This window comes from Artibeus jamaicensis, unplaced genomic scaffold (assembly GCF_021234435.1).
Source record: "Artibeus jamaicensis isolate MK-2021 breed Jamaican fruit bat unplaced genomic scaffold, CSHL_Jam_final contig_76, whole genome shotgun sequence".
NCBI lineage: Eukaryota > Metazoa > Chordata > Mammalia > Chiroptera > Phyllostomidae > Artibeus > Artibeus jamaicensis.
Window position 1 is genome coordinate 19,850,005 of NW_026521954.1, and position 139,996 is coordinate 19,990,000.

Here is a 139,996-nt window from a genome sequence, read left to right on the forward strand (position 1 = left end):
ATTGTCTTATTTAAAATCCTTCTGTGACCCTAAAGCCACCACGGGATGTCGAAGCTCTTTATCACAGCACACAGGACCCCTGGTCTCCTGGCTCCTCCCACCGGCGTAGCCCCCGAACCTGGGCTCACGGTCTCATTCTAACTTGGGCCATTGTGTGGAGCTCAAATCCCTGCCAGACTCAACTCTCTGCTTTGGGGAAACTTAGTCTCCTCGTCTGTCACCACACCTCGATCGGGGCCACCGCGAGGTGGCAGGTTTTCCTCATGTTCACTCTTGGTGGAAACAGTTGATGCATGACTGCCTTCCCTCTCAGACGGCTTTTACGATCTTTATGAAAATATGTTCATTTCCTCCCCAAACTGCTGCAAACTCAGAAGTCTTCGCTAAATTGCAGGATGAAGTAAGAAAAGCTAATTGTATACCATGTTCCAAAGTCAAGACATACTTAAATTCTTAAATTCGTGTGAAGGCTGATGCTCCAGTATGACTTCCTGTGTTCACCTCTACATAAAAACTTCCATTCTACCAGGCACCTACTGCGCACATAGAACTAGGTTTGTATAACACTCAACTCACTATAGACATAAACACACACATATAACTTAAATCGCCATATCTCTGCTTAGAAGATTACTTTTCTGATACCATCTCTTAATAATATTATTGCTGTTTCACAGGTGGTCTAACAGATCATTCCCACAGGTCAATAGCATTAAGACCAGATCCTGTCTGACTTTCACCAGAACCCAAAGAAATGCACCTTCTCAATTACTGTTTATTCACTTCTTCTGCACCAGACTCCTAAAAGGAAGAACAAAAGGAACTAATAATTACAGACTTGCCAGAAAGCATCCTCAGGAACTGTTGAAAGAGCTTCCGAATCTACAGACCTCGATCACGCAAACACACAAAACAGTGCAGTAGCCACAGTGCTTAGGGTCTACCGACCTGCTGAGCCCTTCCACCCTGCGTGACCTACTCTTGGAAGATCTTCCTCAGGTGCCTAGAAAATGTCTTCAGAGACAGGAGTTTCCACTGCAGACCAGAGGAAGCAAGACTTTAGACAAAATGCAGAGCCCTTTGCAGCACAGGACTGTCGATGGCCCATGGACAGAGTCAAACACCCGTCCTCCAGCAGCTTGCAAAACCCTCCTGGAGTCTCTCCATCCAGGCCTGTCATTCGCCAGTAGTACTTTTTGAAGTTAGAAGTATGTTTTCTAAATATTTAGGAGAAACCCTCTTCTCTAATAGTGCTTTTGCTTGTATGGCAGGATTCCGCTCAGATCCTAAATTGTGTCTCGTTTGGGGCATGGAGGCGCCTGTGTGTCCAGGGACCTGGGGAACGGATGTGAGGGTGGAGCAGGGCAGCTGTCTGTCCAACACTCACCGCCCCACCCCCAGCCCACCCTAGGCAGGAAAGGGCCCCCGGTTCCTGAGAATGAGCAGACCCAGCTCTCACGCCCCACAGAGAGAAGACTCGTGCTGGGAATGGCTGCATGGCCGGGACCTGCCAAGACCGCCTGGCCTCGATCCTGTGCTCACAGAGGTACAGGGGTACGAGGCAGGGAAACAGCCGGCCCCAGGGCTGTGAGCTGCAAACGAAGACCAGAAAAGCTCCCACCCACTCTTTGGCAGGGGACAGGGGCCAGGAACTGTGACACGTGTTGGGGCAGCAGGGGGAGAGAGAGAGAGAGAGTCCCCGGAAGGAGGGAGGCTCTCCTGCCCCTCCCTTCCCCAACAGCCTGCACTGAAGGGAGTCTAAAGTCGGAACAAAATTGGTTCATAGGTCACTTTGGTGTAGTGTTCACAGCACACTTCCATTTGGGGGAAGACATTGACCCCCGATTCTGTCTCAGTGTGATTAGACACACTCAGACCCCAAGGGGAACAGCGGCTTGATGCGGGGAAACAAAACCAAAGCATCTCTGGACATTGGAATCTCATAAATGTTACCAATACTCAAAAATCAAAATGACCTGTCCGCCCGCACTGGGAGCCAGCACTGGGGCCCAGCATGTGGTGGGGTCAGGAAAGAGCGGAGCGGAGGCCAAGGCCCCGAGAACTGGCCTGGTCACCGCGGATCGGCCAGCCTTTATTTTGTTCATGTGCCCAGGACGAAATTCCACAGAGGTCAAAGAGGTAGGCCGGGCTCAAGAGAGGCCAACAGAATAGTCCAGCACTTTGTCCTGAAGGGAGAAAAAAAGGGAACCAGAACAGGAATGGGTGGAAGGTGATGCCAGCTAAAAATAGGAAGGGGTCTAGAGAGAATGCCCCTTCTTCAATGCCCTGGAGATTCAGTGGCTCATCTTGCTTGCTACCTAAGGAGGCGAGTTTTAAGGTGATCCCAGGCCTGGAACCTAACCAGCGTCATAAAACGAAGTTAACCTTTGGAGCAGTGTGAACTGGCAGGTGATAAGCATTAGGATAAACAGAGTGTGTTTCCTACGTCCAGCTGGCCTCACTGGGCTGTTCTAGATAAAACACCTAAGGCCGTGCACCAATCCCAGCTTGCCTGGACAAACTGGTTCCGAACCTCGCCCGCCTTTCACTCGCACTGCGACAGCAAACTCGCCCGGGGGCGGGCGCTCCACCACCAGGGCCGGGACAGCGTGTCTTCAGGTTCCACGTCACGCCCAACAGGGAACAGAGTGGTGGCCAGCTGGCCATCAGATGGGTGTGCTGGCCATTGTCCCGTTACTGGTGAGCACCCCGAGTTTTCGGTAACTCATGCAGCCGCGGGACAGGTGGGAGGGGCAGGAGATGGGTGGGGTCACAGCAGAGTTCTGTTATTATTTCAATCTGACGAGTGAGCGAGGGATCTAATGATTTTTTAAATTTATTTTATTATTGATTATGCCATTACAGTTGTTCTATTCCCCCCTTCATTCCCCTCCACCCTACCCCCATCCCCACCATTACCCCCCCTTTAGTTTATGACCATGTGTCTCAAGTTCTTTAGATTCTATATTTCCCATGCTATTCTTGCCCCCCCTATTTTCTATCTACTGTCTATGCTACTTATTTTCTGTACCTTCTCCCCCCTTCTCCTCCTCCCACTCCCCTGTTGCTAACCCTCCTTGAGATCTTCATTTCTATGTTTCCACTCCTGATCTAGCTGTCCTTTTAGTTTGCTTTCGTTTTAGGTGTGGTTGTTAATAACTGTGTCAAGGAGTTCATCATCACCAAGCCCTTATTATATGAAATGTTAAAGGGACTTATCTAAGAAAAAGAAGTTTAAAAAATATGAACAGTGAAAGGACAGTGAGGGATCTAATCAGAGGAGCTAACAGCGCGCAGCCCCCGCTCCCCGCAGAAGCGCGAGGCGCCGGACAGAGCCCATCTGACGTCCCTGTGCACCTTGCGGCTCAGGACGTTCTCAGGCATCAGGCGTCACACGCACGATAGTAATGTGGGCTGAGGGATAATGGATAGAATCCCTTGACTGAGGACTTAAAGCATTAAGTTAAAAAACAATCATTCCAAAAAAGGCATTAGGTAAATAGCAGTAGTTCAGGGTAGAGCTCTGAGTCCAATAAGGAATCAGAGGATTATCTGGGACGCTGGAGGCCCAACTGGACTGGCCGATTAACGATGGTTGTGTCCCGGGGCGCATGGCAGCTGATGACTCCCAGGGTGTGAAGCTGCTGGCTCCCACCCCCTGGAAAGTTCTGTGGCCCTCATGTGCTTTTTGGGGTCCCATTCCAACCCTCCTGTGTGTTCATCCTCTCCCTCCAAACCACTGGCAGGTACGCACACTCCAGTCTCTCTGCTGTTCTAAGGAGGTAAACCGGCCCACAGATAAACACACGCCCCTTCCTACAGCCAGTGTCTGCTCTACAAATGTCCCCGCTCCCGCCCTTCTCTCTCCTGAGTACTCCCAACTGGGTGTCTTTCTGCATGCGGGGGTGGCTGTCGTGGTGTCATGGTGTCAGGGCCACTACATCTAAAGGACTTGTCTCTGGGCGGACCCTGCGCGTCCTCTGCAGCATCCGTGCTCACCGACCACCCCTCTGCCTGGACCTGAGTCCACCATGATGCCCCCTGCGGGTTCCTTCCTACCTCCTGCCTCTCCTTGTGGGGGGCACTCCTCCTCTTCATCCCCCCTCCTCTTATTCCTCTTCCTCTGGCCGTTTCTTCCCAGAACGTTAGAGCTTCTTCTAGTTTTTAGGTGTTCTTCTCTCAGGCTCTCCACCGGCTCCTGGGATGCCACCCATTCCCTTGGCCTCCACGTCCAGCTGCAAGTGACTCCCAGACCTCCATCCGACCCCAGACTTCTCTCCAAATCACCGGACCTGTACACGGTCCCATCTCCCAGACACCTCCCCGTGGCCGTCGACGGGCCATCGATGCCGTCTTGAGGCCGTCAGTTGGAGGGCCAAAATGCTACATAGTCAAACTTGTTGGAAATCAAAAGTTGACTTGAGAATCACATATCATTAGTAAATTTAAAAACTGCAAAAATTGCTTCAGGAAAAAAATCAGTCTTGATTTTTTAAAAATGTAAACTACAGCTGGCAACAGCAAAGACAGCAAGTGGTCAAAGTATTATTTCTTACAAATTGATGAAAAAACAAAAATGTGATAAAGGTTTATACGTGCAAAGCTTGACACAGTCAGTTTGCCACGGCAAGAATACTGGGCCTAAAAGAAAACTTAGCATGGAAGAAGCTAATTTACAGAAGTATCTGTAAATATTTAATAGAGATAAAGAAAACTAAGTGGAAAAGTTGAGCCTTTATTGTAGAATCTGCACTAAAGAGATTTTATCCTGATGAAAATAATGTTGGTAAAATAAAAATAAAGCAAAAACAGTTGGAACCAGTTTAAATATGTCGTACAAAAAATGGGTCAGGGAATTAAATTGCCCTAATGGAGTTCACCCCAAAGTAAATCTTTGCCACAAAACTCATCAGTGTTGATTGATATCATCCTTACGGTAATGATTACATTCGGAAAAAAACCCAGCAGGGGCGAATACAGGGTGGGGCAAAGGTAGGTTTACAGTTGTGAGTACGTGAAACAGAGTTTATTCTTGTATTACTGTTTATCGTATTATTTTCCATATGAACAACTGTACACCTACTTTGGCCCCACCCTGTATTCAAGAGTTCAAAATGATGAAGGCCAGACGTCCTGCCCTGCCCTTGGGCACTTCACACCCCGCGGTTTCCCCACTGGACTCCGGTTCCATTCCCCACTGCACCCCAAACCACTTGTTTGTCTTGTGTTTCCTCTTCCTGACGCCTCCCCCTTCCTTACCACCTTTCCCTCACCTCCATATCTGAGCAAACCGTGCCTTTTCTGGCTCCTAAATATATTCTCATCATTCCATTACCATTGCAACTCCTACCACGGTGGGGGTGGGCCGGGTGGACATCACCGTATCTAGGCAACATCCTCTGAACTGGCCCTGCTGACTTCCTATCTCAGACCACTCTGCACGCTGCCAAGGAAAAGCAAACCGATCACACATTCTTTCTGGGTTCCCTGTGGCATTTACGTGTCCAGCCTCAAACCCATGGCCACTGCTACACTATTCCTCTCTCTGCAGCTTGACTTACTATCCTCCCCCCGGGTCAAAGGCATTGCACACACTTCTACTGCAGATCCTCCGCCTTCACCCTCACCCCTAGAACCGGTGCTAGTGAGTGCCTGTGTGTCCTTCGAGACTCATTCTGCACGTTCTGTTTTCCTCTCTGTCTTTCCCACTAAATTATAAAGTTCTCAGGGCAGGATCATGCCTTACGCACCACGACATTCTCAGTACCCAGCACTGTGCCTCACGTGGAATAGGATCCATCTGTGCTTTTGTTACACTGACTGACAGATCGCATTTAATCTGCGCAACAATCCTTCATGGCCAGCATGACAAGCTTTGTTTAAAGAAGCTCAAAGGAGTGAAGTAACTTGCCCAAGTTCCCACACCAGGTAGGTTAGGATTTAATCCATAATAGTTTAACTATAAAGTGCACGTTTTTTCTACCCCACCATGCAGTCATGCCTTTCAACTGGATGCAACCCAAACACAGATATGGAGACTCGGTTTCTACAAATGTGGCATTGAGAGTCCATGGGAAAGAATTCAGTCATTATAACACAGTGTGGTCCTTTGTGGGGGCGACTTCCTCCTGAGTCCCCCCGGTGCCACGGACACAAGTGAATGAGTGTGACCAAGACATGCTGGATCTGTTTGGGGAGGAGGAGTGGGCTGTGGCCAGTCTCTGAGGGGAGACAAAGGCCAGCAGCGGCCAGTTCCTCCGAGGAGAAAAAGGCCCTGAGGGCCCTCCTCCATAGCCTTTTATTGGGTTGTAATACACAGGAGTACAGGGAGGCAAGGATCAAACAGTAGATAACATTTCAAAGAGATCTGAGGGCTTCAGAGTCTGAGTCAGTGACTGTCAGGAAGAGAGTTGCAGAAACTTTGGGAGACTCACTCATTTCCTCTCAGACCCTTATCATATGAATGAAAGCACTCTTAGCAGAGCAGATTTCACAGGTTTATCAGCAAGTCTTTGTGGTGCCAGATTTTTCCCCAGGACATGCTCTAGCAAGACAAGGAGCTACACCCCTCCCCATCAGGTATTCAGGCTTAAGGGGATTAGAGCCAGGAAGCACTTCTCCCAGAGAACATGGGGACTCAGGCTTTGACAAAGCTGGGGGACAAGAGTCCATTGCTCTTTGTTGCAGCCCCCCAAGTCCTTCCATGAAGGCCTCCCAGGTGATTGAGTCTGGCTTAGGTTGCCCCCTGTTATGAGGGGTCTTACCCGTCATTGACTTGCGACCAAGCTTTGGGGGCAGGGAGAGGAACTGAGGCAGCGTTCGCTACCAGACACAGGCTTTGTCTCCTGTGGCTGGCATTCCAAAGGTCATCCCTCGCCCTTAGCCACAAGAGGTCGAGATACAATTCCTAAAACGAGGCAGAGTCATCTACAACAGTCCTTCAGCTGGAGATGCACGGAGAATGGGCACATACAGAAGGGAGAAGGGCCAACAGGGAGAGGAAGGTGAGGGATGACCATGCGGGGTCAGGGGTCAGGGTGGAGGGTGATTAGAACTGGGGTTTAAAGGATGAGTGAGAGCTTGCCTGGCAAAGCTGGGAAGCAAATGCAGGGCAGATGTAGAGAATGACTTTGAATTCTCTCGCACATCAGAATAAGCTTGGAAATTAATATTCTCTCTGAGCATCGTAGCGATGATGAAGCTGCTAAAGCCAATGTTCTGACTTTCAAAACCCCGAAGTGATTACAGGTACAGGAGCAGAAGTGCCGGTGAAGACATTTCTCAGAAGTACCGAGTGTGATGCTGAAAGCATCTTTCTTGGACGCTGCCCGAGCCCTCAGGCAGGCCATGGCGAGCGCATTCCTTCATGTCTTGTCCCTCGTCAACCTCTTCTGCTGTGTTCCAAGTGCTAATTAAAATGCTATGCTGACAGCCAAAGTCAAAGCACTTACATTAAAGTAATGCATCTAAATTAAATGGCCCAAACAGAGTGATTCCAAGTGGACACATAGTTCTTACTCTACCCTGAAATTCTGGGGGTAGAGGACCAAGACTCACACTAAATTTAATAGTGTATTCTCGCTGCTATTTGTTGTTATTCAACATCATCTTCAGCTTTAAAGTTTACAAAAAGCCACTCTCAAGCCATCATCCTGTTTTACCATCGATGTGGTTTGACTTGGTGTTAAAGGTGAAGTGCGGTCCCTTTTATGTGAGGAACGCACTGCCTGTCATCCGAAGGTGCTGTACTTCTGTCAAAAACCTGATCCTCTGTCTTACAGCCTTTTTCTTATCTATAAACAGAGCGCGTTTTTAAAAGTTTGTTGTTGTTGTTGTTCTACAAATGTTACACTGTGATAAATTTTCAACAAAGAAAGTCGTTGGTGAGAAGTTCTTGCCTAGATATTGGACTTGGAGATGAGAACAAGGCCTCAGGCACAGCGAGCGCTCAGGAGACAGACTGAGGTCCTAGCTGTCCTGCCCACCCGGGTGGGCAAATCTCTCTCTCCATCCAAGGCTGAAAGCTGGGGATTATCCTTCAACTTGTGAATAAGGCCTGAAGATGCTGTTACCAACCTTCTAATCCGCTAATCCCTCATTCCACTCCCAGACCATTCTGCCCACTCTTCTGTCCAGTCGATGCCCTGGTCACCCACCATTTGCACCCCATGATCAACCCTGGAAACCAAAACTGTGTCTCCAAGTTCCACCCGGCACTATGCATTTTCCTGTCTTGCTCACTCTGTCCCCACTCCTTCAACTGCCTGCAGTCCTTCAGCCCCAGGTTTTAACTCTGCAAACCCACAAGCCTGTTCAAATGCCACTTCCTGCTGAGCTGTCCTGGACCCCCCCCCCCCAGAGCCAAATCGCATCAGTCTGTCCTTAGAAGTCCCCGGGGCTCTGCATTCACTCCTCCACTGTGGTATTTACCACGGTGCAACGCGGACAAGAAACACATTTCATTTATCTTCGTTACTCCAGGGCTTTGTAGAGTGCCTGGCATGTAAAAAACACTCAAGAAGTGTTTGCCAAAGAAATACTAACGTCTGTTGCTTGAAGGTGGGCAAGGATCACAATTTAGAAGAGGATACTTGAGTCCATCAGAAGACAAAGATTACACGTACTGAAAATCTCATAATTCTGCAGATGAAGGGAAAGTCGGAGCTGATCTAGCAACACCCCCCCCCCCACGCCCGGGGCAGTGTGGGGTCCTGAACCGAGCCTCCCGCCACCACGTGTCTGCTTTCCTGCACTTCATTCTGCTGTCTCTCTGTCTGAAGGCCTTTTCCAGTCTCCTGCCGTCATTTGAGATTAGATTCTGTGGCCCAGCCTCATAACAACGTTTCGCCCACCTTGGCACAGAAGAGAAACAAAACAGATTGTTTGGAGAAAACCATCTGTTAGCCAGAGGCAAACGTCTGCCCGGGTGAGCCCCCCTGGGCGTTTGCGTGGGCCGGCCCCGGAGGATCGATGGACACTGTCCACCTGAAAACGCAGCTTAAAACATACAGATGCAGAAAAAGCCACTCTCACTGATGTGTTATTTTTTTTAAATATCCTTAATAGAAAGAAAACTATTTGCTTGCCAGGGAGAAGCCAGTTACACCACCGTAAAAGAGGCCACTCTCCCTAAAATAGCATACCAACTGGACTTTCCCTGTGGAACATTAGTAAAACCTGAGAAGGGATACAAATGGCAGAAATGGCTGAGTGAAGATTCCGTTACCCAGTCAATGAAATCAACTCATTTTTGCATCTTTAAACACTTACCATGAGATTTTATTGTCTACATTAAGATAAACTACAAACTGTGAAACAGCATTTATCAAACTCGCAAAAATAAAATCAAATTTCATGCAATTTAGTATTGTCTAGAAAAAGGGTATCTAGCTAACCATGTCGGATCCAAAATCCCAGCACCGTAATGTTAAAACTGAATATTAAAGAATGGTTCGCAGCACTGGAAGTGAATTTTGCACAGCTGAGTACAATGCACAGATGAACAGTCAGAGAGAAAGTTCAGAGGTCATCAGTGTTCTGAACACTCATGTGTGAATTGTACATGCCAGATTTGCAACTCCAGCACACATCTGTCACCAGTGGGCATATGCGCAGTGAAGGAGAATTCAATGTTTGTATCAGCTTAAGCAAAGTGCAATTAGGAAGATAAAACTGTCCCAGGATGAGAATGTTTGCTGCAAACACAAGATGTTTTCTCTTTATTGCTATTTTGAAAAATGAGCCATAGTATTGCTCTCCTCCATGAAATTGTACACCTAAGTTACAGTATTTATTAACACCCATGCAAAAGAAAAAAGGTAAAAGTTGTTCATTATTTGAAATTGATACTAAGTTAGAAAATGTCAAAACTACGGAAGAATTTTATGTATAAATTTAGACTTAGAATATTGAAAAAAGGGAGGTGGAATATAACAAGTGAAATCAAAAGAGCAATTTGAAAATTTAATGCCCTGAACTCATGTAAACAAATTTCTAAAACCTAGAAAGCAGAAACCCTAAAAGGGGATTAATTTGAGAATCTGAAAATTTATTATGCATTTGCAACGCATTTTGATAACAAAGACAAAAAAAAAAAAAGGAAAAGGGGAGAGAGAAATACTTAGGTTTGCATAGAAAGAGATAAAACTTAAAAACCAGATCTTTAGAAGAGCCAAAGAGTTCATTCATGTTTAACAGTCCCAGAAACAAAAAAAGAGAATAGAAAGCAGGTTAAGATGCAACCACGAGAACTTGAAGGGCACAGAAGTACAGAGAAAAATTACTGTAATCTTGATCCATGTAAGTTCGATAGAAACACGAAGAAAAAAGTAAAAACTTATTTTCAACACCATGTAAAATCTCTTGTAAATCTCATGCAAAATGCCTACTACTGTTTGATCAGTGGCCCAAAGACACACTAACTAAGTCACCAGCAGGGAATGATAAAAACAGGGGGATAAAAAGGTCTAAAAGGCAAAATTCAAAAGCTCTAGCTACATGGATTGGGTGAAACATAAAATCTGTCACGTGAACTCTCAGATTAAAGCCTTTGCTAGCTGGAATTTTTTTTTTTGAGGCTTTTGATAAGTACCAACAAATGTACTGGAAAGTCTTGAGTTTGATCAGCAAAGTGATTTTTGCTAATTAACTGACTAAATGATTAAAACCATTCTAAACATGACACATCTATTTTTTTCATGGGTATTAAAAAAAACAGAAAGAAAGAACAGTGTTCTTTCTCCATAAAGAGAGAAATCTAGAATGGAAAGCTTGCCCAGCCATCACCATGGTGCTTTCCAGCAATATTTTGGAATTTTCCAGAAATTTAAAATCTAATACAAAATAAGCCTTATTATATCTGATCATGTATAAAAGATCCTATTAGCCAATAAAGTGTGGATTTATCTTCATGCACTTTTACCATACAAACAAACCGACTTTAAGGTCTTTAGAACAGAATATCTTTTATACAACATCTCTTTTAACAAAATACCGTTTTAAATAGATCCTCTTTAAAATGGTTTCAGTCCTATATTCTTGTGCCAGAGAAATGCTTTCAGAAATGAGATTTTGCTCATGACTGTCTTAGTTGAGTTGTAACAGGTGCATTAGAATTGAAGGCACATTATTCCATTTATGCTACACCTCCCAGGAACAAATTGAGTTGATGTCCTTTAGAAATCCATAGAATAAAGTCCAGACAGGATAAAACCTAGTAAGTGCCAGTCCAAAAATGGTTGCCAAGGATAGAAAATATTATTACTGAAACTCAGAGATTCAATAAACTCACATAAATTACTGCAAAGGCTTGCTCTGGGCCTAGGGGTGTATTTTATTTCTTCTGAACATCAGTTGCAAAACTGTTCTGTTTTTTAAAAAGATATCAACTCTTACTTTTCCCTTTGAAGAAATGGGGCATAAATTAAATTCAGAACTTTTTGTGAATTAGATATGCAGCATTTATGGTTTAGAAAACAGAAGTCACATTCTGCTGAAATAAATTTTCAAATTAGACATATAGAATTAAACTGTGCTGGATTCAGTGGTTGAATCTATATTCTGAAGATGATGTACAACAGTAATCATCTCAAATTCCACTTCAGTTCCTTTGAATGCCAACAGGGCAGTGTTCTTGGACTTAGGCATGTCTGGGTACAATACGGGAAATCTGTTAAAAATGCAGGAACCCTTCAGGCCACCAGAAACCACTGGTTCTCATGCAGAATGCAGGAAGAACTGATGAATAGATAATAAAGAAGGTTCGTTAAAGACTTACAGGCATTTGATGGGTTACTCCATTTGAATTCCCTGTATTATTTTAGACCCAATTACAAAATCATTCTCTAATGAAGGACTCCATACGTTTCCTCAGATACTCAGAGTACAGGCAGATCTAGCTATTCTTTCCCTGGGGGATTCAAGAATCTGAAAATGGGTTTGCAAGGGTTTTATGACAAAATTTTGGAAGAGGCCATCAGGGTCATCGGTCCAATATTCTCGAGTGAGGCAACCGAAGCCCAGAGCGGTGACGTGTGTCTCCTGAGGTCAGAAGACTAATGGGACAGTCGGAGAAAGTCCAGGCCTTCAGGGTGCCCTCCAGTCACCAAAAAATTAGTGTTTTTTACTCAGGAGGAGTCTATCGAGCTAATCTCACACACATTTTAGGGGCAATATACCAGAAGTGCTATGAAGAGATTCGTAAATTGTTTCGTGGTGGAAAAGTAAAACTGACTCAGTCTAAATGGCATTCGGTTACCACAAAGGAGAAAGAGAACTGGAAATTATGGTTTTTTTTCAGTTCCTACTATAGAAAGGTATTGCCCTATTTACCAGTGAAAGACAACAGAGGCTAGAGTTTATAAGCTTCATAAGATAATTTTCAGGAGTTTAAATCATCATTAACAGTCATGAATTCAATGTATTTCATTTAGTCTAAAAATCACAATTATTAAATCTTTAATAAAGTATAAAGTCACTCCATTTATTTTTAAAAACTAAATATATCACTCACCAAATTTTCATTCTTTTAAAACACACTTTGTGGTTTGGTATTTTCAACACATGATTACCGCATGGTAGGTAGTACAACCAGAAGGCACATGAACACACAATTAAGAATCATGTGGTGGTTTTACAAACTTTCCATTGAATGTATGTATTCATAATTATTATATATATTAAGATATAATATTGAATATACAAATCCGTTTAACTAAACTTTCTTAACACAATGAATTTTTTTTGTTCTGTGTCATTTACATAGGAGACTCTTTCTTCATGGCTCCCCCCTGTTGAAACTGTTTCCCCCAATGGACTGTGCCTCTCACCAGAAGCTACTGCAGTGACCACGTACTGAGAGCACATGACTCACTGTTTGCTGAATTAAGGTTTAAACTGAATTACCGCACCTCATCGTCATCCAAATCCTGTTTTTATAATTTAACTTAGAATGTTATTTGATGTCTCTTTAATGGTGGGGATTATACACTTGTGAAATATTTCTACTGCTTTCTAATGGCAGTATTATAAACCTAGGCCTCTTTCTTTTTATGATGAATATTATGAAGAACACTGTATTTTAACTGCCATTTACTTTCTTCAGAGAACAGCTGGTTGTTCTGTGCTGTGTAACTATTTATTTGTAACCTAATAGTTTCAAGATTTAGAATACATACAGATGGACACATTTTTTGGTCTCTGTGGGGGGTTGGTTTTAAGACCCCCCCACAGATACCAAAATCTGAAGATGCTCAAGTCCCTCATATAAAATGGCATAGTACCTGTATATAACCTACGCACATCCTTTGTCATCTGTAGATTACTTATAATACCTAATAGAATGTAAATACTATGTAAATAGTTATTATACTGTATCATGTAATGATCAACTTTCTGGAATTTTTTAAAAATATGTTCAGTTTCAGGTTGGTTGAATCCGGGATTCAGATTTGCTCAACACAGAGGGGCTGGGAGGGCAGATTATGTTTGAAAATACCCTTGCTGAGATTGTTAATAACTTGCAATAGGGTGAATTAACTCAAAGGAAACAACTTTTTTATATCCAATAAGCTGGTTATCTAATTATCAGTACCTACCCAAAGGAAGAACAGTGTTAATTAGAAAAAGTGTTTATATTAATGTTTGTTTTAAAAAAGCATTTTAGCACGTTAATTTCCTTACAGGTTTGTGGGTTGCACTTTCGTGCAGTTTCACAAAGTGTCCAATGAAGTAGTGCACTCCAGTGAAAAGCCCCAGTGGATGACAAGCTCTCCCATTTTCACTTTGCTCTCTAACACCTTCAGGACCTGGACATGGCTGCTGTTCTTCTCTCTTTGCTATCTGAAAGGATGGGCACAGCCTTTGGTACCCATGTCTTTCCTCAGGTCTGGCAGAGAAAATGAGAGACATCTACCCTAAAATATAATGGATGCCTAAAGAAACAAAAAATTCAGATCTTTCCCCTTCTGGCTCCTGCTGAGTTAAAGGCAGGGGCGATAAGCCATTAAACGTGGTGAGACAATAAATGGGAACTTACATACACAAGCAATAAAATCCTACTTCCTTCTTGACAATTAATAGGGATGGGGTGGGTCTTAAGACTATAAAAGATCAGAGAATAATAGTGTTTGGGCTGTAAGCAAACTAAGGCCATAAAAATTTCAGTTCCTTGATTTTTACTTCAAAATGACTCTGGTGATTTGATTAGTGCATTTGTTTTGATGGGTTAAGGTTCCGTTTTGATCAAGTATAGCCCAAACACAGAATTTCACGGAGGTTGGTCACAGGAATGTTTAGAAACATAGTCTTGTGAACTGTTCCCTTTTATGGGGAGGATGAGGAATTTCCAAAGGCACCAGTTCCCCCTTTCACGAGAAGACTGCCGGTCAGCTTCCAACTGCAGGGCTTAGTCCATCTGGGTCTCCCAACGCTGCCTTCTGTGCCGCGGTCAGACTGCTTAGGGGGCTGCCCCAGCCACGCGGCCGAGAAAACAGCCACTCCGATCTAAACCTGCTGCGATTTTGCAATCAGGTGTTCACTGATGTATCAACAAACACTTGGGGTCTTTTGATGAATCAGCACAAACTCCATCTTGCTCAGTGCAGGCCCTTTACATCTGGTTCTCAAGTTTAGGTCTAGGGGAGTTTGTAGACAGCTTCACGTTCAGGGAAGAATTAGTTTTCCTTTTCCCAACGAAAAGGGTAACAGTGGCACAGGTGAGTCGTGAAGTTGGCAGACGGGAAGCTGACCTGCCACTGTCCCCCTCTCTGGAGCGAGCAGCAGCCCTGTGGGAAGAGGGCGGCAAAGGTGCCTTGGCCCCTTCCCGAATCATCTTCACTTTCTCGACACCTGTGGCAGGTGGTCTGACACCGTGCTCGGGGCCAGGTGACAGGCCACCGCTGCAGAGGACGGTCCGCCCCAAGCAGAGCAGACGCCCCAGTGATGGAGCCCGTGTACGGTGGCGGCCAAGAGCTGTCGCTTAACCCTAACCCGAAGGGCAGTCTAGTGTGTCCTGGGCGCGTTAAAAGCACAAAGCACCCCGCTTCTTGGGCTGAGTCCCGGAGGCCCGACGCTCCCCTCTGCGCCCCCACCTGTTGGACAGCATCCCTGCGCTCCTTCTTGCCCAAGTGCTTTGCAAACTGCCAACGGGAACCCAGAGACCTCGGAATGTGACGGGCGACAATAAATATGCAGCAGAGATGGAGCCCCAGTAGCGGACACATGGGGCCGGGCCCCGCGGGGGTCGGGGACCTGGAGCCCGGCCCTCGCCGCCGTGGTCGCGCGGCCAGTGCCAAGACCGGGCCACTGGCGCCAACTCACTCCGGGCACCGTGCCTGCAAAAGGGGCCCCGGCCGGGCGGCCGGAAACCTCGCAGACGGAGGGCAGCGGGTACAGCGGCCGCCGCCCCGGGGCTCCTCGGCGGACCCTCCGCCCACCGCCGCCGCCGCCGGCCCGGTGCCGCCGGGTCCCGGCTCGGAGCCCCGAAGGCGCCCGCTCTCCCCTGCCGCCCGACCGGGCGGCATGGAGCCCAGCGCGGGGCCCCGGACTCCTGAGCCCGCGGCGGCGCGGGAAGCCCCGGCGCGCCCGGCCGAGATCCGGAAAAAGATGGCGGCCGCCGTGGCGGCGGCGGCCGCGGCGGCGGCAACTTCGTACGCGCCGCTGACGCCAATGGCGCGCGCCGGCAGTCGGGCCGCGGCTGGCGGCGGCGGCGGCCCGGGCTACGGAGAGGGGCGGGGCGAAGCGGGAAGGGGGCCGGCCGGAGGCGGAGGCCGGGCGGCTGGCTGGAGGGAGGCGGCGGGGTTAGTTTTCTCTCGGAACATGGCGGGCGTCGGCGACGCGGCCGCCCCGGGAGAAGGCAGCCGCGGTGGCGCGGACGGCCCGGAGCGCGACGGTCGAGGCCAGGCGGAGCAGCCGGGCGGCGGCGGCGGTCACGGGCCCCCGCTGGCGCCTCAGCACACGGAGACGCTGGGCTTCTACGAGAGCGACCGGCGGCGGGAGCGGCGTCGCGGCCGCGCAGGTGAGCCGGGCGAGCGGACGGCGCTAGGCCGCGGGGTCCGGGGTACGTGGGGCTGCGAGCCCGGCCGCCGCCGCTGCCTCCAGGGCCGCCTGGGCTGTGGGCGCCGGGGTCGCTGCCGCTCCGGAGGCTGCGGAGGCTCCCGAGGTTCCCGAGGCTCCCGCGGCGGCTGACAGCTCCCCGGGCGCGGTCCGCGCGGCCCCGAGCCCCGCGGCCAGGTGCGTTCTCGAGGGGGCTGCAGCCCGGGAACTTCGGTCCGGGGCCACGCCACTGCCCTCCGGAGGTTCTTAGGAAAAAGACCCTGGGGCATCCTCACGCCGCGGCGCGAGCATCTCCCGGGTATCGTTGAGCTCAAAACTGACAAGCTCCAGGCTGATGTAATTATCTCCAAGCCAAGGTGACTTTTGTTGTGTATTTTAAGCGAACTTGAGCCGTAGAAACCTGTTAAGTTGCCCCGCACATTGTTTTCCCCCAGCCGCTTCTCACAGTGCGGTAGTGGCTGTGAAGTTCAGTACTTTTGCTCAGAAGTATTTAGCACTCTTCAAAACGTAACCTGTGAACTTTTCCTAAAACGAAACTTTTGCCACCTAAAAAAAAAATGGCTGTAGAAGAAAAGATGCACGTGCGAACCCTACTTTGACTGGTTTTCAGCGTTTTATATTATTTCTTGTGGCTATCGGACACTCTTGTTTGTGAAGCATTTTTTAAAATTGCACTTGCGTTTATAGTGCCGTTGTATATTAGGCTTAAAAGGAAAGAAACAAGGTTTTGAGATGCACATTTCATTGAATGTCAAGGGCTCACAATATATTAACTCTTACATAATTCTAAGTTTTGAACAGCAGCCAAACTGTATCTCCATTAAATTTCTTCCCCAAAATTGCTTCTGGTGCACAATAAGGGTTTTGTTAGCCGTTAATTGTGGGCAGTTTGTACAAATAAATGTTTAAGTCATAGGCTTATGCATTGGCTGTACAGAAGTATTGAAAATATAAGCGTGCTTTAATGCCACAAGGACGATCAGGTGCTGAAATATTGATTGATTTGCTAATTTGCAGAACTTAGACATAGGTTAGATTTTGCAGAGCTCCGTGTCTTTGAAAAATTAAGTACAGACTGTGCCTTGTTCGGTCTTTTTCAATTAACCACTTAATCCTCAACTGTGTTTGGTTTAGTTGTCAGTTAAACATTTGTTTGCACAAGTATTTACTTTCTGAATTGGCAGAGTCTAAGTAAGACAAAGTATTAAATCTCTCAGCTGTCTGTTTACTTGCTTAGACTTGAATAGCGAAAGCCCTCTGCTGCAAAGAGAAATGGAGAGGTGTCACCGTAATTTCTTTAAGACATTTCTGAATTTCAGGAAGGGCCACATTATAAGTCTTTTTCTTTTCCTTTTGCATGCATATAAAATGAAGTTGTCAGGAGCTTTTTGATAGCCGAGACTTTGGGTTCTTGGGATGACTCCTAACAGCACTTCCCTGGCCCCTCCCGGATGGGTCAGGATGCCTGGTGCTGTGGACTTCCACGGACTTCATCACACCGCACACCCTTTCTTCATCAACGTGGGTCACTGGGCAGAGTTTGCGTAATGTGTTTGAAGCTGGGTTTTAACTCATAGTTGCAAAAAATCGCTATCCGGGAGACATGTCCAGCTTTGGTTGCTGGGGTAGTCCACACTGTGTCCGCAGTTGCATCGGTTATGTGTGAGGGAAGATGCCATGACCACACCTGGGGATTGGGACTTAGGTGAGAATCCGGAAAGTTTTCAGCTGGAGTCTCCAGCCAGTGATGTTCCATCTGGGCCTCCACACGGGCCCCTTATTCTTTTCCTGCATTGTCTGGTCTGCTCTGCGTGCCCACAGCTCTTGCCATTTTTAGTGCCCACCCTCTAACTTTGATGCCGCACTGGTCAGGGGCATCCTCTCTGGAGATCAGGATTCTTTCGGGCACTCTTCACCGCCCAGGCTGCTGACTGGCTTCCACCTTTACTCTGACCCTCCAGCATTGTTCCTTTCCACTGCTCTGTAACCTTTTCATCCCCTCCCGCCCAGAATTTTGAAAACTGTCCTAAGGAGCTGCCCTGGAGTACTCGGGGCCCTATGAATGGCATCACCTAGTGTCACATGAAAAGCACTTCTCCCTGAATCAACAGTCTTCCAAGCTTAGGGGCTTGCACTTAAGGTGTTAGTTGTCCATTTTTGTGTTCTGGTGCTACCTCTGATACTCCAGACCCCTTCCCCAGATTGGAGCAGCCTTTGTCTTTCCTTTGGTGTCTTGGTGGCCTAACTACCAGTAATGAGTTGTAGAGTTCCCTTTAGCCTGTCTCCCAAGGAATTGGGGGTTCTTATAAATAAGACATTTGTTGGCCTGTCCTGAGAGCTGCAGACTCCATAAGTGAATAAACAGGTTAGGTGTTTATTTGAACCCTCCCCATCAGAGGGAAGTAGTTCAAAACATAACGTTTGAGGTTCATGGTTATTTTATACCTGTCCTTATTCATTTGTAGGTTTAGAAGATGTATTTCAGTATGTGAGTATCGGCTTGTGTATATACGGCAGTATATATCATACACGTACATCCACATTCAGTGTGAGCTTCCTTGCCGTTTCTCTTGTCAAGCTCTTCTGATCACTTGGTTCTCTGAACTTCCTTTGAATTTGTATGTTGCCTAGCTTGGACTGAAGCTTTTCTCAGGGGCTAATCCTTATACCTTAACATGGTTAGAAGTTGCTATCCCACTCCTCATCCCTGTTTCCATTCATTCTTGCACAGTGGCCGTTGTGTCTTTCACTGTGGACTTACGTGGTCACCGATCTTGGACCCTGGGTATAGTGGTCATTAGGAACTGCAGATTCGTCTGTCATTTTTTTTTTCCTACTTTTAAAAATACTGCCAACTTCTATTGTCCTTTTTTAAAAAACGTTTATTTAACTGCCTAAATGAATAACAGAAAGAGGAAGTAATGTACAAGTGAAAACATGACTGATAAGACCTTCTCAGTGCTGATGGTACAAACAAAAGGCAAGTTCTCTTGCTGGCGCAGTTGTAACAAGTAGACCAGCGACATATTTATAGACAGCTGTTAGAAATGACACGTGTTGGAGGAAGATTGTCTGTGGCTCTCGGACTCTACTGTTGTTTTTTTTGACGTAAGACCAGATACTGAGTACATCTTAGGTCGGTGTTGTGTGTGTTCCCCACGTAACTCGTCTGTGGAGGTTCTAAATGGGAGAGTTTCTCTGTGGCCATGTTCCTGTTTAGGAATCCAGGTCTAGCCGGGCAACCTTGGGCTCAGAATTAGGCAATGTGTTCTTGGCTGGGTCGGTTATTGGATCGCCGAGTTGACTCTAGGCTTGCCTCACACACTTGGGCGTGCATCCCAACTCCACCACTGAATAGTGTCTGAAGTGCTGCTTCACTTGGCTGCAGTGACGGTGGAGACTTTCCATTGGAAGGCTTGGTGTAAAATAAGTGAGTGTCACCTGCAGGTGCGGACTCACAGCACCTCTCCAGTGCAGGTGCCGGAGTGTGCGGCGGGAGGGGTGTTGCTCATAAAAACAGGGCCCAAAGAAAGTGTGGTGGACAGTATTGTTTCTGATCATAACAGGAGCGTGGGGCCCATGCTTTTTCCTTTTTAAACGGCGACTCTTCACTTCCCCAGTTTAAGCTTGTAGCCCCTCTGTTTTGCTTCTCTTCTCTGCCTGTACCCATCCCAGACTGCTTGCTTTCCCTTCGTAACAGCAAGCAGAGGTGGGAAGAAAGACTGAAGCCCAGAAAAGCCAGTTGATCTCTTTTTTGAGCATCTCCCACAAAAGATTTCAAGTGGGACAAGGTTTTTACTGTGTGTACTCCCTCTCTCTTATTTTGTGTAATTTAAAAACTCAAGTTCTTACAGATAACGTTTTTATTAAAATATGTTTTCACTTAACCAGTCCTCATTCTCCATATAGTATCTTATGTAGATATCTCTGGGGCCCCAGACCTACCTAATGGCTGATTAAAGGCTGTGATTCTGAAATTATGTTCTAGAATCAATATTTGACTTCTCATTTACGAGGGAAAGTATGAGTAAAACTGACTGAGAAGTTACTTGGAGTAACCACAGATACAGTTCAGTTAACCTCTCTTCAGGCAAACTGTTGCTCTGCCTTTAAAACTCTCACTTGTGCTACCTAAGTAGTGCCTGTAACCCAGACAAGCAGGAAAGAGTCGATCGCGCTGGTCTTTGACCAATGCAATATCTTGACCTTTGTAATCCTGGAACTTTGCCCTAGCGGCTCATCTGTGGCCGGATTTGGGGACCGCTCGCACGAAAGAGGCCTTCGGAAAGGCTCTGTAGCACTGACTGTCGGAATAATGTTATAAACTTAAAAATGTTCTGCCTATTCTTTAGTTCCCTAAATTTAAACAGTTTGGGGTCTTAAAAACTGGGGTGGTACCTTTACTTATTTGACTTCGGAGGGCACAATCGCTGTGGCATTGACTCCTGGTCAGCCGTGCACAAGGGCGAGCCTCTGTTTTGTGTAATAAACTCGAGTTTCCTGTTTCAGTGTAGCCTTCGTAAAGCTTATTAAGGTTTTACATTACTTAAGACTGGAGATTTGCATGTCTCATAATAGTTAACCAATATTACGTTCCATATTTTTTAATGGTTGGAGCTATTTTAAGAACGATATATTTAGACATGCTACTGAATATATAAATATGGTGGGATTACTCATTACTTTCAATGAACACTTCTCTACCCTGGCTTCTTATTTTTATCTCAGTAGATAATTTAAGATAATATTTTTTCTTTTAGGGATGAGGAAAAAACAGTTTTTACTATACTTTTTCTCAATATAAGATACTGGATCTCAACATTTCAGTGGTAGGAGATGAATATTGATTAAGAACACTCTGGACAGATTGATTTGGATTTATGGTTGTTATTACCTTCCTTATTGTAAATATTCGCAATTGGCAAAACTGATTTCTTCTAATGTAGAAGCGTTTGTTAATGTAATTAAATGGTAAAATATTTCTATTTTTAAAAGACTTTTACTCAATGATATTTCTTCTTGGTGAGAATTGGGCAAATAAACTAAAATTGGTTGGCATCTAAAAAGTTAAGTCATTGTTCAAAAAATCATTATAGGTCTTATTCTATTTTGGAAGCATTTGCTCTTAAAATATAAAGACAGGTGCTTGGCATAACAGATGAGAGTGACTTTTGCTCAGAAGAAATAAAATGCCACCACAGTGTGGAAAAAGTAGGGAACACGTAGCCCCCAGAGTTCTCAAAGAGTGGTACCCACAGGTTAAAGAACAATAGCCTTCCTGAATAACTAGTCAGGTACCCATACCCCATATCAAGGTAGTTCAGGGAAGTCTGTAGAACACTGGCAGACCATGTTTAAGAAAACAGAAGCGCGGAAACAGCTACACTTTGGGACGGCAGGTTAAGTGGCATCCTGCAAAGCGTGTCCACGGCCAGAGAGAGGCGGGCGTGGCCCCGGCAAACCAGCAGGCGAGGCTGACTTGGCGTCTCAGGCCTCAGGGCCAGCGGCTCCCCTTCTTCAGTGGGCGTCACCGGGCTCTTCCTGGTGGGCCAGAGCCAGAGGACTGCCGGGTCGTCTTCTTTCGTGCGATTGTCAGATGATGGTGGGTGATAATTATGGGATGGGGAGAGGGCACACTGGGCTTGGGGTTCAAAGATGCAGGTCCTGTCCCCCATTTTCCCCTTTTCAGTGACTTTGGACCGGTCTCTTAACCTCTGTGAGCCTCAGTGTCTCCATTTGCAAAATGCAAACACCATTATCTGCTGTCTGCAGCTCTCAGAATTGTGAGGATTTTACGAAGCAGTGTGTGTAAGACCTTCATAAACTGCCTCTTGCCAGAAAGAGGGGGGCCTCTGATCCCTTAAATAGGGCCAGTTTTCCAGGAGAGTGGGAGGAGGAAGCTTTTAAAGTATTTCACTGGTGAAACTTGGTTCTTTTGTTAGTGTTGCTTTAATGTATCTCAAAACCCTGCCTGAGCCCATTAGTGTGGTGTTACTTGTACACAAACACTACGCTTAGAGTCAGAACCCACTGGAGGAGGCTGGACATCGGGAAGATGCAGATACCTGGTGCCTCCAGGGCTGGCAGGGAGCCGACTGGCTAACTGCGTGACTTCTGCTAATGAACCTGGGACTGTGGGAGCACACACGAGGCAGGGTGGAGGAGGTTCCGGGTGTCCCGAAACAGCACAGTGGCCTGTTTACAGAAGCACAAGATAGCGATAGTCACAATAATCGAGTGTCAGCACACACGTCAGGGGTTGACAGCTTGGTCTTTGCAGTCCGCTCTGCCACTTGCTTCCTGCGTGCGCCTTGGCTTCTTCCTCTAGAAAGTGGACATCACCGCAGACCCTGTCTCATAGTTTTGAGAGTTGTGCACTCAGAGTGTGTTGTTATCATTCGAGTTTTAAGGGCTTATTTTTAAACTCATCGTGAAGTGTAAATCAGTGTTTATAACTGAAGTTCGTGCATTTCTGGAGGTGGAATCCTGACAGCACTGTTTTATTTATTTTATAGTGGAAACACTTTCCGAGGTTTGTGCTGTAAAACTTGCAGAAAAGTGGCTATGCAGGTCATACAGTCTATGAAAGTTGCGTGTCAGATTACCTTCTATCCATGGAAACGGGGTTGTAAAAGTAGCATCGATGAGCATGAGGTAGCCGCCAGCTAGAAGTGGTTACTGTGCGGATCTTAGGAAACTAGTAGTCAGTCATTGAGGACACGTGTCACGCTTTGTGCTTTTCCTGCCTTTCACGTAAATCCTCTCTCAGTCCTTCAGCCATTCAATGGGGAAGACAGGCAGGTACCAGGCGTTACAAACTGCTCTGAGCCTCAGTTTCCCGTCTGTGGAACAGAGATCTAGGACAAGAGCAGGGTCACAGGACTCTGGTGTGGCAGAGCTGGTGCCAGGGCCCCTTCTGCTGATTTCTCATCCCGTGCTTTCTCCTGTGGGCCATCACAGAACTGTCGTCATGGTCAAGGCTCAGCATCTCTCTCAGCACAGCCGACACACTAGCGGGCTGCCCGGCTCCCCGCCCTGCGCTTCCTGTGCACGGCCCACGTCTTGCTGCACATGCCGGGTCACTGTCTGGCTGTGACTGCGTTGGGGTGCAGGTTCAGGTACCGACTGGGTCTCCCTCGACGGTTACTTAGACCCACACACAGTAGAAGCCCCTCGTCTCCAATCGCTGCTGTGCCCACTGAGGCACCAGAAGCTTTTCACGTTTTCCTGGCTTGCTCCCCGTCTCAGACAATTCTGTCTTGGTCCCAGGCTCTCTTCTCGAGAGTCTGGTATTCTCTGCCTCTTCCTCTTCTGGCTTCTGATTCTGTTTTCGTTCTCTGCCACACATCTCTGTGATCTTCCTTCCTCCTCTCTGATCCATATATCACTTTAGCAAGCATTTGTTGAGCACCTATTATGTGCCATGCCCAGAGGGCACAAAAGTAAAGCAGAAAGCCAGACTAGATAAAGGGAGTGTAAAAGGGCCAGGGAAGCGCAGGCAAGGGTAACACTGTGGAAACTGAGCAGGGAGGTGGGTTCACAGAGCTGGCCAGGTCCATGCCTGTTCGCCTGCGCATAGCCGGAAGGGGGTTCTCAGTCCGGGGAACAGCGTGAGCCAGAAACAAAAAGCAGTGTAACTGGAGATGTGTGGCCTAGAGATCCAGGGCAGGCAGGTGCGAGACGTGACTGAAAAGATGGCAGTGGCCAAGTTGTAAGGATCCGGTGTCCTCACTGCTGAGGGGCAGGACCTTACCTAGAGGTGACGAAGAGCCGCCGAAGGGTGTCCCTGGTGTGTGAGCCTGCTGACTCTGCGAGGCCAGGGCAGGGCTGAGGGGCCGGCAGATGGAAGGCGGGCACGCATCCAGAAGCTCTTGCAGTGACCTGGGGAGAGAAGATGGGCCGGTGAGGCTGGAGTGTGGGAGGGCGGGGAGGTGCAGTCTTTCTGAGCAAGAGTCACTAGGGCTTGGTTAGAGGGGAGAGACACGGTCAGAATCCGCACTGAGCTTCTAGCATAGAACTGTCTGCTGATGGCAGGAGCTGCAGTGGGGCTGCAGGTGCGGTGGAGCAGGTGGGAGCCACTGAGCTTGGCTCTGCAGGTAAAGCCTTCTGTGTGATTTCCAGGTGGAGTTGCCCAGGAGGCCGTTAGAAACATGGGTCCAGGCTCAGGGGTCAGAGCTAAAGATACGGTGACTTTGGGATTGAGAGAACGGTTAGAACCTACGGCCGTCCAAGGAGGGTGTGTGTAGGGAAAAACAGAGAGACAGTAACTGAGGATGCATTTGAGAATATCAGCCTGCTGGGATACGGTGCATAGAGGACCGAAAAGCAGGCATTTAAGGGTGAGGCAGGGGAGGGGGACTCGCCAAAGCACCTTAGGATGGAAAAGTTGGCCACAGGAGGGGGGGGAGTGTGTCTGGGGAGGGGTGACAGGGAGGCGCTCAGGGCTTGGGAGAAGTGGGTCCGATCTCCCTGGCATCTGTGACAGTTTGTCTCAGTGCAGTCCCTTCCGCTTTCCGTGTGTCCTGCTGCTTCTCGGCTGGTACACGAGACAACTGGTATTTATGGGCACCGGCCAACTGGGACACCTTGTGTCTCTGATCAGAAATCCACTGGACGGAGTATGAGGGCAGTTTTTGCCCTCTCACTGCTTTTGGCTTCTCTCGTTGGCACTCGAAGGCTTCCTTCTCTCCCCTCAGACGGCAGACCCTGTTCTGGTTTTAGCCAGCCCACAGCAGATTAGAAAGCTCCTCACCCAAGTTGCCCTCTACACGGACGTGATTACACCGAGGCCTTTCCGTTGAACGTCTGTCTGTGTGCACAGTGGAGGGCCCGTGTCCTGCACGCCCACCGTTCGTTTCCTGGAAGTCTGATGCTCACTGCGCACCTGACGGTGCAGCCCGTCCCTGCCCTGGGCTGCAGGGGCCGAAGCCTGTCCTTCTCTCCATCTGTTCCAGTCCCAGGTAGCTTCCAAACAGATATGAATCTGGAGTTAAGAAATGTGTGTGCGATGATTACTATCTTTTTGGAATAACATCTAAACATAAGCCATTTGACTCGATGCTCAGAGAACTCTCATCTGTTTAAGTGCCAGAGGAAGTAAGCTGGTTCAGGCCCATCGGCAGTTCATGAGTCTGCCTCCGAGTTTTCCGAAGGGCTTCTGCTCTTTGCCCCATACATGCAGACTTAGCTCTCCCGCAAGACTCAACTCCTTAGGTGGAGAAACATAAATGAAATCACTGTCCCTCTTTGTCATTTTTGGGAGGGAACACCAGTACTGCATTTGGTAAAAGGACCAGAAGGCCAGCTTACAGCAAAGAGGACAGTTTGAATCCTTTGCTGTCCTGAGTTCTGGAAGAGAAGAGTTCGGCCCCCCGGGGGTGTGAGTAGGAAAGTGTGTGTGAAGTCAGGGGTCCTGAGGGTCACCCGGGTGATGGGCTGCTGCCAGGGAGTGTGACGGGATGGAGGCGGGTGGGTGGGCACTGGCTGCCTGCTTCTCATCTCAGGTGGGCCAGCAGTAGCCCACTGGGAACTACGAACCCCCTTTGGCCTTACTTTGCTCATCTGAGACGAGGTGACTCGGGCTGAATCTGTTCTGGAGGAACAGGGGAACCAGGGGGGCGAAGGAAGAGCCAAGGAAAGCGGGGGGAGGTCTTTCAGATCTGGGGTCCTACTTTGTATGATCCAGTATAGTCGGGGGTTCAGAACGAGCTAGCCTAAGGGCTGTGGGCCTCAGGAGATACAGATTATTTTGAGCTAAAGGCACCCTGTGGGCTCAGTAGGAACTTCTGTCCCCTTCTTCCGAGTACCCCCCACTCGGCCATCTAGAAGAATTTAAATTAGTCACCTGGCTCATGATAAGAGTTACCACCAGAAGTGCTTTTACGCTGTCTACACGGCAGGGCCAACTCATAATTACTGAACACACGCAGGTACCTCCCAAAACCCCGTACGCCTAACCTGAACTGTGTCTTATCAGATAAGATAGATAAGCTCAGAGTGTCTTATGTATCTTATCTGCCCCTTTTTGTCTCTGAGCCTCTCATGCATGCAGGGGTTCCCACACATATGTAGGTCATTGAATTTGGTCATTTTCTCTTACTGGTGTGTCTCAGATTATTACACCAGCTGATAGGACCTTGAGGGCAAAGTGTCTCCCCCCCACTGTGATAGCATCATGCTGGTAAAGCCTTCACCAGAAGAGATGACATCATTAGGTACTTCTGCAGGGTCTGCGATGCTGAAGAAGCCATACCAGTATCCGTGTCGTTCACCCAGGTAGTTCTTGGACCGAAGCAGTGCCTGTTAGGTAACTTGACTTCCTTTAAAAAAAACGTGGGTGCGTGCGTGCGTGCATGTGTATGTGTGTGTGTGTGGATCCATCATCCACTTTGTATACACTTGCTGTGGGCTCTTTTCTCCTGCCTTCATAATCCTATACACTTAACTGATAAGACCCAGGGCTGGGCTCTTGCAAAATACTTTTCCAACTATTCCAGCTCCTAGTAATTGTCCCTTCTGTATTTCTGTTCAGTTTTCAGTTTATACCACACAGAGCAGCAGTTTTCTCAACAGTGTTTGCTAGCGATTTATGCACAGTTCAACTTTGGGCACAGAATTATAGATGACTCTATTTTAATCCATCATTGTTACTGAAATGTATTACCTATGGCTGAGCTAGCATGTAAGTTCCTTGATAAATACTGTTCTTTTGTTTTGTGTCGTTTTCTTCTCCTGTAGAGCTTTCATTGTTGAGGTTCCTCAGTGCTGAACTTACAAGAGGGTACTTCCTGGAACACAATGAGGCCAAGTATACAGAAAGAAGAGAAAGAGTGTACACTTGTATGCGAATACCAAGAGAACTGGAAAAGGTACCTTTTTTTTCTATTACCTGACATCATTCTAAAAGTTAATGCCAATGCGTTAATCATACAAAAAAAAACAAAAGTGGTGAACAGCTTGAGTTGAGTTTTTAAATCATTGGAAATGTTATCCTAAGTAATTAAATACGATTGGGGGAGTAGGAATTCCCATACAGGAAGAGGCTTAAAGAAGTTTATTTTCAGCGTGAGATCCAGTGATTCTTAACTTGTGCTTCCTATGAAACCCACCCCGTTCCCATTGGTGTCCCCCCTCCCCCCCCCAGACCACTCTCCCCAGGGGCGAGCTCCGCTGCCGAGGTTCAGTTCGGGTTTTCCTGGGAGCGGCTCGTTTTCCCATTCAGCGTGACGGATTATCTAATTACCGCCTTTGTGAAGGTCTTGGCTTCTCACAAAACTCCCATGTTTGAAAACATAAAGGACAGCTTCTTCAAGAAGAAGGTGGCTCAATGCACCTTCATCACGAAGTGTCACGTCGTGGGGTCAGTGTGGCCATCTTCGCCCCGAGTCCTCCCTCTCCACGCCCCCTCGGTTGCGTCTGGGTCTGTCCAGACGGAGACTGCAGACAGGACAGGGAGGTCACTGCATCCTCTACGTTGCTAGAGATGGCGACTCTGAGCACTTCTAAAATTTCTCACTGCGAGGAAAGCATTCAGGAATAATTTCACTTTAGCTGTGTGAATACGTGTCTTTGTAGCTGTATGGTAACATAAAACTTACAGTTCAGTCACTTCCTTAGGATCCTACTCTCTGTTAGAGCGACTGTCGGGAGAGTGTGCTTGGTGTGCTTTGTCCCATGCTGCGGTGACGTCCGTGTTGCAGTGAGAGGTGAGGTGGACAGGGAGAAGGAAGGGTCATCCAGTTTGGTGGGTGTTCCTTTATTTCTGACAGTCCGTCAGCTCAGTGGTAGGACCAGAGTCGGGCAGGTGTGTGGAGAAGTGTTGCTTTAGGTAGGTTCTTGTGGTGTGTCCGTGCTGAAGCTTCAGGAAGGTCCAGACTAGGGGGAGATGCAGAGAGCTGGGGACAAGCGCAGGTTCTGGGAGAGAACCCACACGGCAGTGGGCAGTGTGAGCGTTGGTTGCCTTCGGTGGGGGTCACTGAGTGTGTGCCGGGTTGTTACTGCGCTGTTGCTTTTCTGGGGAGTTCTGGACTCCTGGCAGGAGCCAAGGGGCTGGTACGTGAGAAGGGTGAGTGCGTGGGGCTCTGTCTGCAGCGGGTTCCTGTTGTGTATTGGAGTTTATTTAAGACTTTGTGGGGGGAGGAGGGTCGTGCAAAATTCTTGTATTTTTCTTAAAACACTTTTTGAAAAGCAAGGCTCCCTTTTCCTCCAGTAGTAAGTGGTGGGGGGGGAGTGCTGGGGCCCTGCAGAGGCAGTCAGTGGGCGGCGGTCTGCTGGGGCTGTGTTCCCACCCAGGGCAGCGTGGTCGGCCACCTTCAGTTTTGCCCACCTGCTCTCTCCAGGGGGACTGTTTTCTCCCCCAGTTTGAGCAGCTCTGGGGTGCATTGCTCTCCTGGGAGGACAGGAGGGATTTGCCTACACACCGTGGCCTCGCGGTGGTGGGGGGAGGGGTGCTGCACAGCAGGAGGTGTCTGTCTGACCCTTTTTATCACCCCTCCCTTGCCGGAAATAAGAGGAGTGGCAACATCCCTCCGCAGTTCTGTCACCTCATCAGAGGCAGGTTCATTGGCAACATCGAAATAACAAGCAGGTTTCTGAGTAGCTTTCTCAGAGAAACTTAGCGTTTGGTGTGTGGTGTTGTGAGTATTAAATTGTCTTCTGGGGAAAATGCCTACAGGTCTTGATAAGACTTAAGTGTTAGTGTTTTTGAAACTCTGTTCCCTGACAGGGCTGCTGATGGGTGATGGTAAGTTGCAAATCAATTAGCGCTTTTTTAAAAAAAAGAAAAGTGTTAGAGAGCATTGGCTGTGCCAAAGGTGGGGCGGGGAGGGGGGGGGTTCCGTGAAACTTCGGTTCCATTTGTATGTATGTGAAATCTATTGTGAGAAAGGTGGAATTCACTCTGTTCGTGCTCAGCTGTTACAATTTTCTAATCCTTTTTCCTATGAAAGAGGGTTTTGGGTTTAGGCCTATTTAGGAAAATTTGATTTGGTCCCTTGGAGCAACACTCTAAAAGCTTTATTGCTTAAAGTACATGAAAGGAAGTCATATGTTTCAGATTACAGCAGTTTCTTCCTAACTTCTAAGACCAAGTGAAACCTAGAGGAAAGGTGGGCTTCAGGTTAATTCCAGGCTTGAGTGTATTTCATGGCAGCATGAGTCCACTCCGGTTCCCCAAGAGCCTGCCTTCCACACGCGTAGTGTCCCACTCGGGCTTTCAGCGCAGGAGTCGGGAGGCTGTCTGGACCTTCATGTCCGTCTAAATTACGTTGTATTGCTTCCCTCGTGTTTCCATCGCCTGTTCTAACACATGACGCCTTACTTGGTTTTGTTCCTGTTTTTGGTAAATGTTATGACGTTTTCACTTAGCCTTTTGAGGGAGAGGAACTTGGTAATTACAGAGCACTCTGCTTCTGCAGGGATTGTGAATACTGTGAGACATGTAACTAGTGTTTATACTTTAAAGTGAAGAGAAAGGTCAACTCAGTGTCTTTTACTGAACTGTTTATTAATATAAACAAATCCCAGGTTTTTGTCCAAGGGCTAATTTTGACATCTGTGTGAATCTAGAACTGCAGGAAATAGTACCAAAAAAATGCTCGTCAGAGTATTTTCTAAAATAGCCTAGTGTATGTGAGTGCTGACTTAGAGAAATGCAGAGCTCTGATCGCTTATTTATTTATTCCCCTGTCGTCGTTTGAACACTCACTGTGTCCCAGGTACTTTTACGCTGTGAAAGTACAGAGATACAGGCTGGAGACTGGCGAGGGCAGTGGCGAGGGGGTGAGAAAAAGGTGGAGGTTCCGTCCGTGCATCGTAGGGCACGTGCACACGCACGGGCAGGGGGTGTGTTAGGAAGATCCGGACACGGAAGTTGCTAGGTCCCTGTGAGAAAGGACAGGCACATTGGGAGGACAGGACGGGTCCAGGCCACTCGAAGTGGCCAGACTAAGTAAGGAGTTTAGACTGGCTTTGCGAGGAAAACTACTGAACAGCTTTCTCAGGAATCCTTTCAGCTGTGGGTGAAACAATGCCTGACAGTTAGCTGCGTAGGTAACAGTACCTAACAGTGGCTTAAACAGACGAGACTTTTTTAGCAAGTCCGAAGGAAGGAGCTCTCGGTGGTTTCAGCAGACAAATGAAGCCAGCGTGGACTCAAGCCTCTTTTCTCTCTCTGTTTTGCCATCATTGGCAAATTTGCTTTGGTCCCTTGCTTGTTCCCTTTTAATAGAAAGATGATGGCTGCAACCTCAGGCATTGCTTCTGCATCATCATCAGAAAGAAAAGGAGAGGGACACTGCCACCTCTCTGACTGTCCCTTTTTTAGAGAATCAAGGGCTTTCTCAGCAGTCTTCCCCCTGCTCCAGTCTTGCTGACAAACCGAGTCAGCACAGCTGTCCCCGGCTGCGTGGGCAGGAGGACAGTGAATGCCGGGCTCGTCCACAGAGGGGGAAACGCCTTGAGAACGGTAACGGCATTAGCCGCCCCCGGAGCTGTGCTTTCCAGACGTTGGTGCAGCCGCGTCCCACAGGGGCCGACACGGGAGGAGCAGGGCAGCCCCGCGTTGCTCCCTGTGCGTGATCTCCCTGCAAGTTCAAATCCATGGGTCGACGTATTTACCTCCGAGAGACTCACTCCTCATGGTAAACACACGTCAGACGTGAGTTGTGATTGTTAAGAAGCCTTTTATCAAAATTACTTTTTTCCTGTGGTTACATGTGTTTATGTAACCTTGCCTATCGTAAAAGTTAAAACTAAAATGAAAATACATGTTTGACTTTTTTACATTATAATTCTATGCTTTTTGGCAATCCCTTTTTTCATTGTTACCATGCTTTGTACATTATAGTTATTTAATACGTTTTTTTAAAAATTGAATTCATTTGATTAGTATTGAACAGAACTATTTAGTTGTCTTAAGAATCTAGTGAATTTTTATTTTTAACTTTAAATCTGCGAGGTGTAAGATAGAGGTGTTGCTGTAGGTACAGAATAGTGCTATTTTTAGGCACAAACTATTGTTACGAGAGAAAGGTTACTGTTGCCCAGGGGAATATGTGAAGTCAACATTCGGTGCCTTAGCTTCTCATCTCAGGGGCGCAGGTCATAGCCCGGTAGGTGGCCTAATCGGGGGCCTTGTGCCTCTTGTGGTTTCCTCTGAGATGAGCAAGTGGGACAAGGTCGTCTCGGAGGGGCTGCAAGTCCATGAGTGAGTTTGCTTACGAGGCGGGGGGGGGGGGGAGCAGTGAGTGGCAAGACCCCAGACAGGGAGGTGTTCCATGATGGGGGTGAGGCTTAGTTCTCTTGTTAGAGGGTCAGAGGGGGTAGCGTTTAGGAAATGTAAGTCACAACATTTCTTTCAAAGTAATGAGCTTAATCAAGGTGTCACATGAAACCTTTTGATTGTTTCTCACCTCTCGGTGTGTTCAGAGGGTGCCATTGGTTCACCTTTCGTGGGTTGGAACCGTCCTGGGCCTTCGCTGGGAAGCTAATGGAGCGGCTTCCTTGGGCCCACACGGGCTGGCAGTGGCTTCTCGGACATCCGGCTCAGTTTCTGATTTCATGGAAACACGTGTGGGACACCGTCCCTGGAAATTCTCGTGCCTCAGCCCCTGTCGGTGATGCACCAGACCCAGGTGTGCTGCTGCACATCCTCAGGGCGGTGGGGGGATGCAGACCACCCTGAGTCCCAGCATCCCTGCCGAGTGTGCCCCTGCCCCTCTGAGACGCGTTGCCCCTGCTCGTAGAGGTGGTGACAGCAGCGTGCGTGTTCCTTCTGCACCTGTCTACCTATCTCAACGCCAGGGCACAGGGCCAGTTTGGCCGCAGCACCAGGAGCCCTTTCCGGAAGCTTAGAGGTGATGGGAGTGTGGCCCTGGCATCCAGAGCCTGCCTGGCCTGGTGTAGGCCCTGCTCCCTGCTGGGCGCATAGAACTGATCACATCGTGTAGGACAGGCCAGCCGCGGGGACTTCGGGCCTCTGCCCCATTCGCTGATGTATTTGAAAGACAGTTTGTGGACTTGGCACTGTGGGGCTGTGCTACCTTTCTGAATCAGGGACCTATTTCTGTCACGTTAGCTTTGGAAGCAGTCTTAAGTCTCTTTTCCTCTCTCTTTCCATTTGCTGTATGAAGCCCTGGTGATCTGTCACTCGGACTCTGTTCTTGTCCTTTTTAACCACTGTCCTGCTGACTCCCAGTCTGTGTGATGTGCATGCTGGTCACGTCCTGAGAGGCAAATGTGCACCTGTGAAGGTGGCCTGCAGGGGTTACTAAGACCTCTGACCCTTGCTGTGACTCGGACGTGCCCTGGGGTCCCAAGAGCACAGCCAGCCTCCGGCCCCCTTCCAGCCTCTCAGGGGAGCATCCCAGCCCTGCCTGCCTCTTGCAGCAGGCCAAGTAATGGTCCCGGCCTCCAGGGTCACTGGGAGGATCAAATGAATTAATGTGGGTCTAATATTTACAAAGTAATAGTATTCAAACATGGTTTGGAACTAAGAGAAGCAAAACAATCTCAAGGCCTTCCCATGTGCCGTAGGGAATGGGGCCAGAATTTTGCTGCCTCAAAACTGCCTTTTGGGGTGTTGATTTTAAAGTGGTTATTAAGAAACAAAAGCCTTAGAAAGAACCCTTCGCCTTCCCCCCGTTGCTGCCTGAGAGAGTCGGGCGGAAAGGCCTGCCCCGGGAGGGAGCCCCAGCACGTTCACCGCCGCGCTGGGTAGGAAGCTGCAGGCAGGGGCCTGGGGGCTGGACCCCCCCCTCCGGTGTCCCGGCCGGCCTGGTGTGAGCGTGCCTCACACGTGTCCCGCTCGTCCTCGGCTGCTTGTAAAATGCCTTTCCTTCAAACCTTGCCCCTCCCTCCTCTGTCTGTCCTGGCATTTAAACCTGAACTTCCTAGTGCGTTTCCGGTCTCGTGTCTTACGGATCCTCCCAGCATGTACATTCATAATAAGTGTTGTATATTTTCTCCTGTTCATCTGCTTCTGTCAGTTCGATTAGTAGCCCAGCTAGAAGAACTCAGAAGGTGAGAAGAAAGAGGGTTTTGGGGGCCCCAAATAATCTTTCTACAATTTGGTTTATTTATTTGCCTCTAAGAAATGTATTCTTTGTGTTAGATATAAGTTGTAATTATTGTCAAGCCTTTCATCAAAATTACTTGTTTTTCCATGGTTACATGTTTTTGTAACCTTGCCTGTCATGAAAGTATCTGGCTCACGGTGATCCCTTTGTTCATTCTCTCCTGGAATGTGGACTTCCTGGGGACGCAGATTTTTTAATTCAGGTGAAGACAATTATTTTATTATAGGGATGACCTTGGATCTGCAGTAATTGCTTCCAAAGCCAATCACCTGTAAGCTTTCCTGTTGGTACCCTGTTCTCCTTGACATTGTTCTAATCACGGACCCCCGCATGTGAGTTTGTTGAGAACTTCTGGAACGTGAGACAAAGATTTGCGCTCCTTAGCGATTCACTGAGAGTGGTTTCTGCCCCTCCTGTACGATTTTCTTCTGGCCATGCAGCCTCCCACTTACATTGCACCTGTACACGCTCTTCTCTGTGTTTGGAGTTCTGTTCCTCCTCACCTGGAAAGAGCCATCCCCCCGTGGGGACCCTACCCCCGCCCCCTGCCCACGCACACCCCCCTCCACCACATCCGGGAAAGGTGTCCATCCCCAAAACCTTTGTCCTCTCATCGTAGGACTGAGCAAGACACGCTCTCTGCTCTTACAGCACTGGACCCAGGGCTTTACAGAAAGCGACCCCAGGGGGAGGACCAGCAGTGCCCCTTCCTGCTTTGCCGCCCCTGCCCAGCTGGCCTTCCAGACCAGCGGTTCCGGACAGTAGGTCCTCGACTGGCCGGCAGCGTTTGGTGCTCTGGTGGCAAGATGGTGTTCGGAACTGCCAGAGAGTGAACGCCAGGAGGCCTGTTGCAGAACCATTGTACTGTCTCAGTTTTTTAACCATAGCGTGGTTTTATTTTGAAATTTGAAAGGGCATTAAAAGGAGGGCTGGAGATTTTTGTGAAAAAGTAAACATAGATTCTTTAGAAGTTAAGAAACCTTCTCCACTTTTCAGAGAGAGAGGCTGGCATTTTTATTTATTTCTTTGGAGGAGCAATAGTAGGTCAAAGGGAATGTGGCAAGAGTCACTTGTGGTCATTTTTACTGGCACATAATCTTTTGTTGACTTACAGGGTTGCAGAATTATTGCAATTTTGTACTTAACACTGAAATTCAGATGTTAAAAACTTTGCTACCTTGTTGTTGTTTTTAAATACACACGGTGCCAAGTCCAGTGGCGGGAATTGAGGCCGGAAGGGTGAGCGGGAGGTGTCCTCAGTAGAAAAGGGCTTCGGTTTCAAAGCTGTGCCTTTTGCAGACCCACCGAAATCTGGCCCTGCTTCTTCTTATGAACTTGAGTCTCTGAGTCTCTGCAGCGTGGAGGTGACGGTGGCCTGAGGCCGTGCCCACAGGCCCACGTGCCGCAGTGGCCAGAGCGCGGCCGAGTGCCCAGCACCTGCGGAAGACTCCTTCTCAAGCCCTTCCAGACGAGTTCCCCATGAGAAGAAAGGCCAGTGAACATTTCTGCCCTTGGTTTCCACTTACACTTTTTTTTATTCCAAGAAGAATCTCAAGAACTGCCTTATTAATTAAGCAGAGGGTTATTTTTAAATAATTAGTTTTTCATGTAAACTGTTATAAATTTCTGCTCTGAAAAGGAGTTTTCAATTGAATAGCTGTAATTTGTAACTCCACAGTTTTCATGCATTTCCATACAAAGACCTTCCCGCTGCTTCCAAGGCAGGCGAGTTCTGCACAGCCCCTCGTAGAGCCCTGTGCGGGGTTCTCACTGCCTGTGGGGGCCGCCCCTGGGCAAAACGGGACCCCACAGGCCTGCCTGCCTGCCCCGGGCCCTGCCTTCACACAGTGCATCCTCACCCTTCGGCGGGTCGTGAATGCGATGAGAAGAAGGAAATAGAAAATATCAGCCTGCATTTTATGGAGTAAAAGTTGGTATTAATTTAGCGAAACTTTTGGGGGGATTGAGTGTGTACAGGTGTGTATCTAGTGAGTTGCAGTGTGAAGTGTATTTCGAACTGTGGGTTGTGGTCAGAACTTGGATCCTCTTCTTCTGGTGTGAAGCTGCTTTGCAAGACTTTAGCTGATCTTCTTAAAACAGTGAGTATATATTTTATTCAGCTGTCTCTGCCACTTTAGAGCCGTACACTACATGTTTGAGAGAAAAGGAGGAACAAATTGGAGAAAGAGTGTTAGTCTTGGAGAGTTTTCACACAAAGCCTTGTGTAGCGTTTGGCCTTTTGTTCTCAGGAAAATGGAAAACGCCCAGAACGCTGGTGTACAATTTCTTCTTCAGGTGTTTGCGTTACACTTTGGTTCTTTGCCACAGTTAGGGTTTCTGCTTTCTGTTGTTTACGTAATGGCCAGTTTACAGGGTTGGCGTTGCATTATACGGCCTCCCCCGTAAGAGCGAGATTCCCGTCGAGCGAGGCCCAGGTTCCGAGGGTGCACAAAGGAGGTGGGGCTGGGGTGGCGGCCGGGTCCTGGAGGGGGATGGGGCAGCGGGCCCAGAGGGTGGCGGGACCCTCGGTGCCAGGCCTTGTCAGCTAATGGGACAGATTCCAAAAGCCTTGTGCTGCTTTTGTTTTAACCACACCGCTCTCTTTATTGTGAAATTCCACGTGTCACTTGAAGGAGGACAGGAGGTTTCTGTGTTTCTCAAAAGGGAGACAGAGTGGCATGTGGCACCACTTTCTTCCTTCCTCGTCACGCCTTGCAGACTTCGGGGAACTTCGTCAGATGTTACTTATGACTGCTTGGGAACTTTATGATTTCGTCCAAATAAAAAGGAAATAGTAATTGCCTGTTTTATCAAGGTGCCATGCAAATTAGCCAGCAGTGCAAAAGTACACATTAACCCCATTAGTAATGTGTACTCACAGCTTTTAATTTTAATAACACATTTTCAAAGCTAGCAATAAATATTAGTATGTGAAAATCTCATGCCTTTTCTAAGTTTGAGTCATTAAATGCTTATTATTTCTGCATTTTTATGACATTAGGCAAACTGACACAAGACAAGTCAGCACAGAGGAGATCGTGTTCACCCCTACCTTGTAAAACAGTGGGCAGGGTCCTGGGCAGGCCTCAGCCTCCGGAGCCGAGGTCTCCGCTAGCGTTGGGTGGGGGGTGCCGACCACCGGGGAGAGCGGGGGGCCACAAGCAGGGGGCCGTTCTCTGCGCAGCCCTGGGTCGCCGTGTGTGTGAGACGCACCAGGGGGACACCCACCTGTGCCGGGCCCACCCCCAGCACCAGGTTCTTCACCTCCTTCCAGGATGGCGGATGTTCGCAGGAGTGCATTGGGTCCTACTTTTTCAGGAAGTTTTCGTATTTTCGTTTGTGGAATTTAGAAGAACACAGTTCCGTGTGAGAAGGGTGACACACAGGCACGGTCGTTGGTCCCCTCCCCGCAGCCCCAAAGCCTGGGGGCGTTTCTGGTGCTGTGTCTCCTGTGTCCTCACAGGCACAGGTGGTTTCTCCCCCCCAGGGCGGTTTCTCGACGTCTCAGTCCCCGTGTCCCTTCCATGTTAACACTGAGGTCTGTAGTGCTGACCACCCCCGGTGGTCTGGTACGTGGTCAGCAAACAGTGTGGGAGGGTGACCGCTTGCCCACTGGGCCCACCGGGCTGGCTTAAAAGTAAGGGGAAGGGCCTGTAATGATGCTGCTTACCATAAACAGTGCTATCGTGAATCCCTCTAAGCCGAGGACAGGCGGCCGTGCTTCTACTCCGCAGGAAGAGGGTGTCTTCACCATCACTTTCCTCTGAGCTCTTGCTCTCGCTCCCTCTCGTGGAGAGTCTCCTTCCCCATCCCCCACCCGGGCCGCCCCCTCCGTGTGGCAGTGGTCCTCACCTTCTCAGATGTTTTTAAGGGTCTCCTCTAGTAGGGAGCTCCCCTGCGTCTCCTGGCTGAGTTGGCCACTTTCTGCCCAGGGCTCCGCCGTTTGTCCCTATGTCGTTTGTTCTGTCACAGCACCGTCACTGCTGCCTTGGCCTGCTCCGTCTGTGTGCCGGCGTCTCTGCTGAAGTTTGAATAAGCTTGCTGAGGGCAGGAACCCACCCCCGTGGGCTGGGCCTGTGACTTGGGTCCTATGAGCAACCGAGTGGATGTTGGTGACCAAATAACATCTTCGTCTCCATGTGTCAGGTCACCAGAAAGACATCGACCTGCTCTCCCTCCCAGCACGCTGCTTCCTAGTGCACACACCGTGAAACAGAGGGGCTTCGCGGTGACAGGGACCAGCAGCAGTGAATAGCGACCCCCCGCTGTCAGTGGACGGTGCTCATTAGTCTCCTGCAAGTGTGTGAACAAGGGGCTGTGCAGAGCTCTGGCCGCGCTGGCGGCAGACTGGATGGCCATGCTGACTGTCGGGGACAGGATGCGTAGTCTGAGCACCAACAGGAGTTTAGCCTTGTACTTTCTATGTGCTTCATGAGTCTCGCTTGTCGTAAAAAAGTTGTATGTGGTTGTAGATGAGAAACACTTGAGGCAAAGAGACGTCGATGAAACGCGTCCTTTCTCTTCAGGGTTGTGCTGTAGTCTGCGAGGGCGGCGGTGGCAGAGCACCGGCCGGGCCGCGTGGGACCGCAGCGGCCTGCAGCCAGCTGTCTCCGCCCTGGGTCTTTGCCTCCTCCTCCCTCCGTCCACTTCGGCGTCCAGGTTTTCTCTTCTCATGAGGACACCGGGCATCCTGGATCCGCGCCTGCTCTGATGAACTCGTTTTAACGCAGTGATCTCAGCAAAGACCCCATCTCCAAAGACAGTCATTCTGAGGTCCTGGGCATTAGGACTTCAACTTACAAACCTGAGGCAGGACATGCAATTCTGTGCCAACAGTGTGGATTTAAACTATCTCATGTATGTATGTAGGACAGTGTGTTGACAAGAGATGCATGAAGTGTTCTGTGTGAGGGCAGAGAGTGTGCGGTGTCGTGTGTTTGACACACAGGAAGTCATGGCACTTACAGTGGCCAGGCTGGGCAGTCTGGGTGTGGCCACTTCTCCAATCATCAAAGACTCCACCCTCCTATGAAATATACTCCCACATTTAAAGAGTAAAAATGTATATTGCTACAGAAATGGGAAGGATGTGGAGTGAAGCTAGAGTTAAAAAGTTTTACCTAAAAATTGTCTACAATATCTTTAAAGTTTGAGAAAGTACTTAGAAAGCCACATCAGATCTTTGGTGGCTGTGGTCAAGGGCAACTTGCCTTTTGAGCCACTGACCTTCTGTAGGTGCAAAAGCAAAGGCTCTGGAAGAAGCACAGACTTGCACTTTGAAAAAGGATTTTTTTCATTGAAGTATGGAGTATGTACACAAGGAGAACTATTACTTGTTTTTCCCATGTCTAACCAATGTGAAATGAATTTCATACAAAATTTGGCAATCCCTTCTTTAAATTTTTCGTCTACAAATATTTAAAGAATGTTTACGTTTTGTTTTCTTCTCTCCTTTGAACATCCAGCTCATGGTCTTCGGCATCTTTCTGTGCCTGGATGCGTTTCTGTACGTGCTCACCCTGCTGCCCCTGAGGGTCTTCCTGGCTCTCTCCAGGCTCTTCGCTCTGCCTTGCTACGGCTTCAGGTGAGTGCTCGTTCCTTTTACTGTTTATAGTTGTTAAACTGTGTAACCACATGGATCACATGGTTTTGCAGAATAGGGATGATTCGTACACTTTCATTCACACTTTGCTCTTTAAAGCATAAACTGGTGCTGTTCACCTTTCTGATGAATATTGTATGTCTGCGTAACATTCGTACTTTGCAACCACACTCATGTTCCGAATGGCTTTGAACCAGAACCTTGTTTGGCCCGTAAACGAATGTTAACGGTGGGGGAGGCGGCGCATGGGAACAGCAGAAAGGGCTTGGGCCTGAGAGTGGGCCTCAGGGCCGCGGTGCTACCTCGCCCACACCCTTGTTTTCTTGAAGGCCCTTGGCCACCTGGGCATCTTCTGTGCATCGAGGACTGGGTTCTAGGTGGGGCGGTGGGGGGCAGGGGTATCAGAATCGCCTGAGGAGCTGTCACTGCAGGCGTTCCTCCTCCACCCCTCCCGAGAGTCGAGAATCGAGAATCGCTGCGTTAGTGGCCTGGGGAGCTGTAGTGACTGATTACAGGTGAGACGCCCTCTGTTTGGGAGAGGGGACGGCTCTCGAAGGCCATTGCGCAAGTGGGAAGCGTCAGACAGCCCACCCCCACACTGGTTAGCTGGTGGGTTGTGAGCAGCTACGTGACCTCGCTCGCAGGCCTGTTTCCAGAAACACATCAGTAAAAAGGGATAGTGGGAGCCCCACATCTTTTACCTCGGAGATTGGAGGTGTTAAAAAGAACAGCCAGCCTGGTCCCAGCAGACAGGAACAAGTGTTCATTTCCTTCCCGTCCTCCTCTACCAGAACTAGGAACTGTATGTGAAAATGTGCAGTTTAACGTGAGTCTCGATGCTCTCCCGGGCCCGAGCTCAGAAGAGGTTTGGGTCGTGCAGTTTCCGTTCTTTGCGTAGTTTCGTCAGCATGCCTCCGCCCTGCGTGGTCGCTCCCTGTGGCAGTGCCCGCGGTTCTCAGCCTGGCCGCCCGAGTCGCTCTGCCAACACTCGTCACTTTCCTGAACACGCGTCTTTCCAGAAAGCTCTAGAATGCTGAATGGACAATGCGTACAACTTCATTTCACTGTGAAGTGGGTGGCTATTCCATGATATCTACAAATATGCCTAATTAAATTACTGTCAACAACTGAATCATAGAAACTGAGTTACAAAATCAGTGGTCAATATACAGAATTATACGTTGGTGTTTTTTGAAGACTAAAGTCATGGAGATTCTTTTTTAAAATAGTAAAAGAGCGTGTACTTGATATTTAGTAAGCACTGAATAACACATAGTTCCTTTAGAAATGAGTCTCAGTCTGATGAGGAAGGAATTCTTCAATATGTGTAAAGAATTCATTGATCACAATGATCATACTGGGAAAAGAGTAGAAATTTTTCGTAAGATTACACAGTAAAAAAATTACAAGAATTAGTATATGATTGTTATACGTGATACTTATATTCTTTAATCTTACTCTCAGAATGAGAGTTGCATATTTTGTTGCATATTTTAATTATGTGTTAATCAGATGGGAGAATCTTTTCAGGAGTTTATCATCAACTTTAAGGTAATCAAGTATGTCCTTTCCACTTTGGGGAGAATTTTTAACAAGTTTTATTCCTGTTGACAAGCCTCGAGTTGAGACGTCTGTGGCATGAGGCTTCGAGGTTGGCAGGGGCAGCCCAGCCCTCCTGTCCCGGTTCCCCGTCACTGTGGGAGCTCTGACGTCAGGGCTGTCCAGGAGCCACTACGATGTTATCTTCACGGTTCACACCAGAATGTGAACCTTCACGGTTCACACCAGAATGTGAACCTTCACGTGCTGTGAGGCTGGGAAAGTGACCCGACGTGAAATCACGAGTGCCGTGTCGGGATTTTCCGCCTACCCGGTGGGCTAGATTAGTTTCTAGTTATTCTTTGACCAACAGTATGAGGCAGATTTGGGTTTGAGCCATCTTGGAGTGAACGGCTTTTAAAGAAATATGTTCCGTGTGCCTGGTGTCGTGATGAGCCGCAGTGTCGAGCCGCAGCGGTGGGTGGTTAAACAGTGTCAAGCGGTTTAACCCCCCACCGCTCTCCTGGGTTTCTCCTCGGGGCTGCTGGCGGCGTGCAGTGGAGCTTACCGAGTGGCACTGGGATGTTCCCAAGGGGCTCTGTGTTAAGGCTCTTGTCTGAAGACCCATTTTGTTGGACAGGCATCTAAACTGTGTCATTTCTATGTGTCCCTTGTCACTTGGGGAGGCAGGGTATCAAAGTAGCACTGGAGAAGGCTTTCATTATATGTCCTGAAAATTAAAAGAGGTTCTGCAGCGAGCCGGGAAATCTCAGTGCACCTCCCACTGGCTTTGTTGTGAGAGGTTCATGGTCTCTGGACCAACCTTCCCTGTGTGCTCCATCAAGGGCAGTGTCAGTGTGTAAAGACCCCTGTGTGCTCCATCAACGGCAGTGTCAGTGTGGAAAGACCCCTGTGTGCTCTATTGAGGGCAGTGTCAGTGTGTAAAGACCCCTGTGTGTTCCATCGAGAGCAGTTTGAGTACATAAAGTAAAGATGGTTGCTTTTGTGTATTACGGTGTGCTTCTCAATCTAAACTGATTTCAGTAACATTTAAAAGCAAAATTTGATTCTGTTTTCAGGGTTTTGTAGCTAAAGTGACACTAGAGGGCAGCATGGCACCCCCTACATTCAAGGCTCCAGTCAGTTCCCTGGGCAAACAGTTCTTGCTCTTTCTGCAGTTTGAATCAACTGAAAAAAGACATTTTATGCCATCACTAATGGTACGTGTTGTATATAAAGTGTGCAGTGCAGTTAAAATTGTACAGCAGAGCCTCCGCGTTCCAAACGCCCCGCCGAAGCGCAGGCCCGATTCCACTGACACCACCTGCCGTCTTCAGCAGACTTGGGTGATTCGGGCTGCAGCGTGTGTTTTCTTTGGGCGACTCAGAGAACAGTGCCTTTTTGAGCATTATTTTTTATAAGCACCAAATTTTAAACATTTGAAACTTAAAATATAATGTGAAGATTATATTAACAAAGTTATTGTTAATGTCTAAGAACTTTCAAGTACGTTAGGAACGTAAAAATACATTTTACTTTTACAGAGCTTTGTTATTACTCAGAAGGAGCCAGATTCTGCCTTCTGAGACCTGCCCTCCCAGCCTCCCCTGCTCCCTCCCCGCTGGCACACTGGGCGTGTTCGCCGTGGTGCCCGCGTGCCCTCCCCTCAGCCGGCCAGGCCTGCGCTTCCCTTCCACCCGACTGTTATCTCAAAGGGGTGAGAGGGCATGGGAGACACCAGCAAAGAAGTTGATTATGTTCTGTTTTCTTTTTCTTACTCTCCTTTCTGTTAAAAAAAAAAAGTCTATTAAAAAACTGTTAACTCTCTTAGTTCTTGAAGTTCGTCCCCCAGAATCGGAGAGGGGAGACCCGTCAGTCCCAGGCATCCAGACGCTGACATGGAAATGGCGCCGCCTTGTGGCCCGTTTGTGTCACTATCACCTGCGCTGCAGGGCCTTTCCATGATGGGATTGGTGTCTTCGCCTGTCTCCTTGCAGAACTCTGTCTGGTGCAGCATTCGGGACAGGCCTTGGGAAGCTGGCAGCCTTCCGTGTTTTCTGCGTTAGAATTTATTCTTCGAACCTGTTTCTAAACCTTCTGCAAACGTGCTGCGGGTTTGGGGATATCGCTTGGGTTCTCTGCCCTTCCCCAAGGCTGAGGCCAGTGCCTGAGGACCAGGGTGATTCCACAGCCCCTCAGGGGCAACCCCCTTTCGTCCCCAGTGCCTCCCTGGGGGGCGTTCGCCAGCTTTTAGCTGCTAAAATATTGTTCACTTTAAGATGTTGGCAGGGTAATTAGCTTGACTTGGCAGTTGAGTGTGTTGTCTGCAAAAGATGCACTGCTTTTATAAGACGTTTACGTTTCTCCTTAGCATTCTCAAGAAAACTGCATTAAAAACCGTTCCTACTGAGGGAACAATCTTAAACATTCTTTGCCCCAAATATTTTCTCACTGTAGACTAAAATAAAGAAACATACCCAGACCCTTTCAAAGCAGATTCAAGTAAGTGTTTCTTCCCTCTTTCCCAGACAGGGTAGTGTCTTCTTAGAAAAACATTCCCGATACTTTTTGAATTAGGATAATTTTTTAAATGATGAGGACATGGAAATCAGCATTAAATTTTGATTCATCGTATGAGGCATCCATATTTCTTGGAAGAATAAAAGTATTTTGTTATGCTAACAGAGGTATCGAACTTAATTTCTCCAAATTTACTTATAGAATAAAGAACCAGTTGTATAAATATTTTTAATTTGCCTGGCATTTTACGGAACCAGTTGTATAAATATTTTTAATTTGCCTGGCATTTTATAGAACCAGTTGTATAAATATTTTTAATTTGCCTGGCATTTCTGTGACTCTGTTTTCCCCTAAAACTCGTGACTTCATTTCACATATTGGACTTCTCAGTCACATCTGAGTTCAAAATTGGGGGCAGTTACAGGGAAAAATGATACCATCTGGTGCTAGCATCTGATAGTTAGTTTTGAAAACTTTTAAAACATTTCAGACAGTAGTAAGTGTAGAATAGGTTTAAGTAATAAATGCCAGAGTGTTTTTCTTTTACTCTAGAGCAAATAGAATACATGCAAGCAGATTTTTTGATGATCTCACTCTGGTTTTTAGGTTTAACTTTTATGTGAGGCTTCTTAGACTTTTTTTTTAGAGGCTACAGTGTCTTTTTCTCTTCAGTGTTCACTTCATAGAAAAGCTCTTATCTCCCAGAAAAATTATGAATTGAAAGTGCTTGAGAATTTCCTAACCCATTGGATTTCCTCTGTACACCTAACTTCCTTCAAGATAGTTGTACCCAAAACTGGCTTCACGCACACACAGATTTTTGTCGTTTTAGACGTATCCCTTGATTCTGGCCTGAGTGATGGATGCCGCCCTGGAGCACGTGTAGGGAGAGCTCTCGGTGACTTTCTCTGGGGGAGCAAGTCTGCCTGTCATTTCCTGTCACCAGGGCTGGTCCACGAGGCCCATCTGTGGAGAGCAGTGTGTGTGTTTCACGAGAGGGTCTTTGTGACATCAGGTGGTGCTGTCCCGGTTTCCTCAAGCGCTGCTCCAAACAGCGTAGCAACACCACAACTTCTCTCTCTTCCTCCCTCGAGAATCGGACCGGAGGGAGGGGCACTCTCCCTTCCTTTGCAGAATGGAGTGTGGTGTCCCAGGGACTCCCTGTGGTGAGTGAACCCTGGTTTTTCCTCTGTCTCCTTGGCTCAGTCGACAGCAGTTCAAACAAATATTGACTATAATGGAAAGAAAACAGCCGAGGCGGGCATAGCCATTTGGGAGGGGCGTGCACTGCAGAAAATGCGCTTCCCTGTCCTTACCTGCTGGTGAAGCAAGGATCTGACCACGCCCGCACCTGCCACGGGAAAGCCACTCCAGAAAAACGGTCTTTCGTGACCCACACTGGGCCCGCAGGGGCAGCAAATGGCAGCAATACTTACCCTGCCGCCACAGCAGTCGGCTGAGCCTGGTTTCGTCCATGCAGGCGGTTTTTGTTTTCTGTCACTCCAAATACCAGACATGGCTTTATAAAACCAGCTGGTTTTCCTAGTATAGTTCGAAATTATTTAAAGCCGAAGGAAAACTAATCATTCCATTTAACCATTTAGTATTTTTCCATATGCCATGACAGCCAGATTTAAAATTTTCCGTTTTCTAATTAAGGAAAATATCTTAATCTCAATACTTTATTCTAATTTAACTTTAAAATTATAGAGACTCACCTTTCATAAATGAGAACCATACTTGTTATTTTACATTTTTAATTTCAGTAGGGCTTATATTTCTTTACTCTTTCCATTATACCACAAATAACTTAAAATGTTTAGAGAGAGAAAGAGAGAAAGAAGGATCCAGCCTGTTTTATAACGGAGCATCTCATGACGATACCTGGGCAGGTTCCAGCTCTGACTTGAAAGTTAGCGAGGTAGGGTCACCCCGCTTCTCCTGCTCATTTGTGCTGCCTGCTCTGCCTTCCTGTCTTTCTGCCTGGAGCCAGTTTTTGCTGGTGAGCATAGCAGCTTCTGCTGAACAGGGAGGAGAAAGCCTTCCCTGCTCGTCTTTGTCTCCTACACCACTCTGTTCCTATGAATCTGTGAGCCTTTGAAACGCCGGGAACACTTCAGCTGCTAATTGTGCAAATCTAATGGAAGCATTTCAGTGGGGAAGAGATAAAATTTAGAAATAAAGAAAATGTGGTTTGTGGAAGAGCAGTTTAACTTGATAATTTAAAACAAATACAACTCCTGCTGAATACCTTGTTCAATATTACCTGTGTTAGGGTAACTCATGGCCAACCTGTAAATAGATTAGTGGGTTTTTCACTCTGTTCAACAGCCTGTTCCACTCGTTTCTGAACTCATGGGGTTTTCAGCATTTGCAAAATGAATTTCCAGTAACTACTGTTTAACAGGAATTTACAAGGAAGAACTTCGGTCTGGAAGTACTGTTCAAAAGCCAATTTAGAGTGGATTGGCAGGGCTGTGGATAAGCTTCTTAGGGAGTTGGAAATGCTTATCGGAGTGTCATCTAAAAATACCCTGGCAGGGACGCAGACGGGTGCTGGCCTGGTTCCCGTCGTCGCCGACCAGGTGAACGGCCCCGAGGTCAGGCTCTTACTCAGCCAGGCTGAGAAACATACGCATGTCTTTAGATGTTGCCTCACTTACAGACAGCTTTCGATTTTTTGCAGCTTTCCTTTTTCATTAACAGGTACATTTACATGAAAATAGGACCCTTCTTCCTTAGGAGTTCTGCTTTTATTTTTTATTTGAGTAATACTCCTTATTTTGAAAACCAGAGGCATCTCTGTAGCAACAAGTCATGCTTGAAGATTCTCACCAGAGTAAGGGGAGCACAGAAGGCAGTGGACTGTGGTCTCTTTTTGGAAATAAAAAGCAAAAATGATGGATACATTCATTTTTTAGCACAATAATGTTTCCAAATAGGAAGACAGTACAGTGGTACATTACCCGGTATTACATCTGCTGACAGATGAAAGGGACTGAGTCGTGGGTTCTTCTAAGTGTAAAAGGTCTTTTACAGAAAAGCCTAAAGTGGTAGAGGCTGGTGAGGAAGATGGGGGTGGAGAGCGTGCCTTCTTCGGGAGCCGGGCTGCCCAGGCCCAGCTGCTGGCCCCGCCACCTCGTAAGTCACAGCCGTCCAGCTGCAGGCGCGCTCCTGACCGCTCTGCCTCCGCTCTGCCTCCGCTCTGCCTCCCCTCTGCCTCCCCTCTGCCTCCGCTCTGCCTCCGCTCTGCCTCCGCTCTGCCTCCCCTCTGCCTCCGCTCTGCCTCCCCTCTGCCTCCGCTCTGCCTCCGCTCTGCCTCCGCTCTGCAGCTGGGTGGTGAGAGTTCCCTCCTCGCAGGGCGGTGGTGAGAACTAAGTGGGCCTGGAAGGTGTCTGCCCTGCAGCCACTGGCTTGTCACTTCACCGACTCCGGCCTTTCTGTCATTTCTACAGCCTACTCTCACCCTAGGCCAGGTAGAGCTCATTGAAGCTATGTACAGGGAATGTTTAGGTTTTAACTTATTATCGTTTTGGTTCAAAATGTTGTCGTTTTGGGGTATAGGTTTCAGTGTTGGTCGTTCTGATTTCTGACAATGGCGTGTTAAGTGCAGTGGCTCTTCCCACATACACCAGCTGGTCTTGTGCTGCAGATATTTGTAAAGAGATAGTTAGATTCGTGCTGTGTAGCCTTCTCTCTCCAGTAAAATTGCCTTCACTAGGATCACTTAACCAAGTTGTTGCCAATCTAGTACCAAAATCTCTACGTACAGTTTTCCGCTCTAATTAGTTATCAAAATCGTTTTGCTAATTAATGCAGATTCACTAATGTCCTCCTACATTTTGTTTCTATCATCTTTAATTCATAATACATGACCTGGGGCTTTTATGTACAGAGGCCCATGACTGTTGGTGACCTGTGATTTGAGCACATGCCCAGCTGTGCCCACATTTCTGAGAAGGAGGTGGGCGGTGCCGCCTCATCTGCTCCCTGGCGGGACCAGAGGTGACTCACACACAGGCCGGGAGCCCAGGAGCATTCAAAGTGCCCCCCTCGTTGTATGAATTTAAAATGTTTAGCTCCAACTCTCAACAAATGTAACCTCTCTTCCATTTTTGATCTTGTGAGGGGAGGGCAGGGAATTAAGGACCCTGTCGGCTGGCCAGCCCCTGGCGGAGGTCTGTGTTCTGGGCCAGAATTTCGGAAGCGGGAGATGAAGTTCAGTCTGGGTTCCCAGGGGAGGAAGGGGACAGAGGAAGGCGGACGGAAGTCGCTGCGCTTTGCCCGATGCAGCTTCTCCCAAACCTCCACTGCCCAGAGTGAGTGCACTCTGCCCGGCCTGTCTCACAAGTGTCGCCGGACGTAGACGGGCTCTGGGCGGGTCTCCCTTCAGGCTCGTGGGCTCAGCCGTGCCTTCCCACCTCTTTCTGGACTCCTGGACATGGTCCTCACAGAACCCGCCCCTCCTCGGGGCTTTTGCAGGGCCCCTGTTCTCTCAGTGCACAGACGAGACACCCTCCTGACTGCAAACCGCGTGCAGTGTGCGTTGCAGAAACTGGGACTGGGCTCCAGCTGCTCCCCGGGCTGGCGTTGCAGGCATCGCCGTTATCTCGCGACGTGGCGTTCCAGGTGACAGCTGGAAGGCTCAGAGGTTCGCTGCTGAGCCCTGCAGGGATCTCTGGAGGAAAAGGGCCGCCACCTGAATGTGGACGGGGCTGAGGAAAGCAGTCCAGGGAGGAGGCAGCTCAGCACGTGGAGGGCCCGGCTGGAGGGTGAGCTCACCTTCCCATTAATGTGGTCCCGTGGGTGGGGATGGAGAGGTTCTGCAGCTCCTGAGGAAAGGGCTCGGGCCTCTCATTGCCAGCCTGTCCCTGACAGCGGCCAGGAGTCTGAGCGTTTCCTACCTTAGGGGCTCAGCCTGCAGCAGACGGAGAGAAAGCTCCCTCAGTCTTGTCACAGGAGTTTATGTCCGGGGACAGAAATCTTAGGCTATTGTTCTAATGTATTTTTTTCTGTGTCTTAGTAAAATGTTTCCATGCACCTTTTAGGTTTCGCTGTTCACAGTCTGACCTCAGAAGTAAGGAATGATTTCTGTTCATGTTAATTAGGAAAAAACTGTTTTCACTTCATGTCCCAGAGGGCTAACTTGTGTAATATAAAAGCAGTTCTGCAAACCGGTAAGGAAAGGATATAAGGAGAGAATTCACAGAAAATATAAACAGCTTAAAAACTTTCAAAAGATGTCAGTCTCCCAGTGAGAGAAGTTAGCAGTGAAAGGATACGAGACACCATTTTCACCAGTGGGAACAGCAAAGGCCCAGAAGTGGATCGTGGATCAAACACCGGTTGACGCCTGTGGGCTGCAGGCTTTCCCTTGTGTTTCCAGTTGAAATCTGAGTTGGTGCAGCCCCTGCAGAGGGTGTTCAGCTGCTTCTGTCACAGCGTCAAGTGAACATAACCTGGAAATCCCAGTTCTAGGAATTTACCCTAGAGACATACATGCGTGTGCAAAGTGTGGCATCTGCGCTGTGTCAGGTTCTCGGTTGCAGAAGCCGGGAAACCCGTTGGCGATGTGTGACCTCATTCATGGCACCTCCACACACCAGAGCATCACGCTGTTGTGGACGTGCAGGCTCCTCGCGGACCGGTGTGGGGCGTCCGTTGTGCTGTTGAATGAAAAGTGCCACGAGCAGAGCAGCGCACACGGAGCGTGGACGCCGTGCGAAGGGGCCGGTCCAGCGGGCTGCAGGGTGTCGGCGGGTGAACGGCTTACGTCGTCGTCGTCTTGGAAACGCACTCTCTCCACAGACACCTGCCCGCTGTGCCCACTGCGCCCACTTCTAATGGTCATTCTGGTTTAACATCGTTCTGCACTGGGGCAGAAAAGTTCACACTGCCAAGTGGTCAGTTGTATATGTACATAACATTCCTTGTTCGCGCGAAGTGTTTGAAAGATCAACCTACTTCTCGTTACCATTGTGCACTGTGTGCCTGTGTATGTCCAGTAAAGGTTCTTTATTTCGAGAACATAGAACATAGAAATCATATTTGTATTCATTCTTATGTTGCAGGGACAGGCGCTTGCTGCAGCCGGCCCAGGTGTGTGACATTTTAAAGGGCGTCATCTTGGTCATTTGCTATTTCATGATGCACTACGTCGACTACTCCATGATGTACCACCTGATCCGGGGGCAGTCGGTCATCAAGCTCTACATCATCTACAACATGCTCGAGGTGAGGAAGGGCCACGCGTGCCCACCGGTCAGTGCGGCCCCCACCTGCCCCAGCCCCAGCCCCAGGAAGGGTGCTTCCGGCCTTCGGGGCTTATCTAGTCCTTGTGCTCGTGGCAATGCAGATTCTGTACACCTGGGCTGGCGCTGGAGTCTGCCTTTCCAGCAAGGTGCACCTGTGCGGCTGTCCTGGGCCACCGTGGGTGGCAGGTCAGGGCATGACATGCCCCTGGTGAGGAAGAAGGGACCTGCTGCCTGGATATTTCTGAGTCGTGGCCACCTTGAGAATGTGAATTGTCAACAGGCAGGAGAATTTGCTGTGCGTGTTCATCGGAAACCCATGTCGACTTTGTGCTAGAACTCAAAAGGTCCTGGAGAAAATGTGGGATTCTGTATATGTTGGCTGTAATAGATTTGCATGTCAATTACTTGGAGTTTTCACGGAGAGCAAGTGAACATAAGTTTCCCAGTATCCCTAGTAGTTAACTCTTTATATAGCACATCTCACTGTGAAGTGGTCAGCAGGTGAACATCTGCATGTGTACAAAAACTAAGTTACACAAAGCAAACCGTGCTTTATTTATGGTTAGAATCTTAACATTTTTCAAACATAAGCTGCACTACATTATATAATACATTTTTGAGATTCAAATTACATTTTTCTATACTGAGTTTTAGGAACATAAGTAAGGTCTCCCTGTCTTAAATTAGCCAAGAAGGGGTTTTGCTTTTTCTTCTTTCTTTTCTCTCTTTATTGTTGTTCAAGTACAGTTGTCTCCATTTCCCCACCATTGCTCCCCCTCACCCCCGGACCCCCACCTCCACCCCTCAGTACCCACCCCTCGGTTTGTCCACGGGTCCTTCACACATGTCCCTTCCCAGGAAGGGGTTTTTCCTAGTGGGTGGGCAGATGGGACAGTGGGGCAGCTTCGCGCCTTTCTGCTCTGAGGCTGCGTTGCCATGGTACCCGAGGGCTTCCCAGCTTGTCCCAGAAGATGTGGAACTCGAGCCATCCTGGTTATTCCTAAATGCACAACCGAGATGATTCCACAGGAGCCCCTAGCTTCCTGCCTGTAGCTCAGTGCCCTGCCTGTGCTGTGCCCCATCGATGGGAGGCAGATGGTGGGTGCAAGTCAAGCTTGCGAGGCAGCGTAACCATCTACTCTCCCCTCGCCCTCTCAGAAGGGCGGGCCTGGCCTGGTCTCTCCCCTTCTGCCATTACAGTGGCTCTGTGCCAGGGCCCTGCTGGTGTCCCTTACTGCCTGCCTGCCACGGGCCTGCAGGTAACAGGGCCTCTACCTACCCCCTGACTTCATGTAGATGCCTCAGGGTTCACACAGCCCTCCGCACGGTGGCATTGTTACTGTTATCGTGGATAGGTCGGGGAAGAGGGCCTGTGAATTGCTAATCACTCCGTGGACGGCGGTTGGTGGGGTGGTTTAAGCACGGTGGACAAGAAGTCTGGGTTCTAGTGTAGAGAGAACCTGCCCGTGGTCCTGGTTCTCCTGCACAGGGCTGCCGGGGCCGAGCGTCTCTAACCCCCAGTTTCTCATCTGTAAGCTGGAAGTGCTGGGCGCATTGTGAGGACTAACTCAGCACAGAGAAAGGGCTCAGCACTGCCAGGCACGTGGTAAGAGCTCCCCAAGTGGCGGCTGTGGTGGTGTTCCTTCGTCGGGTAGACACGTGACAGTCCCTGCATGCAGAGAACTGTCTCAGACCCTGAAGACAAAGAGGCGAACAAAGCCCGGTCTCACGGAGCTTCTGTTCCCCGGCAGGAGACAGACAGTAAACCAGGAGGTCAGGAGGTACAGGGAGGCAACACGTGCCACTACGAGAAGACCAGGTGGGGCATTAGAGACTGGGAGCCATGAGAGATCGGACGGTCTCAGAATGGTCTTAACTTTAAAGGTTAATTTTTGTATAAACGTGGATTTCTACTATTTGAGCTGCCTCTGAATCTTCGTGACATATTTAGATGGGATATGAAGAAACACCTTTCCAATGACTTTTCTCTGTAGGTGGCAGATCGTCTGTTCTCATCATTTGGCCAAGATATATTGGACGCCCTCTACTGGACCGCGACAGAGCCTAAGGAGAGGAAGAGAGCCCACATCGGGGTGGTCCCTCACTTCCTCATGGCCGTTCTCTACGTCTGTATCCTTTCGACACGTCAGGGATTCCCGCAGTCTCACGTAGCCTGCACCGTTCTAGTTGGTTCGCAGTTTCTCTGGTTTACAGGTGTGCGTGTGAGTCCCGATCCTGAACATTAACGCGAATTGTCTGCTCTCTCTTGAGAAATTACTTATAATCATTGTAAATTGACTTAAAGAGCCTCATGTACACCAGTTCTGGTCTCGGTGTAACTGATTACGTGGAAGGGTTTTTGGCTTAAAGGTATTATAGATACTTTATATAAATCTGGGTCACTTTTTACATCTGTGTCACTTACTTGGAATTTTTGTAAGTTATCTTTATGCCTGTGAATTCTTTGTTATAACCTGAGCTTAAAATGTTTACAGTTCATCTAGAAGTAAAATTTGAAATTGGTTGAGAGGAATTTTAGAGGTTTTATTCTCCCCTTACACCCACATCTTAAAGATTTTCATTTGAAAAGTAAAGGCTTTATTATATATAGTGTGTATATGTGCCCATTCACATGCATTTACACACATCTGGGTTAGAACTGACCATTCATATGTGTTTACACACACACCTGCCTACACTGGAGTCCCATGTGGGTCAGAACTGATTCATAGGAATGAGTCCTGTGATTTTTTCTCTACTGCCTCTGAAACAGTGATACTTGAAGGATTTGGATTAATATTTGGAAAGTTAAGGGGCTAAGTGGGAAGATTTCTACAGAGTAAAAGCATGTTTTAAGTATAATGGGGTAAAAGTGACTGTTTTAATTTAAGTAAACTGTTCCATGTGCAATAGGAATATAATTCTACAACTTGTGATTTCTTCAAAAAGTGACTATGAAGAAGAATGTCAATGATCAGGCAATTCTTTCCACCTGAGGCTCTCCATGCCCTGAAGGACCAGAAGGGAAAATCACATCCAGACTTCGACTTTGTGTTTTTTTCTATTTTGGAATGGAAATCATCTTAATTCAGAATGTATATTGCTGAGTGTCTCTTCTTTCAGCATTCGCCATAATTTATTCCATTCAGTTAACAAACTTTTTACAGGGCCTGTTTCCCAAGCATCGCACCAAATGCCAGAGAACCAGAAAGAGCAAGAGAGCCGCGGGCCGGGGCTCACCGGGCACGTGAAGGGGGCGCAGGGTCGTTTCTGCGCTGGTGTGTCTCACGTGGGTGGCCTGCGTCCCCATCCTGTCAGACTGGGGCCAACCAGTAGAAAAATTACAACGAATAAAATGCTTACGCAGAGTCACCTTTCCCTTCATTATTCACTTTGAGATTTGTGTCGTATTGTCTATTAATCTGACATGACAACAGACGGGTTTTCCCTTGACCCCACCCACTGCCAGTTCTGCATGCGATTCTTATAATGGTGCAGGCGACGACCCTCAACGTGGCGTTCAACTCACACAACAAGTCACTGCTCACCATCATGATGTCGAACAACGTGAGTAGGAGGGTTTCCACCTGTGGGACGTCATGCGGGCACTTCGCAGCAGTGTTCTGGGTGGGAAAATATTTTTTCCACACGTTAGCTATTTTTCAGGAAGTGCGATGTGTATTGTGTCCATTTTTAAAACTTACAATGATAAGGGTAACTTCTCTTTTTTACTATTTCAGTTTGTTGAAATTAAAGGAAGTGTTTTCAAGAAGTTTGAGAAGAACAATCTTTTTCAGATGTCAAATAGTGGTACGTACCATTAGACCCTGCTTACAGCCCTCTGCAGTGTTCTTCTGCACCCCGTTCTCAAACTCTGACGTCACGCTCCTGCTTCTTGGGCTTAAGCAGGGCTTCCTCTTACTCTCTCAGCATCTTTTCCAAGTTTGATTATTACTTTGGTTATTGCAACCTCAGGATGTTAAAGATAGTAAAGAATTACAAACACATAGCTCCCTACTGTACTCTCAGAGACTTCTCATGAATCTAGAAATTGCTTTGTGGGAGATGATATTACTCCACTTACAGATGTGAAAACTAAAACATAGGGACAGCAATTTGACTTTCTGGGTCACTGAGCTACTGAGAACAGAACTGTGGCAGCTCAGACCCCTCCCAAATAAGAGTTCAGAGCTGAGCTACTCCAGAAACAGAGTTTAGGAATTTAGGGAATACACACATGGGAAACGCAAGCCCATTTATAGAGACAAAGGTTTGGCAGCAGAATAAAAGCCATTTCACTTGCTGCAGAGTGACAGGGAAAAGTGGACATAAGAAAGGAGAAGCCAAAGACATTTTGAGGAAGGACTTCAGGGTGCACTTGAAATGCAGGAGGTCCCACTGCTGAATGGCAAGGTGGGGCACAGAACTGTGAGATTCTAGAACAGTAGGGGAACCCCGGTTGGGTGTGTACAGGCTGGGAGGCGGGTTGCTCAGTGAGGGACTGTGCCGGCCACGGCCCCATGGCTGCGTAGGCGGGCCCACACGAGGTGCCAGGCTGGCCACAGGCGTCAGTGCACTTAATTTCACCCCTCGGTTCGTAGTGTCTTCGGCTGCAATAAGAAAATAACTTTTAAAGGAAAATGTGTAAACTAGCTTCTACCGGGAATTTAGTTGTTTGCTTTTGTTAAATTCATTTAGGTGAAGATGACAGTATTTAGTAAATTATATAAATGTTATGAAACCTAACCTGATTTGGTCTCCCCCTCCCCAAAGTTCTACATGTGTCCTAAGAAATGCTTCTTTAACACTATTCTTTAGCGGAAGGGTTTGTCAGGTTAGCGCCTTACACTTGGTCTTGACCAAATTGCAAATGCAGTGTTCTGCTTTGCAGGGATGTTACATTGCCCAGGCCTGTATTTTACTTTCTGCTTCGTTTTTTTGTTTTTTTTCTTTTTCTAGATGCAAATAGTTGTCATATGTCCTCAAAGACTATTGGAGGAATCTGACTCAATATGAGCAGACTTATGGTTTGAATATTTTTGAAATTTTGCAGAAAAGTAGAATTTTCATACTGGAATTGTGTTGGTGAAAGAAGTAAATGGCTTATCAATGCAGCACCATTCTGTGTATGAGATAGTATATTTATTTTACAGACACTTAACACATAATGTAATAATTCCATTTTCTGACAAAATTATATATATACTGTACTATTATTTACATGCACTATGTATTCATCTGTTGATTTTTTCAGATATTAAAGAGCGATTTACAAATTACGTGCTTTTGCTAATAGTCTGCCTAAGAAACATGGAACAGTTTTCTTGGAATCCAGGTAAGTAGTTTTTAACTACTACAGTGGCTTCTAGTTTTACTCTTGAACCAAAAACCATTCTTTTATATGGAATGAAATGAGCATTGCAGAAACCTTAGAGCGTTTCAGCTGCCCCCCTCCAGGTATCAGCAGCACCTGCCTCAGGAGAGTGGCTTGGGGTGGTGGGAAGCCAGAGCATGCGCACCAGTCTTCGCGCGCCCCACACACCCCCCCCGCACCCCTTCCCTGCACCCCTGCACACCAACCCAACCCCACACTGGCCCCACCCCGCACACCAGCGCTGCAGCTGGGTCCTTACCGGGCCAGCGGGCCCTGCTGAGCACTGCAGCTGCCAGCCCCTTACTGTTTATCTCACTGCAGCTGCGCTGTGGTTATCTCCGTGCAGTCAGATATTTTGTGTTGTAGGAAGGGGTTCACCAGAAGAACTTCTGTTCTTTCCTAACATTGATAAGCATTTTGAATAATGGCAAATTAAAGAAACATAATGTAAAGCAGTAAATTGTTACTTATATACACCCCTGAGTCGAGACTGGCGAGTCGCCGTGATTCTGTGAGTTTGCACCCTCCGTCCTCTGGGTGGACGTTTGCCGGCTGTGTGCTGTGGGCCGTGTGGAAGGTGGTGGCCTGTGGTGGCACTCGCAGGCCGGCTGAGGAGGCAGACGGGTCGCAGCGCACGCAGCCTGGTGATGCTGCAGCGCACTTGGTGGCAAGCAATCCCAGTGCTCGGCTCTCGCAAGTAACAGACAGTTTTCCAGTGTCTGATGGTTTCATAAACCTTGTGCTTGAGAAATGACATTATGTTTTGCATTTTATTTATTACCGGCATACCATGCATGGTATAGGTATTTAATAACTTCTTGTTAATTTATTTTGATTCATTGCTAGTTTTCAAGTACCTGTGAAAAATCTGAAACATACAAAATGAGATCTGTGATCTTGGAAATATATGTCCAGAGTTATTTTCTTGTAGAAACCATAAAATTAGACCTGATTCCCCAGTCCTGAGTGTGATCTCAGACTCTGAGATGTGCCCTCCAGTCAGCATGGAGAGTCCCGCCCTGTTACCTCTGCCCTGCCCCCAGCTGCCACTTGTCACAGGTCCTTGTCAGCATCTCTCACTTGCTTCATGCTGTCCCACTCCTGTATCCTTCAGGGTTTAGGAGTTTATCTGTTGCGATTTTTATCAGGTAGTGGGTACTAACTTGACATTGTACTAAATGTGAAGGTGAGCAAATTCGACAAGTTACAAAGGTATGACAGTGAAGTAAATGCTGGATCTCTATCTTAAGTCGCGGTGATCAAAGAGGGGGGGTTGTTTGGCTGACTCCAGCCCACGTCCCTGCCCACTGAGGCAGCTCTGGAGTTAGAGGACCTCATAATGAGCCTGTGTGTTTCGTTAGTCCCCCACCAGTGGCCCTGGCTGGCTCCAGAAGGGAGGTGGAGGCCCTGCCCATGCTGTGTCCCCCTCCCCCCCATGGTGCAGAGAAAGTACAGAATAAACGTGTCGAAGGAATTTTTCTTCAACTTGATAAAATACTGCTCCTTTGATAATTTATTAAATGCTAGTTCTAGCTCTGTTATTATTGTTCATTGAAAACATTGTAGTTGTGCCCTTTGAGCTTCAGATTTCAGTGTTAGCCTATGGTGTGGATTCGATTCATATTAAACAATTCAATTGTTTTTCCCTGTACTTTATAGATCATCTCTGGGTGTTATTTCCAGATGTCTGTATGGTGATTGCATCAGAAATCGCTGTGGATATTGTAAAGCATGCTTTCATCACCAAGTTCAATGACATTACTGCAGATGTATGTATTTTCGTAACCAACATAGTTTTTGATGTTGACTTCTACTTAATTATAAAGTTGTAGAATAACAAGTTAGGTTTATTGCATTCATTGTTGTGTTATATTGAAGATAATAGAAGAGTACTACTACTTTAAGAATTATAATTTTAAATTTCTGAAAAGCACCACCCTACCGAAAGTATGATAGTTTAGCATTAAACCATTCCAGTTCCACACCTCTGGGTTCAGGTACAGCCTGACTAGTAGTTGTAGTCAGAGCATCACTAACTCAAAGTCATTATAAAAAGTTAACACTACCATCATCTGTTGACTTGAACTTGGAAAAATCACATAGTTCCTATTTAAAACATTAGGCTATCAAAATTCAGTTTTGTCTTGCTCATCATCTATTTTTCTAAGAAGGTATGATTATTGTATATGGAGTAATAATTTTTAAACTATTTAATTTAAAATTTCCAAATTATTATATACAAGGTCTATCCGCAAAAGGTATAACTATTGTTAATATAATGAGAACAGTTTGCATGACATCAGTGTAACTCGGTAGCCGAGGGGAGTGGACTGGAACAATGATGACTTCACTGTCATCAATGGGGGCAGTAGATGCCACTGAGTGAGCATGTGCACTGTGTGGCTGTCACATTCAAAATGACTGAGTGAGCAGAACAATGAATCTGCATCAAGTTTTGCATTAAGCTTGAACATTCCTCCATGGAAACTATGCAGATGATTCAGAAGTTCTCAGTTATGGGCATCTGGTAATTGGCAGCTTAATCACAGCAACACGCCTGCTCATGCATCGCATCTCATGCAGTTTTGGGTGAAACATCAAATCACCTGGGTGATTCAGCTGCCCTACAGCCCAGATTTGGCACCTGTGACTTCTGGCTTTTCCCAAAACTAGAATCACCTTTGACAGGGAAGAGATTTCAGACCATTGATGAGATTCAGGAATATATGATGGGGCAGCTATGGTGACTGGGAGAACTGTGTGAGGTCCCAAGATGCCTACTTTGAAGGGGACTGAGGTGTCATTATCCCATGTACAATGTTTCTTGTACCTTGTATCTTCTTCAATAAATGTCTTTATTTTTCATATTATGTAGAGGATACCTCTTGGACAAACATCATATATTAGACTATTTAAAATAGCTACTATTCCCAAAATTGTAAATTCTCAGGATTATAATCATTGAGTATTTATCTCTCTGTGAAAAGAAACCTTAAAAGGCTTATGAACATAACAGTTGGGAAATTGGAGCTGTTTTATTCTTCTTAGTCAGAAAACAAATAGAGAATCCCCACCCGGATGTCTGTGTGCCTGTTAGAACCTTGTTTTCTGGTTGATTATTGAACATACTCATCTATCTACAGAGTTTAAATTTGCCCACTACATATATTTTCACTGCATTACTTAATGTTGCGTTCTTACTTGCGTTTAGGTCTACAGTGAATATAGAGCCAGCCTTGCTTTTGACCTTGTGAGCAGTCGACAGAAAAATGTGAGCATTATATCAAACACATAATCTGAAATTAACTGATGATGGTTTAATTTAGCAGGAAATACTGGTTAAGGGAAAGCTACATCAACTTAATTACTTATTTCTGTTCTTGACACTACATTTTTTTACAAATTAATAAAAATAATACTAATATTTAACATAGACAGGACATGATTTTTACAGCACTATAACATTGATGCAACTTTGTATTTAAAACTTCTAAAAAAATACCACCTTCTTATGAATGCTTAGATTTCCAAGTCATTTTGCTGGATTATATAATAGATGCCAGGTGCCCTTCCTCATAACCTCACCTGCGTAGAAAACGTGCCAGTGATGCATGGGCAGCACTTCCCGCGTGCGGCCGAACCCCATGAGCCCCGTCCCCTCTCTCTGTCCAGGCGTACACCGACTACAGCGACTCCGTGGCGCGGAGGATGGGGTTCATCCCTCTCCCACTGGCCGTCCTGGTAAGTCCCTGTTCTTTTAAATGATGCAGTGCCCACCATTGTAGAATAAATGTTAATAAATGCAGTGTCAGTAAGTTTGATATAAAAATGAAAGGTACACGACTTGGGCATTTGTTATCCTTTGGGACTTGAGCATGAATAAAAAGCTATCAAGGAACTGTTTTTGTGTAAAGGCTTTTCTAGGAGTGAGAACACTCTTTTTTTGCCTATTCATTTGGCAAAGGTTTGTTTGTTTTTTTTTTAATGGAAATACCTGGCAGCAGGCGTGGGCCTGGCCACTGTAGCACATGTTGGTCGGAGTGTAAGTTGATTCAGAGTTTTGAAGGGGCAGTTTGACAGTTTTATGGAGTGACTCCAGCTCTGGGAACTCATTCTAAGGAAATAGTTATAAAAGGCACATGATGATTTATGGGCAGAGTTATACCTTACCATGGCTTTTATAGTGAAAATTTGGAAACAAGTGAAGTAGCTTACGTTTTGGTATGCTCAAGTAAAGAAATATTCTGTGTGCATTTTCCAAAGTTTTTATGATTAAAAGTTTCTACTCTTATATTCTGGATTACATATGTTTCTAAATAATAGCACTGAAATTTACTAAGTCAACTTTCAAAAGCCATCAAGTTTATATCTTGTAATATTTATAAGAACAGCCTTGTAAATAGTTACTGGCCACCTCGGGCTCTAACAGTTTTCATTGGGAAGGCTGGCTGCACTTGTATTTGATTGTATTCCTGATTTGCTTCCTGGTCTTCACATCAAAACAGGTGCAACCATCTTTCAGCAGAGGTCCTCTGGAGCTCTCACTTAATGCACAGTCTCACGGAATCACCTGAGAGATGGTTCGAGAAGCTGCAGGTCCCAGCAGCTGTGTTTTAGACCAGCTTGCCTGGCTGCTGCAGAGGGTCAGTGATTAATAGATTTAATGTCACTTAAATTTCAGTGCAGCTGTCCAGATAGCCACACCCTAAATGTGTTCAATTAGTTTACTAATTTATTACAGAATAATACAGCTTTCTTTTTCTTGGGAAAAGGAACTCCTAAACTTTTGGGAAGAGGGAGGATTTTAAAGAGCAGAGTAACTATTTAAGCATTTAAAAGATTGATAAGGTAGAATGCTTGTTTTCTACAACTAGAGTCCTGATACATACAGTGTGAGGGTAACCACGATAGCCCGGCCACTTTCTGTTTAAAAGGGTTGGTTAGATGCTGTGTTTGAACGTGGCTCTGGTTTGCTAACAATGACGATCTAGTGACATTTTTGCCAGAAAACTCTACTCGTGATTAGTATGGATTTTTATTTAAGTATGTAAATGTTTTTGGGGGGTTGTCTTTAAATGAGTGTTTATATATTGAGACTGAGATTTAGGCTTACATAGTAATTGACAAAAACCTTCTGGAAAACCAGTATTCTCACAGTTACCTGGCGGGTGTTTTGTTTTGGAGGGTTCTCTTCAGTGCCTTCCTCTCAGACCTCCGAGGTCTGACCCTGCAGCTTTGGCAGATGTTTAGGGGCTTTGAAGAGTGTACTGAGGCCGCAGGAGCCCGTTCTTTAGTTAAGGCCCAAGGGAGGCAGAGCTTACTTGTAAATGTTACCCCAGGTCCTACAATGAGTTCATATCCAAAAAGTAAAAGAAATCACGTATTAAGGTCTCATGGAAATGAGGCTTTGGTTTTATGTGTCCTAAAGTTACCTAAAATATGCTAGATACAAATGAAGTCCTAGCGCCCCGTTAACTTCCATCAGGGTGTTTGTACAGCGGCCGTTGCCCCAGTGGAGGAAGTGATGGGGCTTCTGTGTCAGTTTTCTCAGAGTGAAACTTCACCGGACACACCACAGCCCACCCTCCGTTTCCCCCAGTTGCTCTTTTATTGGCAGCATTTTAAAGTATTGTTTAAAATGTACCTTACGATGTTTATTTAAGAGACCAAAGTAAATCCTTTTATTTGATGAAAACGACATCGCTAGATCAGGCCACTTATTTTCCCCGATTTCCCACGTCGCGGTTCCCCCGGGCCCTCACTCGGGCCCCTGCTGTCTGAGTGCAGAGCGCTGCTGGGAAACCTCGCAGACGCCGCCATGGCGTACATCGCAGAAGCAGTTGACATGCATTTTACGTCTCTATTTTGTTCACCAGGATCAAAGTGCTTAATTACGTTCAGTTTTACTCTTGGTGTAAACAGCCTTCCCAGCTGCCTTGGGCTCCCCTGCTGCCTGAGGACACCCCTTGCTAACAGATGCGCAGAGTACACTGAGGTGAAGCCCAGTGTCCCCTCCCTCGCAGCTGCGGTGGCCTGAGGCAGAGGGTTGAGCAGGGAGGGAGCGGCAGAGCCACTCACCGTGTCCAGCAGATAAAACCCACACGTCGTTTTTGCTTTTTATAATAAAAGTAAACTTTGGGTTATTTCAGCTAACAAAAACAGGTACCAATGGAGGTCTTTTATGAAAGCAAAGTGAGGAATATGTGTAAATGGGCACATTAGGACGCCAAAGCTGTCATGTGCATGTGTATTTTCCAGTGGCAGATCCCACCCGATTTATTCATCAGGCCTCCAGGGTAATGATTTTATTGCTGTATTTCTGTGAGATAAAAAAGAGCATAGGTGTTTAACCTCAACTAACCCAAGGAGACAGAAATTTTTTATCTTTATGTAATTGATTTTGTAATAGCATTTTGTTTTTTTAAGGAGTAAAAACCTCTTACCTTTCCCTTTTCTTTCTGATCTCTGCAAGTCATGTTTGGGGGGGGTGGTGTCTTAAAAAGAATCAGAAAACAAAAGACCCAAAAAGCAAGAATAATGGAAATGCCCACTACATGGTTCTAGCTATGGCAGGGACACACGTAGCATGATGAACTCATTTGTATTTTCGAAATAATTTTTTATTTTAAAAATCAGCCATGTTGCAATTCAGTAGGGCACACAACCTATAGCATAGGTATATGGCTCATAAGGATAATGTGTTCTATTTGATTTTAATAAATGTAATAAGAAATCAGCAGCTTAGTGGTGAATAATTAATACTGATCCTATATTGTATGAAACAATAATAAATCACCTCTGTAAATGTTTTGTCTGTTCGTAATTATATAATTATTGTATATGGCTACTTCCTAGTGGGTATTATATTAGAAATAAAATTTCATATTAGATTAAAAAAAAATCAGCCATGTTGCTTCTCTACTGGGGCCAAGCAAACGTGTCATTTATGAACTGGGAATAATGTCTGACTTCACAGAGTCAGTAGTTGAGCGTAGCATTGGCCATGAGTGTCCAGCTTTGCCTGAACAACCCGCGGCCTCCGCAAAAGGTTCGCGGGCTGCCACAGTTTGGTATGAACCGGCGGGTCTAGAAATGCCTGCCTGCTGGGGTTCAGACAGAGGCCTCGGGTGTGTGCCTACAGTGTTAAAATCAGCATGATGATTATTTCAGTATTAACTAATAACTCTGTGGTTGTGTTTTGTTTGTGTTTTTGTTGTTTTGGTTTGTTTCTGGCTAGCTCATCAGAGTTGTAACAAGCTCAATTAAAGTACAAGGAATCCTGTCTTATGCCTGTGTCATACTCTTCTATTTTGGGTAAGATGAACTGTTCTTGAATATGTTTTTGGTCATAAATAAAGTATAAGTGTGAGATGCGGTCAAGTCCTGGTGCTCCATTCTCTCGGCCCCGGGCCCCCAGACAGCCTGCACCTCCAGCTGAGTTCGCGACTCGGCCGAGTTCTGCTGTACGTCCATGTGCTGCTGCTCACTGGCAGTGTTAATAGCACTTTAGATTTTATTTCAGTGAAATGATTTACTTAACTCTTTTTGCTTAGGAGTTGAGTTTTACCCATTTTATTTTGTAAAATAAAGTCTGCCGTTGCATTCAGATATTTCCCTGTGTTCAGAAGCCTCTGAGTTTCTGCATGTTTACCACGTTAAAGATTCAGCATGCTCCAGGCCTGTGCCTCGGAACCCAAAGAGGACGCAGGGGTGTAGCTTCTCCGCCATGGCCGGCTGAGCCTGGGCGTGCGCCAGCCTCGGCGGAGCATGGGGAGCTGTGCCGCAGACGTCGTCTGCGAGCGGCCAGACCTGTGTGTGTGGGGGGAGAACAGTGGGGGGGAATGAGCACGAATGAGGGCAGCCGTGGGCTCACTCAGTCTTCCCCAGGCGGGGGTCTGCTCTGCGGGGACCCCGCGCTGTCCCCATCTCTCCTGCCTGTGTCCCCTGCATTGCTCCCTGCCCCACGCCTGGCACAGGTGTCACAGGCACGGGAACAGTCGCTTTTCGCATCTCAGGAGCATCGAGAGTGGAGAATGTGCTTCCCAGCCCCGCCAGCCGTTCAGGCCATGGGGGTAATTTCCGTGGCAGCGAGCAAGTTTAATTCTAATCATGTGCGTGACCCGTGGCTGTTTTCCAGCCGAACGAACACGTAAATGCTATTACCATATTAAGGCAACCTTTTCAAGTGCTTTGACATTAGAAAGCACGAGATTCGTCCTCTGGCACAAAGCCTCACACTGCCCTTCGAAGTGCAGGGCATCGTCTTGGTCGGGAAGCTGTGCTGCTGTGTTTGCCCCATTGTTGTCTAACAGCTTTCAGTCCAGCGTTTCCTTTTGACACAAACACATGAAGACAGCACGCAGGCAGCTGCTGTGTCAGAAAACCTCTGTTCACCTGCGGCTGCCTGTGCGTGATTCGCCAGAATGGGTGTGTTTGACTCAGAACTGCCGAAAATTCACAGCCTTCCCTGCCACCCCCACCCCATGTCACCTCACCCAGCATTCCGTTCTGGGGACTTACTCTGACTACCCCGTAATAGCCTAACACCACAAGTATCCTTCCCTCCTTCAGAAACTTGTTCAGAGCCGCCTGTCTGTGAAGGCCTCTGTGCTCCTTGACCCAGCAGGCCCAGGAGTCCCCTTTCAGGGAGAACAAGTCAGACCTCAGCCAGCCTCCCGACACAAGCGCTGTGCTTTCCTGACCCCACACGCCCAGCCTCTTGCAGGCCCTTCTCACCAGCTGTGGGGGGAAGGACCTCGGCCCGGCCCCCCCTTAGGTAGCTTGTCTGCTCAGCGTCCTCGGAGAGCAGCGTGCAGTGCCCAGGGCTGCTCTCAGCACTGGTCTGGGGACCCACCAGAAAGGACAGGAGCACCTGGCTTCGTATCACTGAAGTTCCAGTGGAGAAACGCCACAACCAGAAGGACAGATCACTGTAAAGGGACTGTTGGTAGCAAGCATCGGGAAGAAAAACAGGACGGAGGCAGCTGCCCTGCAGAGAGCAGCTGGGGAGGCCGCTGTGAGCTGCCCTTCCACGCAACGGGTGGGGTGGGGAGGGGAGGGCATGCAGATGCCGGGGGAGCGAGCAGGCTCAGAGGGGACACAGGCCAGTGCAGGAGCAGCTGGAGCTGAGCCGTGGGAGCATGGGGGGGGGTGGGGGTAAGACCTGGCAGCTGTGGGAGGGGCAGCTCCTGGAAGGTTCTGAGCAGAGGAAAGCGACGTCCCCTCAGCTTCTTGCCAGGGCCACACAGGCTGCTGCAGAGACTGGACTGGAGTGTGGCGAGAGGAGGAGCAGAGGCAGGTCAGGAGGTCGTCACTACCATTGCAGGGCAGGCGACCGTGGCTGGAGCTGGAGTGCTGAGAACTTGACAGCTAGTGGTAGATTTTGAAAGTGGAGCTGGGCAGGACTTGCGGATGAATTGACTGGATGTGCAGCATGAGAGAAAGAGAAGGATCAAGCGTGATTCCAAAGTTTGGGGCCCAAGCCACTGGGGCCATGGAATTGCCATGAACTGTGATGGGGGAGCCTGTGATATACATACATACATGGGCACCGTGTTTGTTTTGTGTTTGGGGGGGTCAGGGCTGGCTCTAGTAAGTCTGAAATCCTGTTACACATCCCAGGCAGTGCCGAGGAAGCCGTGGGAGGTGTGGTGAGGGTCACCGAGCAAAGCTGGGGCTGGGGTAGGTGGGGAAGTGTGCACCCCGGGGGCCTGAGGCCATGCATGTGCGAGGCCCTGGGGGTTGCATTCTTCTCTCCTGGGTGTGGAGGCCACCGTGACGGACGTCTCTTTGCTTCTTGCGGTGACCTCCTACCAGGCCCCTCACATGCATCCCGCTCCCCCCACCCCACCCCATCACCACCCCCCTGACCTAAAATCTGGGTTTGCCAGGGTCTTATCTCAGACGTAAGAAACCGCAGCCCACGTCTTCACTCGATGCAGAGCGGGCGGTGAGGCCCTTGGTGCTGGGTCACTTAAGGGCCCCCTATGTGAGGAGGTCCCGATAGGGAGGGTCGGGTTTTTCCTCAGAATTTTTGCCAGGTTTGTATCAATACCTGCAGATTTTATGTACCTTTGGTCTAGAAATCTGACTTCTGCAATTATAGCTGCCTAGGAATTTATTTTAAGGAAATACAGAGTTAACATAAGTTTTTATAATCAGAAACTTTTTAATGGAAGAAAAATATTCAAAATTACCTAAATATCCAGAAAGTAAGGGCTTTGAGGGGCTTTGTTCTGTGAAAACCCTTGCAATGCAGTATTGTAAGTCCATTAAAATAGTGTTAATAAACTGAGGGACATAAATGATAGGAAACAGTATTCGTCATACACTGTTCATGCAAACCAGTGATGACGACAGTAAAGTGACAAGATCCGTCCACCTTTCCGTGTGGCCAGCACTGCTCTGAGCACCTCACGGGGACCGTCCCTTTATGGGTTGGCTGGTGAAGAGCCCCGGTCCACGCATGTCTCAGCAGCGGCCCTTCTGTGGGAGCTCCGACTCCAAACCCAGCCCTCCCACCTCGGAGGGGGCCTCACGGAGCTGCCAGGAAGCACAGCAGGGCGGTGACCGCAATGCTGCAGGGCCAGTGCTGGCCTGCGGCACCCAAGTTATTTCATGTGTGTCTTTGTTCACCCAACTTCACCAAAAGCATTTATTTTGTAATGAGAGGAAAGTTAAACAGTTTGGTAAGATCTTTAAATGATGTAGGAAGACAATAAATGTTCAGTAGTTGGAAGCTGTAACTTTTAAAGGGTGCCATTTCTTACAATGAGAAGGAAGGAGTTCGTCACACATCTCCCCTGGAGGAAGCCTCAGGAGCTCGGCGTGGGTGTGTCTCAGGCTCGGGCCCTCCCTCACCCTGGTGGCAGGGGCATCCACAGTGGCCGAGGTGAGTTCCAACAGTGGTCGTTTGTCTCTCTCTGGTTTTAGGTTGATATCCCTGAAAGTACTGAATAGCATCGTGCTGTTGGGGAAATCCTGCCAGTATGTGAAGGGGGCCAAAATGGAGGAGAAGTTGTTCAGCCCTCCCCCCGCCAGCACCCCCAGCAAGCCGCCCAGTAAATCACAGAGCAAGTGCAAGCCCTCTCCAGGTGGGTGCCCCTCTCCACACCTCCAGGCCACGTTCCGAGGAGCGTCTGCCTGCTCTTGGCCTGGTGGCCCACCCCCTGCCACCGCCCCTCAGCGTTTAGCCTTCAGGATGTGACTGCACTTTGCCCAGTTGCCGTTGTCAGTGTCCCTGTGCGGTCCCACCTGCATACACCTCAGGCGGCGCTGTGGGCTGTCACGTCCCTTCGCTGTTCGGCAGATGTGGCACCCGCTGCTCGGGGACCCCTGTGGGAGGAGAGGGCAGCGCCCACTCCAGGATGTCGGAGAGGGACTGAGCACCCTGTTGGGTGGCAGTGGGCAGGTGCTGCAGAGAAAACCAAGACAGGCTCGGGGAAAGCGGACACCCCCCAGCCACCAGGAGACGCACCTTCCAGGGAGCAGTGGCCAGGCAGAGGGCCGGCGGGCACATGCCGAGGCCCCGGGCAGGGCCGTGTTTGGCACGTGGGGGACGTGCAGACCCGGGGCGGGGACTGGAGCAGGTCCAAGAGGCTGCGGGGCCCCAGCTCAGCCAGGGCCCTGAGGGCAGTTCCAAGGACTTTGGCTCTCACGCCATGGGAAGGGGATGTTGCAGGGCTCGGAGCAGAGGAGGGATGGGACCCAGCAGACACTTTTAAAGGTGATTGTCAGGCTTTGTGAAAAATAGAGTAAGGAAGGGCAAGCCCGGAGACCAGGGCCCAGAGCAGGCTGCCTGGCTCGGAGCAGAGGTTAGTGGTGTGAGCGGGGCCGCCTGCCCAGATCCTGGAAGGGCCTGGAGAGCCCGGGACCTGCTGGTGCGGCCGTGCAGTGTGAGGAGGAGACAGGAGTTAGGGGTGACCCCAGGGCTCCTGGCCTGGGACATTTGGAGGAAGAACAGGGACCCTGGCTGAAGTTTTGTTGTTGGGTGCCAGGTCCCGTTCACATGGGTGTTACATTCGCAGGATGGTTGGATGTGTGTTTGTGAGCACACAGAACTGCTCCGTGGGGCGACACGGGTGGGTAATTCAAACAAGGGAGTGAGCATATCCGTGGGTGTGGAGGGGGCAGGAGAGGGCTCGTCCCTTCTGGAGTGGGCACTGCCCAAACTGAGTCTTGACGGGACAGAGGAAATGGGCCGGGCGAGGACGGGTGCATGTCTGGAGGGAGGCCCACGCTCTCCCTGTGTGGGCTGCAGGGAGCTGTTGTGAAGTGGGAGGGGCGGGGGGCGGAGCCGCACTGGAGTGAGTGTTCCCTTAGGAAGGCAGCGTGAGCGCCGTCAGCAGCCTGGGACTTCGACATGTGCTCGGGCACGTGCTGCGACCCCCTGCCTCGTTCGCAGCGGGTCGAGTGTGTGCTGGCTTGGCTCCTTCAGCTCCTGAGAACTTGGCATCTGTCTTGCCATAAAGGAGCCTCCACACCAATGCGGAGGTAAAGCCCTCGGCACAGCTCGCAGGTCAAGGCCCCTGGATCCAGGACAGTGTACGAGGAGGGCATTTCGGATGATCCGTCAGGGACCAGGGGCCCCAGAGCACGGGGAAGGTGTTGCACGGCAGGCAGCGTGGGCCCTGATCGGGGACACAAAGAGGGACCAGCTCTCAGGCCGGCGTGCTGTTCATCATGTTTTAGAAGATGCACCAGATGGCAGCCGGGGTTGGGGCGCAGGGAGGGCAAGGCGGAGGGAGTACCCAGAGACAGGGACCGGCGGTGGGGTAGCGCAGGCCAGCGCGCAGCGGGCCGTCCATCTGAAACGCGCCCAGTCTGTGGTGCGTCTGCTTCACCCCAGGAAGCTGCTGCTCCAGGGCGGCGCGAGCGGGTCGGATTGGCAGGGCCGGGCTCCAGGACCCTGTGGCTCAAAATAAACATTTGGGGTTTGTTTACTGGTCTGTTTTTGCCTCAGATGAGGACTCTGCAGGTGGGGTGCTGAGTCTAGCAGAAGTGGCTGCACGTGAGAGCTGGAGCGTTGCAGAGCCTGCTCGGCCCTGACGCCCCGGGCGGAGGGGCTGACGCTCCGGCTGCTGGCCTGGCGCCGTCAGCAAGGACCTTTGTGGGAGGGAGCTCCTCACGTGGGGCTCCTGCTCTTTCCAGAGCCGGGCTGGCGTCCTTTGTGAGAAATGACCCCTGTGACCGCCCCCGTGTGAAAGCGTGGGTCAGCAAACACAGGCGGCGTGGCCTCTGGGTGTCACTGGTGGGCTGTGGCTGCTGGGACAGCATGCCGTTCGGTTGTCATTCACACTTCTCCCGGGGCCACTACGCTGGTAAGCTCGTCGTTATTCCGAGTTTGGGGGCAGCCCTTCCTGATCAATGGTAACGTGTCTGTTTTTCCACAGAAGAAAACCTGTCTGCCTCGGTCACCAGCCAGCCCAGCCATCAGAAGGAGAATGTCGTGCCATTACTTGTGACAAGCAGTTCTGACCAGTTCCTGACAACTCCAGATGGTGACGAGAAAGACATAACGCAGGAGAACTCTGAACTGAAACACAGGTCCTCAAAGAAAGACCTCTTAGACATAGACAGGTTCACGATCTGCGGGAACCGAATCGACTGAACTCCGCTGAGTCCGGGGCAGCCCGCTGTGCTGCCGGGCGGACGGATGCGGAAAGTGGCACTTAAATATTTATTTAAAAACTTAAATTATTAATGGAAAGCAAATCTTAATATCTTTCTTCCAGTGATGCGGTCTGGTCGAAGGTCAGGTCCTGGAACAGCAGCAGCCTCCAGCCTTGACCTTTGAGGGGCCCCCTGCTTGGAGAAGCAGCAGGGTGGGTCACTCTGGCCCCATGGGAACAACGTCAGAATCACTCTGCTCCGACAGTCCGTGCTTCCAGAACACCGAACTTGGCCTCAGGGTCTCTCCAGCAGGAGGGCACACACCTGGGAAACTGTGACGCTTTCACCGTGACGTGATCTGTCCCGGCTCATACTGTCTGCACAAACTGTTTTCAAACTACTTCCTCTGCCAAAGCATTTTAAAAAAATTTGAACTTAAGTCAAGATAAATGTTCTCACCACAGAGTTATCCTTGAAGATATATCTGAATTATTCAGAATAAAAGGCTACCTTAAATAAGACATGATGAATAGTAGCACTTTATAGGGGGAAAAAAGCCCGAAGCCAGTTGGTCTGTTTAGAAAAATGCTAATTGATGAAGGTTATGCATCACCGAGAAAATGTTTCATAATTTTTCAGTTTACTCTAAAGCAAAATGTGTCCTGTGTGGTGTTTAATCGCAGTGGATGAAATAGAAATTACCTTACAAAAAGGTACTTTTTATACTGAAAAAGCGGAGCAGTGTTAATGTCAATGGGCAGCTAACTGGTCTTGCTCTAAAACTAGTTGCTTCGGCAGTTGTTACAGCTCAAAGGATCTGGTGTCGACTAGGCTGCAGAACTGTCCGCGTATGAAATTCAAAGATGCTGGCTGTTACTTGAGTTTCCTAGTAACAGGTTCATACATAGTAAACAGTGAACTGGGCCGAGCAGCACCGTCTGGCGTGGGCTTACCCAGCGTCAGTCCTTCGTGTGGAGTGGCTGCGGGGGTGCCATGCCTGCCCCCCGGGGCGGTCTGTGCTCTGTAGGGCCCTGCGACTGTGGTGTGCCTGTGCGGGGGCAGGGCGGGCGCGTTTTGGGAGAAAGGAAATGGGTGTTTGGGGTGTGTGGGTGGCTGAGGCGCTTGTGTATGGATGTTGGGAACAGCAACCAAAAGGTGCTTTTCGGTTTTGCTTGAGGTCAGGACTCCGTGTCTGCCTACTTCCTAGTTTGTGGCCTCTATCAGAAGCACGTTACTTTCCACCACGTTTTATCCTGAGAAGCCTTTCTGAATCGTTGTGAACATTTTCCAGCGTCCGATGTCAAACGGGTGTCACTGTTAATGGTCGTTCCCTGTAACGTTTTTGCCGGGAAGCTCGGCTGCTCTGCTGATGTCGCGGCACATGGAGAGGTCGGTACGCAGAGGTCAGTTTTAGGGGGTTTGTCTGTTTCCTGGGTGAAACCCAAACAGGCTGGAGTAAAGTTTTGTCTTGTTTATTCAACATACAAAAGTGATTTTCTAATGTTTTGCATTAGCGAAAGAAATCTGAAGATTCATGTTCACATCGGGTAAAGGGAAATAGTGCAGAAATACTTTTGTTGACCATGAAGCATTTCAAGTGAAAAATGAAAAGACTGTTAATTGCTTTGCCTATGTTTTAATGATGCCCCAAATTAGGAATTTTTTTCATCTTCTCCACTAAAAGTGTCCATGGTAAATAGGAATAGTTTGGGGGGAAACTTTGCCAAATATAGCCCTAACCAGAGCAGAAATATGATGGTGGCGTATCTTTCAATTCAGCCTGAATTACTCTGTTACTGTGCTGTCAATTTCACGGGAGTTTCATTTCCTTTGCAGAGGATACTGGGAGTTTGGAACAATGTTCATTTCTGCTGTCAAAATGGCATTCAGTACTAATTTTATAAGTGCATCTTGTGTGAAACTCAATAAATTCAATTTTGTAATCTTTTTTAAAAAGGTCACTGATTTTTATCTTGATGACGTTAACTGTTGTTATATTTGGTGGAGTGAATTTCCCATTCTATAAGAATTTACTTTTAATTTATAAGTGACGGGACTAGCAAATCTGAATTATTCTTTTGGTCTTGATGGTGACAAAAATGTTTGGTTTTTGTCTTTAAAAGAAAAAAGCTGGGCCTTGGTCATAGCCCACTTAATATCTGCTAGCAAGGGGAGGTACTTGCACTTCACAAGTGCTCTGAATGTCACACAGTGTGCCTTTCACACACCGGGGACTCAAGTTCAAGGCAGGACCTTGGTTTGAAAGTGGAAGGTACAACGTAGGTCAGACTCTTACTGGCTTCTCCTTCGGCATCGAGTTGAAAACACGGAGGGTCACTCGGGAACGCGCCCAGCCTTCCCCCGGGCCTCCGTATTTGGGCCAGCACATGGACTTCACACTCTCCACACACGTTCATGGAGGAAACTAGTTACACTTTGATTTTCAGAAACTCTCCTTTTGCTCTTGGTCACTCAGCAGAGAGGGACACACACTCGCAAAGCAATTTAAAGTCACGACATTTTGATGTGTCTCCATTTCATCTATTCTTTCAACGGAGATTTATTAATCACCTGTGTATCAGGGGTTGTTAAGTCTGGTTCCCTTCCTGTTGAATTTACCAAAGACAAGATGATCGTATAGAGGTTTCAAGGGCTTGTATCAAGTACAAACAACAAACTGCACTTCCGCTGGAGACACTAGTGGTCATACAGACACAGTGGTAGCCGGGCATCAAGCTGTGCAGTCAGGGACTGCGCCCCAGGGCCCACCTTGCTGTTCCATGTGGCCATGTGCCTGATTCTTGCCAAGGGGTGGAAGTGGGAGAGGCACACGCCATGACAGGTCCCCTCTACCTTCTCTCTACTTCCCAGCGGCCGGAACTCGGAGCAGGTGCGCCCTCACCACAGCCATGCAGGTAAAAAGCTCAGCACTCACGGGAGGCGGGGAAGGAACCTGAGTCCCTGAAGGCCCCTGCAGAGCAGAGGTGCCTGTCCGCTTGGAACGCTCAGCTTTGCCTATGCCCGGGAGAGAGAGAGTCGAGCCTTTGTTCCTCAGCCACTGAGCGCGGAGGGTCTGTTCAGCCCTCATCCACTCGCTAGGGAATCTGAAAGGGCCTCTTTAGAGAGCTTTACATGAGTCAGGTGTTAGGCCTGCCTCGCCAAAACACCGGCTTCTGAAATACGCTCGGGTTCACATTTACCATTTGTTGTTTCTAGGGAAAAAGGTAGATTACTGTGCCCCACTTACTCAGCGGACGGTCCCCCAGCGCCCTGGGCCATCTCGAGCTGAACATTCAACTCGTTCAGAATTGGCAAAGTCCCGTTTGACGGCACACTCTGCCCAACAGCTGTGCTCTGCCCCTTGTCTCTCAGGAAGGTCGGGTGCACAGGGACAGTACAGGAGCGTAGCCCACGGGCATGGGGGTGTGGAAGCCAACGGAGTTAGTACGTACGTCAAGAAAGCAGAGATGTCATCCAGGGCCAGTCTGAGGCAATGGTGTCACACAAGTGACTGCTGAAAAGACCCCTATGTTGTTTGCTCAGTGTGACATGTGGCATCATAGGTGTCAGATGTTGAGGCTGCCTTAGATGACATTTAATTCGGTTAAAGAGGAATGTGTGCGATTAGAGGGGACGTCGTTAAAGACGTTGGCGCTCAAAGGGAGCCGTGGTGCGCAGAAAGTTTGCTAGTGCGCAGCAGTGCTGGCAAGCGTGGCTTCCACGCTCTGAAATTCCAGGAAGAGAAGGTGGCCGGCTCCTGGAGCAAAGTGGAGGAAGGCGCATTTAGGCACCGTGAGGTCGGTCGAGTTGCAGTTTAAGTTGATATGAAAGTAACAAAAAAGAAGGCTGGCTCTCTGCACAAGGTTTTTGCTTTTAACTTGCAACTTTTTTTCTAAGCAGGTGAGGAACCTGAGGGGTTCCTGGAAGTATACTGGGCCCCTTCGTAGGAGGACAGGCCCAGAGTATGGAGTACACACACTCTCGAAGCACGAACCCTGCAAAGCCGGTCATTATTTTTGAAACTGCAATTATGTTCAATAACTATATTCCCATTTCATTTTAGGTATGTCTACATAAGAATATAAATACTAGCGAAAGTTTAGGAATATCATAAAGTCAAGGTTAATGAGGTAAGTGAAACAATAGAAAACACATCGATATCTTCCTGGGCTTGATTTAACAGACATTAATTGTGCAGTCTCTGTGCAAAGCGAGGCCGTCTGCTCACAAAGTGTATCTGTAGTCCTAGTCGGGGGACTGACTGTTCCATGGGGCGATCTCAGCCCCACGGGGTAAGTGCTGCCATAAACACAGGGCCTGGTCGCAGGGCACCGTCCGATGCCCATGGGTTCAGGGTCACGGCTAACGTCTTGTATGGAGCCTTAGGGTCTTATGCATTTCCTGGCACATGGAGGCAGCCAGTATTTACGGGAGGAATAAACATGGGAGCCATTCTCTGCTCCGTTCCAAGGGAAATTGGAGAGGGAGAAGGCAGGGGCCCTACCAAATATCCTGAACTTGACCCAGTAGGCAATGGGGGAAGCTTAAGTGGAATTTTTTTTAATCCTCACCTGAGGATATGTTTTCATTGATTTTGGCGACAGCGGAAGGGAGAGAGAGAGAGGGAGGTTGATATGAGAGAGAAACATCACCCTCGCCTCCTCCGATACATGCCCCAACCAGGGATGGAACTTATGGGCGAGGTAAGTGCCCTGACCAGGAATTGAACCTGTGACCTCTCAGGTGTACAGGACAACACTCCAACCAACCGATCCACCGGGCCAGGGCGCTTAAGTGGAATTATAGGCTGGATTGTTGTAACTATCAAATGAGAGGGCAAATGGGAAAAAAAGAGAAAAACCACTTTGTAAACTATAAAGGGCTACAGAACTGGTTTGAGACACACAGGTGGCACGACCAGAGCAGAGAACAAAACCCCTTCTACAACTGGAAAACCAGTGCTCGCCACGCCCGTGCAGCGGGCTGCTGCAGGAAGAGGGGGGGGCCCGGGCAAGGAGACCCCTCTGGAGGCAACTGCCATCATTCAGAGTCAGAGGACTTGGGGATGTAGGGTACAGCGACCTTTTGCTTACCAGATGTCTAGGATGTTCACCCCTCCAGGGCGTCAGTGTGGGGTGGGCAGGGGGGATGCAGGCAGGCTGCTGGTGTTGGAGCCAGGACGTGCTCTGTATGACCCTGCAAACCTCCATCTGCTCATCTGTACAATGGGTGTAACGCCCACTTCTCAGGGCTTTGGGAGGAGCCAGTAGGAATGCATCCGAAACTCGGTTTACGGATGCTGGAGCGCTGTGCAAATCTCAGTTGCGTGGACCATCATCTCCTCATGCCTCCTACTTAAATTAGTGGTCCTCAAAGTGTGGTCTCTGGGCCAGCAGCATCCCACCACGGGGAGCACATTAGAAATGCAGGGGGTACCAGGCCCCCACCCAGGACCACTGAGCGTGGGGCCCGACCACCTGCTTTTTCAGCTTTGCCCAGAGAGCCGCATGCATGGTCCCGTTTGAGACCCGCTGGCCCAGGGCCATGGCTCTCTGGGGTCTGGGCCTCTTGGAATCACGGCGCCAGAAACAACTCCATGAGCTTTGCCCAAGGTAAACATCAGACGGACAAAAACAGAATGTGGGGCCAAAGTTCTTTAGCATATGTCTACAGTTAAGTTAAAAATCTGCATTTTCCTGATGTCGTTTGCTCCAGGCCAGGCAGCTGGGACAAGGGGCTTCCAGATGCTCTCAAACTTCAGTGCTCCGCCCACTGTGCCCTCACCACCTCCCCCTCCTGCAGCCTTGGAGCCTTTCAGACTAGTCACGCAGAGGCCACCCGCACGTAGTCACGCAGAGGCCACCCGCACGTGAGGCTGAGGAGCTCTGGTCAGCAAACCAAGCCGAAGAAGGGGGAAGGCCACGCAGCCCGGGAAGCAGTGCCGTTGAGCTGCCCTGTCGTGACAGCAGACGGGGCAGATAGACTCCTGCTCGTCGTGGCAGCCACTCCAGCGGAGAGACCAGCTGATGCCCCCTGGGAACAGGTGAGCGTTGAGGCGGGTGGTGGGTGCTGCGGAGCCAACGGGGCAGTGTCGTAGGGGCGTGGTGCTTTCCAGAACCTGGACGGTCAGAGGCAGCATGTGGCTGGGAGCGTCGAGTTCTGAGCTGCAGGGCGGAGCGCGAGCAGGGAGGATTCTGCCAGCAGAAGAAGTTGGGTGGCGCGGGGGCCAGGGCAGTGGGGACGGCCCTACCGCAGCGTGAAAGCAGCGAGGGGCGGAGAGCAAAGGTCTGGAACAGGTCACTCAAGCCCCGGGGCCAACAGGAGTTAGGATGTTGCTTTCTTATGCTGTGTGTGGAATGGGGCACAGGGCATCCAGCGTGAAATGAGGGCATTTTTCTGGAATAACCTGGGCTCAGGCAGCCTGCAGTCACAAGTCACGGGGCAGCGTCCGACGACCCCCACCCTCCGCAGGCTCACCTCACCCTGCTGTGCCCTGGAAAGGCAGAGCAGCAGCGCCCGCAGGGCCCGCTGACCCTCCACAGGCGGGTGGTACCGACAGAACGGGATCCGGCCCAGACTCGAGCCCTTTCATGTGGTCACCGCAGGGCAGGCACAGTCGGTTTGCGTCTGACTTTCCGATTCTCGCTGGATGCTGGGCCGCGGTGACAAGTGGCCACCAGATCTGCTGCCTTCCGCGATGATCCCCAGAGGCGGGTGGGATCCACCCAGGAGCCAAGGTGGGAAGCCACATTTCCAGGAGGGGGGGTGAGAGGAAGGAGCAGGAAACCGGGCTCAGCCCCGCACTGCCAGCCCCGAGCTGCGGACGGGCAGCAGCTGCTGTCGAGGTGACACAAACCCGGGCACTTTCCGACTCCCTGCTGCTTTACCTGGTTCCCTTGCAAATACAACGGCTGTCGATGCCCGGTTCATGTCTCCTTCGAAGAGAACACACTTAAAAATGAGGGGAGTCCCAGGATGATGGGACCATCTTGAAGGGGTTCTAACAGGGCACCTAATCTTTGTCCTACCCAAGTCTCACCTCTCTCGCAGGGCAAGCTGATTTTTTTCCTGTTTTTTTAAAAATTAATTTAATGTAATTCTTAATTACAGTTGACATATAACATTATGTTAGTTTCGGGTATACTACATAGTGATTAGACATTTCTGTACCTTACGCACTGATCACCGCAGTAAGTCCAGTGACCACCTGGCACCAGACATAGTTATTTCAGGGTTATTGACTCTATTCCCTGTGCTGCACTTGACAGTGGTTCTCACAACCGGCAACTTGTACTTCCAGCTGCTTTTCTCCTGTGCCCCTGATAAGTTGTCACCTGGCTGTGGCTTGAAAGAAGAACAGGAGCAGTAGGAGTGATGATAATAGTGTTTAACGCGGTACTTGCTAGACGTCCTCCGCAAGTCATCATACAAGCCTCTTTTAATTCCTTCCTCACTTAATCTGCACAAGGTCCCTGCAGGTGCCCATTTCATAGATGTGGAAACTGAGGCTCAGGAGGCTCCTAGCAGCCACCTAGCTAAGAACAGAGCCAAGAATCCGCACCTGGTCCCTCCAAGGGTGGAACAGCGGCCCACCCTCTGTGCGGTGGGCAGCTCCCTGGGACAGCCCTGCGCGAGAGCCCTCGACAGCACGCACGAGGTTTCGCTCTCTAAGGAAAGCACACAGTTGACAAATGTCCCGTTCCTGCTGAACAACTCCAGGTTGACACGTCCCCAACTCTGGTATGATTCTAATTCTCCACCGATTGGCATCACCGAGTGCTGTTTTTAGAACTGGGGTGACGAACGGATTGTTCTGGTTTTGCCGCTTATCGTTGAATCACCATTTTCTTCTTCTCCCTCAGGAACCGTGACCGCGGGAGACATCATGGTGTGGGTTTACGTGGTCCCTGCACTTTGAAAATCGTCTCTGCACGGCGACGATTCATTCATCGGCAAGGTGGGTGCAGTGGGGTCATGGTGTCCTCGTACCAGCCGGAGACGGGGCCCCGGCGCCCTATCGTCTGCGTGCGGGGCCCGGACCAGCGGGCAGGGCTCCCCACCGTGTCGGGCGTGGGCTCGCTTAGCACTCAGTCATAACCTGCCTGGCACTGCCAACCCCACGCCAAGCAGGGAGGGTGGGCACAGCACTCCGTTCCCGCCTCGAGCAGTAGCAAATACCACTTTACAAAAACGTGTGTTATTTTTCATTCTCAGTTCATACACATTAGTTACAGAGAAGGCAGGAGACTATTCAGGTGGGCGTAGGGGTGGGGAGAGGGCTGCCTATCACTTCACCGTCTAATGCGGTGCGTGCTCCTTCTTCCCAACTGCTTTTAATAACACATATGCACACGCGTGAGTTTCTGTGTGTAAGCGTATCTCAGTGAGATGCTACACGATGGTTTGTAACGCACTTTGTTCCTCCACAAGGACCGCAGTTCCGTGTACGATCAGACCCTGATGTATGTAAGCAGTTATTTTTCGTGGGCCCTGGTCTGATGACTTCTTCAGGATAAATTTCTAGAGCTGGAGTTACTGGAGCAAAAGCGCCACATGACTTCTGATGTGAGTCATGAGACTGCCTTCCAGGGAGGGGACCGCAGCACGCGAGCGTGACTGGAGCCCCACGGTCTCAGCAGCCCTGGTCCGATGACTGTCCCAATCCCTGCCGACCTTCCGGGGGTTTTAAAAAGCGTATCTGGGCCCTGGCTGTTGTGACTGAGTTCGGCCTGCGAACCAAAAGGTCGCTGGTCCAGTTCCCGGTCAGGGCACTTACCTGGGTTGCGGGACAGGCCCCTGGTTGGGAGCCTGTGCGAGTCAATCAATGAATGTTTCTCTCACACATCGATGTTTCTTTCCTTCTTTCCTTCCTCCTTTCCCCTTTCTCTAAAAATAAATAAGTAACATCTCTTAAGAAAAAAAGAAGGAAAGAAAGAAAATCACTGGCTTAAAACAATCGACTGCCCGGACCAAAACCAGAGTCCCGCCGGCACAGAGCAAGAGGGAGGTGGGTCTCAGGAGCACCCAGCACAGGGCCAGCATCAGACCTACAAGGATGGACCGGGTGTGGAGAGGTGAAGCCTGGAGAGCGGCCCGCGAGAGAGGGTGGGGAGGCAGGAAAGTGTCCGCCACGTCAGCGTGTGTGCAGGGAGTCCGGCTGGGAGCGTCCTCTGCACCCTGCCTACCATGGAGGACTTTGACTGCCAGGCTGTAGGAGGGGACCCTTCGTGGGGTGGGGGGGTGGCCTACCTCGGACTGCTGTGACAAATCACCAGACACTAGATGGCTTAAACAACAGACATTTATTTCTCAATCCTGGAGGCTGGAAGTCCAAGGTCATGGTGCTGGCAGATCTGGTCTGTTCAGGACCCCCTTCCTGGTCTCCTGTCCTCACACGGCAGAGAGCAGAGAGAGGGGAAGCAAGCTGTCTCCTGCCTCTCAGGGCACCGTGGTGGCTAATTTTATGTGTCGGCTTCACTGGGCTAAGAGCAGCCCAGGGAGCTGGTAAAACATTATTTCTTGGTGTGTCTGTGAGGGTGTTTCTGGAAGACACATTAGCATTTAACTCCGTAGACTAAATACAGGGATCACGTCCTCACCAGTGTGGGCAGCATCATCCAATTTATGAAGGGCTGAACTGGCACAAGAGGAAGAAGGAAGGGGGAACTCTCTCCGTCCTGGAGCTGGGGCACCCATCCCCTCCTGCCCCCAGACATGGGCGCGCCTCGCTCCTCCAGGGTGCTGGGCCTCCAGGTCTCACCCTCGCAGCCCCCCCCCAGGCTCAGGCCTCTGAATCAGACTCACTCAGAGCCCTGTGTTTCTGGTGCTCCAGCTTGCAGGTCTTGGGGCTTCTTCGCCTCCATGACTGTGTGGGCGAATTCCTACAATCAATCTCCTATCTATACGTCTATCGGTCTGCTTCTCTGGGCAGCCCTGATAATACAGGCGTGAATCCCATGCACCAGGGCTTCACCCTCAGAACCCACTCACCTCCCAAAGGCCCCACACCCTAGTCACACCCTGCCTACCTTGTACCGGAGGTTCTGACTGGGGGGGTGGGGCAGAGACTCTTCCATGGCATGACCTTTGTCTGACCTGGGAGCTGAACCTGGGCCCGAAGGGGGAGACTGCTCCTTGCAGCGCCGCCCCCTTGAAGATAATCTGATGGTAATGGATGCTGTTCTGACGTGACCCAGTACCCTCCGCTGCCTCCCACCAGTTTCTGGAACAGGCCCTTGTCCTGACCCTGTCGACGTGTCGAGTGATTTCTCGCACCTGGTAGCATTTGCGTACTATCCCCCCACCCTTTGCCCTATTCTTTGGCTCCTGCCAAGAGGTGCAGACGTTCACTCCATCTGGCAGCTGCCCAAGGTGTGCCTCCTACGGAAGTTTCTCTAATAAACGCTGTCCGTTTCCAGATCAGAGCGGCCAGCCACTCTCTTCATCTTCCCCTGCCCTCTGCTCACAGAGGTGGGACTTCGGTCCAGGCAGCTTCTCTTGGGTCTGTGTGTACCAACAGATTTCAACACATACATTTGGTGGGGCACAGGGAGGGGACACGAACATTTGGTCCCTAACAGGGAGCGTTGTCCTTGGGCAGGAGCCCCCGGGCGCCCACCTTCCCAGCAGCCGAAAGTTCTTCCCAGAGTTCACTTTTCTAACCACAGGCTGACCCACCCCAGGGCTGTCTCCAGCTGCACTCGGTTGCACAACTGTCTCTCTGCGTTCTTTTTCTCCTGTAGGGGACATTTTCCTAACACCTTTCCAAGGGCACGGTCATCACAAACGCTCCACCAAGGTTCCGTTTAAACTCATCCTCTGGATAGCTCCCCCGATGGCTTTGAGCAGCAGTCACAGGGAGCGTGAGTCATCTGCGATGGAGCCGTGGTGTGCAGAGCACCTGCCAAATCGGATGCAGCCCCCGGGCCGCAGCGCTCAACCTCCTTGCACGTCCCTCCATCACTGCGGCCCCCGTAGCTGAGGACACAGCAGTTGGATATGAAATGATCAATCACCATTCTGTCCAGACTGGACCGAGAATCCCCCCCAAAAGGAGGGCTTTGCTCAGGCTTCTTTGTGCTCAGACATAAAGCATCTTTGTTTTTACCCGGGTTTCTTTTTCGTTCTGTTGAAGGCGTGTTTCACCAAGTCTTTGCTCGTGTCCCATCTTAATATTTTAGTGCAAATCCTCGGCCCTGTTCACTGGGGGTGTCAGCTTCCCTGTCATGAAGGTGATGGTCAGTGATGATGGGCAGGAAAGGACCCCATTCCCATACCTTTGGGACTGTGTTTGTAAGGAAGAGATTATCTAAGGGGGTATCATGGGTGCTACAAAAGTGGGTGCTCCCTGAACGTAAAGGGAATCTCAACTTACTGTGCTCTCTTCCCTTAGTCATAAATCCAACAAACCAAGAGGCAAGGAGAATTCCCCCCAAATCACTCTTACTGCGGTACCTGTAAGCAATAGTCTTTGAGACTCACCGTGGTGTTTACTGAAATGAGGCTCCACTCAACGCAGGTTTCCATATGCCAGCTCCAGTCCTTGGACGGTGGTGAGCAAGAAAGAATCAATGAACAGAGAAACACAGTCTCCATTCTCTGGCAAAGCCGGGCTCCTTTGGACTGATAGGTGAGAGAAATGAGGGGTTCTGATGTGATGATAGTGAAACCTTTGTATTCTGGTCCGACCTGATACTTTCTGGACTGTGTTCTCATCAGTTACTTAGTGGAGGCAATCAGTGTAGTCACTCTCATTTTCCTAAGTAGGAAAAGAAGACCTGCAAAGGTGAGGTAGCCAGCGCCATACCCTCTGGCGGGGGCTGGAGAGCAGACTCATGCAGACACAGGTCTCTGGCCCACCACCGAGACTTTGCCCCACCAAGTCCCCTGAGGAGAGCACCCTGCCGCCACGCAAATTAAGTTCCTATGATCTCCTAATTAAAATGGCATTAATGAGCTCTGTCATCTTAACAGAGATGACTGCTTTTGACATAGAGTTTTCTCCACTTTGCAAAAGTCCTTTTACTTCCAACTATTAAATTAGGCCACACAATAGCCCCCGAGCAAGCCGCTGACCCGGTTTGAAAACTGTGGCCGCACCTCAGTGCAGAAGTAGGGTCCTCACTGTGAACGAGAACCTTCTCTTTCTGTATTCATGACTCAGTCTCAATTCACAGGGGCAGGCTCCCAGCCTCTGGGGGTCATCCCAGAGTGGGCCGTTTCCCCTCCGTGCTGTTTGGGGCTGTGACATGGGCTTCATTCTAGGACCTGCTTCCTCAGTCTCTCTGTGGGGTCATGGGTCCAGGCAGTGCTGTGGAGCACCTGAGTCGGGTACTGGCCCTTACTAAGCCCTCGACAAGTATTCGCTGTTTCATTTCATTAAGGATTGTTTCTGAGAACATGTGGTGTTTATCACCGTGTTCTTTATTTTGTAAGGGTTCAGAACAAGTCATCCAAGATGCACTTTGGTGGCACTCGGATTATTTTGGGCTAAAGACAAACCACCTGAGACCCTGGAGGCCCAGGGAAAACCTGCATCCCTGCCCTTTAACTGCCTAGAAGAATTTAAATTAGGGGCCTTGCCTTCAATAAGAGATTATCAGAGATAACCTTCTGACCCACCTAGAGTCAAACAACCAACACCTGAATATATCTGCTCTTCTTATTGTCCTGAGGCAGCCCTCCCTCCCCTGCCCCCCAAGCCTCAGAGGGGCCAACCACGTCCCTAGCTCAGAATGTCACATACAGGGTTCAGCAGAAGGAAGTCCTGCTTGAGTGTGGTTGGTAGGGCAATAATATGGGTGTCATAATTTATAGTTCTAATTTGAACATTTCTCCTAAAATGTCATATGGTGCGCTTGAGTGTCACATTGTTATGTTACAGAATTACATGCTTATGATTTTGTAATAAAAAGTGTTGTAATATAAAGGGGGCGTTGTTTGTGCCAGACACCCCTCCCCCGCCTCCCCGTACATCTTGTCTCCGCTTTTGTCTCTGACTCGCCCCTGTCTGCGGGGTCTCTGGCTCTCCCATGTGCGTGGGGTCCCTTGTGTGCGTGTGTCGTGAACGTTGGTTATTTTCTCTTGTTAATCTGGCTCATGCAGATTCCACGATCACACCAGCCGGTGGAGGAAAGTGTCTCCTCCCCCCACAGTTAACACAAGTTAAGGTGATGCCTAGGAAGGTGGAGTGTTTAAATAGAGTTCATCTGCACAGAAATCTGTTAGGGTGTTATCGACATAGAAAAACGTGTACAGCATATTGCTAAGTGGAGAAAAACAGACTCAAACACTGGAACATGAAACTATTTCTATAAAAAGCCTTTACGAAGATTCCAAGCACATGGGTCAAACTGTTGAGTGATCGTGTGTGTGATCAGACTCTGAGTGATTTTTTCCCCCTTCATGTGACTTTTCTTAAATAGACCTCATTTTTAGGAACAAGTTTAGTTTCACATCATCACCGTGTAGAAAGTACAAAGAGCTCCCACGTGCTCCCTGCCCCCCCCACTACACCGACAGCCTCCTCCCACTCCATCGACACCCCGCACGGAGTGGCACATGTGTTACAATCCATGACCCGACACTGACACATCAGGAGGGCCCCGAGTCCAGAGAATACATGAGGGTTCACTCTTGGTGTTGTACATCCTGTGGGCTTGGACTAATATGTAGTGATACGGATCCATCCTTACAGTACACAGAATAGCCTCGCTGGCCTAAAACTCTTCTGTGCTCTGTTTACTCACCCCCCACCCCCATCACCTCTGCATCCACTGATCTTTTTACCGTGTCCCCAATTTGGCCTTTTCCAGCATGTTAAATAGTTGGAATCATACAGTATGTAGCATTTCAGACTGGCTTCTTCCACTTAGCAGTATGCATTTAAGGTTGCACACATCTTTTCACGGACATTTCTTTTCAGTGCTGAATAATATTCCATTGTCTGGATGTACCACAGTTTATTCACTCATCTGCTGAAGGATATCTTACTTCCATGTTGTGGTAATTATAAATAAGCCTGCTAAACCATCCATGTGTTGGCTTTTGTGTGGACATAAGCTTTCATATTTTTTAAAATAATGGCCTATTACGCTATAACTCACATACCATACAATTCACCCATTTTAAGTGTACAATTCCATGCTTTTCAGTGTAGTTGTAGAGTTGGGCGACCATTGCCACAACCAATTTTGGAACACTTTTGTAACCCCCCAGAAGAAACCCTACACCAATTAGTAGTCACTCCCCAGCCGTCCAGCCCAGCCTTCGGCATCCGCTCATGTACTTTCTAAAGATTTGCCTGCTCTGGACATGTCATGTAAGTGGAACCATATACCACGTGGCCTTTTGTGACCCCTCTCCCTAGTGTGTTTTCGAGGCTCATCCCCACAGCAGCACGCACATCCATGTACTTTTGTTTTCACTGCGGAGGACCCACTGCGTGGCTGCGCCACATTTTGTCTATCTCGGTATCAGTCCGCAGAGGGTGGGTTGCTTCCACGTTTTGGCTGTTACAAACGATGCTGCCACGGACACTCATGCATGAGCTCATTTGCAGACTGTCTTCACCTGTCTGGGGTAGGTGCCTGAGAGAGGAAGTGCTGAGTCACAGGTTTAGCCTTTCGAGGAACTACCGGGCCGCCTGCAAAGCAGCCCCACCAAACACAGCAGAGTGTGAGGGTCCCGATCTCTCCCGGTTCTCACCAGCACCATCTGTTACCGGTCTTTTCAATGGCAGCCAGCTGAGTGGGTTGGCGACTGGCCCTGATGCAGTGTACATCTCTGTTTCCGACAAGTGTGTGTCACTTCTGTAGTGGTGAGGGACGTGTTCCTGAAACAAGCCAGAGAAGTCAAACACCCCTCTGGTGGGCATCGCCGTGAGCCGAAGTGCACAGCGATGCAGCTGGTTGGGAAAAGTGGGTGAATTAAGCAGGGCGTAAAGCATCATGGTCGGCCTGGGGAGCTCTGTGCTGTGCTGTCCCTGCTCTCCTCTGAGACCCAGGTCCCTCCATGGTTCCTCCTGCGTGTCTCCCCAGCCCTAGGAAATGCAGGAGAGGACCCCTCTCCCTGGCTGGACCCTGGGTTTGCCTCCCAGTCACTCTGGGTCTCGTGTCACTCTGCCCCCTGCCTGGTGGGCAGTGGGAAATCTCACACAGACGGACGATCTCTTGGATATTTCAGGAAGGTGCTGGAAGCCACGTTGGAGCTTCACCCAGTCCTCTTATAGGGAACATGACCCTCGGCGAGGCCCGAGCCCTCATGGAAAGAGGAGGTTCAGCACTACCCCCTTATCCCGACGAATCCTGGTGCAGTTCAACTCCGCACTTCCGACATCGCCAGAGTGCTGGTGGGCGCTGGGAACCGGGCTCCAGGGGTCACTGTCCTGGCAATTCTCACTCCAGGTGGCTCAGACAACTGCACATCAGGGCTTGTTTTCCTTTTTAAGTGCAGACCCAGTGCTCTGATCGTTGTCTGTGTAGCCTGTGACTGAGTTCAAGACCACAGTTAGAATGGCAGCAGTGCCATGAACTGAGGACCTAACGCCCTTCACTCTGCGGGCCATTCACATTCGTTACCGTCACCCTGTTTCACGCAGCAGCTTCCTGTGGCTTCCCGCTTCCTCGCCTTCCAGAATGTTGCAGAAGCCATTTCTCACCCAGTTGGTCAGTTCTGCAGTAATATGGAGGTGCTCCTGTATTAATCATGTCTCTTGTTTTGTATTTTTGATGCTTTGACATCTCAGGGCCTTGTTGACTCTGGAGGGACTGTCCCCCCCCCCCATAATTGACTAATTCTAGCAAGTGGCTGGTATGACACTGGCTTTCCAAGGCAAACCAACCAATCCAGAGCCTGCACCCCCAACCCCTCTTCTCTGGGCCCTCACGCCCAGTCAGATGGTGTCTGGCCAGGCAGCAGACAGCTAGGGACAGCCCCTGTGTCCCGGAGCCCACTAAAATGACTCGCACTCGCCTGCCCCAAGCCTGCTCACCCTGCAGGAAGTTCCTTCCTGTAGAAAACATGATGCAGGTTCTTGTCCACACTTCCCGCTAGTTCCCTCGGCCTCCGGACCGACCTGGGCCCTGTGTGGCCCTGCCTGGCGTCCTGCGCCTACTGGTTCTAGGGCTCTGTGAGGACAGCATACTTTCAGGACAGCCGCGTCTGTGTGGGTGTGTCTCGCCATCCCCGATGAAACAAATCCCAGCCACTCTCTAAAGACCTCTGGAAACCCGGTCTGGAGTGCACCCCGCCCCGATCCCGCCCCACCAACATCCTTCAGACAAGGTTGTGAGCACCTGACTTCCTGCACTCGCTCTCTTTTGGCCCAGAAACCGTTAGAGGGTTTTGTTCCCTGCGGTTCGCCCTGCTGCCCCCAGCACCTGAGCCCTCACTCGCCCGCCCGCTCTGCTGCGGGCTGTGCTGGCCGCTGCATCCCAGCCCCTGGCTCAACCGTTGGCCTCTCTCTGTAAGTTTTTCCCCAAACACGGACTGTTGCCCTGGCCATTAGATGACCTTTCTTGGCCAGCCTCCAGGCAAAGCTGCTGCCTACAAACGTGGTTTGAAATTCCTTGACGTCTGGATCACTTCCCCACTGTGGCCTGGGCTCCAGGTTAGGTTCAGGTGCCCAGAGAAGAGGAGCGCATGGCTGCAGAGGCTGAACTAAGCGTGCTTTCCAGTTTAGAGGCAAGCCCCAGGGATGGTAGAATCTTGTTCTGGTCAGTTTCAGAACATAAAAACTTTCCAGCCCAATCTCAGCTCGAAGTTTGTTTTTCCTTTTTTTTTCTTCCATCTCACATCTCACTCAAAGCAGTGGCCCTTCCCCCACAGGCCTCTCGGTGTCTGGCCTCTCCGGAGTCAGGGGGGGAGCGTGGGCAGGCAAGGAAGTCCTGGGGACTCCTGTTGGGAGGCTGGGCCCCTGGGGCCTGCTGTGGGGCAGGCGCCCGAAGGCTGTCCAGTATGTTAATTCCCTAGGGCTGCCGTAACAACCTGCCACAAGCAAAGTGACTAAAACCAGCAGAAATTCCTCTCACACGTCTGGGAGGGGAACTCCAGGATGAAGGTTTTGGTGGAACCACGTTCCCTCCCTCTGAAGTCTCTCGAGGTGAGTCACTCCTTGCACCTGGTGACTCCAGGTGGTCCTTGGCTGAAGTCAATGTCCCTCTGGTCTCTGCACCTGTCTTCACATGGCCTCTTCCTCTGTGTCTATGTCTCAGGTCCCCTTTCTCATTAGGACGCCAGTCACAGTACATGTGACTCCAGTGTGGCCTCAGCTGAGCTAATTACGTTGAACACCCCCCCTTGCCCAAATATGGTCACATTTACAGGGACGGGGGTTAGGGCTTCAGCAGATTTTTGAAGACACGATTCACCCATAAGAACCCCCTTTTTCTACTCTCTCTCTCTCTCATGGATGCTTTTGTGGTTCTTCAGGGCGATCGCCCTCTGCTCACGCCCACCCTGCCACCCCCCTGAAACCTGACCTCTCGGCTCCTTCTCATCTCTTCATCTCCCTCCTGAGGGCTGACCCTGGAGGTCTCCTGGCCCGGCAAGCAGCCCTCTCAGGCATAATGTCTCCTTGGCCCACAAGTGAACCCACCCACCCTTGGCCCAGGCAGCCTCAGGGGACGCAGGCTGCTCCCCTTGCTGCCCTCACCCCTCAGGCTCACCCAGACAGCTCCGGAAAAGGGGGCATCACTTGCCCACAGCCTCCCCTGTTCAGGAATGGGTTCAAGCCCTCACTCAGGGTGGTCGCCACACTCTGTCCTGGTTGCGTGGCAGCCCCGGCCTGCCCTTCGGCAGCTCAGGAGACGTGCCTTGCTGAGTCGGACTGCCCCCTCTCACCCCTACCACCCCTCCCAGGGTCTCTCCTCCTGCCCCTCCCCTCATGTACAGTGAGGACTTGACTTTTCTCTCTTTGCCCTCAGAAGAGGAGAAACACCACCATGTTCTCTACATCTGCCCGTCTGCTTGAAAGGATGGCCTTCTCCTCTCCACTTCCACTGGATCACATGAGTGGGGAGCAGGGCTCACAGGTCTCTGCAGATTGGAGCCTTACTGTCAGGATACCCACCACCTCCTTTGAGAACATGGAGAACCCATTGCCGTCGGTTCAAGAGATGCAGGCAGTCTCACCGGACAGGCCCCGTCTCACCTAGCGTCCTGGCAGACCAATGCCATAGCTGGTCCCCAGTGAGCACTCAGCGAATGGCAGTCTGGAAAGTCCGAATTCCAGTCCCGGCACTCCCAACGCTTGACCGCTTCCTCTCCAGCTACAGGAGCAGCTCAAGGCTTCAGGAAATGCTGTGCTCCTCCAAAGCATGCTCTGCCAGGCACAAACACCAAGTCGCTACTCTCTCTGGGTTACTGTGCCACTGCCTCCCAGGGTCCTGAACTTGGAGGGATGGGGACTGGGGCAGGTGTGAGTGACATGGGCAATGACGACCCCCCTGTGCAGTTGCATCCTCCAAGGGGGCTTCTCTGACTACTTAATCCCAAGGAGCACAGCCCTGCCCAGACGCTGTCTGCCTTCTGCCCTTCCTAAGTGTACTGCAGAGCGGTCCTCCCTACCTGAAGTTGTAGTAAACTACAGTCTGTTTACCTCTCTGGGAAGCTGGGCCCTGTCTGCATGTTTCCTGCAACATCCAGGGTTTACAGCAGATCCTGGCACGTGGTAGGTGTCGTGGGTTCAGCAGTGGCCCCTAAGAGACACGTCCACTGGAACCCGTGCCTGGCCTTATTTGGGGAGGTCTTTGCAGATATAATCAAGGATCTTGGGATGAGATCATCCTGATGAGGGTGAGCCCTAAAACCAATGACAAGCATCCTTACAAGAGAAGGGAAGGGAGAAGACACAGACAAGAAGCCCACGTGAAGACAGAGGCAGTGTGCAGTGACGCAGCCACGAGCCCAGGAAGGCCTGGAGCCTCGGAAGCTGGAAGAGGTAGGGGAGGAATCTCGAGATCCTTGGGAAGGAGCGCAGCCCTGTCAACACCTTGAATTTGGCCTTTTTGCCTGCAGAACTGCACAAGAATCAAGCTCTGTTATTTTAAGCTACAAGTTTGCAGCACTTTGTTATAGGTACCCCTGGGAAACTAATACAGTAGACATTCAGTAAGTGTTTGGTAAGTGAGTGAATGAATGAGTGATGAATGCATGCATGCATGTATGAATGAATGAATGCATCATCCACTGCAGCAACGTCCAGCTCCCTTCTGTGGGATCCTGGAGCGCCCACTGCATCCAGAGGTCACCCCTAAAGGAGGAGTAGGTGTCAGGACCACTGAACGTAAGTCCCAGCTCTGTGCTAAGTATCAGTTTCCACTCCCGGCCTCAGTCTCCCAGGTGGAAGGTACAGTCTCCGAGATCCGTGGGGTCTCCGGGATTTAACGAGAGTACTGCTAAGACCCAGAAGATTCTCCAAGCAGCTCTCTGCAGGCCCCCGATTGGAGGCCTCAGCTGGCGAAGGGCCCCGGGACTTCCTTTGGAGTGGGGCACCGGTGGCATGCCCAGCGGTGGCAGCTGCTGTGTGTCTGCGCCTGCCCACCCTCGGGGCCTTGTGGTTACCTAGCAATCACCTCCCTCCCGGGCTCCCTGCAGCAGATGGGACCAGCTGGCGAAGGGCTGGGTGAATTGTCCCCTGGCTGAGGAACAAAACTTGTGCTCCACCAAGGACATCATCTCTAGGTCAGGGTGGGGGACAAGTGGCTTAGGGAAGTCACCTCAGTGCTGAAGGCTGGTTTCCCATTGAGTGGGTGTACAGAATCCCTGTGCTGTTGCCATTTCTCCTGGGAAGTCTGGCTGGCTCCCCAGCACAGATAATGGGGGCTATCTCGGGAAACTGGTGAAGATCCACAGAAACTTATCCACAGGCTCTGCCTCTGTATTCCCCTGAGAACGCTGTCAGATGGCCCGGTCTTCGTTAATTTCCACAGCCTCGCATGGGTGTTAAAAGAACTCAGACCCTCAAGTATTTGAATTTGAGCTGACCCCAATCTTCTGACCTTTCCAGTGCCTCGTTCTTCTTGGGCAGCTGCTGCCCATGAAATGATGATTGCCCTGGGCTGCTGGGTGGAGCCAAAGGTCATTGGGGCAGGTCCAAGGGCATGTGAGCTGCAGAATGACCTGTGTGGCTTGGGGAAGTTCCCAGAGCTCTCAGCCTCAGTGGACTCATTTGGGAACTGGAGCTCCCAGCTCCCAGTATCCACCGTTCGTGCCTCCAGAGGCAGCCAGGCAGCAGGGCTGTTTGGGAAGACTTCCTAGGAAAGGCTGTGGAGCACCGAGGAAATAGATGGAAAAGCCGGGGGAGGAGGCTCGGTGTGCAGTGAAGGGTTAACTTCACCAAAGAAAGGTATGGCCTCTGCCTCTGCTCCTGGGAGCCGACGTCAAGCCCCTGGAACATTCTGCCGGGCAGAAGGGGCTTTTTCCCCTGGGGCGGTTTGGGACTATGCTTGACAGTTGACCCTAACAAAGTGAGCTAGGGCGGGGGCCATGGGCCAAGCAGCACCAGCTCGCCCTGCCGATGGGGGGAGGGTAAAGTCAGGTGGGCCATCAGCTGTGTCTACGTGGCCGAACCCCCATGAAAACCCTGCCGCCAAGGCTTGGGCGAGTGCCTTTGGTTGGCCACACTCGGTGTGCATTGTCACACTCGGTCTGGGAGATGAGAACGCTGTCCGTGACCCCGCCGGGAGAGGACAGCAGAAGCTGCGGCCTGGAGCTGCCCCAGACCCTTTCTGCCGCCCCTCTTCTCTTCTCGTTGCTCATGATGATCTGTGAGCTTCTGCCGTGATAAACCACAACGACGAGGATAACAGCATTTCTGGGCTCTGGGAGTCCTCCCAAGGAGCGTCGGAACCTAAGGGGCCCGAGGGCCCCGCAGAACCAACATTTGGAGAACAGACAACGCGAAGGAGGGCTCAGTGGCAGAGAAAGACAGAGCAGGTCCCCAGGAACGGTGGCATGGCCCCCGCCGCCGGTTCCCCTGGACACCCCTCACCTCCGCCCCTGGCTCTTGTTTCTTCCCCCAACACAGGGAGGTGTCTCCAAGGACCCTGCATCTTTGCATCACCCACTCCAGACTTGAAATCCTGGTAGGGAGCATCTGATTGGCTAGGTCACATGCTTGCTCCCTGGTTTCCTAGGGGCTGGAAGAGAATTTCTGTGGTGGAGGGGACCATGCCCCCATCTGGATGGTTCTACTGGGACATACCTCCATATCCCAAATAGGAGGGGATGTTCTGATGCAGAGTAGCCAGAAAAAGCTACCCACTGCACAGGAGTTGAGGGGTCAGACCATCTCAAAAACTGTTCTGTGGAATTAAAGAACAGAAGGAAACTGCTTACAAGTTGCCCGGCTTCACGGACATGTCACCTGCGCAGGTGCCCTGGCCCCCACCCTTGTTTTAACACCCTCCTATCACCGTCTTGAAATTCCTAATACTTTTTGAACAGGAGACTCATGTTCAGTTTTGTATGAGGCTTTGCAAATGATGTAACCTGTCCCGCCTGGAAGGTGTCAAACACCACGGAAACGCAGGGGCTAATTAGAATCTTTCTTTTACTAGCAAATGATCTGATCCATCGAAGTTATTTTCATAGCCGCCTCTTATTTTTTCAGTGTTTGTTTTGACTTAGAATGAAAGTACCACCTGTCCCACTTGTAAGAATGCCCCAGAGCAGTGCCCTCTGCGGTCACCAGAGGCTTTCTAAACCCCACGCCCCCTCGCCTGCTCTGCCCTCGCCAGTCACTCCGACTTTGACTCTTGGTGCCTTCACTTCATTTCCCCCTCCCGCCCTGGGCCCCGCCAACTGCGCTGCCCTGGTGCGCCCCTCTCTCCAGCCGCTGCTTCCTTCTCTTCCATTGGCTCCATCTGCTCCACTTCCCCTCTGCCCTTCAACCCGGGTGCACCCGCAGCCTGCGTTCCCTCTGGTGTCTCCTCTGCAGGAGCTCCAGCTTCCTCTCGAGGCTGCCAGCAGCACCGGTCTGCAGCTTCCCAGGCAGCTGCTCTGACTGGCGTCACCACATGGCTGCCCCAACAGCCCAAGCCTGCTGCCGTCAGCTCTGGCCGCGTCCCCTCTCGCTCTCCCGATTCTGCCCACACGACCATCAGCCTTCTAGCTTGACGGGTCTCAACTTTCCTGCCTTCCTATTGTTATCATACCCAGTACGTGTCTGTCAGTGACATCAGTCCTGTAGTTACTTCCAACGGGGCGAGGGGGAGGTATCAGAATCTCTGGGCAGGGGTGGAAAGTTATATAAATTATCAAAAGCTCTCTACAGCTTGTATTAAGAGCCCCCAAAAGGACATTGACTCTGTAGTTCCAGCCCCCAAACTTCCAGTTTAGAATCACTGCCCCGTGTACGTGGCCACCTGTGTATTAGTTATAATATTTATTCAGCTGCTGTAACAACGTTCAGAATAATCAAAGAGACGTTTCTGTGTCTCTGACAGTATAGTCCGCATGGGTGCGAACCAGGTCTCGTGTAGCCAGCCAGGGACTGTCAAGGACCTTGGCTCCTTCTCTCACTGTTCCACTCGTCAGAATGTGCCTTCCAACCTGTCTTCCCCATTCTAACAATTATTTCTACCTTCCGGACAGCAGGAGGGGGAGAAGGAAGAAGGGCGTGGCCCCTTCGAAGTCGGGCAGGACATTCTGCTTCCTTTCCGTCGGCCAGATATCTGAACTGCAGGAGACGGTCTTCATCCCACGCAGTGATGACCCCAGGTAATGACGGGATGTTCTGTCCCTACAGAACTAGTGTTAGTGGGCAAACGGCATCTCCGTCACAGTCACACAAACAACAGTCTTGCGCAGACTTCCCTGGTGTATGGCAAGGCAGGAGGTGTACCTTTTGCTTCTTCCGTCGTCCCCTCTTCTGGCTTCCAATTCAGATGCACATGTTGGAGCTCCGACAGCCTTCTTGGGTCAGGTGTCCATCAGGAGGGGAAAAGAAAGAGTTAGAAAGAGCTTGGGCTACAAGGGCCATCGAGTCCTCACTGCGCCTGAGCAGTCCACCTCCCGATTGCACCATGAGAAAGCGTGAGCCATCCGTCTTGGTTACACCACCGTCAATGCGCGTTGGGAAGCTAATCCTAAGGCTGAAACAACCCAGACGTGAAATTCGTCCCAGGCGTGGCAGGCACACTCTAGTTGTGGCTTTCCTGTCTTCCCGGGAACCGAGAGATGGATGTGTTTACACAGCCGCCGGAACTGCTGGGGGGGCGCTGCAGGAGGGCTTAAAGGAGAGAGTGGGATTTTGGCAACACAAGTTGAAAAGGCCCACGGCCCAGAGGGAAGTACTGGGGCCCTGAAAATAGTCTGGAAGCTGGTATTGGAGATCCATTCCAACCCAGTTAACACACTTTTTTGGATGGGAAAGGCCTGAAGTACTTGCCAACCATAATAAGGATTATTGTCAATAGAATCACACTACAGCCTGGTGAGGCTCAGAAACATGGGGACAGCAAGGGGTGTGTGTGTCCACTTGTGTTTGAAGGTGCCAGTGTGTCCACTCAAGTGCGTGTATGTTTTGAAAGTGTACTCAGTATGCACTGGCCAAATTCTAAATCAGCAGATGGCAAAACTTGTCTGTGGTCAAAGCCACGGCAGTGCTGAGTAGTACCATCAGAGAATGAAGTTTTAGGAGCGTGTGCATGAGGTGGTTCTTTGTGCCGTGAGACTGCCTGGTGCCGTTATCTCCTAACCAGATGCTGTCTCCCAACTAGAACAGACTCAGGATCATGGGTCACACTCCCCAGCCCGGCATTCAGCAGGGCCAGCATCTACGTGTGGAGGGAATGAATGAGTGACATGCTTCCCGGGGGGGAGGTCCTGACTAACATTCGCAAACTGTAGGATCAACAAAAACTGCAGCCACTGAGATCACGCTTTCAGAATCAAGGCCTGCAACAAGAATTCTGATAAAGTTTTTTTCCTGATGTTAAAATCTATTCAAGTAAAAACCTTCCAAAGGTATTGAGACACATCCAACTGTTTTTTACAACTTCTGCGCCTTCCACCCTAACATGAGCCATGCGGTCTCACACCTACCCGTCCTGGTCACTCCTGACGGTTCTCACTTTTTCCAGCTGACCTCCCTGCAAGTGGTTCCGCGGTTTCACGTGTGGACACTGTCCTCGAGGGCCCCAAACCAGTGTGACAGGACGGGAGCCTGGAGAATGGGCAGTCAGGCTCTCTGCTCTTGGAAGAAAATCGGGGAGAATAACATGAACAGAGCCCTGCTACCACGATCTGAGTCACTGGACTCAGCCGCACCTGCACTGGCCCCCATTCTTTCTGAACACCTAAGTCACCAACTTTTCTTTTGTGCTTAAACTCCTTTGGAGCCAGGTTTCTGTCACTTGCAAATAAAAGGGTTCTGGCAAGTGTAATTTTCCGAGTTTCCTCATTTGCTTGCTGTGAGGATCAAATATTGCATAAGAGCTTTGTGAGTATCAAGTAAAATTATTCTTTGTCATGCACCCACCAAAAGCACTTAATGAACTAGGGTTCCTGGGTTGCAGAAAATAGAGCATGCAACCTGGAGTTAACTTAAGCCATGGCTACTCAAAAGCGTGGTCCACTGACCAACGTCAGCATCATCTGGAAGTCTGTTAGGAACACAGATTCCTGGGCCTCCCTTCAGCTCTGCTGAGTTCCAATCTCTGTGCTAGAACAAGTGCCCTGGGTGATCTTCATGTCCACTGAAGTCTGGAAATACACGACTTTAGCAGTAAAGGGTTTCTTATCTCATATAATAAATAGTACAAAGGTAGCTGGAGGCAGGTTGTTTAATGTTATCAAGGATCCGGGTGCTTTCCACACAGCTTCATGGTTTGCTGGCTTGAGTGTTCAGGTTTATTTCCTGGTTGCAGGATGGCAGCCTCAGCCTGTAGCTGAGCATATAGCACGCCTGCGTAGGACCACACCCAGAAGTGGAGGGGCGATTGCTCCCCACGTATTCTTTTCATCAGGAAGAGAAGCCTTAACCCCGAGTCCCATAAAGGACCTCTCCTTTAGCTCAGAAGCTAGGGTTGCATCCCATGCCAGTGTCTACATAACGGTGGTCACGGGACTAAAGTGACCATTAGCAGCTTATGCTAAGACAGGTTCATCACCTGTGACCGCAGAGAAGCTAGCTCCCCTGAGCACGTGGGAGAGTGACAACCAGACCAGGCCAGAGCGTTGCCAGTCAGGGAGGAGGGGGGGCAGCTGCGGGATGCAACCAGGAAGGTCTGCTGCTCATGTAATAGGAGAGCGGTCGGAAAATGGAGCAGTTACGTTGCTTTGTCACTCTGATCCCTCCATCAAAGTGACGTCCAAGTGCTGGGGACCTTCTCCATGTCTTGGGAACTTCATCCGCGGGTCATGAGTGACAGAGATTCCTCAAGGTACAGCGGATGAGTTTTTTGGTTAGCTAGCTCAGAAGGGTCAAGGAAAGAGGTTGGGTGGCCAGAGGCCCCCAGAGGCATCACACGGCCCACGGGTCTACTTGGTGTGGGCAGTCCAATCCTTCCCCATGGTCAAGACCATACCACATACCAACAATGTGCCCTTTTCAGGGCAGCACATCACAATAGCGTGACACATGCTTAGCTGCTCCATCACCTGCTGGGTGCCTGACATTCTCAAGGGATAGGTTCCAGGACACAGTAATAATTTCCAGACTCATGAGTAAGGATTGCTCAGAAACCAGGAGGCCCACCTGCGTCCAGGCCAAGCCCCCAGCTGGAGGACATTTGGAGCTTGATTGAGGGGAGGGGCATCCTGCTTTCAGACCCAACTCCTATTGGACAAGCTATCCAGCCTCACCTGCAGGCCAGCCAAGCAGCAGCCTCCAGATGGGGCTTGGTCAGTGAGCATCCCCACGTCCCATGGGCTGCCGGGCCAAGGCAACCATGTGGGCCCCTTGTCCCAGGTTTCCCAGCAGTGAGGAAATAGCTCCTGCTGGGAAGTAGCTTATCTCTGGGAGACCGCCAGAAAGACTGGGAATAGCAAGAACGAGCGTGATGTGGAAAGACCTGAGCAGCAGCGGGACCCCTGGGTCCCTGTCGTTCTCCAGGCACAATTATTTATGATGTATGGGTTGGGTTGTGGTTTTAATTAGCATCCTGGGAAAAGGCTGCAGCCTCACAGCCCTCCCGTGGAATCTCACAGAAAGCTCTATGGGCCCAACGAATTGTTTTGGTAACAAAAGGATCAAATGCGGACCATGGTGAGCTGGCGGTGCAGCTGCACAGGGAGAAGCCAGGCCCCAGAGGTCTTCCTTACTTTATCAGGCCTGAGGCATGTGCCCTTGTTTGGGAGTTGAGATGGCATGTGTAAGGCTAGACCAGGTGTCTGGCTCCAGGCCGGTTGCAGACCGAGTACCCTGGTGAGGCACTGCCCGAGGGCCCTGTGCAGTCTCTGAACAGCACCGGCAGCAGAAACCCTGGGGCCAGCAAGGTTGCTTCCACAGCGCTTTTGCCCTGCTCTGGTTTTGGAAGGACTTCATGAGCATCTGCAGTTCCAGCGAGGGGATGATCAGAGCAGCGAGCCGTGGAGGAAGGATGGCAGCCCTGGGCAACCTGGAAGGCAGAAGGAGAAGCACGGAGGTAAGGGCCCTGGCCACGTGATTCCAGATCCCGGATTAGGGGCAGGTCGGAGCCACACACCAGGCCTGCCGAGACAGGCAGCCCTGTCCCTGTCTGTGTGACCCTGGACACACTTCACTGCTGGGTGCCTCTGCTTCCTGCTCTGTAAAATGCAGCCATGATAATGACCTAGCACAAACAGGCCCTCGGAACCCACGGGGACAGATGCAGAGTGGCAGTTGCCAGGGGCTGGGGGTGGAGGCAAACGCAGAACAACAGCTTAATGGGAACAGGGCTTTCTTTTGGGGTGGTGAAGACGCTTTGGAACGGGATAGAGGTGGTAATTGTGCAACACTATGGATCTACTATATGCTAGTGAATTGCTATTATAAGATGGTTAATTTTAGGTTAACTTTATGTTTTGTGAACTTACTTCAATTAAAAAAAAAGAGAACAGGGCCATACCCCTAGCTTGCTCCTGTTGATCGGCTCCATCTGCTGGAACGACCCTCCCTCCTCACCATAGGGGCTTCACTAGAGGACCCCTCCCTCACAGATGCTCTGTGTGACCCCTCAGGAGGGGCCAGAACCCTCCCCCCAGTGGGCCCCACCGCCCCTAAGGAGGAAGAGAGATTTATCAGGCCCTTGGAGCCGTGAGGGCCTTTTCTGGATGACAAGCAGGTCTCCCCCACTACTCTCTACACCACAGTGCCATCTGGATTTATTCTGGTGCAGGTTCCCCCACCAGGACCCAGCAGAGCCAGGGAGTGTCTGGTAGGTGAATTATGTGCCCTTTTATGAACTTAACCCTCATGATGTGATGAGGTCGTTCTAGGTGAATTATTTTCCGGGTTAAGTCCCCTCCATCCTTTGAATCTGTCTGCCGTGTCTCCCTGGGTGTAAAATCAGAAAGCTAATCTCATGGGGTTGACAAGATGGAAATGAGGGGGCAGCACCCCCAGCAATCTCAGGGTCTGGAATTTTCTCCCTGCTCTGCTCTCCCTGGGGAGAGTGAGTCCACAGAAAGCGGTGGGGTGTGGTGGTCACGCTAGACCTGCGCTGTGGCCTGGTGACCTCACCAGGGGGGGCCCACCCTGACTCCTGATTTCCGCCACACTTTTGGGGAAACCAGGTTGCTGAGAGAGACCAGAGGCCAGCTCCACACTGTGTAGAAAGGAAGGGCCGGCCCAGGTTTTCATTCTGCTCCTTCCTTCTTCCTATTGACAGTGCTTGGTACCCCCTCAGGAAGAACTCTATGGAGAGAAAACAGAAGGTCATGTTTGAATCTCGGCTCCGCCACTAACTAGCTCGGTGACTCTGGCTCCTTCCTCTGCTCCCTTGAACTTGGGTTTCCTTGGCTCTAGAAGGAGGAAATAACAGCAGCCCCACACCCTTAAGTTTGAGAGGGTCTGGGAGGGGCGAACAGAGGTAACCCAGCTGCCCCTTGGAGGGGCCAGTCAGACCCAGATCCAAGTGGTGATGACACCAGCGTGGGAGAAGTGGCAGCCGCCAAGAGCCAAGCATTTTCACTTGTAGAAATCTCCTGTAGCCACCTTATTTATTTCCCAGGGTTAAGCTGCATTTAAAGAGCTAGAACCTCCGGACAAGTCTTTTGCTGACTTTCGATGTAAATAAGAACATGTGTTCCGGGCCTTTGCTCCTCCTGGCTGCTGGCAATCAGATCAGAAGAGGACAAGGAGGCATTCTGTCCCCTGTGTGGGCCCAGGGAGCTGACCAGTGCAGTGGCTACCTAACTGCAGAAGGACAGCAGGCGATCCAGATCACACACACCCTGCTCTGCCGGCCAGAGCTCACAGGTGCAGGCTGTTCTGGGTTTGAGAAAGCCCTAGGGCTTCTTGAGCTCCCACTCCCCCGGGGAAACAGTCCAGAGCAGGAGGAAGGGGCTCAGAAGCCAAAATCCCTGCCCCTTCACAGATACGGGCCCCTGAGGGGCACGGGCAACCTCTCTGAGCCTCCGTTTCCTCACAGGGTGGGGTGGGGGGTGGATTCGTTTGCTGGAGCTGCTATAACAAAGTGCCACAAACTAGGTGGCTTCAATGACAGGCATTTATTGCCTCACAGTTCTGGAGGCTGGAAGCCCAACACTGAGCTGTTGTTAGGGTTGGTTCCTTCCGAGGACCGAGGGAAGGGTCAGTTCAAGGGCTCTCTCCCCGGCCCATAGATGGCCACCTTCTCTGTCTTTTTTACGTTGTCTTTCCTCTGTGAGTGTCTGTCTCTGTGTCCAAGTGTCCCCTTTCTGTAAGGACACCAGTCGTCCTGGATTAGGGCCCACCTTAATGGCCTATTCTTATCTACTTCCCTGTGTGGTGACCTCTCTCTAAATATGGCACATTACTAGGGGTTAGGACTTCAACGTGAGTTTTGGGGTGGGGTGGGGACCCAATTCGACCCACAACAAGGTGGCTGTGATGGTGATAGGCAGTCGGGGATAAGGAAGTGGCCGCACATGAGTTCCCTTTACTCTCCTGGAGGCAGGGGCAGCCTTGGGGACATTTCTATTGTCCTCATCTTTCCTGGGCAGGAGAAGCAACTCTGGCAGGACACTTGTTGGGTGGTTCCCCAGCTTATTCCCGAGGCTCGCACGGTGCCCTCTGTCATGGACGTGGGCCAAGAGCTCCGCATCAAATGTCACAGTGGCTCGGAAACCCGGTTCGGTGAGTTCTTCCAGACCTGCCCCGAGGGTCGGGCCTCTTCACTTAACAAGCGGTCTGGAGTGGGAGTCCGAATCCCAGGCCCACAGCCAGGCCAGCCGGCCTTCCAGTGCCCCACCCCCGCTCCTCAGCGTCAGCACTCTGCCAGGGCCCCGCAGCCTTGGGAGTCAAGAAAAGGAACGGCACACTTGGTGTCTGGGATAGCGTGCAATCCTGACTCATATCTGTCAAGTTTACATATTCCCACTACCTGTCCTCTGTTACTTGACATGTCCTTTCGTGGCCTCTGTCTTCCCGGCAGCCCATCCAGGCTCCACTTCTTTTGTGTCCCTTTTGAATTTGGCAACTGTCCTGTGCCATTTGCTTTAGTATCTATTTTATAGATAGGTCAATAGCTCCTTACCCAAGCCGTGTCCCCATCCTGGAACGCTAGGTGTTCAGGACATCCCCAGTGAGCCCACTGTGCCCCCTGAGCCAAAGACCAGCTTCTGCCCTGAGAGGGCCCTGCAGGCAGGCAGGGTGGGGGCAGGAAGCAGCCTTGCCAGGCTCCCAGCCCCCCGCTGCAGTGGTGAGCGGAGATGAGCTTCAGGGGCAGGGACAGACCTAGTCCAGGTATGCCAGCTGTGGCTGCGAGGAACCCTCCCACAGCAGCGTCTGTGCCCTCTGAATGACGTTGAGAGGACAGTGCTCTGATGTGACTACTGGGGGCTCCGACACCCCGGGGTGCTGGACAGAGTCTCCCATAGGAGTGGACTCCCTGATGTCAACCAGGCAGGAAGAGGAGGATGCTGGGACAGGAAGCAGTTTGGAAGGCAGACCCCAAACTGGTGAGGAGTTGCCACTTTCCCATCTGTGGGCCCCTCTGTGGGGACCCGGACCCCAGGGGTAGGGAGGAGATAAGTGTTGTGGGCAGTGGCCACTGCCCAGAGGAAGCTGAGCCAGGCAGAAGGCAGTCTTAGGTGGCCTTGAGGGTTCTGAGAGCAGCCATGTTGGTGACAGTTGTCAGTTAATCTGTGTATGTCCCTTTGGTGCTTCCCAAGACCCCCTGTAAAATCTTGCTAAACGGTCCAGCTGGGTCTCAGCTGAGCTGGGCCCAACTGAGGGAGGGGTCTGTGATTAGGGTGAGGTCAGAGGGCAGGAAGAACAGGTGGGGCCTTGTGATGCCAGAGGTGGGATGACAGGGGAAGACCCGCCCCCACCCTGTTGCCAGCGCAGGAGAATCAAGGTGAGGATTTGATGAGGACTCGGGCGAAGGAGGTACGGCCACCCATGTGACTTAACCCCTTCTCTTGGGACAAGAGAAATGGTCTGAAATGGGCACAATGATGCAAACATGTGCTTTGTTTCCCCAAACGCTTATTTCCAGAAAAACCATAATCTTACAGGGTGTGTATTAACCTTCCTGTTTTATAAACGAGGGTCACACAGCTGGTTAGAAGCAGGGGTTAAAGTCAGACTTACATATTTAAAGACTAAACGGCTTATAATAAGCCAGGTGTTGAAAGACAAATAGCATATGATCTCACCTTTAACAGGAAGCTATACAACAAAACAAACAAGCAAGCAAAATAAAAACAAAGACACTGAAATAGAGAACAAGGGGGAAGTGACCAGAGGGGAGAGGGAAGGGAATTTAAGGGGGAAAAATGGGGAGGGATTTAGAGGAACAAGTATAAAGGACACAGGGACAATAACTAAGGGGGGTGGAAATGGGAGGGAAGTGGGGAGCACGGGGCGGGGTGGGCTGGGATGGGAGAAATAGACAGAAAACTGTACTTGAAAAAATAACTAAATAAAAATTTTTTTAAATTAAATTAAAAAAAGAGTAAACGGCTTATAATCAGTTAAATGGCTTATATTCGGTTAAATTATTTTCATCTCTATAAACAGTATGGAATTCTGGAAGGTGACAGCAGGACGTAGACAGGCATGGATTTGTAAACCTGATTCTAACATGCCAAAGGCTTAATTGCAGTAGTGTGTCCCTTTCCCTCGGGGGTAAGAAGAACTTCATACATTCTTTTTGTTCGAGGCATCTCTGAACTACACAGACATCTGCCCCAGATGAATCAGAGCCGTTGGACACAATGAGATCCCATTCATTGGTGATGCCTGACTAATAAGTTTCAAAGGCCAGAGTAACTAGTGCAGCTTCCCAGGGGTTTAAAAGGGAGGGAGGGATTTGCAGCAACAATAAGAGCTGATTGCAAGTACTTCTCTGCCAACTACACTCATTCTAGGAAATCTTAAAATTACCGAGTTCGAGTTCCGTAGCTGTCAGCAGAGCTCATCAGCTGAAGCTGCTGATTAAAACGCATGTGTTTAAGCTTCCACTGGAGCCAAGAACAGAGGGGTAAGAGAATTGGCCTGGAACGGTCTTTTATGGAGAATGTGGCTCAGCCCCTGAAGAAATGAAACTTTACAACGGTTTAAATGAGATTCAAAAAGCTACCCATTAAGGCGTCTTTCCGAATAATGCCTTCTGCCATTTAACAGAACTTCATCAGGACATGAAAATTGTTCTTGAAAGCATTTCCATGGACTCCTTAAAGTACATAATTTCAGAGTGAAAAATTAATGCATCCTTAAGCTTTCATGCTTTCTTTCCAGAAAAGTCAGCAGTTGTTACCAGTATGCATCACTTGTAAACCGGAACAATGGGAAAATCTTTCACCCCCCCCCAAATATATTAAAAGTGGGGTCAGATGGAGATACCTTTATATAATTACAGTAATTTTTTTCCTTCAAAGGTTTTTTTTTCTTTTAATGATAGAGGAGTAATTTTTTTAATAGTAAATCTGGAATTACAGAAAAAATTACAAGAACAAAACCGTGAAAGACTTTTGTCCCCTTGCTCCCGGAGACAATGAGGACTAACATGTCAATGTGTTTGCCTCTGCTTTATTTAGCTTCTTCTAAGTTCGGTTTTTATTGTTTCCGAGTGTGCTGTTAGTCATGCACCGCATTTTGTTCTAGACAGGCTGGTCACCTGGCAGATGGAGGTCAAGGGCAGGGCAGGAGGCTGAGCTGCCCCCACGCTGGGATCGCTGGGATCCTGGGTGAGTTGTTTCTCATCTCCAGGCCTCACGTTTACACAGGTCAGTTGCTTACGCAGGTTGGTTCTGAGAATGTGAAAAAAAGCAACAAACCTTCTGTCAAAAGTTGCACAGCACCCTGGATGCAAGCACATCACATCCCCCAGGTCCAAACCCCTTAACCAGCCAGGAGCCCCAGGTTCAAAACCCCTGAACTAGGGGATTTTACAGACCCCTTTGCAGCTTATACCTCTGCCTTCTCAGGGAGGGGGCCACAAGCCCCTGATGTTTTTAGAGCCCTGTGTGTTCTGAGTAAGAGTAAAGGAGGAAGGAGCCTTCCCAGCACCCCGCCTCCGCTTCCCCCTGCAGCCTGTGCACGCTCTGCGGATCTTGCCATCGGGCTGCAGGAAAAGGGAGGTCAGCAGGCTTTCTGCACCATCCCAAGTCCACACTGCCAGGGACACTCGGATGGAAACCATCACGTGCTGCTTAGTGGTGCCTCGGTCAGTGACAGAGCACATGTACGGTGGTCCCTTCAGATTGAGACGGAGCCGAATTTCCCGTGAGAGATAGAAGGCTGCCTGGTTCAGGAGGGATCCTCTTGCAACAGCCGAAACCACACATCACCATGGCAGCCCCCATCCCTTTATATCTCCAACTTGATTTCTGATTCCTACTGAGCCTCAGGCCACCTTTCACTCCTTCCTGACTGTCACTGTCATGGGGACCCTCGCTTTGCCCTGCCAGTTTCTTCTCGATACTTTCAATCAGTCCCGCCCACATGCCTGTTCAGGGAGCAGCATCGTTGGCTCTCGTGTTCTGTTTCCGACCCTGTCAGGAGGACGCAGGGGAGGGGCTGTGTGGTGCACACTGACGTCCCGGTCCCCACGTCACTCCCCCTCACTGACGGCCTTGCCCAGGCACCTTCCAGTCCTGCGAGCTCCATTCACAGTCAGTGCCCTGTGCTGGTGCGCCGTTTTCAGTCTTCGAGACTGCACTCTTACTGCGCCTTCCCTGTGTGTATATGAGTGAGTGCTCACCACGCCAGGTTGTGCTGTCTCCGGCATTCGGTGCGCTAACATGCCGCACAGGCTTGTAGCCTGGAGCAGTGGGCTGTGCCGCTTGGCCTAGGTGTGCAGTAGGTTTGTGTAAGTGCACGCTATGCTGTTTACACAATAAGAGCACTGCCTAATGACACACTTCTCAGAATGTATCCCTGTCATTAAGTGGCATATGACTGGATTGGGTCAAGGTCAAGAGAAACCCTCGGTCAAGGCTCAAGGAAGGGTTTTGACTCTTGTGCCCCTGTAAAATGGCCCCAATTCAGTACATGCCCTGGCAGGCAGGCATTCAGTACTGCCCGGCATGTGGCTTCACCCAGGCCTTGGCCACACAGCATTCAGAAGCAGCCAGATAATGGCTAAGAGCCAAGAGTTGCCAATGTCCTCAGCCACCATGTATGGTCATTGTGGCACACCCCATCTCTTCCTCCAGGCACACGGCCAAGCCAGCTTCAGGGCAGGGCAGAACAAGAAGGCTAGTTGGGGACAGAGCTGAGTGCCGGCAGGCGGGGCAGAGGGCCTAGTGGGGCATTTGGGGACCCAGGTGAATAGTGCCCTGGGAGGGACTTCTAACAGAGAGTCTGGAAGAACGGGGAAAGGGATCGAAAGGAAGCTTCCACTTACTTGGTACTTATTGCATCCAACACCATGTAGGCAGTAATCCTATTATTCAAGCTTCTCAGTATACAAGTGAGATAGGTGTTGTTCAGCTATTTACCCAACAACTGTTATGGGCAGGGGACACTGTGCCAGATCCTGGAGACATGGCAACAAACAAACACCGAGCCACTCCCACGGAGTTCACTTGTTAGTGGGGGGACAGAAAAGAAAGAACTGGGGAATAAGCATGAGATGACAGGTGGGCTTTCTCCCTAATCCTCAAGAGGCTCACATTCCTGTACTTACCTGGCCTTTGGGCATCTTTCCTGATACCTGCAATGCCCTCCTCCCACCTGCTCACCTGGCTAAATCAAGTCCTTGTCTTCATCTCCTTAAACACCTCTTCTTAGGGAAGCCACTCCTGTCCCCCTAGACCAGGCCAGGTGTGCTGAGTACCTCTGTAGGGTCCCTCTTCCAATATGGCTGCATGCTCCACCTTGGAGAATCCCTGCTCTTTGTTAGCCCCACCCTGGGCTCTGGAATAGCCAAGGGCAGGCCAGCTCCTGCCTTGTTCACCCCTCTGCACTGCAGCCAGGCACTGACCTGGCATACCATGGGAACACTTGATCGGACTACTTCGTGAGTTGAATACATTTGCTTCAAGATGGCACAGCTGATAGGTGGGAAGAGCAGGGTTCAAACTCGTTTATTTTCATTTACTTCCTCTTTATTGAATTTATGGGGTTGATTCTAGTTAGCAAAATTATACAGGTTTCAGGTGCACAATTTTACCACACATCATCTGCACACTGCGTTGTGTGTTCTCCACCCCAGTCGAGTCTCCTTCCATCACCATTTATCCCCCTTTACTCTCCTCCATCTCCTTCCTCTCCCCTGCCCCCAACCCCCAGCAAGGACCATGCTGTTGTCCATGTCTGTGAGTTTTTCGCTCTCTTTTCTTCTTTTTTGCTCAATCCCTCCACACCTCCATCAAGCCCAACCCCCGTGACGGCTGTCAGCCTACACGTTATCTACGTGAGTCTGTCTCTGCTTTGCTTGTTAGTTCATTTTGTGCATCTCGGAGCCTCTGGTCACAGACTGTTCCAAGTGGGGCTGCTGTGGGGAGGATTTTGGAAGAAAAGTTGATGGGAACCTATGAGTCTCGTAGAATCTTAGTCCCAGTAAAGGGGCTGTTATTACAGTATTAGAGTCTACTCAGAGGTTTAGAGGTAACTACGCATTTCCTATTTCCAGCACTTATTTGCATTTTAATTAAAAATAATGTTTAAAATTTGCTGTTTGCCTCCATAGAGATGTCATAAACTCCATTAGGGCTTCTACATTATAATTTTCAAGAAATTAAAAACATGATTTCCATGCAAATATATAGTGAACACATGTCAAAGGTTTTACTTGATTCATTAGTTAATGAGGGCACCAGTAAGGTGTTATGATTGGTTCAAAGGATCCCATGGAGAGCAGACATTTATATGAGCACTCAGGAATGCTGACATGACTTTTGCTAATAGTTGCAAACTTGTCACTGTCCTATAGGGCAACACAATTTTATGTTTGGGATCATGTTTTCTACATGGTAGACATGAAGGGATCTCTACTGGAGGACATTCATTTGCACTATCATTGATTTTCTACGATGTAACTTCCACCCTTAAGAGTTGCGAGGTAGCCTAGTCCATAGAAATACAGTCAAAGGATCCGATCTTGTGGATTCCGATACTTTCTAGAAGGACTGTTCGGTCATGTCCCTCATTCCATCGAAAGAGTGGTCAGTCTTCTCCTTGGTGCATTCCCAAGTCTTGGAGAATTTCGAAGGCCAGAGATCAGAATATGTGCTGCTTCTTTGGCCTTTCTGGCCTGGAGCCTTGCAAATCCTTGGGATATATTATGTCATGTTTGTGGGATGAAGTTAAAAAGAGGGGATAAGAGTGAGAGAGAGTTTGACAGAGAAAGAGACAGAACAGAAATAATGGCTGCCATTTACTGCCTTGCTGAGTGTGTGTGCTGGGAGGTTGCCTGTATCATATCATTTAATCTTTGCAAAACCTCTATTTTGTAGGAGAGGAGACTGAAGTTCAGGGAGGGGAAGTATCGATTTGGTGGCTTTAATGTTTCATGTTCTTCTCTATAAGAGGGTAGACTCTGTAAGGCGGTAATTCTCTGCCATATCTGCATCTGGCCCACAGAACATGTTGAATGCATGTGTAAGTGAGTGAGTGAATGAATGAATGAATGAATGAATAGAGTAGCAAAGCTAGGACCCATTCTCAGGTGTGTTCCAACCTCCACATTCCATGCTTTCCCCGTTACCCCTTAAAAAAAATAGCTGTTCTTTATAAGTACCTGGGTGGAGCTATAATTTTTTATGTTATATTATGTATCTTATATCTTATTTTATGTTTTTCAATGTAATTGAGATCTAACCGATAAATAATATTGTATTAGTTTACGGTATAAATCCTAATGTGTTGATATAGGTATAGATAGTTGTGAAATGATCACCACAGTAGGTTTAGTAACATCCATCATTGTGCACAGTTATAAAATTTTTCCTTCTATGTGATGAAAACTTTTAAGATATACTCCCTTGGAAACTTTCAAACATACAGCACAGTATTGTTAGGTATAATCATTATGTGGTACATCACATCCCCAGAACTAATCTATCTTATTACTGGAAGTTTGTCCCTTTCAACCACCTTCGTCCACTTCCCTGGCTCCCCAGCCCCAGCCCCTGGCAACCACAGATTTAATCTCTGCTTCCTCCTTGGGTTTTATTAGCTTCCACACAGCAGTGAGATCATATGATATTTGCCTTTCTCAGGCTGACTTCACTTACCATAATGCCCTCAAGGCTGGATGGGCCTCCTATTTAACCCCTTAATTGGTTAAAAAAAAAAAAAGAAAGAAAAAGAAAGTGTTTTAATTAGCAGAAAGTTTACTGAGTTTAAAATACCTACCTATCTGATTATAACTTTGGTAGCAGATAAAGTATAAAGCAGAAGAGAATGTTGCAGACATTTAAAAAGTCTCCCAATGAGGAAAATATGCGAGGATGGTAAAAAAAAAAAAGGAAAGGCCATGTCTGATAAAAGATTTTTTTAATAAGTAAGTTCTGAGTCAGAGTAACTAATGACTCTGGTTCCTGATCTACAGTAGGTACTAAGTAAATATGACCAGCGGACTGTAAGTACTTTCAGATAATGATGACAAGTGCAAATTAGTAGTTCTTTAGGGGAAACTAATAACAGTGATTATTTCCAGAGGGGTAAAATACTGCTTAGCAAAGGTATAAGTTTTGCTGTTGTACACAGTACCAGTCCCTGGGCAAACTAAATCTTCGTTTGAATCACTGCATGTGGAAGATGAAGAGGGGCAGGTCCAGATGAAAGCTGGCCGTGGAGATGAGGCATTTATGTGAAACGGTTACCTGAAGACAGATTTAGCACATAAAACGTAAAACTACCCCACACCTATGCCCATTAAAGTGGGAGTTTGCCCACTTCTCTCCAGAGTTCACACGTGTCAGGAACCCAAGCTTTGAGGCACCTGGCTTCGGGCTGGCCACCCTCACCCTCTTCATTCCCTTTTGTCCAAACTGAACTGAAGTGTCCTTTTCTGCCTTTGAATTAATACGCAATGGGCTTGGCGGACAACTTACAAATTTCACCTGATGTTTCTCAAAGTACAAAAAGAATGTTTCCTTGGTTTTCGGTTATCAAACATCAACAATGTTATTTTTGGTATCGAAGCCCAGAAGCAAGGGTTGCAAGGGGCGGGGAGTGAGAAAGATGAAAAGGAAATCATGGGGTAAAATATTTGTAAGAGAATCCTGGCTTGCAGGGGGTCATTCCCTTCAAAACTAGTATAACTTCTTTTTTTCTATAAAGATTTTATTTGTTTATTTTTAGACAGAGGGGAAGGGTGGGAGAAAGAAAGGGAGAGAAGCATTAATGTGTGGTTGCCTCTTGATCACCCCCTACTGGGGACCTGGCCTGCAACCCAGGCATGCGCCCTGACTGGGAATCAAACCAGGGACACTTTAGTTAGCAGGGGGCACTCAATCCACTGAGCCACACTGGCCAGGGCAAAACTAGTAAAATTTCTATTTAGACTAATCTCTCTCTTTCTCTCCCCTCCCCCCTCCACACATACTTCTTCCATTTTCTTCTCTCTTCTTGGCTGTCTCTTACGTACATTTCAGAGTTTCAGCCTTAAAAAGGCAGGCCAGGGGCAGTTGAGAGGACACAATCCGGTTTTTCTAAAGGGTCATGTGCTGCCATGTTGATTGGTCTTTTTTTTTTAATTAAAATACTTTTTTGTTTATTTTTAGAGAGAAGGGATGGGAAGGAGAAAGAGCCAGAGAGAAACATCACTGTGTGGTTGCCTCTCATGTGTCCCCTACTGGGTACCTGGCCTGCAACCCAGGCATGTGCCCTGACTGGGAATCGAACTGGCTACCCTTTGCTTTGCAGGCCTGCACTCAATCCACTGAGCTACACCAGCCAGGGCCAGTCTTTATTCTTTTTTTTTTTGAAGCATAGCTGCTCATGGTAGAACTTGTCAGGTTAACTAGTGTAATATATTTAACTAGAGCAATATACTAGAGTAACAGAGTAATAATGACTATAGTAATATACTAGAGTAATATGCTAACCTATTTTGTGTTAGCCTTAGAGAAAAATATCCAAAGTTTTTCATAAGGAACACCTTGTGAAAGACTTCAGATTCTTGAATGACCGAGAGTTCGCTACTCTGACAGTGATTCATCTTAACACTTCAGTTTGAATGTCACATAACCCTGATAACTTTGTGGAACCTCAATCTTCTTATCCCAGCCGTGCTGTGATTTTTCTTTCTTATGGCTCAGTATTGAAGCCAGCACTGCCTGATGGACATCTCTGTGATGACAGAAATGTCCTCTGTCTGTGGACAGCTAGAAGCTGTCCAAATGGTAGCCTCTAGCCCCAGGTGGACCAGTGAGGAATGTGAAGCCCTGGGGGTTTGTGACTTATCAGCCACCATGTGACTTACCAAGGGCCACCCTGGTGGTTAGTGACAAAATCTGAATGAATTTCCTGTCTCTCGCTAGGATGCGATGGTACCTCATGTTTAGATTTCATCTGGGCAGGGAAAAGAAGGAGCCATTTCAGAAAGGGAGGCCTGCTTTTTGCATCTAATGACTGAGCGTGTATATGGGAATAGTATCACCCCCTCTTGCCTTGCGTATAACAGGTGACATAGAAATTCAGCAGTGCTACAAACATAGGACTGCGGATTAGGGATTGGGGCTCAGAGCCAGAACGAACAGAGCAAATCCTGAGGCCCCTTCCCTGTCTGCCTAAGGCTGTTCAGAACAGATCTGAATGCTGCGCTTATTATTTATTCATCCACAGATTGAGTACCTACGATGGTCCAGGTAGAGTGGGTGTCGGGAGTAAAGAAAATGGGTGAAGACAGCTGCAGCATTCAGGGCGGCAGGACACTGTCCTCCGGGGTGCACAGGCCTGAGACGGTTGTGCCTTATCTGTGGGTGTACTGCTGGGTTAGGGCTCTGGAGGCCAGATCTGGGGTTGAAATCAGTGCTTCACTTACTAGCTCTGTGACCCTGGACACACGCCTGAGATTAGTTCAGCCTTCTCTTTAAGGAGAGAGAAAATGCGGCCATTGTTGCTAAGATTACCTAAAATCATGCACTCGAAGCTCTGAGCATAGTGCCTCCTTCACAGTGAACACTCGTTAACTGCCAGCACTCACCACCACTACTACTGCTCCGGTATTAGCATTATTAGACATAAAAATGAGCCCAGTGAGGCATAATTCCTGAGATAAAGCAGCCAAAGGCACAGTGATGAAAAGGGTCAGGACCAGAGTTTGAGGCAGGTGGGAGCTGGCTGCCCTCAGGAGGGAGAATTCACCTCTGGCCCCCACCCAGAGAGCACTGCCTCTGAGCCGGAGGACTGGAGTTCTGGGGGTGTGCAAGCAGAGGCCCCTGACCAGCAGGGGCGTCACAGGCGGAAGGAAACGTCAGGCCTGCCGAGAAGCCGATCCTGGCCACACCTGTAGTGTCGCTTCGGAAGTTTCCTGAACTCGTATTTGTTGTCCTGGAGGTGTCGTTCAGGATGAGGGTAAACTTTAAAGCAAACAATGCTGTTCCCAGCACCTGTTTTGGTGGATTCTACAGTAAGCGAAAGAACCCCCCGAGTTAGTGTTCCTGTCCATGATTCAAAGATCCCGCCGTTCACCCATCTATCCACCCATGCTGCGAACACTGAACACCCACTGTGTCCCACCGTCCCGAAGGCTCTCTTCCTTATACACCTTATTTTTCCTATTCTCAGTTCAAGGTAGAAAGTAGTGAGTGAGAGGCAAGATGCATGTTGGTGAGTGCGGTTAGGAGAGGGGATGACTCCTCCTGGCAGGTTTGCTCACCCAGCCCGGCAGCGGCAGCGGGTGGAACTGTGGGGACAGGGGGGACCGTGGGACTGGTGGGCAGCTCACAGCTGGGAGACACCAGTATGAAACAATTACCTACTGGTGGTGTGTGCAGTAGATGTCTGTGTGTGTATATGGAAAAACGGCTGCTTTATGCTATTTAATAGCTCCAGCCACTAGCATTGTGATGGGTACACACTAAGGGACCAAATGACTTGGGTTTTGTTTTGTTTTATTTTGGTAAATTGTGTTTAAAAGTCTGTTGGAAGCCGGCAATAAAAGCTTCTGCAGCGGTGGGGAAGCCCTCCGAGGCAGGCCTGAGTTGGAACCGGACGGAGGAGGAGTCTGCGGAAGGCAGGGTAGCAGCCTTCCAATCGCAGGGTCCTGTCCGGGTGAAGCAGGCGTGGGTGTTTCGAGAAGGGCGTGCTCCGGTGAGCAGGACGGCCACCTGGGGAAATGTTTGCAGTCCCAGTCCAGTAGTTGCCTGGGGGCATCGCGGCGACGCTGCCCTGCTGGTCCAATGGGAGCACGCCCAGGACCTCAGGCTTAGCTATCTTTAAAACACCCAGCGGGGCGCCCCCCAGGTACCTCGCAGGTACCCCCAGGTATCTCGCAGCGCTCAGCTATCCAGACTCCGGTGAGTATTGCACACACTTAAGGAAACTTTGACATAGAAGCGGCTCCATGCGCAGGTCCCTGGTGGGGAGGAGGCAGGAGGCAACAGGTCCCGCGGCCGCTGGCCTCGCCAGCACCTCTAGGGCAGATGCCTTTCCGTGCGAGCCAGCCTCCTCCCAGAGCCTCTCCGGAAGCCTTCCCGGTGGTCCCCGAAGCAGCCTCCTTCATCATTCATGAGCCGGGGCCGGGAAGCAGGGCTGCAAGGGCAGCGGTAGAGGGTCACGCTGGCCGAAGCGGGAGCTGGACCGGGTGCAGGGTGAGTGTCTGCGTCCTCACCCGGAGGAACCTGGGGAAACGTCTGGGACCCGGCAGGGGGCTGAACGCACCCCCTTCTAGAATGCTAGGGGCGGGGAATGGGAAACCGAAGGGTTCTTTCTGCGCCCTTCACCTCCCAGTCCTCTGAAACCCCGCCGGGACACCTCGGCAAGTGATGCGAGCCCGAAAGCAAACACAGGGGCCACCGGGGCTGCCGGACCGGCGAGGTGGTCCAGGCACCCCGCCAGCCCAGCGGGACTCCGGGCAGGGTGAGATGCGCACAGACTTTGCCGGCTGCCTGGTGGGTCTTCTTTTCATTCACTGGAGGGGAGCCGGAGGCTGTGGTCCCCAGGTTCTGGGCGGGGAGTAGGCGCAGGGAGAGCGAGCTGGACCGGGACCGGACCCCAAGGCCATGGGCTCGATCTCGGAAGAGCAGCGAGCAGCGGACAAAGAGCAGTTTCGTCAGGAGCTTGGGACCTGTTCTGCAGCGAGCGGGTGCTGGGGTGGCACCGGGGGCGCGGGGCGCTGAGCCTCCTGAAGGGTATGGAAAGCGATCACCTTTCTCTGGTTTGCCAAACGGAGTACGCTGTGCACGGCACCTTAGCACCGGGGAGCTCTGGGGGCAGTGGGAGGCCATCTCCCCGCTTACGCCAGGGAGCGCGCTAACCCCTGACTTGAGGCGTCCCCTGCCCGCTTTGGGTGCAGAGCATGTGGGGGCCTTCGGCGACTTCAGATCCAGAACTAGGTGCTGGGGCGCCCCCGGCGGTAGGTGCGGGCCGGACAACAAAGGGAAGCATGGACAGAGGAAGAGCCTCGCGTTGTGGGCGAGTCGGAGCCAGAGGTCAGTTTCCCCGAAAGCCTGCACGGAGAGGGGCAAAGGATCCCGTCCCAGGATGGTACTGCGGTGGGGGGGGGCACCCATGCCAACCCCAACTGCGGAGCCCGCGCGCTCGCTCGGGGCAGCCGAGTTACTCCGGCAACCCCCTCCCCCAGGGGTCTGGCTAATTCCTGGATCCTCGCGTCCCGACCAGCCCTGCAGCCCATTCTTTTGTGTCCGGCTGTCTGGAAAGGCACCGGGGCGGAGGGAGCAGGAGAGATGGGGGCAGAAGAGGGTCGGCCTGGCGGTGGCTCAGAGAAAAAGCCTGGGGAAGCCAGGGCCCCAAGCTTCCTGCAGCAACAGGTTGCGCCCGCAGCACGCGGTGGCTGCTGACGACTCCGGGAGGTTTTCCAGTCCTGCAGGCTGCTGGTACCTTCATAAGGATAAGGTGTGTGATCGGTTTCCTTAAACTTACCTGCCCTGCGCTGCAACATAGTCCCCCGTGGAGACACAGCCATCTGCGGCCATGTGTTAGAATGAACTACCTGAAACTGACGTGGGTTTGTTTGTTTGTTTGTTTGTTTTTGTTTGGGAATGGAAGACTTGAATATCACCAACTTCGCATGATTCAGCTTGTGGGACCTTACTCCCTATGAGTCTTTCCTCGCTCCTTCGCGAGTTTTCTCTTTTCAGTATCTGTGGGGCCATCCTCTCTTGCTGGGGTCAGGGTGTTGGTGCTGGCAGGAGCACTACAGGCTTTTATCGACTTCGGGCTGTGTGCTGGGTGCCGGACTTGTTCCACCTCCAACCCTCGGGGCGACTGGAAGCCCCATTTCATAGATGAGCAAGGGAAATGTGGAGAAGGTATCAGTCACACTCAGACTCTGGACTCCAGCCGCGCTGTCTCTTCAGCAGCGCCTTTTGCTGTTGCTTCCTTGGTGCATCTCAATGTTTTTTTATGGACGGCCCTGCGATTCTGTGCCGGACTGTTTCTGCGGGTCTAGGACAAGGACACAAGCAAGTGCATCAGAAAAGGCAGGTCCAAACAGTAAAACTTTAAACCAAATACTGTTTTGTTGACTATTTAAAATATGAAGGAAATAGGTTTCACAGAGGGACCAAGAGCTACCTCTGAGATTTGTTAAAGGCCAGGGTGTTTTGTTACAAATAAATGGTAGAAGCCAACGCTGGTCATTGTATCTGGTGGCTTAGAGAAGGTGCAGGAAGGTGGGCCAGGCAGGCTCAGGAGCCCAGGGGAGCAGGACTCAGGACCTGCACCAGGACTCCTGAGTGGTGCATGGCCATGCTGTCACCTGGAGGAAACTCTGGATGTGGCTGCTGGCACTGCAGAGGAATGAGAAGCAATCTCTGCCTTGATGTGCTTCTCCATCACAAGCCCAGGAGACAGCATCTGAGTGAGTGGCTGAGCCGGAGCCACCCCCCACCCCCAGGGCACCATTTGGGCACCTCAGCTGGCCTCACAATGAGAGGCAGGGCTTGGCCACCGAAGACTCACAAAGGTGGGCTCAGAAGCCAGGTGGCTCCCATCATACCCACTCCCACCCCCGCAAAACCCCAGACGACAAACATCCAGTGCAAAGATCCTTTAAAAAGAAATTCCAAAAAATGTTCAATCAAAAGAAGAAATGAAGCTGGATGGTCACGGTGTTGGCTTTTAAACCAGGGTTTATGGAAGGAAATGTCCCACTCTGGACCTCAGGCCCAGAATCACATGAGGTATTCGCTTAAATTTCACATTCTTGGGCCCCTTCCCCAGTTTGAACTCATACTGCATTTGGAGTGAAAACTGAGGATTGTCACCCCCATAAACCAGAAAAACAGTTGAGACAGTTTTATTAATCAGTCTGGTACCTAGGCAAGAAGATATCCCCCAGGAGAGCTATTTCCAAAGCCTGCAAATTTGGGGGGTCCCAGCACAAAGTACAGCCCCTAGAAGGGTAGACCAGTTGGCTGCCTCTGTAGGCGGAAGTAGCCAGGACTGTCCATAAACAAATGTTTGATGCCATTTCGAAACAGGTCAATTAGGCCATTTTGTGAGTCTTCCCTTCACCATTTGATTTTGGCAGTCAGTCCTTGTTGAGTGCCTACTGTGTGCCTGACTCTGTGGGCACAGCCCACACAGCAGCTGGCCAGTGCGGTGCACAGTGAGAAGGGCAGTTCGCAGCCTTTGCCTTGCCTCTGCTGTCCGCGGTTGTGGTTGGAAAACTGGAGGCGTCTTTGGAAAGTGGCGTGAATGAGCCGGGCAGCGGTCAGGAACTGCGCCGGTTCTCAAACCTTCCGTGTTTGAAGAATTCCCTCACCAGGGGAGCTTGTGAAACATGCAGGTGAATGGCCCCACCTCTAGAAATCAGTTCCGCTAGTCTCATTTACAATAAACAGCTCGTTTCCCCGATGGAGCTTTGGGCCCATGAGGGTTTTCCTGGATTTGGTGCCAGCAGCTCCCGGAGCTGCTCTCAGGCTCACTTGCTGTGTGTTTGTGTTTCGCAGGGAGGCACCCACCCTCGGCACCCAGGTCAGAACTGGAGTGAAGACCTTTTCTTTATTGGCTTGACTTTTATCAATTGTCTGGTGTTTCAGACACCATGAGATTTTAATGTTTTCGTAAAATGTACTCTGAACTTTAAGAGGGGCCGACACACTGGAGCAAGGTGTAAAGGCGTCTGGGCCTGGGGCTCCAGGTGCTGCCTCTGCCACGTGCCCCTGACACCCCCACGTGCCCTGCAGCAGGAGGCAGCTTCTTCTGTGGGACTTCCTCTCCCGAGCCGGGGGTCTGAAAGTCCGTGTATTCCTGCCTCTCCCACCGGCCTGCTGCCTGCGACTCTCCCTGGCCCAGGCTTGGCAGCATTACCAGGAAGTCAGCCTTTCTTAGCAGCTGAGCCTTTAATCCTGCAGCTGCTGTGCTCCCTGCCTGTCCTTCAGCCGAGAACAAGATGCGAGTGTGTGTGTGGTCTGTGTCCACAGGTGCACGAATGTGTGTTCGCACGTGTGGCTTGTGCGTATGTAGCGCGTCAGTGTGTGGTGTATATATGTACATGGTGTGTGTTGGTGTATGCATATGTGGTGTGCTGCACGTACGTGCTGCATGAGTCGTGTGTGCCCGTATTCATACACGATGGGGCAAAAGTAAGTTTACAGATATTTGTGTGGAAAATAATACAATAATTTGTAACAATATGAGAATAAAGTCTGTTTCACGTGCTCTTGACTATGAACCTACTCTTGCCCCATTCTGTATATACGTGTTAGTATATAAGTGTGGTGTGTGCATGTAGTGGGTCAGTGTGTGGTGTATGTGTACGTGGTGTGTGTGTGTGCATGTGGGACACGTGTGTGTGTACCTGCCTGCCTGCTTAGAGTAGCCCTGTCCTACCGGAATAACCACACACGCCTCGTGTTTCATACACGCTTCATATGCTATTCTGTGCAGCCCTGGAGGTTTCTAGGCCGAGGGCCTTGCAAAAGCCGACACTTTGTCTTTTTCATTTGTTCTCTCTGGAAACGACCTGATGACTGGGCAGGGCCCTGACCTCCTGGTAGAACCAGTGAGAGGCTCGGGCTGCAGAGCCTCAACACCGTGTTTGCAGCTGCCATGCCTGGCAGGGCCAGTGCCTCTTGCGAACAGGTACCAGGGGCCTGGGCGTATCTGCAGGTGAGATGGAGAGCAAACGTGGAAGCTCGGGGTTTACAAGGGTCATCCTGGGATCCACTGGGGGCTCTGAGCAGCCCTGAGTTGATAAAGAAGGAATTGAGGGTCACTCTGTTGTGGCTCTCTGCAGAAGTAGTTGGAGTGGGGCGGGTCTTAGAAGACCAGCAACCTCTAAGGGGACTCCATAGGAATTCACATCTTCCAAATAGCCCATGAAATCCCACCTCCTCCTCCGACTTGGTGGAACGGAGGCAGTGGGTCCACTGGCCCCTCGTACAATGTGTCACTTTCTTGATGGTCCCCGTCACAGGGTGGGTTTCAAGAGCACCTTGTCCTTATTTTGAAAGTCTGTGAGTGTCTGCTCTATGAAATAAAACCGGGGGTTTCTGACACCAGGACGGAGGGGACCAGCACAGCTCCCAGTTGTTCTGGTAGGTTCTGTTTCGGTTCACTAGTCTCATGCACCGGCCCAAGTAAGTCAGCAATCTTGGCTTATTTATTCATATATTCAACAGTATTTTCTGAGGCCCCACTCTGTGCCCTGCCTCGGGTTCAGTTCTGAGGAGCAGGGGCCACGTTGGGTATTTTCAGTAGACACTGAGTAGGGAGCTGCTTTTAGGATCCCTGTGCTTTTCCCGCCTCTCCCCGAGGGTGAGCGGGAGTCCCGCTCCACCCTGCATCTCATCACCCGGACCCCTCATTGATCAGGTGGTGACTTGGGGGCACGGGCTTCCATTGAGACGGATAAATTCCAATGTCGCCCCGTGAGATTTTGGTCCTTGCTGTTGAGACCATGTTCTTCTAGTTTGGGTTGGGGGTCAGTGGAGAGGGGATGCTTGAAATGAGATCGGTGAGCAAGTCAGTGGAATAAAAGGCAGAGTATGAGTTATCTCCAGAGACAGGGGAAACTACACAAACTTGGAAGAAAAAGGGGTGCAGTCTACTGTTGGGGGCCTCCTGCCTCTGACTGGAGCCTGAGAGGGTGGGCTCCGCAGGGAGAGCCTCAGGGTCTAAGATTGGGCTCGGAAGGCAAACTGCTGGGCTGGAGTCCTGCCCTCACCTTGAATCAGCTGTGACCTCAGGCAAACCACTAAAATCCTCTCTGTCAGTTTCCTCATCTGCAACATGAGATAATGCCTTACATAAGATCCTACCTGTAAAGCACGTACCACAGTGTCTGGAATATAGTAAGTGCTCAACAAATGTCAGTTTCCAAGACTGCATAGCCATCTCTACACACCCGGTGTTCTTGAACCCTTAAGGAGTCTGAATGTGGCCCCTGGCAGAGGAGGGAGGGCTGCGCATTTTCCTGTCCCTGTGGCTCTGAGTCAGCCTCTGTTTGCCTCCTGGCCACGCCCCGCCCCCATCCAGATTAGGCAGATGGGCTTGCTCTAAAGCCTGCAGCTTCCTCTGGGGCAGCTCCGGGGCCAGGCAGCTGCTGTGTGATCCACTGTCGCCCCTTGTCTCCCTGCCAGGGATGCTGCCTTGAGCAACTGACCCCTCTGGAGGTTGCGCATGCCAGCCCGGCCAGGAAACGGAGGACTCCGCAGACCCAGTCCTCCCCACGCTTCTTCTGCACAGAAACGCACGCTCCTGGCTCATCCTCGGCTTCCAGAACCTCTGAGGCCGGAGGCCCCCAGTTCTACCTTATGTGTGGGGCGTCTTGCCAGCCATGACCCTGACACTCACCTTCCTGCTGCTGCTGGGGCTCTGCTGGAACACCATTTCCGAGGGGCCTCCATCATCCTCAAGGAGCCCCGCTGGTCTGGAATTTGAATTGCCCTCAACGAACTATGAGACCAAAGACTCTTACACACCTGGGCCCATTGGCGTTCTCTTTCAAATGGTGCATGTCTTCCTCCACGTGGTGCAGCCCAATGCTTTTCCAGAAGGTAAGTGGCGGTGGCGGCAAAGATAGACTAGTTCTCCGAACAGCCGTGCATACACACTCAACAATGTTCATTAATGACAGCGCGGCCACTGTACATTATAGTCATTATTAAGGATGAGGGTCAAGGTGGTGAACTGCGTAAGAGCAGGAAGGATTTCCACAGAAGTTAAGAAAAGTGGTACCAGGTTCAGGAGGTTGTCGAGAATGCGATGAGAAGAAACAAAATCAAACTATGTGCTCTGGTTTTCCAACTCTTTATCCTCCTCTCCTTTTTTTTTTCTTTTTTCTTATTCTCTTAGGCTAGAGCGATGACTCATTCTCAAGTACACGCCAAAGGTAAAACTTAGGGTAAAAATGCAGATTCTCTGTCATCAGATGAGAAGTTAATAATGACCTCATGGCTGAACAATGCAGCACTTCTCTATCCACCACAAATTGCCATTGACATTGCTTCCAGCAAGGACAGGCTCGGCCAAACCCACGCACCTGAGGGACCGTGCGTTCAGTTCTCAGAGTTTGCAAGGCGAGGAGGGGTGGCCCTTTAGGTCACCTCCATGGTATCTGGTGCTTGTGTCCTTTACACCTGCAACTACGTGGGCTTCTTGCCATTGCTCGCCCTCCTGGGCTGTAGCCAGAGCCTTGGGGGGGGGGTGTTTTCAGGGACAGGGTTAGGAACTTTACACGGGTCCATGGCGAGTCTGCTACCAGGGTCGGCAGCCGAAATTTTTGTTGGCTTAATTTTAGATCTGCCCCAAGCTTGTTCTTTAAACCACACAGATCTGAACACTATCATGATTACTAAAAATTGTAAAAATTGTGGAAATTTGTATCATCTTCCTTAGCTTGTCAGCTACTGTTTGTAAGAGAGAGAGGGGGATGGAGGTGGGGAGAGAGGGAGAATGTATTTAGTAAACTTTAGTACTTGTTTATATTATGGGCAGTTTATGGATTTTCATTAAAATACATTTATATCGAAATATTTTTACATGTATTTGTCTTAGACCAAGCAGATGGAACAGTTTTAAGTGTAGTTCTCATTTTTCTTAAGTTTAAATTTTGATTTAATGAAATAAATTACTTTGTGCCCTGTTGTCTTTAAAAAGATTCCTGAACACTACTTACTGTTTATGTAATTGCTTAGGAGACTAAATTTGAAAATCCAAAAAAGCAGAAGTAGAAAATACACTGAGTTTATTTATTTACTTTGAATACAAATTCACTGTTTTCAATACATATCTCTTTATTCGTAGGCGTGATATAAATATTACTGAATGAACACATACCTACTAGTGTTTCCGCTGGCTTCTTTTTTATGTAAGAGGCATAGAGTTCAGTTGTTTATTATGAACTTACAATGATGTCTTAAAATGTGTCATTGTAAAGCATATCAGATACTGAGTTAATCCTGTAATCTCTTTCCATATGTTGTTCTATTTCCCTTCCTCCAGATTTCAGAGGAAGACTTCCTTGCACAATTTTACAAGGAAAAAGGAACATTTTAAAAAGTCTTCATTCAAATGATCAGGTTAAAAGATATTCTATTTCCAACGCCTTCTAAGGTTATGAGCTCCAACATCATTATTAGTCTAGAAGGAAAATTCTGAAAAATTTAGATCCCACTGTAATCTGAGGGAGTTAACCTTGTTTGTCCCCTTGACTTTATTTAATAGTTATTATTTCAGAGAAAGAAATTCTCAAAAGTTTCAAGAGTAGACCAGAGCAGACCAACATTATTCCATTCAAAAAATAATTCTTAGGGCTATTGAAAAAATATAATTTCTTAAAGGGGACTTTGCCCACAACCCAGGCATATGCCCTGCCTGGGAATCAAACCAGTGACTGGTTGGTTCACTGGCTGGTGCTCAGTCCACTGAGACACACCAGCCAGGGCATAAAGAATATAATCTTGAACTCTTGAATCAAGACTATGACCTTGGAATGTCGTTTTTTTCCACCACCCCATTATTCATATTCTTTCACCCAGTTACTGGACTTCCTCATAGCCTCAAAGTGCCCAGTGGATGCCTTGCTGCACAATAGACCCCCGAGGCCAGCGTGGCTTTTGCATGTGGGGCCAGTGCATTTCACCATTGCCTCCTCATAGGTAGCCGTCTGCGAACTTGAAAATGGAAAAATAAAAAAAGAGGTGGATTCTTGCGTGTTTACTTCACTAATTTATGGTAATATACTAACCAAAATAGAAGTCTTTGGGGTGAGCCCTCGAGGGAGAAGACCCTGCTTCTCTCTTCCAAGAAGATATTATCCCATAGGTATAGTCTTTCACTGGAAAGAGAACATGTGTTCTGATGCCAAGTCCCAGTGCAGGAGTGGGAGGGGAAGAGAGGGCCCTGGAGGCTGGGTTCCCTCTGTTCATGCCATCGGACTGGGGAGCTTTCTACTTTTACGTTCTGTGTGCAACCAAAACGGTATACCAAAAAAAAATTTTTTTTTGCATTTGGACCTCTCTAAACAGAAACACATGTTTCTGTTATTTAGCTAGTACTTGAGACAAAGGCTTCCTTAACTTCCTGGGAATAGAAAAGCTCAGCTTAGGGAAGGCCAGGAAGACGATAGCTGAGGTAGGTGCTCTGGAATCTGGCCGGGGTATTTCCTAACGACCTGCCTGGCCTGAGGCTGCAAGAGTGATGCAGTGTCTGCAGTGTCCCGGCACGGGCTCACCCAAAAGAGAGGGATGGGAGGAGTCCTTTGTCCCTGTTGAGGGCTGGATGCCCGAGGGTGTTGAACACCCTTTGTTCCAGGGAGGGAAGGGGCATGTCTGGAGAGTGGAAGAGACTGTGGTTCATGGTGGACCCCTGAGGTGGCTGTTCGTGGACTAAGACCACCTCAGTCAGGGAGCCAGAGAGGACAGGCAGTTCAGGGAGTTTTGCAGAGGGAAGGAAACTGAGGAAGCTGAGGCTGCACAAGCAGAGGTTTCATTCATCCAACAGGCATTTCTTGAAAGCCCTGCTTTTGGTGATGGTGCACCATGCTGGGCACTGTGAGCTGGTGAGGAAGCAGGATTTGGGGAAAAGAATCTCAGCAGCTGGCGAGAGAGGTCACAGGGAGGCGGAGGCTCTTGTAGTGGGTGCAAAGGGAGGTAATAATGAACTAACTCAGAACAAGTTAAACATAATGGGGGGAATGGAGGCCGGATCCACTTTCCGTCCAAAGGACTGTGTTTAAATCCTAGCTCCCGCCTATTGCCTGCTGCATGATCTTGGCCAAGCTGTTTCATATTCAGAGAGACTGTTATAGTCACATAGATGTAATGTGACTATAAATGTAACGTACTTTACAGTGTGTATCTGTGAGGCTTACCTGGCTGTACTAATATTATTATCTGAGAGGAAACACTGGCCAAATTTGACAGTTAGTTTCCAGAGGGGAGGTGGATAAAGGAGGTGTCAGTAAAACTTCTGGTGTCTCCAGGAGGGGTCAGTAAAACTTCTCTCGCTGCTTCTCCCTCGGGGACATTCCTCTGGGAGGTACCTTGGAAGAAGCGGTTCCACTACTTTTGAAGTTAAGTGGCTGTGCCTCCTGGCAAGCGCCACGGTAGCAGGACTGGAGGAAGAAGCCAGGGCTTGGACACAGGGCTGCTCTGCTGAGCGGTCTCTGCTCCTCCACTAGGACATCGCCATCTCACGAACTCTCGCTTCCTCTGCTCCTCTCTCCTCTCCTGCTGTCCCTCTTGCCCACTGTAACACCACGTCTTTGCTGGTGTTTGCTCTTTGGAATCTCCCAGCAGCTTTGAGTGGCAGATGATCGTGGTAGATGGTGGTCTTACTTCTCATTTGAATATCCCTCCCCCACTTACAGATGGGAAAACTAAGTCAGGATGAGAGTGCATGTTCTGGTCACATGACTAGCCAGTAGAAGGCTGACAAACCCATCTCCAGGACTAGCTGTCACTTCTCTCTTCCCCCGCTTCCCTTGTAGATAATTTATTTCTCTTTTATTTTAGCATAGTACTTGTAAACTGACCGTGGGATGCTATGAAAAAAAATAGGAATTTTTACACATTGACAGTGGACATTGCAGAAGGTTACCTGGCATAGAGGGTGAGGTGAGCCCTTTTCAGTCTGCTGTGTCTGTGACTAATCGGGCAGAAATGGGGACCCAGATCAGAGCCATCGTAATGAAACAAATGAAAAAAGAATGTCCCCTCTGCTTTTATTTTTTTTAGAAATTCTCTAAAATTATTCTCTGCCCTTTTTTTTTGTATATTTGTAAGTTAATATAGGATGGTCGTTCTGCTTCCAACAGCATTGGAGGCTAATTGGGTTTGCGCCTGGGATTTGACGGTGTGAGAGCGGAGTTGGGACAGTGGCAGAGTGGGAGGAAGGGAGATGGTTTCTGCGGGACCTGCGGCGCCCTCAGGGTGTTCGGTTACGTGGGAGCCCCTTCTGGTGCAGGTGACAGAGACCTACCCACCAGCTAAGGCGATCGCAAACAGGAGTTTATCATCATATCATCCTCTAGTTTCTCTGTGTCTGGGATGCTCCGGGTTGGCCCTCCGATTCTGAGTATCTTTGCTGGGTAGAGCAGCCTCGGCTGTAGGTTTCTACTTTTCATGACTTTGAATATTTCTTGCCAGAGGAGTTCATCATTGCCAAACCATTATTACATGAAATGATAAAAGGACTTATTTAAGAAAAAGAAGTAAAAATTGGTTAAGTAAATAATGATGTATTCTTACTGTGGGGCACTATGCAATCGTTAATATTATTTATGTGAATAAAAAGAAGATCCAAACTATGAACAATAAAATGGCAAAAAGTACAAATCTATTGACAATTGAATCTAAAAAAAACAAAAGCAAACAAGAAGAACAAAGAATGGTGGATACGGAGAGCATTTTGATGGTTGTCAGATGGGAGGGGACTGTGGGGATGGGTAAAGAGATGAAGGGATTAAGAAGTACAAATCGGTAGTTACAGAACAGCCATGGGAATTTAAAGTACAGTGTAGGAAATGGAGCAGACAAAGAACTTACACGCATGACCCGTGGACATGAACAATAGTAGGGGGATTGCCTGAGGGATTGGGGGCTGCTGGGTGGAGGGAGAAAAATCAGGACAACTGTAATAGCATCATCAATAAACTATAATTAGGAAAAAAAGATTTCACAGCATCTCATGCACTCAGGGAAGGGGTCAGGCACCAGGGACTAGACCTTGAACTCTTGGGACTCTGCCTCCCACATGGGAGCTCTTCTCTGCACATAACCATTTCATTCCTCCCCTCCTGACCCCACCTCTCTGGGTTCCCCAGCTCCTGCTGTCTCAGAGTGGAGAACCAGGCTGCCAATGTTACAAGTTTCAGGCCGGCTTCCTGGGCAGTGGCTGGGCATTTTTTCTCTTTCAGTCCCAAATCCCAATTCAGTCCTGCCTGAGCCAATCAATACCTTTGGGTCCACAGAGTAACTGTGACCAAGGTCCCAACTCCTGGGCCTGACGCTGTGAACCATCACTATCCTCACAGCGTCACAGGCAGGGAGGTGGTTCGCAGGGAAGCGATGGCCAGGCCGACAGCCATTAAGTGTGTCTATGTCAATATCCATGTAGAACCAGGATGTTCTATCCAACACCTGCATGTTCTTAAGTCAGACAAAGCCGGCACTGTCCTTTAGAGCATGTGACTCATACTGGCAAAAGGCCTGGCTCTATAAGGTCATGGAGGGAAAAAACTAGTATCTATTGCTCCTTCCTCCCCATGTCACTCATGCTAGACAGTCCATAGCGGCCACCTCTTCCCATCCTACCCGTTGTAACAGCAAACAGCTATTATGTGCCTCCATGCAGGAATTTGAACAACTCCATGCTCTAGGAGCTAGGTACCGTTACTCCCATTTTATAGAAGAGGAAGTTCAGGCCCAGAGAGCCAGCTGACTTGCCCAGGGTCACGTGCTGGTCGGTGGCAGAGACGGGGTTTGAACTCTAGCTGGCTGTAGAGTCCAGGCTCACAGTTGCCAGTTTTATTGGGCTGATAAGAAAAGTGAGACTCAGGAAGGTTAGGGGACTGTTTCAAAGCCAAGCACACTGATGGCTAAGTGGCTGAGTCAGGCATGGACCGAGGGCCCTGTCATGGCCAAGCCTGGCCTCATCCCCAGGGCTCCATGCTGCCTTTGTGGAGGGTGCCGGCTGTACAGACTGCATTCATCTGTCCCCAGAGACCGGCAAGTGCAGGGTGGAGTTGGCCAGGAGGTGACAGACGTGTCTGCAGACTGTAACAGGGACGCTGATCCTCCTTACACATCTGCTTCAGAGTGCAGCTGTTTCAGCTCAGCTAATACACTGGGGGCCAGCTGACTGCATTCCCATAAGCTTGTCTGCGAAGTCCTGCTGCCCTGCGCTCCTGCCTTCCCTAAGGAAATGAGCGGGGCGGTGTGCACTATGGGAGATGCCCGCCTGTCCTGAAAAGACTCAAGAATGATGTCCTTTAATACATGCAGGAACCGAGAGATTAAGTACAACTGTAAATAGAGAGAGACCACCCCAGGAGCTGCTGGGGGAAGGCAGCAGGGTAGTAAGCGTCGCTTGTCCACTGGGGTTGAGGAGAAGAAAAGTCCTAAAGTGTGCAAGTGGAGGAGGAGTGGCTGCAAAGTGTGGCCTGTACAGGGTCAGAACCACGAACGGTGGACCTTGCCAAGGGAGTTGGCTCCTGACAGCCTGGCACATGCCCTCTGCTAGGCTGGGGTCTGGATTCCAAAACAAGCCTCAAACCTGAGCCGTGGGGGAGAAGCTCACCTTCCGGAGCCACCGCCTGGGGTTGAATCCTGGCTCTGATGTTCACTAGCTCTGTGACCTTGGGCAAGCCACTTAAACTCTCTTTGTTTTCCCTCTCTAAAGTGGAAATAATAATAATAATAATAATAATAATAATAATAATAATAATGGTACTTCTGGGGTCATCATAATATCTACATAAATAATATTTACAAAGCAATTACAACAGTGTCTGATATATACAAAGTGCTATATTAAATGTTTGTTAAATAGCTATGAAAGTATAGGATCCATATGCATTTAAAAGCATTTACATTACTCTCAGGTCTTGGTGATCACCTGCACTGAAGAATAAGTCGTTATCTGACCCCCACTGTCTTGTTTTCCTAAAGCTGCTGCAAGAAATCACAAACTGGGAGGCTTTAAACAACCTCAGTTTATTCTCTCACGGTTCTGAGGGCCAGCAGTTCACGGTCAAGGTGTTGGCAGGGCCATGCTCCCTCTGAAGGCTCTCGGGGAGAAGCCTTCCTTGCCTCTTCCAGCCTCCCATGGCTCTGCCTTTCTGCACACGGCCACCTCTGTGTCTCTGGCGCAGACAGCTGTCACTGGATTTAGGGCCTTCCCTTTGTCCAGGGGCATCTCAGACCCTTAACTTGATTACATCGGCAAAGACCCTTTTTCCAAAGCAGGTCACCTTCCCAGGTTCCCAGGGGCAGGGCTTGGACACAGCATTTTGGGAGTCGCATTTCAACCCACAAAACTTATGACATGGTTCTTTAGTCTTCGCCACCAGCTCAGATGTTAAGCAACGGGCCAAGGTCCTATTTCTGAAGGGCAACGAAACCAGATGCAAACCTGACTGATTGCGAGTGCTTGTATGTCAGTTGTGTAAATATGTAGTGAACTCCTACTGAGTGTGAAGCCTGGTGCTGTTGGGCGGAGATGGAGTTGATGGGGTTTCTCTGTTCCCAAAAGGCTGACATTGAGAGAGGAGACCTTCACGTCCACAGCGGGCTGTGATGCAGGTCAGGCTGGTCGTGCTCACTGTCAGGCCTGAGTAGTGTGCTCTTGGCTGGCCAGAGGAGGGATTAATCATGACGGGGTGATCAAAGAAGGCTTCATGGAGGAAGTAGCCTCTGAACTGAGCCCTGAGGGTATGGAAGGGTTTAGGAGGCAGATAGTGTTCCAGGTAGAGCATTGTAGGTATATAAGCAGAGTTATATACCTGCTTGCAGCAGGTGATGCAAGTTAACACAGGGGCTCATAGGATCTGGCCTGGAGAGCAGTGAAGCCGGAGCCCTGCACGTCTGGGAGGTTGTAAGGCCACGAGCCTGGGGAGTAGCTTGTAGGCAGATGGCAGATGGGCTCTAGAGTGTCATGCCAACGCATCTGCACAAGGTTCTACAAATCCTAAAGAGTGGGCATGGCCTGTAACCTTGGCCAAAGCTACAGGAAGGCCGTGGGGAGTACACATGTTCCACGGAGGCTGTTCCCAGAAATTCTCCCGTGCCCTCGGGCACCAGTGGTCTGGCTCAGGGCTTCTCCAGCTGTGCATTTTGGACCAACAGCAACAGCATCACCTGGGAGCCTTTTAGAAGTGCAGGTATTTAGATCCTATCCCCATGTCTACTAAATCAGAATCATTTTTTTAATTTAAAAAATATTTAACTTTTTGCATTGACGTGTTAATGAGCATACAGCAAAGTGCACCTGAACCTACCGCTTGATAACTGTTCACAAACCGCACACATCTGGTAACTAGCGCTGAGATCATGCAAAAGCAAACGAGTTTGTAGAAGATTCTCTTATTTCCTAGAACCTTCCATTATTTTCTGTCCCCAACTCATTGAGATGAGGCATGACCTCATCTAAACAATTGACAGTCAGGAGCAGGTTACCCCTTGGTTGGGTTCACCAGGGTTACCCCTGGTGAACATAGTATAAACTTTTTGGTTTCTTACTTCTTTTACTCAGCATTTGCATTGCGAGATTCATTCATATTGTTGCATGTCGTATAAATATTCATTCTTATTACTGTATACTATTCTATCACATGAATATACCATAATTTATTTATCCATCCTACTGCATTGGCATTTGAGAAATTTGCAGTCGGAGTCTGTTTTAGTCAGCTTGGGCTGCTATAACAAAATAGCAAAGACTATGTGGCTTAAACAATAGATATTTATTTCGTATAGTTCTGGAGCCTGAAAGTCCAGGATAGAGGGTCAACCGATTTGGCGTGAGTCCACCTGGTTTGCAGGTGGCCGCTTTTTTTCTTGGCAGAGGGAGGGAGAAACAGGTCTCTGGCCTCTTCCTCCTGTTATAAGGGCACTAACCCCATCCTGAGGGCCTCCCCCTCTTAACTTCGTCTGAATCTAATCATACCCCAAGGCCTCACCTCCGAACACCATCACTGGTGATTAGAGCGTCAACATATGAATTTGGGAGGAACTCAAACATTCCCTGCATGGAAGGGCCATTATGCAGAGTGTGGCTATGAAGGTATTGTATATGTCTTTTGGTGACTAGATATATCAATCAAATCCTTTAAACATTTTGTTTTATTAATTTTTAAAAGATTTTATTTATTTCTAGAGAGGGGAAGGGAAGGAGAAAGAGAGGGAGAGAAACATCAATGTGTGGCTGCCTCTCTCATGCCCCCTACTGGGGACCTGGCCTGAAACCCAGGCGTGGGCCCTGACTGGGAATCAAACTGGTGACCCTTTGGTTAGCAGGCCTGCACTCTATCCACTGAGTTATACCAGCCAGGGCTTTATTTTATTTTTGAGAAGAGTCTGATGAGTCCTCATTTACCCATCACCCAAGCTTCAACTTTCAACTCAGGGCCAGTCTTGCTCTATGTCTCCCTCTACCCACTTCTACTCGCCCCTTCATTCTGGAGCAATTCCTAGTCCTTCCATCATTTATCTGTGAATACAGCCTCCGACAGAAGTAACACCTGCCTGAGTGTGGTTGGTAGGGTAATAACACGGGGGTAATAATGTATAGTTTTAATATGAACATTTCACCTGAAATGCCCTATGGTGTGTTTGAGTGTGATATCGTTATGTTACAGAATTGCCCGCTTACGATTTTGTAATAAAAAGGGGTGTTATTTGTAGTGGACCCTATATTTCAGTATGTGTCTCTTAAAGTAAAGACACAATATTATCATACTGTAGAAAGTTAACAATAGTTTTTTAATATAATAAAACATTCGGGAAGTGTTTAGATATTTTAACTGTCTCATAAATGCAATTTTAAACAGTCTGAATCAGGACCCAAATAATGCCTATCCATTGCAACTGGTTGATAGGTCTCCTTACGTTTCTTTTGAATTTATAAGATGCACCTCCGTGTCTTTTTCCCCCTTGCAATTTATTTGTTGAAGAACCTAGTTACTTTTCCTGTAGCATTTCCTGTAGATTGCTGATTGTATCATCATGCACTTCTTAACATGTTCCTCTGTCCTCTGCATTGCCCATAAGCTAGTACTTATGAAGGTCAGATGCATGTTCATCTTGGGTCTAAACAGTGTATAGATGGCATCGCACCTTTGCATCCGGCAGACATCTGTCTGGTTGTCTCTCTTCGTAATGGCAGCAGCATTGGTGATCACCGTCCATTCATTCATAGCAGGTCCAGTCCTTTCCAACTCCTTGGCAAACATGTTTTCACGTATATGAAAACTCTTTTAAAAAAGTTAGATACTTTACCTATTCTGTAACTTGAATTTTTCATACAGTGAACTTTTCCCCATAAGGATGTTGACTAAAATAGAGTTTTAACAAGGAACCTAGAACATTCTTTCACTGATCTTTTGATGTAGGGCCCAGGGCCTAACGTTATTATAAGTTAATTCTTTGAAGTTTTACGATTAGTGTTTCTGATATGAACAGCATGCACCCAAAGCATCCTCTCTATTTTAAGTTTTATTGTTTTGATTTCTTTGAAGTGGAGCAAAACACTTAGAGCTCAGTGTTTTAGATTTATAGTTTATTGTTTTCTCCCCAGGCTTTTATGGTTTACTCACACGTAAGTTCATCCAATTGACTGGCTGTTAGGAGGTCCTAATAGAACATTTGACTTCATTTTTAATGGTCATTTTTTATGTTCTTATTTCTTCAGTTCATGTAATATTTAATTACTTATTATACATTAAGAGGCAGAAAGAAACTTGGGAATAAACCCAGTGTTAGGGGTTGAGTTTTCCTGTCTCCCAGTCACCGAAATTTACATGCTGTGGTCCTAACCCCATGACCTCTGAAGTTGGCTGTATTTGGAGATAGGATTGTTACAAATGCCATTTGTTAGATGAGATCAGACTGGCGTAGGGCGGGCACCTAATCTGATAAGACTAGTGTCCCTGTCAAAGGGGGAATTTGGAGACAGGTCCACATACCAGCAGGGCTCCCTGTCACAAGACAAAAAACGACCGGAAATCAGGCGCAATCTAGAACAGCTCCTTCCCTGGGGCCTCTGAGGGAGCGTGGCTCTGTCCACATCTCGCTCCAGCTGGGCTCTGTGCCCCACAACTGTGGGGCAATAAATTTCTGTTGTTTAAGCCACTTCATTTGTGGTGCTTTGTTACAACACGCCTAGCAAGCTAATGCATCCGGTAAGTGCGCAAACGAGCAGAAGACAATTGCAGGGAGGGCCAGGGGCCCCCAGCAGAGGTGGTCACCTGGCCCCTGCGGACTGGGAAAGCCATGTGTTCTGAGGGAAGGAGCTGATGGCCAGGTGACCTGGTCAGCTGGGAAGTGGGGTTCATTCAGCTCCTAGAGTCTCTACTGTACATTTATATACATCAGTCATGCCATTCATTCATTTAACGGATTCCAATGCATGTGCTGAACAGTAAAAGAAATGAGAAATAAATAGTGTAACTGATTATTTCCACCTTTTCACAACTGTATCATGTAGTACTCACCTTCACCAACAACTTTAAAAAAATTACAACTCTGCCACTGCTTGTCTGAGACAAGAGATTAAAGGGCTTTCGCAGCCCTTTGGGTTTGGGTTCCCTGCAGTCTCTGCCTGACTTGAGGACCTCACTTTTTTCAAGATCAGACAGATACCTCCTTCTGTTGCCTCTGGTCCTTCACTTGCCTCCTGGCAAATTGTTATTTCTTCAAACTTCCCTCGTGATTCATATTCTGGAAATCTGGTCCCTCCTATCTCATTGTTTCATCTGTACTATTTCTGTTTATAAATAAAAGTTTTACTTATTTACACAGTTTGGCATGTTTAACATGGCCTTGTAATAGTTTTAGGTCTCGCCCTGGCTGGTGTGGCTCAGTGGGTTGGAGCATCAGCCTGTAACCGAAAGGTCGAGGTACAGTTCACGGTCAGGGCACATGCCCAGATTGTGGGCTCCGTTGATCCCGGTCAGGGCGTGCATGGAAGCCAACCAATCGATGCTTCTCTCTGGCATTCATGTTTCTCTCTCTTCCTTCCTCTGTCTCCAAAAGCAATGAAAAAAAGGTCCTCAGTGTGGATTAAAAAACTAGCTTGCAGTCCTATCTTATACAGCTAATGATACCAGGGTGCCCAGAGCATCAGAAGTCCTTCATAATTGCTAGCTTTTATGTTGGTGTTTTGAAGCTTTGAAGAGATTGCACTCTCCCACTCCACCAAATTTCTTTGACGTCCCTGAAATCCTGGTGTCACGAGGACACCGCTGGGCTGCCAAACAGTAACACCCTCAGGGCCTCGTGCCTTTCTGGAGTGGGCTGCTCTTTCACATTTTCTTGTTAAACATCCCTCACTGTCAGGTTGTCACTGACTTTTTACTTCTCTGCTGTCAGCTGCCAATGCCTCTCCACTTTCTTCAAACCCTAATGCTTTGTGTCACACACTTTGCCTCATACAACTACCTGGGGAGCTGCTATGGTGGCCACGTTTTTCCTGCAGAATTCAGAGTGTGTGGATTTTACGGTAGTTATTTATATCGCAGAGACTTGAAACTCTATTTCCAAGATTACTGCTTTTTTGCCTTCATGGCAAAACTCAAGCTTACAATATTTTAGCCAACAGGATGCCCAGACTTAACAGTAATTAAGTATTCCGTGAAGAGTGCAGGACATGAGGAACAGCTGTGGTGTGGGGGCCAGCGTGTGGGTCTTCACTCTACAGGTGACAAGGGCTCCTGGGGACACCTGACCTGAGAGGGGATAAGTATTGAATAAATGCAAGTTGTCATATGAGTCCAGTTGCAGGCATTGCTATTAAATAGTTACTAAATAATAGTTTTAATAGTTACTAAATAATAGTTTTAATAGTTGTTAAAGTAACTTAAAATGAAGTTATTTCTATTTTTACATATAAAGCAATGCATGTGCATAAAAAAGCAAATGACAATTAAAGGTAATGATTGCTAACAAGGTTTTTATGTAGCCATTTATTCAGTCATTCATTCAGTGGATGTTTAGATGCTGCAGACCAGCCACAGCAGGGTCCAGAGATCCCAAAAGGTGGGTAAGGCGTTGGTGATGGGTAACAGATGACAGCAAGGCTCAAAGACAGTGAAGCTCTGTTCTGTTTATTGCAAGTACAAGCAGGTTTTTATATTTCCATTTTAGGTAGTGATTAACATTTGCAGTATAGCATGATCAGTTAAGCAAAAAAATCAATACAAAGGTAACCAGGAAAAAATACAAGAATTTCCACAGTTTCAGTTACGTTAAACAAAAGTTGTTTTGACCAGGAGAGCCATTAATCAGACAATTTGAAATAGCTCTATGTACAGAGTTTGAATGTCTTATTGCTTATTAAAGTTTCTCAGAATTTGTCATGGGGCAAAAGGATACACTAGATTGAGTAAAGGTAATAGGAAATTTATTATAAGGCCTTTGTGATGTCTAACTTAGCTATCTATCCTTTTCTGTCTAAAATGTTTCTCTGTATACTATAAACTCTGACTCTTTAGTAACTATTTCTACGTATTTAGTTTGTAAGAACTAGCCAGCTTTTGTTATTTCTTTGCCTGTCTAATCGATATATATTCTTATTCAAGGTAAAGGAGGGGCTGTTACTCCAACTTTTAGACATACAAGGACTATTTCATCAGAGGGAACTTTGTTCTCTGGTCAAGAAATTATTTTGTACAACTTCACTGGAATTATGCGAATCAATGAACCTGAAATACAGGTGTCTAACAATCCCACCACCTTTTGATCACCAAAAAAACATGTAAAGAGAGATAGACAGGAAATCCAGCCACAGTTGCCTCTGCCTTGCAGATGCATCTCAACTGTCCCGACCTTGTCAAGGGGTTGCTGGCCGGCTCCGGACACTCAGAGAGTGCTTTCCACGTGCCGGGCTCGGTTCCAGGCTCTGGGGAACAAACACCCATAGAGTGTTTTATACACACACACACACACACACACACACACACACACACACACACACACTTTTTTCAAAAGGGATCATTTGACAAAGTTTTTCTGCCTCTTGCTTTTCAAACTACATATCCGATTATTCCAGACGTCCGTTTCATTTGCATTTAATTTCACAACATGCAGAGAAATACAGATAAAAACATTCATAAAACATGCATGGTGTATTTCTTCCTTGAGAACGAACATGTAGTGAGGTTGTTTTAAATAAGAGAAAGCCAATGCTAGTGACAAAATTGAAGTTCCCGTCCCAATCTTCTTGATCCTGCCTTCCCTCCCGCCTTCCCTCTCCTTATCCACAGAAGCCTGTATGCTTTGGGGCATGTTTTTATGTGATTACTATACATAAAGAGAGCCTTGTTCTGTGTCTGCTTTCTTTTTTTGTTTTCAAACTCACTGTTATGTTTTTGGTTTCTATCCACGGTACAACCCATGGATTCTAACCCATTCATTCAATCTGCGCTCTGATGCTCAGCCATACACGAGTAAGCCACGTTGTGTTTATCCTGTTCCCTAGCAATGGCAGTTCAGTTCATTTTTCTCATCTTTGTTACTGCTGCTTACTTAGTGTTCCATTGAGTAGACAGTGCATTTCACTGGTATATTGGTGGGTATTTGGGTTTGCACTTTCTCTCAATGCTGCTACAAAGACCACTGTTGCATGTACGTATAGCTTTGTATCATTGGGCAAGGATAACCAATAGGAGGAATCCTAGCAAAGGAATTCCTGTGGCAAAGGGCATGTGCATTCAGAATTTTGAGTGACTTACCAAATTGTTCTCTAAGTTGTGTACAAATCTGTACTCCTGGCATTAAAACGCTAAATGCTTGTTTTTCCCATACTTTCTCCAATGCTGGTTATTAAGACTCTCTGTCGTTGCCAATCTGACATGGTATAGGAAAAAAAGCCAGGCTTTAATTTGCGTATCTTTAATCACGAGTGAGTCATATCCTTCTTCCATTTGTATTTCTTTATTCAAAGGAACTTCCTGTTCTTGTCTGTGCTCATTTTTTCATTGAATTATTGCTATTTTCCACTCTGATTTGTTAAAGTATGTCACCAAATTTAAAATACTTTATTTCTTGAATAAGCAGCCTACTTACTCCACTCAGAATTTAAAAGTACGAAGTGACGCGAGCGTGACACCCTGTTCCCTTCTCGGTTCTCAGACACCTGACCACCGTTTCCAGGTGTCGGGGGGGCCTTTGTGTGTCTGTGTTTTCCACCAGCGAATCTGCGTGCATGGTCTTTCCCTCACGAATGACAGTGTGTTGAGTATGTTATTTGACCCTCGATGTTCTTTCTAAACATATAACTTGGTCCTTATTTTATGTTAGTACATAAAGAACTTCCTCAATCTTTTTTTTATTGCTGCACAGTAGTTCATTACCTATTAACTACTTTCCACCATTTTGCTGTTATGAGCACTGTTATAAGGAACTTTCGCTAGTTCGCAAATGTACAAGTATGTAGGATTAAGTTCTAGAAATAGAATTGCCAGGTCAATTGATAATTTTGCGAATTTACACTTTTCATAGATACCGCCGAGTTGCATTGCATAAGGTTCAAACTGCTTTAACCCCATGAGAGCAGCACAGAGAGGTGTCTCACTGGGTTTTCTCCAGTGTCCTGTGAGGTGGGCATCGTCACTGTATTAGAAACAGGGACATAAGAGGGTCAGAGAGGGGGGCTCACTCCGCCTGGGTCCCTCCCAGCTCGTGAGAGGCCATCGTGGGAATTGGGATTCAGATCCGTCTGAGGTCAGCATCGGGCCATGTCACTCATAATCCTCAGGCCAGGCTGTTGGGGGACACCTGGCAGCGAGATTGGACAATGGGCCTCATGGGAAATGCTTTGTAAGTTCTGCTTCCCAGAAGTCTAGAAAGAAAAACAAATAGAACGGTTGTACATATTTACTATAAAGGCGGTCCAGGTCTTACTACTCAGCGGATCTCAGACCATTTCTGAGGTGCCTCGTACTACTTGTTTCATCATTGTCTTCACCGTGTGAACAGGAATGGGCTCCAGAATTCAGGCCCAGCCTCTACTGGCTCCTAATGTGTCCTCAAATGAAAAATTATGTTCACTTTGTTCAATCTACTTTTAGTAATTCTTCCCTTCTATACCTGGAAGTCCCATTGTTTCATTTTCTTTCTTAACTTTTTGAGTTAGATATTTGATTATCTTCCCCCCTGCCTCTTTTTTTTTTTATTAAGAGTTTGGATTATAATTCATTTGATGGGCACTTTTCCTAGGGCATTTGTGAATTTTAAGTCCAGAATATAGGCAGCAGAAATTTTGGTTATAGTCCGTATCCATTATCCATCTCAAAAGTAACAAGTGATTCCCTTTTTTTTTTTTTTTTTACTTTCAATATTATTTTGTATTGGTTTCAGGTGTATAGCATAGTGGTTAGACAATCATATATTTTACAGAGTGTTCACCCTAGTAATTCCAGTACCCACTTTTATTTCTATTTCCTAATAAATGCATTTAACTCTATACAGTTTCCTCTGAGAACACTTCAGCTTTATCCTGTAGGTTTTGAAATGTGGTGTTTTCTAATGGTTTACGATTTCAATGAAATAAATTTTACCTTTTTGAAAAGATTGAATGACAAAGACTAGGCTTATAGTTCCTCTAGAAATCCCCAGTCCTCGGCTGTGTATCCTGCCACCCACCTGGCTCTGTCCCCAGGTGTGAGCTGTGTGCCCAGAGTCAACCCTAACGAGCCCTCCTCTCTCTTTACCACTTTCTGAAATTGCACAACGAAGCGCGTTCCTTTCTTTGGCCTCCGTTTTAGGATATTGCTGAAGAAGTTGCTGATCCTGTCTCCAAGTTTCCTCTGGGTGAGAACGTGTAGAAAAACCTTCCTTCTAGTCTTGTTTTTCCTGAACAATTGGCCAGCGCAATGAACTCCAAGTGGCATCTGGGGAATTTCAGAGCAGTGGCCCCCCTTTAAGCCAGCAGACACAGGGCTGCCCCTGGTTGCACATGTTCCTTTTCTGCAAATGCTGACACATGAGTGCAGGCCGGGGGAGGCAAGGGCTGGGGGCAGGTAGTCTCTGCTGCTGCTGGAGCTTAGGGGTTTCATCTTCTGTCCCCGGCTGGCCTTTCTTTTTTCTTGCTTCTCATTCGTGTTGTCTTAATTGTATACATATCCCTGTTAGTGAAATAGGAATGAAAAAAAAATCCTAAAGGCCAAATTTTGTATTGAGTGGGATTGAAAAAAAAACTAACTTAAAACTAGAGGAGGGCGTTGGAGAAGACCTGCAGGGCAGCAGCTGGCAGGTAGCAGGAGTGTCCTTAGCCTTGGACGGGAGGGGCGGCCAGTTTGCAGAATGAGCCCCTTGGGACACGGGCTGTGGGTAGGAGAGCTCTTGGTCAATGCTGGGGGCCAAAATGTGGTAAAACACCTGCTTATTGGTGTTGGGCATTTCTTGACCATTTTTGACCTCATGTAGGAACCGGTCAGTTTCTAAGTTGTCATTTAAAAATATTTGAATATGAGGGTGTCACTGATTCAATAGGACATGTTTATTAGACGAAGGCTCTCTTCAAACCTAATTGGAAGTAAATGGCCTTACACCCAGGCCGAGAGGAGGGCGTATATGTTTGACTATCTTCCTGGAAATGGGCTGACCCAGAATCTCAGCCTAATGAGCTTTGGACAGCAGGCTTCTAAGAAGGAGGCTGATCGTGACGTGCTGTGTTCAAAGCAGACAAGTCTGCGGTGGACCAAATGGATGGGCAGGGAGTGGCGTTTCTTTAAAGAGCTGTTCTGTGTATAACTCGTGCAATAGAAATAAAGCTGGGTAGAAATGAGTATCTACTCGGAAATTTAAGTTAACAGGGACTTTAGAAATGAGTGCTTCCCAACTACTGCACTACAGTAACAGAGCAGACCGGTCTCCTTAAAGGCTAGTTTGCTCACAGGTAAATCCGGATGCTCTACAATGAGTCTGTCAGACCTGCTCGCTGGTCTCGGCTGCCCTCCCAGCTGAGGCTGCCCATCTCCTGGACCACCACAGCGGTCTCCTAATGTGCATAGGCTGTGGGGAGGGCTATACATGGTGGCCTCCTAACAATTGTAACAGTTGCACTAGCTGGCTCTTCCTGGAACATGCCTCGTGATGTCCTGCCGCAGACCCTTAGCATCTGACTGTTCTGTTTGCTTGGACCCTTCTTCTGCATGGCTTCTGTTTTCATGTTGTTTGAGTCTTTCCTCAGCTGTCACCTCAGAGAGAGAGTCTCTGGCCACACTATCTAATTCAGGACCCCTCTCCCACTCCCTCCCCTTGCTTCATTTTTCTTTGTAGCACATATCTTGGTATTATAGTAAATGTTTGTCCCACTTCTTAGACTCTAAACATCTCACGGGGTAAGATTATTTAGTTGTCCTTTTCAACGCCATGTCTCTAGAGCCTGGAACAATGCAATGCTCCATCTGTAATGTTGTGTGCATTAGTAGACACACTCGGGTGCACCCCCTCAGGCTCACTGTGCTGCAGTCACACCGGCCTCCTACTCCTAGAAACCTCCAGGCTGCGTCCTGACACTGGTGCCTGTGCACAGGCTGTGCCTCCATCTCCGAGTTCCACATCTTCTGAGTAGGTGGCGGGCGCCTTTGTATCTCCAATCTCTGCCCAGGTTTTCTCCTCCAATGGCCGCCTCCCCCGAGAAAACATAGCAAGCAGCCTTCTCGCTCATTCTTCTCCAACTCCACGCTTCCAGATCCACGCTAAGAGCCCCCCATCTTCTCTCCATTGGCAGGCACCCACAGTTCTGCATTATAAACACCTCTCTGTCCCCACTGTGATTCTTTTCTGGCAGAAACCCATGTCTCCTTGCACCGTTTTCTGGTTCCTCCATTGTCTTATTTCTGTGTTGGAGGAACTGTGCACTCCTAGAAGAGACTGCTGTGCCGTCTGCAGGACTCATTTTACTTGCACATCCACAGATGCCCGGGACACGCACATTCCCATTCCACTTCTGATCTGGTGTACTTCCTTCCTGTCCTCGCATTTCTGCCCCAAACGCTCCTCCACCAGCCAGTGACCTCACACTTCATGAACAGAATGGATAGAATCACATGGAAACTGGCTCATCTCTCCCGATTTTTCAGCTTAACAATAACCCACAACCTTTGGACGAACTGTCTCTCCCTATTTTTATTTCCGGTTTCTCTCTAGGTCTAGGCGTGCATTTAGGTTTCTTTTTCCCTGAACAGAATTATTAATCAAAAGATAAGATGCTTTTCAAAGTTTTTAAAAGAATTATCAACTTACCAGAAGGTCCGGTAATTGTTTATGCCACAGCCAGGATGTGTTGGGCATTTCAAAAACAGTCATTTGCAAGGGACATAACCCTTTGTTATTTTAATATACATTTTAGTTACTGGTGAGACTGAGTGTTTCTCATCTGCTTTTTTTCTCCTTTTTGAGAAGTCATCTATGAAAAATGCCTTTCGCCTAGTTGCATAGCAGAGTCTTAGTCTGCTCGCTGTCGATTCTGTGACATTAGCTCTTTGCACAGAAGCCCTTCGCCTCCCTGTTTACTGTGAATCGGCATTAGGACATTCGGTGTTAGAGAATTTGTCATCTAGAGAAGATCGTCTGGTCAGAAATAGTCACCCAATTTCATACTTCCATTTTACAGATGAGAACACTGAGGCTCAGAGGTGGAGGCTTGCTCGTTTAAGACTTTGCTTAGTAAGAGCTGGTAGGAAAAGAAGCAGGAAAAAGAAGGAAGGATGAGTGGCCTGGGAGGTCTTTCAGCACTAAACTGGTCTTCTTGGTTGACTGAAGTTGGATTCCTGCTGCTTGGAGCAGAGTAGGGGCTCTTGTTGAATAAATATGCTTTTGTTCACTAAGGAAGCAAACTAATCATTTTTTGTAATGTCATTTATTGCAAACACCACAGACATACCTTTATTTCCATTTTACACATAGTATGTGTTAATATAAAATGTACAGAAATAAATGAAAAAGGTCCAGCTGTAAGAAAAGCAGATTTTTGTCTGATGTTTCCTGTGCCCCTGGAACGGCTGGGGTTTTCAAGTTCAACGATATGGTGATTTTGGATTTTTTTTAGTTTGTTGGAGGTCTGATTTTTCAGCCCCAACTGTTTAGGACTTAATAAAGAAGCCAAGGTAAAGGACATTCCAGAACTTCTTAAAACAAAAGAGACCAAACTTCTTAAGGATAGTATATTTTTAGATTTTTTTCCTTCAGGGACCACATTCTGGCCCAGAGGAATGTTGTCTTCTCAGATCTCATCTAGCTGTCCTGTTCAGGGCACGCCTGATTTCCCGAACAGCTTGCCACAGATGCGTAGCACTGGGTTAGAGGTCATGAGATTTACGTAGGAGAGAGAACATTTCCTACTTTCAGGGACAGACACTCTCTGGATGGGAAGGCAAAATGTATTTGCAGAGAAGAATGAGTCCGGGTAATGTGGAAGCCGGAAGATCATTAAAAGTCACACCCAAGTGACGAGTTGGAAGGGTTTGGGCCGGGGAGGGGGGTCAGCTGAGGCCCTCAAGTTTTAACTTAGAAGGATACAGCGAGGGTTTCTGTGGGTGGGGAATCACATTAGCAAGTCTCAGAAGGGTCATGGTCCAGTCAGGTTTCATTTGGGGGCCCAGGGAAAAGAGCTGGCTGGATTGGAGGGTCTTGTTTGGTGGGAAATAGCACTGCAGCAACTGCCTGCGTATTGCTTCATGTGTGTCTGGGGGCGTCCTGTTCAAGGCTTTTCACATATTATTTCTTAGTGACGGATATTATTGCCGGGATTTTACAGATGAGAAGATTGAGGCCCAGGGACGTGAAGTAGATTTCCAAGTATCAGATTTGGAATTTGAACTTAGGATCACCTGGTTCAAGTTGCCCATTTAATTTATCAACTAAATGGGACATTTTAAGAATAAAAGGAGACATGGGTAATGATTAGGCCAGAAGAACAGGTTCTCTCTGGACAACCAGAACTATGTGGCAACCAAGCTATGTATTTGGTCCCCCGACTGCAAAGCCAGAGCTGGCTCTGATGGAAGAAAGCTCATCAGTGGAGGTGACACACAGGGGCTGCAGGGTGATTAATCTGACAGCACCAAATACAATGGATGGAGAAGAGATGAGAGGCCCCCCCAAAAAATTAGTAGGGAACTCCATTTAAAGTAGGTTAGATGTGATGAGGATCAGAATTAGGTGGTGGAGTTCTAGGGAAGGAAGAGTTCCTATAAATTGTTTACAATAAAAAATGTTAAACCTACCGCAAAGTGGAAAAAATAATACAGTGAAGCTCTATGTGCCAGTTGCTCAGATGAAGAAAATTATCTGATTTTTTTTTCTTGTTTCATGTATCCTCTTTTTTTTTTTTGACATTTTTCTTTGTTTGGATATTTAAAAAAAATTCAGGCATAATATTATTTCACCTTCCACCTCAATGTGAATTTCTAAAGAATATGGACATTTCTTACTATCTACAATGTCATTAACAAAACTACCAAAATGAATAGGAACCCTAATTTTTTACTATTAATTCTCATTACTGAGGTTAACATCCACATTTCCCCAGTTATGTGTTTAACTGATTTTTGTTTTCCCTTGAACCAGAATCCCAGTAAAGAAGGAAGAAACCATAAAACATCGTGATTCCCTAAAACTGAGTCCAAAAGTTCTGCGCTTAATGAGCAGGGCAGTAGGTTAACTGGGTAACTGGGTATTGGGAGTAGAGTTTGGTTAAAACAGTTTGGAAACATTTATGGAGGGAGTTAGGGAGAAATCCAGGAACTGTTTTCCTTCCAGATATGTATTTTGAATAATTTTACATCTTTAGGAACATTTCAAGAACAGAATTGTGAGCACCGCCGTGTCCTTTACCTGGATTCATCACTGGTTACTGTCTTCCCGACCACTGAGTGCTTCAGCGCACACCTTATAAGTCATTTTCCTACGTAAGCACGTGTGAGGATGACTCTCAGAACATTTAACATGAGGATAGCACTTTTATTTAATACACAGAGTTTATGTTTGTATTTCTCAAAATTTTCTATTAATGTTCGCACTTGTTATTCCCTGGGTCCAGTACTCAGCCAAGATTCCCGCTTTGGCTGTGTTGAGACAGTCTCTAATCCAGAACAGTTCCGTGGCCTTTGATTTTTTTTGTTTTTATAACGTTAACAATTTTTTAAAGAATCTAAGCCATTCTCCCCCACCCTGCCAAATATCTCTCAATTTTGAATTTATCTTGATGTCCGATGATTAGATTCAAATCAAGTATTTTGCCGGGGGCTCTACACAAATGCCATGCCTGCTCCATGGATCACATCGGAGGTCACTGCTGTCTGTTTGTCCCATTACTGGTGACATAAAGTTTGATGATTCAGTTAAGGTGGCCTGTTTGTTCCCCAACAATCATTTGCCTAGTGCTTTTAGCATCCATAGACTATTCTTGCCTTAGTAAACCATCACCACGGTGGTTGTAAAGGGGGAACGTTCTATTCTTTTCCTTTCATCAGTGGGCTTTCTGCCGCATCAGGAGCATCCTGGTACCAGCACGTTACAGGAACTGGGGAAACCCAGGTGGTCGAGTGCTTCCCAAGGATTCAGTGGCGATTTGGGGAGTGGCCTGCGCACAGCTCCAGGATCCGGAATCTCTGAGAGCACAGGGAATGTCTGTTTCTACATATACAGATGCAGAAACAGCCAGGGAGGAGGGCCGTGTGCATCGGAGGCTCGCTGAGCCCCGCCTTCTGAGTGCTCAGGCTCCGCTCTCATGAAACAGTCCTTTCAGCCGCCAACCAGCTGCAGGGTTTCTGATCCCGCAGCTAATAGACTGGCATAGCTACCGAGACCCAACAGAAGTTGGACTGTTTCGTGTTTAAATTGGAAGAAGATGGCCTTTGGGCATTTCAGTCCTTTTCTCTGCATTTTGGGGCTTCGGTTTCTGACACTTGGGGTGTTTACATAGGAGACATTGTAAGCAAGCAGGTGTCCTCTTTGTATTGGGCTTGGGGTGTTGGCTTTTGGGGCCACTGGGCTCTTACTAATTCCAGTCTCATTTTCAGTTTCTACTGCTGCTTTTATCTCTGCCACGAATGAGTGGAAGACTTAAAATGGCAGGCTCACTAAACCAGGGTCAGGAGTCAGGTCCCTGCTTGCTTGGCTTTGAGAAAAATCATTTTGGGACCAAAGAAAGCCCTGGGCTTGGACTGCACAGCCCAGTCAACCAGTGTGGATCTGCTATTGATCCCAAAGGGGTGGCCTTGTCTGGGCCCGGAGCTCCCAAAGCACACGTCATGAGGCCTTACATCCCCACGACCCGCGGCCACGCCAGTGTCCTGCTCAGCATCTTACGATAATAAAAGCAGCTCATTCGGGGTTCAGTGAGGGCCTGGCACACAGTCAGTACACTCTTTACTTCTCAGAATGATGGATGTTTACAGCTTTTAGGGAGCTCAGAGCTAGTCATTTGTTAATGACCACCCCCTTCCATTTACAGGTGAGGAAACTGAGGCACAAGATGGGTAAGCAACCTGTAAACGTTTACACAGCCATTAAATGGCAGGGCTGAAATTTTCTGCTCTGAACTGTTAGGCTAATTACCTCTCTTTCCTCATCTCCCAACTTGGATATTTTATTTAAGCCATTTATTTGTAGTTCCTTAAACCAATCACGTCATCTCATACTTATGTTCCGTTTTCCTGAAGTTTCTTCCTTTCACTGAATAGTTGAAGACATTTCTACTCCCCTTTAAGACATCTCAAAGATCACCTGCTCTGGTCTTGCCTTGCTCCTGCTAACGCCCCCGACCCACCCGCTGACACGGAACCTCCCACGGCCGCAGCTTCCCACCCAGCACACCTGCTTCATCTTATCTGTCTTCCCAGGAGGCTCTGAGCCCATTAACAGCATAGACTGCATCTTGTCTCCTCTGCACCCCTAGCACCCATGACGGGGTGTGGGAGAGGAGGCAGCCTTCCTCAGTGTTCTTCCAGTGCCTCCCCACGGCAGCCGAACCCTTGCCTGGAATCTCTGTTGGTCTCAGAGGAGAGAGTTTTCTACCCTGCTCGCAATGGTGGCATGCCTACAAACTGTTCACCTTCCCCAGGAGCAGAGGGGGTTTGCTCCCACCCTGTCCCCTGCA

General features: G+C 48.9%; 2 protein-coding genes and 1 long non-coding RNA gene across 10 annotated transcripts in view; all 3 read left to right on the forward strand.

The window, feature by feature from the left end:
• Positions 1-2,568: 2,568 nt before the first annotated feature.
• LOC128628442 (uncharacterized) lies at positions 2,569-13,229 on the forward strand. The gene is made up of 2 exons (XR_008392820.1): positions 2,569-2,700; positions 12,764-13,229. It is a non-coding gene; the product is annotated as an uncharacterized LOC128628442 (long non-coding RNA).
• A 2,541-nt stretch (positions 13,230-15,770) lies between these two features.
• On the forward strand, positions 15,771-69,975 carry TAPT1 (transmembrane anterior posterior transformation 1). Its single transcript, XM_037126795.2, has 14 exons — positions 15,771-16,015; positions 26,791-26,921; positions 38,594-38,712; positions 48,861-49,023; positions 51,038-51,173; positions 52,513-52,610; positions 52,784-52,853; positions 54,298-54,378; positions 56,077-56,186; positions 57,629-57,688; positions 58,090-58,158; positions 61,655-61,731; positions 65,350-65,510; positions 67,809-69,975. The coding sequence occupies exons 1-14, from the start codon at positions 15,817-15,819 to the stop codon at positions 68,024-68,026; spliced, it is 1,692 nt and encodes a 563-aa protein (XP_036982690.2). The 5' UTR covers positions 15,771-15,816; the 3' UTR covers positions 68,027-69,975.
• Positions 69,976-108,845: 38,870 nt separating this feature from the next.
• PROM1 (prominin 1) overlaps positions 108,846-139,996 on the forward strand; it is an 89,977-nt gene continuing 58,826 nt past the window's right edge. For 3 of the 8 annotated variants that reach the window (XM_053672453.1, XM_053672458.1, XM_053672456.1), the window contains exon 1: positions 115,235-115,725. In XM_053672453.1, the coding sequence (XP_053528428.1) occupies positions 115,506-115,725 (220 nt within the window). In that variant the 5' untranslated portion in view covers positions 115,235-115,505. Of the gene's footprint in view, positions 109,057-109,148; positions 109,351-110,093; positions 110,191-115,234; positions 115,726-116,023; positions 116,061-139,996 lie in introns of those variants that run through there. The other 5 variants (XM_053672459.1, XM_053672460.1, XM_053672455.1 and 2 more) reach the window with 4 other exon arrangements.

What these genes read in the sequence shown, in the direction of transcription:
- TAPT1 (XM_037126795.2), top strand. Translation starts at nt 15,817, where the DNA reads ATGGCGGGCGTCGGCGACGCGGCCGCCCCGGGAGAAGGCAGCCGCGGT. An exon ending in CCATCATGATGTCGAACAAC is followed by an intron (nt 52,611 to 52,783) that starts GTGAGTAGGAGG and finishes TTACTATTTCAG; the next exon opens with TTTGTTGAAATTAAAGGAAG. An exon ending in ACAGTTTTCTTGGAATCCAG is followed by an intron (nt 54,379 to 56,076) that starts GTAAGTAGTTTT and finishes TGTACTTTATAG; the next exon opens with ATCATCTCTGGGTGTTATTT.